The 144,179-nt window shown below is 33.2% G+C and overlaps 3 protein-coding genes and 1 long non-coding RNA gene across 5 annotated transcripts; 1 reads left to right on the top strand and 3 right to left on the bottom strand.

The window, feature by feature from the left end:
* Positions 1–10,357: 10,357 nt before the first annotated feature.
* LOC140432706 (uncharacterized) lies at positions 10,358–11,896 on the bottom strand. The gene has a single exon (XM_072520775.1). The coding sequence runs from the start codon at positions 11,894–11,896 to the stop codon at positions 10,358–10,360; it is 1,539 nt and encodes a 512-aa protein (XP_072376876.1).
* A 41,390-nt stretch (positions 11,897–53,286) lies between these two features.
* On the top strand, positions 53,287–112,447 carry ChT (choline transporter). Its single transcript, XM_072544511.1, has 8 exons — positions 53,287–53,523; positions 83,761–83,935; positions 99,174–99,403; positions 99,533–99,995; positions 100,056–100,377; positions 100,823–100,998; positions 101,186–101,413; positions 101,491–112,447. The coding sequence occupies exons 2-8, from the start codon at positions 83,770–83,772 to the stop codon at positions 101,688–101,690; spliced, it is 1,785 nt and encodes a 594-aa protein (XP_072400612.1). The 5' UTR covers positions 53,287–53,523; positions 83,761–83,769; the 3' UTR covers positions 101,691–112,447.
* LOC140439475 (uncharacterized) lies at positions 96,157–96,793 on the bottom strand. The gene is made up of 3 exons (XR_011950630.1): positions 96,710–96,793; positions 96,502–96,637; positions 96,157–96,180 (listed from the first exon to the last, which is right to left on the bottom strand). It is a non-coding gene; the product is annotated as an uncharacterized lncRNA (long non-coding RNA).
* Positions 112,448–113,386: 939 nt separating the features above from the next.
* On the bottom strand, positions 113,387–138,707 carry Muc91C (Mucin 91C). 2 transcript variants are annotated; one of them, XM_072544519.1, is made up of 6 exons: positions 138,604–138,707; positions 122,762–122,831; positions 117,965–118,102; positions 114,808–115,638; positions 114,398–114,574; positions 113,387–113,874 (listed from the first exon to the last, which is right to left on the bottom strand). In XM_072544519.1, the coding sequence occupies exons 1-6, from the start codon at positions 138,622–138,624 to the stop codon at positions 113,495–113,497; spliced, it is 1,617 nt and encodes a 538-aa protein (XP_072400620.1). In that variant the 5' UTR covers positions 138,625–138,707; the 3' UTR covers positions 113,387–113,494. The 2 variants fall into 2 exon arrangements, with proteins under 2 accessions (XP_072400620.1, XP_072400626.1); XM_072544525.1 differs by lacking the exon at positions 114,398–114,574.
* Between the last annotated feature and the right edge of the window lie 5,472 nt (positions 138,708–144,179).

Here is a 144,179-nt window from a genome sequence, read left to right as displayed (position 1 = left end):
TTTTGTATTTAGCCATTTGTGGTATGCTTTTTTCTTCCGAAGTACTAGTTCTTCAATTTCTTGATTCCACCAAAGTTTTTTACTAGCGGAATTAGTTTTTAGTCCAATGGCCTCCTCTGCTGCTTCTTTGATGCTACTCGTTATGTTTTCGTAAATTTGTTCTACTGACTGGTCTTCTATATTATGTAGCAACTTTTCGTCTAATCTGTGCTGGTATAGGTTTCTTGTGCTTTCGTTGATAAGGCTGTTTAAGTTATATCGTTTGTTCGTTATCACTTCTGTTTGTTGAGGTTCCTCATTAACGTTATTGTCCTTGTTAGATTTAAAAGGAAATACCATTTTTGTCCTAACTATATAGTGGTTGGAACCACACGTCGGTCCTCTAAGTACTCTTACATCATTCACTTTTAAGGTAGTGCTTTGTTTGACTATTACATAGTCAATGATCGATTTTAGATTCCTTGTATGTTGTACCCATGTGTATTTGTGAATATCCTTGTGTTTATAGAAGCCGTTCATTATTCTTAGAGTATGACTCTGACACACTTGGATCAGCCTTTCTCCATTGTCATTCAGGTTTATTTCACCGTAGGGACCGATCACCGATCGCCTAAAAAGAAAACTGTCCCAAAACAAAAACCTGCAAATGAGAATCCCGCAGCAACGAACGAAGCTGCAGCACTAATCACGAGCTTCAACATGGATTTCAACGCAAAGATGACCCAATTCTCCAACATGTTGGAGAAAATGACACAAGTGATAGTAGCAATAAGTAGCATAGAACAAATATGATAGTACACCAATCGAAAGAATCTTCGTATTGAATCTTGGAACTGAGGTGGGCTATACCAAAAAAATTAATGTTCTGGATGAATTTTCCAACAGACTGGGACTAGATATCATAGCACTACAAGAAACCAAACTAGCGAAAAGGAAAAAAAAAAACAAAATTTCCATGCTATGATATCTATAGAACAGACCATAGAGCAAACTCAGGGGGAACAGCCATCATGATCGGAAAAGAAATCAAACACCAAGCCATCCCAACTCCGAATGGCTTGATCACAATGGAAGCAACGATAGTCCGGCTTATCTCAGGAAACGAGACACTTAAAATCGTCTCAGCTTATGTAAGACCTAATGACTCCATCTTCGACGAAGACCTGAGCCACCACCACACCAATTGAAAGAATTTTCGTATTGAATCTTGGAACTGAGGTGGGCTATACCAAAAAAATTAATCTTCTGGATGAATTTTCCAACAGACTGGGACTAGATATCATAGCACTACAAGAAACCAAACTAGCGAAAAGGAAAAAAAAAAACAAAATTTCCATGCTATGATATCTATAGAACAGACCATAGAGCAAACTCAGGGGGAACAGCCATCATGATCGGAAAAGGAATCAAACACCAAGCCATCTCAACTCCGGATGGCTTGATTACAATGGAAGCAACGATAGTCCGGCTTATCTCAGGAAACGAGACACTTAAAATCGTCTCAGCTTATGTAAGACCTAATGACTTCATCTTCGACGAAGACCTGAACCTCACCTTTGATTCAGAAGAACCCACAAATATTATAGACGACCTAAATGCGATATCACCGAATTGGTACGACTGTGATACCAACAGAAATGGAAGACTGATTCTGCGGCTATCTCGAAACAAGAAACAACACATATGTAGTCGGCACAACGGACCCAACGTGTTACAATGGGTTGTCTTCACCCACTCACGTCGATATTGCAATCCTTCACAATGTGGGTCAACAATACGAAATAAATTCGTTAAAAGTAGGCGATTCAACACGTAATTTAATCGTCCTGACCCTGGGCGCAATAGATATAAACTATTTGCAGCCTCATAAAAAGAAAAAAACCAGCTGGCCAAACTTCAAAAAAATCGTGAGCGAAAACATCGATGCAATACCCACAATAAATAATATCGCAGAACTAGAAGACAGTGTGGTAAAACTAGAAGAAAAAAAGAAGAGAATATAATAACAAAAAAAGGAAAATTCAGGGACATAAGTACGGCATTAAAAGACCTGATTAGAGAAAATAATATGAGAAGAAGAAGAGCCTACCGAACAAGGACTCAAAAAGATAAAAGGATTGCAAACGAGCTAAATAGAGAAGTTAAAAAACAACTACAAAATCACAACAACGAAAGCTGGGATACCTATATCCAGGAATTAAATCCAAATAAATCCGCGTTCTGGAAGCTATCAAAAATACTAAGAAAAGACAAAAACCCTATCCCACCACTACACGGGGAAAACAGTATTGTATACACCGAAGAAGACAAAGCATAGGTATTAAAAGATGAAATAAAAAGAGCATGTAGAAACAACTACCACCCCTACGAAGACTTGGTGGAAGAAGTCGAAAACGCAACCAGATGAATAAAAAGGAACAAGGGAAGAATAGGATTAACATACACCTCACCTAAAGAAATCAAAGGTTAAATAAAGATGTCAAATGCAAAAAAGCACCCGGACCTGATAATATCACAAACAGAGCCCTAAAAAATCTGCCGGCGAAAGCAATAGTATATATAACGAATGTCATAAATAGTATGCTTAAATTAAGATACTTCCCGGACAGTTGGAAGGAAGCTCGCGTGATAATGATAGCGAAACCCGGGAAAAAGACACTTTTCCACAAAACTACAGACCTATTAGCCTACCATCATTAGTAAGCAAAATAGCGGAAAGAGTCATCCTAACCAGACCCAACGAAAAATCACAAGCTTTGGGATCTATTCCAGAAGCTCAGTCCGGATTCAGGACCGAACACTCCTGCAAACTACAGGTTTTAAGGCCGACAGAATACATCACTAAAGGCTTTAATGAAAAGTTGTACACAGTCATGGCGTTCCTCGACGTGAGTAAAGGTTTTGATAGAGTATGACATCAAGGTCTGCTCTATAAAATGAGCAAACTGGGCTATAATGAGGCGATGACATGTCTTCTTGCGTCATACCTAGTGAACAGAAGGTTCAGAGTTCGTATCTGAACAACCCTATCTGAACTTGGAGCACTGGAAGCTGGTGTGCCCAGGGAGCAATGGTATCGCTGTATCTATATACTATATACACAGCTGATACTCCAACAGACCCCAGAAAATTGGTTAGTCTGTACGCGGATAACACAGCCATAGCAACTAGCAGTAGAGATCCTAACCTAGCTACCAGCCACCTACAAAGTGCTCTCAATAGATTCCAAAGATGGTGCATTAAGTGAAAAATCGCCCTGAACCCCGAAAAGACACAGGCCGTCATGTACAGACACCGGAGAAGTAGACCAGATAGGAAGATCTCCATAGCCAACACCCCTGTAGAATGGACAAACGAGGCAAAATACTTCGGAGTGATACTCGATAGAAAGCTTACTTTCACAGAGCATGTAAAGCAAGTAGTCTACAAGCAGTCAACTCTCCTCGCTAATAGGCAAATAGAGCAAACTTCGTTTTAAAACAAAAATGAGCGTAGCTAACAGCATAATACTACCCTCACTAACTTATGCATCTGCCGCATAAGACATTAAGATATTAAGAGAGTTAACAGCCTACGACATTAACACAAGAACGGTGCACAGACGGCCGAAACAACAATTACCTGGATATAGGGAAGAAGAATAATAATGAAGAAATGAGATAGTCACAGAGGAGTCCTATCAACCTATTTTAGACAGTGACCACCAAAAAAAAATGGAACAGAACTACTGCAACCAATCAATAGATGGTTGGTTGGATAAGTTTGGATGGCTGCAGCAGTTCGGTCACAGTCTTTCGAGACTAAAATGATAGTATATAAGAGTAATATACACCGGGGTGTGTGAGGGCAATATACACCTAAGAATACACACCCCAACACACGCACACATGAGCACCGAGGTCATGTGCGGCATACATGGGCTCGGTGACCGGACCCTACTCGGATGCTCAGCCGGCGAGGAGAACAAAATTACACTTTTTTCGGACAGAGAGTCATCAGCCCAGGCTGATGGCTCTCTGTTCGGAACAAACACTTTTTCTTTTTTTAGGGACACCAGTCCTGATGTCAAGTTAGAGTAAATTCTATAGTCAGTAAAGTAAATAGGGAGAGAAGCCGATATGTGTGCTACCCCTACAGTTACGTGGCTTAACCAAGTCAATAAAAACAGAGTGTGTTCCATTACCCAGGGCACCCAAAGTAACTTTCAGATCATAAGCCTCCTCACGTAAGTCACACGCTGAGGAGGGGTGGAGGAAAAGCCAAGGGGGTCAGATAGGTACCACTTCAATAGCGAAGTGTGACCGGTTTGATCTTCAGACATATGGATCTCACTTTACAATGGTATACACATGTTGCTTAGGGACAGGGTTAATGACATGTGTGTGTGTGTTTGTGTGTCAATTTTTCAACATCAAATTCAGCTTTCAGTAATTGCCGCTAGAGGTGTAAGTGTTGCAAAGGGTGCTGCAAATAAATAGTGACTTATAGACTTATTTATTATTTAATTTATTTATTTATGTTTTAGCTTTATTAGACATTAATTTATTGGTTGATTAGTGCCGAATATGTTTTATGCCATCAATTGTTTCAAGATTATAAACATATCGACGTGTGGTCAAAAGTGTATTATTTCGATACCAAAGATGGAGATGTGAAACCAAATTTAAATTTTCCATTACCTACTCAAATTTGGGACAGCTTATTTTGAAGGGGAAATATTTAATCACATTATTAACTAATTGTCCCATTTATATAACAGTGGAATTTCAACTGCAAATTAATTGATATCACAATTGTGAGTTAAAAATATTAAATAATCCCTAATAGCACACGTACGTCAAGTGAACGTCCATAGTACGTCCCTCACGGACTTTAAGGAAGTCCCTCGAACGTCCGCTTTGGTCGTCGTCGACGTCCTTTTAACCTCCTATATTGGTCCGAATGTCGCTGTGCCAAACGTCATATAAACGTCCATTTAACGTCTTGAGCGGACGTTCGTTGGATGTAAATTAGGCGTCAACGCCAATATATAAAGTACTAAAAGTGGCAGCATCCTGTGCATGTGCAGAATGTATTTTGGTAAATAAAACGTAAATGTTTAAAGGAACTTACATTTATTTATTATTAACAAACGGAACAAATCCACTGTCAAAATTATACCAAAAATGCAACATTATAGAAATATAAAATAATTTTGAATAATAAAACATAAATGTTTAAAGGAATTTACATTTATTATTACATATACTTATATCTATTTTTTAATAACAAATGGAATAAATTCACTGTCAAAATTATACAAAAATGCATCTGAAAACAAAATTAATAAAAAAAACAAAACTAATTTCAGATGTAGTTCATTAATACGTTGCCTATTGTGAATAAAAAAATCATCATTCAAAAGCGTAAAATTAAACATATGAATTTCAAATGCTGTAGTTTTAATGAATCTCGCCTGAACTAGAAAACTACCTACCCAACTATTGGTATTTATTTCTAATGACCAAATGAGCAGTAGTTACACTTTGACACTTAAAAAACAAAAATAACAGTGTATAAATAAATATACGGCCAACAACAAACCTTCATCTCATATCTCTAAATAATATAAATTACATATAAGACACAGTTAACGATTGCTTCATCGGCAGTATGTGGCCACTTAAGCGATAGTGTAAATTCTTAAATGTACCTTAAATTGATTTATGTTTATAAGTTACAAACCTTAAAATCATAGCTATATGTGTGTCTTCAAAAGCTTTATATTGCTTTTTCCCCAGCCAACTATATTTTCCTTGAATTTTATTGCGGATCGGCTTCTTAAGACTTTTCCTAACAAATTTGTCAATGGTCTCCTCACCAATTTTGGAAAGCTCATTATCCTTTAATATTAATCAACATGTAACAATAATCTTACTACCCCACAATCTTGATCATCCATGCTTAATTATTTTAGCTTAAACTATCTAATAAAAAAACAGCCTCTGTTACGAAATCAATCAAACCTTCATTTGCCAATTTTGGTTTTTCATAACCATGGTAAATGCCTACTAAACCTACAATTTTTGGATATAAAAACAAATTACACAAACAAGGATAAAACTGAGTACTAGACCCCTTTTTTAGTAGGATTTCATCAAAATTTACACAAATTTCTATAACATTGTTTTTTTGCGAAGATAAAAACATCTTAGAAATTTGAATCATATTGATCAGAGTATTTATTTAAGACCAAAGTAGAAATATTTTCAAGAGAAAACATCCTTAAATTTAAGTTAACTGGGTGAAGCAAAAAGGGTTCTAGCATCTGATGGCAAATGAGAAAGATCAGGAAGTTCTTTATGAATTTTTAATAAATCACCTAGTATTTTAAAGGACAAAGTTCAGTTGCATAATTTATTAGAAGAATTAATAACATTTCGATAAGATTCTCCAGAATTCTCGTTATAACCATGTTGAGACCCTTCTTAAGTTTCATTGAATGAAGAGCTTTGTAAAGGATCTTAACTAGAATGGTCGTCTTCGTGGTTCATTTGGATTATTTTAGGTACTTAACATAATGTTGATAAAAAGTTTAAATCGGAAGTATCGTAATCTGAACTATTTGAACTGAAACTCTCATCAAAATGATCAGTTAGGGATTGCGAAAGAAAGAAAGGTTTGAAGTAGATGGAATATCGGGTTATTAATATTTTAAAACAGGTTATTAAAAGAGGTTTAATTCTTTGTAAAATTCTTTACAAAGAATTAAACCTCTTTTTGTGATACATGGTATACAGGTAGCTGCAGGAATTTAATTTTCTTGTGGATTTTCAACAATATTTTCTACGTTTTTTTGTAACCATCCTCTGTTGATGACGCTTAGAAACCAATCGTTTCCTTTTACACATAACTAATTTTAGGAAGGATTACACATACCTTCTTGTAATGAAATAAAAAACAAACTCGGAAGTAACCTAGCAAATGGTACCAAATCATTAACAATATACTATAACCAAAGCAAGCATCAAACATGTTGCTAATTCAACCATTTGCACTGTATATTGCTCAAATAGAATTCTTTTATTTCCTTTAAGCATTTATAATATTACTGTAATTAAACTGTGCCATTTGTTTAAATACGTATGAATGACAATTACAATTGATACCATCATTGTGCCTCACTTGTTCGTCTTCGAAAAGATGCCTTCAAGATTCATCTTGTTGATAAAAATTATATTTTTACTTTTAGCAAACTTATATCATCGTGGTAACTAGAATAATAAAACAATTGTAATGAATTAGCTAGAAATAAAAGATTTTTACACTTTATATAAAAACAAAATCATGTTTTGGATATATTAAACTATAAATTTTTTAATTAATCATGATTTAACCTTGTCGCTTTTACTTATTTTATTAACGTAAATAATTTTTTATTCTATTGAAATATTTGCTATTTGATCCCATAATTAATTGGTAAATATCGGACGTCCAGAAAACGTCCGAGTATGGACGTCCAGGGAACGTCCGAGTACGGACGTCCCGAGAACGTCCATACTTAGTCCACACGAAGTACGTCCCACTTCGTACGTCCAAGTACGTCCGTTTAACGTCCAGGGACGTCAGAACCAAAACTGGACGTATATTGGACGTAGGGACTATTAGTGAACCAAATTAATATTTTTTCAGGAGCACCTTTGTCTGATTCGGGGGATAGCTGGTTTACAGTCAAATCTAATAATCGGTAATTTTAAAAATCACATATATCCACATTTTATCAAAAATACCTTTTCAACCTTATCATGTAGTTTGTACCAGCCTCTATCATTTCGTGAACAAATCACACTAATCCCATCCTTAGTTAGTGATATAAGCATTCCAAAAATATTCAGTCCATTTGAAAACCACATATATCCGGGATATATGTTGTTTTTTAAATGACCCGTTAGGAAGCGCGCTCATCGTAATGTTGACATTACTATTTAAAAGCAACAATAATTCTGTGAAAATGGATACTGACGTACGAGAATAAAAAAAAAGACGTAAAAAGGGTGTAAAAAATGTTACCTTCAAGTGTGAAATAGTTAAAAAAGCTCGGGTGCAAGGTATAGAGTATATAAATTAAAAAGGAAATAGGGTTCCCAAAATTGAACAAGGCAAAAGTTGCAAGTAAGTATTTCTTATTTCATAACCTCAAACAGTTGATTATAAAATGTTACTTTTAGATGCAGGAAGAAGTGTATTGCTCAACTCTCAGATGAAATAAAGTTAGAAGTGTATGCAAAATTTAAAGGATTTACCACAAAAGATGAACAAGACACGATTTACAAAATCTTATTACACCTAAAACTGTTGTTCAGAGGCGTCCAGTACAGGGAGAAAATGTAAAAAGAAAACCTCACTGCCCCTCATATACATATTCAATATTGTTTTCTTCTGGCAGAAAATATGTGTGTAAAGAAGCTTTTGTGAAATTACACGGGATAACAGATAACAGACCAACAGAGTACGTCGTATTTGTAACTTATTAGTTATTGGTAAATCGTCAAAAGATTTACGTGGCAAAAGAACGCCAGCTATTGCCAAACCCGTTTCTACTCTTATAAAAATTCGAGAAAACATTGAGTCATTTCGCAGAAAAAAAGAGCATTATACCAGTGGAGAATATGAATATTTAAATGAAAAATTAAATGTGAAAATCATGCATGAAATGTTTGTGGCGCTTCATCCTGACTTGACATTTAAATATAAATTTTACTTAAAAGTGTTCAAGCAGAATTATAATTTTTCATTAGGGAGGCCACAAGTGAATACATGCTGTAAATGTGAAGAGTTAGACTTAAAACTAAAATCAAAAACCCTCAATGATACTGCAAAACGTGTAGCTATAGTAGAAAAAATGGTCCATTTGCAAAAAAAATTATAATAAAATGAAAGAAATCACAGAGCTATGTCAAAATGATCGTTCTGTTGGAGGTATTTGTATAGATTATATGCAAAATCTAATGCCCCCGTGCATTCCAGTACAGGAAACTTTTTACCTGCAACACTTAACTATCAACGTATTTAATATACATGATATGAAAATTGGAAAATCTTTCTTGTACCTATATCATGAAGGGGTAGGAAAATGTCCTAATGAGGTTTGTTCTTTTATTGTTGATTTCATCATGAAACAGAAAATTCTATCTGCAGAGGTAAAACATCTTCATATTTTCATGGATGGATGTCCGGGTCAAAACAAAAACCACACTACGGTAAGAATGTGTTCTGTTTTTGTTCAACTTGGTATATTCCACACCGTGGACCAATACTTTCCTGTTCGTGGACATTCATATATGCCATGTGGCCGCGATGTTGCGAAAATTAAAGAAATTTGACCGAATTTATACACTATTTCAGTATGTGAAATATCATCGAGTCAGAAAAATAATTTTACCGTATTTTTGATTGAAAATAACAGACTCATAAAGGATTTTAAACGATGGTGGTCTAAATATTATAAAAAAACGTGCGTATCCGTGGAAATTTCTAGCAGAGATGTACCAAAAGATCAAAAGCAAGCATTCACCATTGCATCGTTCAATCACTTTTCTTACTCTAATACAACAAAAGGATATGTGATCGCACGTGACTTCATAGATGGTTTTACACAACATTCGTTTAAACTTTCAATAACAGATACTGTTTCTGGTTTTCCTGTAGAGAAAGCTTACCCTGACCAAAAAATTTGTATTAAAGACAAGAAAATGATAAATTTACGCAAGTTTAAGCCTTACGTAGAAAATAAAGAAGTAGAAGACTGTAAAGAACTTTATTCCGAAATTTTTGACTGGCCAACAATAGCAGTAGAGTACAAAGATGATTAGTAAAATTATTATTTTTTGTATACATTACTGTTTACGACAATTTCTTTCTATTGTTCTATTCAAAGTTTAATATGTAAAATATATTATTAAGTTGACATTGCGAAAACGTAGTTTTATTTTAGAAAATTTTCGAAAAATAGCAGTCATTTTAAAAACCACCTATATCCATCGAATGGTGTTTTATGAAAAAAGTATTATGTCAAAATCTGCAAAATTTGATAGAAAGCATTGCATATATTATGTACATTAGTACCAAGCCACAATAATTGGTCTCTCAAACAATATATTGCGTTAAAACAGTTTTTCTCGTTTTTCTCAAAAGCACTACTACTGGATATATGTGGTTTTTTTTTTTTTTTTTTTTTTATTTTAATTAACGTGTCTCGACTACGAGGTCATTGACACGATGACAGTATAATACAATATAAAGTATATACAATTTTACATTTGACAATATACAGTACTTATTTTTTACAAATTTAACCGTTGCACTTAATTATTAAACTTTAGAGTTTACTAAGCACTTCATTGTCTTTTAAATATTTAAACAGGTTTACAAATTGCTGAGTTTCACTTAACATTTCTTTAATATTATCTCCCAACTGGTGTTGTTTTCTTTTAGCAGAAAGATGCGGACATTCTATAAGAAAATTGATGATTGTTAAGAGACTGCTGCAATGGCTGCATGAAGGTGGATCGGTAGATGCCATTAGAAAGCCATGTGTAAGATGAGTATGTCCAAGTCTTAATCTTCTTAGAATAACCTTGTGTCTTCTGGGCATAGGTGGTAGCTCTAAGGAAGGTATAACTGGTTGTATATCGTGTAAGTGACTCTGAGTTTTATTCCAATTAGCTTGCCATTTGTCATATATACGTTTCTTAAACATTTTCTTAATATCATTATGCAACTGGATATTTGATATAGGTATATCCAAAGTAGAAGCTTCTTTTGCGGCTACATCTGCAGCCTCATTTCCTACAACTCCTACATGTGAAGGTACCCAGACAATAGTGACAATTGCTCCATGATCCGTAAGTTTATTATATATGTCATGTATTAAATTTACCAGAGGATGATCTGAGAACATGTTTTTGATTACTTGTATTGATGATAAGGAGTCTGTGCAAATCGTTACATTGCGGTCAGTTGGTTCCAACATACGAAAAGCCTCGACGATACCATATAGTTCTGCAGTATATACACTACAAACGGCAGGAAGTTTGATTAGTTTTGTAGTGCTGAAAGAGGAAACAACAGCACTACTCACCCCTACATCATTTTTAGAGGCATCTGTATAAAGAACTTTACGAAACTGATTTCGATTAAGTATGTCTAGGAACAATTGTTTAATTATAGCTTTAGGAGTATCATGTTTATTGAAAGAGCAAAGGGAAGTATTGACATTCGGAAGTTGCTTATGCCACGGAGAAAGTATAGAGATATGAAAGGGTGAAGTTGCAGAAAGATCAAAACCATCGAGAATAGAATTTAGTATGCAAGAGAGGGGTTGTGCAGCTCTAGTGGTCTGAGAATGATGAATGAGATTATTTGGTTGTATAATTAGTTGATAGACTGGATTTTGTGGATTGGCTGATAAGCTAGCTGCATATGACAAAAGAAGATGTTGTCTTCTTAACCAGAGTGGTGGTTCGTTAGCTTCACAGTACATACTTTGAGCTGGGCTAGATCTGAAAGCACCTAAGCAGATCCTAAGACCCGTATTATCTACGGAGTCAAGAGCTTTCAGATGTGACTTGGAGGCAGACATATAGACAAAACTACCATAGTCTATTTTTGAGCGAATAATGGATCTGTAAACTGTAAGCAATACCTCTTCGTCGGCTCCCCAATGAAAATGTGCTAAACTTTTTAGGATATTAATATTTTTTAAGCAGTTGCCTTTAGTTTCCTGTATGTGTATATTCCAAGTAAGTCTGGAGTCGAAGGTCAGTCCTAAGACTTTATAATGATCAATAACATCTAGTACTACTCCGTTGTATGTCAAAATTGGATTATCTTTTGTCGTTTTTCTGCTAAATCTCATGATTTTAGTTTTTTGAGAAGAGAAGGAAAGCCCAATATGCCTCGACCACCTTTCTATATTATCAATGGCTGTTTGCATTAGTCGACAGGTTGTTTCGGTATTCTTTCCTCTGCAAAAGAGTACAAGGTCATCAGCGTATAATGCGTGTTTAACTGGAAGATGAATACTTTTGCCTACATCATTAAATGCCAAACTAAACAGAGTTGTGCTTATAACAGAACCTTGTGGTACTCCATTATGTTGAATACGAGTAGATGACCGCTTTCCGTTTAAAATAACTTTAAAAGTTCTATCATCTAAAAAATTCTGCACAAAGTAATATATGTTTCCACCAAGTCCACATTGTTGAAGATTTTGGAGTATTATAGATTTTTGAACAGTGTCAAAGGCTCATGGTGCACATGGTGCACGTCAGTGATATTGGCCTATATGAATTAGATAAGCTTTGTGTTTGGTTATGAACTTTTTTAATTGGTATAATATATGATTCTCGCCACAGCTTAGGAAAATTATAACTGTTCCAAATACCGTTGTAAAATTTTAATAAAACAATGATGCAAGGAGTCGATAATTTCTTTAAGAATATGAAAGGAATGTCATCTGGACCAGAGTCTGTGTTTTTACACAAATCGAGTGCCGTCATTAGTTCCTCTAAGGTAAATGGTGTGTTAATAGAATCGATTTCTTGTACAGTTTTTATTGTGGAGGCCTTTTCGGTTAATGTGTCTGATGATATGTTAGGTGAGTATTGTCTTTTGGATTTTTGTTCAAACGTATCAGCTAGTAAATTGGCAATGCGTTGTGTGTCATTGATAACGATGTTTTCATAGCTTATACTTTGAATACCAAAACTTGTCTTACGGCCCTGCATTTATCGTATTTTCGTCCATACTTCGGCAGAAGGAGTGTTGGTTTTTAGTGATGAAGTATATTCTCTCCATGAAATTTTCTTGTTTTCTTTTAGCACGTATTTTGCTCTGGCCTTTAGTTTTTTAAATTACACAAAATCTTCGTTATTTCGAGTTCTTCGATATCTGTTTAATGCTTTTTTGCATTGACGAACTGCATATTAACAGTCCTTATTCCACCATGGTACTTTCTTCCGTCTATAAGTTGTAGAAGTTTTGCCAATATGTAAATCAGCTGCAGAGATAATGCAGTGGATAAAAAGGTTCAGAGATTCGTCTACGTCATCAGAAAGAGACAGAAGTGGAAGTTTTTTTTCGAGATACGAGCAGAAGCCAATCCAATCTGCATTGGCCATTCGCCATTTGGGTACATTATAATTGCTAGATTTATTCTCGCTATTTGAAATCAGAATTGGAAAGTGGTTGCTATCAAAGAGACTGTCGAGGACATGCCAGTTTAATAGAGATGATGACTTTGGGTCAGAAAAGCTCAAATCAATTGCTGAAAATGTGCCAGAAGATATATTGCAGTATGTGCTTGATCCGGTATTTAATAGATAAGTGCTAGAACAATTTAATACATTTTCAATGACTTTTCCCCTTCCAAATGTTTTATCAGAGCCCCACATAATATTATGTGCATTTAAATCACCCACAAGGAGATAAGGAGTGGGGAGTTGATGAATTAAATCATACAGTTCCTCTTCTGAAAGTTTGTAATTAGGTGGTATGTAAATGCTGCATACTGTAATTTTGCTGGGGCACCAGATGGAGACTGCGACTGCTTCAATGCCAGTAGTGAGTATGTGATGTGTAGAAAACAGATCTCTGGAAACAAAAATTGAGGTGCCGCCACTGGCTCTCAGGAAGTCCTTTCGTAGACAATGGTAACCTTCGTAATTTTTAAGTTGTTCAATTTTGGTATCTTTAAAGTTTGTCTCTTGTAAACATATAAAATCTGCTTCTGTTTCTGCGATCAATTGTTGGATTCTTTCTGTTAAAGAAGGATATATCTTATACATATCGTCCAACAGGACCTGTATATCTGTAGTAATTTGCAGAGCTTCGATTACTGGGTTGCCGTTGTCAAATGAGTTCTCGAGGAATGCAATAATCTGATCAGCTGTTAACGAATAGTCATTCGGATTTGTGTTACAGAGATTTTGTATAATTGTCTTTGTGTTGTCTGATAAAATAGCTTCGTTTGTGGACTGCATCCTAGGTTTCTTCTTAACTAATTTTGGTTTATCAGTGCTGAAGGAGTGCTCAGGAGGGGGCATTACATCAACGTCGGATGTCTGATCTTCAAGAGAATTTGTGTCATTAGTTGATGAATGCAGTCGTTTGACACCTGGTGCTGGTAATAATGTAGTTGCTTGAATATTATCAGAATTTGTATCAATTATTGTAGTTGTTGACAATGTTGATGGTAAATTATTTGATTGCGGCAATGAGGTTGTTTGTGTATTTGTGTTAGGATATTTGTTTGCTGTATGTCCAGGCTGTTTACAAAGGAAACATTCCATACGATCTGTAGAGAAGAATATTCTATATGCAGTATTCTCATGCTGTATTAAAAGTGACGTTTGAAGCTCGTAGTTCTCAGTAGCTGGAATAACGTAGACTTGACGTCTGAAACTCATAATATGCGAGTACTCATCTCCTGGGATACCTGCCTTTAATAATGATATAGGCAACACCCTTTGAAGTTTGAAATCTTTGAGTGCCTGTTCTATGACCTCGTTAGGTAACAGACATTTGATATTAATATTCTCTTAGCTGGAGAAATTAGTCTTCTTATACTCAGCTCAAAGGAATTTACAGTTACAGTGGAATGCTCTAATATAAGCTGGTCTACAAGTTCGGTTCTTGATAAGTAGATACACACTCGGTTGTTTGATATTTTCGATGCAAAACAAACATTTTTGGGATTAACGATGTTTCCAACTGCTTTAACGTAGTCCTATAACACAAGATTGGGATGAGAATGTATGATAATTGTTTGTTCTTTTTTTGGAAAAATAGGTTTAGGTCTTGTTTTGGCTGCAGCAACGTATGAAGTTGTAGGTGTATTGTTTTCTCCGTCATTCGTGAACATTATTGATTTAGTTACGTTTGAAGTAGTTTGTTCAATTTGGTTGCCCTTGTAGTCAAAAGCAACAGGTTTAGGATTATCCATAGTGGTTGTAATTATATGCCAGTATCTAGATAACAACAACACACCATTTCGTATTACTGGTTGCCTATAAAATTGGCGTAAAGCGAAAGGCGATTTGAAATATATTAGTGTTTCACTAATGAGCACAAAAAAGTTCAAAGATAAACAAAATAAACAGTTCAATGCAACAATTATAGTCAGATATTAAATATTACATTTACGCTTACTCGTAGGCAAGAGTTAACAGCAGTTTCCAATACACTACACTTTTATGTTTATATGTCCAAAATTTAGTAAATTTACAATCCAAAATGCAGCTTTGAAGACGTAGTTGGACCCTATGGTCTTGGAACAAGGAACGAAAGGGGCGACCGACTTATACAATTTTGTCAAGAATAAAACATGAGAGTTACCAACACATGGTTCCAACTCCACCCCCGTCGCCTTTATACTTGGAAATCTCCAGCCGATAGAGCTCAGAACATAATAAGAAATCAAATAGACTTCATTCTTATCAACGGTAAATTCAGCACAACTGTCAAAAGAGCTTGCACATACCCTGGAGCAGATGTCCCTTCTGACCACGTACTATTAGTGGCCGTCATAAAGATCGCTCTTTCATGCAAGAACAAGCCTGAAACTCAACAACATATAGCACTGGACAAACTGAAAGACCCAATGATACAAGCAGAAATAAGCAATGAAATAAACGCACAAATTCAAATATTGACGACAAACATTGCCGAAGATCTAACACCAACATGGAATACGATTACAAGTGCTGTAACAGACATCATGAAAAACAACTTAGGGTACAAACAAAATAACAAGAGGCAAAAATGGATGACAGACGAAATACTATTACTAATGGAAGAACGACGAAGACACAAGAATAAACAAGATGGCAGCAATATGTATGAAAACATTAACAGGCAAATTAAAGCAAAAATAAGAATAGCAAAAAATGAATGGCTTAAGCAACAATGTATCGATCTAGAACATTTACAACGACAGCACGACGACCGTAATTTACATAAAAAGCTTAAGGAGACTGCTGGAATATACAGAAAACGAAGACCAACCACCATAGTTAATCAAGATAACCAGATAGTGCTGGGTGAAAAGGAAAAAATTGATATATGGGAAAATTATATCCAGGAGCTCTTCCATGACGAAAGACCCATGAGTGAAGTTTATACAGACGACCAGCTGACTGGCCCTTCAATCACCAAAGAGGAGATAGAAAAGACAATATTCAATTCAAAAAACAATAAGGCACCTGGACCAGATGAAATCCCGTCAGAAATACTCAAATTACTGGATGAAAGGGGAATTTCAGCACTACACAAAATATTTAACTTAATTTATGAAACTGGCTGCTATCCTCAACAGTGGTTACGCTCTACCTTTATTCCCCTGCCCAAGAAAGTCAATGCAAAAAGATGTGAGGATCACAGACTCATTAGCCTGATGAGTCACACTTTAAAGATATTCTTAAAAATACTACATCAAAGAGTATACAAAAAATGTGAATGGGACATCAGTGACTCCCAGTTCGGGTTTAGGCAAGGTTTAGGAACACGAGAAGCAATAGTAGCAACACAGGTGCTGGTCTAAAATTGTTACGATCAGAAGAAGGATGTGTTCCTATGCTTTTTAGATTACCAAAAAGCGTTTGATCGTGTCCAACACCACAAGTTAATGCAGATCCTCAAGAAAGTTGATATAGACCAAAAAGACAGAAGATGCATTGAAAACTTGTACTGGCATCAAACGGCACAGTTAAAAATAGACAATTCTATATCCAAACCCATACATATAAGAAGGGGCGTTCGACAGGGATGTGTGCTTTCCCCTCTTTTATTTAACATTTATTCGGAAGCCATATTTCAAGAGTCTCTGGAGGATGCAAAGATGGGAATCAAAGTGAATGGAGTACTGATCAACAACATACGATATGCTGATGATGGTGTCTTAATTTGTGACAACATAGTCGATCTTCAACAACTTGTCACTATAATCGGAGAACACAGTAAGCGAATGGGATTAGAGATTAATACCAAAAAAACCAAATTTATGATCATCTCCAGAAACTTGGATGCACTTGAAAACTCCACCATAACACTGAATACTAAGTCCATTGAAAGAGTGAGTAAATTTAAATACCTGGGATCGTGGCTTTTTGAAGACTGGGCATCGGACAGGGAAGTAAAATGTCGCATTGAGCAAGCTCGACAAGCTTTCGTAAAATTCAAGAAGGTACTGACTTGTTCAGAGTTCGATCTTCAACTGAGACTAAGGTTTACTAAGTGCTACGTGTGGTCAGTGCTGCTATATGGCGTAGAGGGCTGGACACTCAAAACGAGGGATATAAACAGATTAGAAGCTTTCGAAATGTGGCTCTATCGCCGTATCCTAAAAATACCATGGACAGCGAAAATCACAAATATAGATGTCCTTAAAAGAATAAACCAAGAACGCCAACTTTTCGAAACCATCAAGTAAAGGAAAACGGCGTATCTAGGTCACATCATGCGAAATGAAAAATACCAGTTCCTCCAACTTATAATCGAGGGTAAAATTGAAGGCAAGAGAGGAATGGGACGCAAGAAAATGTCCTGGCTCCGAAACATAAGGCAATGGACAGGGATTAACGACATACAATCTCTGATACATATTGCAAGAAATAGAGAATTAATGGAAAATGTGATCGCTAACATCCATTAGTGGATTTGCATCTAAAGAAGAAGAAGACAATCCAAATATTCACTTTAAAAACTTAAATAACGATTCTCGACATACAGAGCGACCTTCACACGTTCAGTCACCGGAATCCAATCCATATGTGGTTTTTAAAATGACCGATTCTGATATAATTTGGTTACCGATTGGCGAAGGATTATAAAGGCACTTTAACACTTTCCTGTAAACATCCAACTGCGACTGGAGCAAAATCACATAGGTACCTTCCAACATTAATAAGTAAGAATTTTTATATGCAAAATTTTTAATTTTATAAAGTGTAACCAAAGAATATATCGATATACAAGGGTGAATGCCGATATACAAGGTTAATTTATTTATTTATCGTATTTCAATTACAACACATTTAGAACAAAATTACAAACACTAGTAATATACGTATATGACAAACTTTAAATACTTACAAACAAACATCAAGTGTACTAATATAATCAATTGAATGTAAAGTTGCAAACAGGAAGTCTTCAGGGCTATAATTGTAGGATCTTAAGGGACACTCTTCAATAATATGGTCGATGGTTTGGTTCTCCCCACAGTCACACTGAGGAGACGGGTTCTTTCCCCATTTATGTAGCATGTATGCACATCTGCCATGTCTGGTTCGGATCCTATTTAGAGTGGACCATGTTTTGCGTGGAAGATCAAAACCTGGTGGCTTGTGGGTAATGCAGGGCATGTTATTTTGCCATGCGTTCCATTCTTGGGACCATGCATTCGTGATGTTAAACTCCTCATGTATCATTCTTGCCGTTTTCATTGGTGGTTTTCTAGAACGGAGACGGGTATTTCGTGCATCCTCGGTATCTTGGAGGATCGGCAGGATACAAGGTTAATTTACAATACATACAAAAACGCAACTATGTCGGTGAAACGACATGAAAACACAGATAATATCCCAATCAATCCCAAGCAGAGGAGTCCGACATAATAGCCTTATCGCCTAAACTGTTTACCGCAGTAGTAGAATATGCTTGTAAAAAACTTAACTGGGAAGGCCTGAGCATTGACGGTAGAAGAAAACAAATTTGAAATTCGCAGACGCCATAGTTTGGTTCTCGGACAACCTCATGGAGATATGTACAATGCTACATGAACTTCAGTTAGTGTGTGCCAGTATGGGTCAATAAACATCTCCAAAACAAAATTCATGACAAACCTAGTACCTAGCGGAAATATCAATATTGGAGACAGTGAAGTAGAGCTGCTGGAAAAATACATATACCTTGGACACGAAATAAAGATCACAAGAGAGAACCAAATATGCGATCTACGAAGAAGAATAAACCTGGAATGAGCAGCCTATGGAAAAATCAAAGACATCTTTAAAGGCGACATACCATGTTCGTTAGAACGTAAAACATTTGAGCACTGTGTGTTGCCTATGATGACCTATGGTACCGAAACTTTGACATTGACAGCTACAACTTCTAAAACGCTGCAAATAGTTCAGAGGAAAATGGAAAGGTCAATGCTGAGTATATCGCTTCGTGACTGAGTTAGAAATGAAGACTTAGGACGAAGAACATGAGTTACCGATGTAATTTTCCGAATTGCCATATTGAAATAGAACTAGGCCTGACACGTTGCCCGAATCAGTGATGAAAGGTAGACGAAGAGATTGCTTGAGTCGAGGCCGAAGTTAGACAAAAGAAGTAGAGGAAGACCCTTTATTCTTTGGACTGACGATCTCCAAAAAATGTCAAAAAATTGGATGAACAGTGCTCAAGATAGAGCACAATGGACAAAATTAAGGGAGGCCTATGTCCAGAAGTGGACGCAAAGGGCTGGGTGATGATGATGAACCAAAGAATATAGACGTATATATGCGTCTATATTCAAAATGGTATATCAAATGGTAGAAATGTTTCTGAAGAGCGACAAACTAAGCAAACATGTAAAATAGAGTCTCCAATGTCGATAATTTTCCTGTTTTATAGGTTATTCGCGTTCTCAAACTACAGTACTTCTAACTGCTGCCAAAATAGATAACTAATAAAATAGGCATAAATGTTAAAAATTGAAATAAATTTGAGTTTAAAACTGATATAACATTCATCAAATTTTAAAAATAATGAGCATAAGAAGAAAAGTAATAAATATTGTTCAGTGCCACAATGTTCTGTTCGATGTAGGAAAGATACACATCTCCACTACAAAGGATGAGACATTACGAAAAACTGGCAAGTAGCTTTTCGTATTCTAAAACTTGTGACAAAATTGATGAATGTATGCAGCCGACACTTTAAGAAATCGGATAACTTTTTTCCAGGTAATTCATATTTGATGGGAAATTTATTTAGGTGATATTGTCTCAGCCTGGTTCTTTCTTAATCATTAAAATAAAGTTTTATTTTTTAGATGTGAGGACTAGAAAACGATTTTTAAAAAAAGGTTCCATGCCATCTGAGAATCTACCTTTGTAAATAGGACAAAATGTTGTCTTCTTCATAAAGATCATCTTGAGAAAAAAGATCAAAACGAGCAAAACAAAGAAATCTATCTAGTACAGTATCTATTTTAAAAGATAAAATCATTGACTCAGTGACAACAACGTCAAAAATTATGGAAGATAAAATCGAAATAAACACAGTTACAGCGATAAGTGCAATTTTAGAAGCCATCCGAAATAGTTAAAAGTTACATCGGGATCACTTAATGAAAATCAGCACAGAAAAAGGCCATTCAAGTGACCCTTTCTGTGAAGTGAAGTAAAGTGAAGACAAAAAAGTTACTTTGTATGATTTGATACAAACAAATCGCGATTTAAATGCATTCACAAGAATACCCACTCTAAATTAGCTGGAAAAAATTTGTTAACCAGCTAGTTTGTTAGAAAACAAACAAACAACGGATTATTCTAGTGTTTGCCAAGTTAAAAACTGACCTCACTTTTCTTAGCCTTTCTGTTATATTTGGTATCTCCAGGAAAAGAACATATTCAAAATAGGTTACCTGATAGTTTTAAGAAATTTCCTAAAACAAGAATTTTTTTTAGAGAATTTGACAAGAATTACTTTTACAAAAAAGCAAGTATCTCATGTAATGAGTGTCATGTAATTACTTATTCTCACTACAAAGGGGACCATACATCAGAAGTTATGATTGGAATAGCACCATCTGGTTTAATTACATTTGTAAGTCCTATTTCTGGTGGACGTATCTCAGACAGGGAAATTTTTATTCAATCAAGATTATTGGAGTATAATAGTTGATAAGGGCTTTTTGATAGAAAATGAATGCATTGAAAAGAAAATCGAATTGATAAGAACACTATTTTTCGGAAAAAGAAAACAATTATCAATGCAAGATGCTCTTTGTACTGATGAAATTGCTTTAGCAAGAGTAAACGTTGAAAGAACTATACAACCGCTAAAAATCTTTCAAATTCTTAAAGCAAGATTTAATTGATTCCTAGTTTCTTATAAGTAATCTGTTATAAAATATTATTTCAGGTATCTGCATCAATACTTAGTAATGATAAATATTAATTTATATTTGTATGTATCTAAATTAACAGATGTGAATGTAGTCGAGTGTAAATATTATTTTCAAGTAAAAGTACCTATAATAAATAAAACAATCTGTTAAAACAAGTTTTTTATTTATATAATTGGAATAAAACTGGTAATACATTGTAAAAATATACGCCTACCAAAAGTTTTAACAAGGTTTGTATAAATTCTACATCAAATCTTCTTCTTCTCATGGCGCCGTCTCCTTTCGAAGATTCGCGATCTAAATGGCATTTGTAGTTTTGGAAACTGCTGCGCCAAAAATTTCTGCGGATGAGCGGTCGAACCATCTCCTCATGTCTTTCAGCCACGAGTTTTGGCGTCTTCCTACTGATCTTTTGCCCTGTACTTTTCCTTCCAGTATAACTTGAAGTAATTCGTATCTTTCGCCTCTCAAAACATGACCTAAGTATTGCATTTTCCTCTTTTTGATTGTTCTTAGTAATTCTTTTTGTTTACACATGCGACGAAGTACCTCAACATTAGTAACACTTTGTACCCATGGAATTCTCAGCATTCTATTCTTTTTTCTATTTCAGAGTCCATTGCCCAACTCTCATAGCCATACAGTAAGACAGAAAAAATGTAACATCTGAACATTCGGATTCTAAGCTGCAAACTAAGGTCTGATCTTGCAAAAAATGTTTTCATGCTCATGAATGCTTTCCTTGCTTGTTCGATTCTTGATAGAATTTCTTTTTTTGGATTTTACTGACTATTGATATTTGCTTCCAAATATTTTATAGAATTTACTTGTTCTATTATTTGACCCTTGGCATACACATGTACGTTTATTGGTGTCTTTGAAAATATTAAAGTTTTAGTTTTGGAAACTTTTAGATGTAAACCGAACATTTCGCTGTGGTGAACTACCGCATTTATTTTATTTTGTAGTTATTGTGCGTTGTTTGCTATTAAGACGGTATCATCAGCATATCGGATGTTGTCTATGCTGATTCCGTTAATCTTAATTTCGCCTTGGACCTCGTCTAATGCTTCTCTGAATATAGACTCCGAATATAAATTAAACAGTAGCGGTAATAAGACGCAACCCTGTCTCACTTCTCGTCGGATTTTTGTATCTTTGGATGTTGTGTGCTCTATTTCAATTGTTGCCGTTTGGTGCCAGTATAGTTCTGAGATAATTTGAAGTCTTGTTCGTCAACTCCAGTTGTTCTCAGAATTTCGATCATCTTTTGATAGTTAACGCAGTCACATGCTTTTCGATAGTCAATAAAACATGCATATACATCTACATTCATGTCTCTGTATCGTTGCGTTAACACATTTAAAGCAAAAAGAGCCTTTCGTGTTCCCAATCCGTTTTGAAATCCGAATTGAGTGTAACTCATCTGCAATTCGCACTTCTTTTAAATTTGTGTATGGACAATTCTGAGAAAAGTTTTAAGGACATGAAACATCAAGCTTAATATTCGATAATCATCGCATTGTGAGGAATTCGTTTTTTTTTGGTAATGATATGAATGTTGATCTTAGCCAGTCTGTTGGTATTTTACCTGTGTCATATATCTTATTAAATAGTGCTGTTATTAAGTCTTGGCTTTTACTTTCGTTATCTGCAATTAGTTTTAGTATTTCGACATTGATATTGTCTGGACCGGTAGCTTTTCCATCTTTCTGAGACTTTACTGTGTGGATCACTTCTTCTTTTTTTATTTCTGGGCCTTTTTCATTTATTCGATTATCTGTGGATGGTGAAGAACAAGGTCTATCGTCGTCAAAAAGATTTTTTCATCAAATGGTACTCTGATAGTTTGTAGTGTGGATTTATCAAATGGACAAAACACTACAAAATGACATATTTATAGTCCGGTAAGTATTTGCAATTGTACTTCTCCATAACACATATGATTTTTCATTTACGTAATATTATTTTCTTCAATTATGCATAAATATTCAAGGTCACGTAAAATTGATTGCACAGATTTTGTTTTGCCTGCCAGAGGGCACTTTATTTCTAAACAATATTTTCTTGAAACAATTCCATCAACATTTACTGCCAGTCCTGGTACATTATATGAGATAATAATTCCCAAATGTTTAACTTTACTTTGAATTATTTTTTCATATATTTTTAAAGCAACTGATTCATACTTTTTCCCATGTAATGTTGCAGTATTTCCTTTAAAATTGGAATTATACAATTGGTTGACTTTAAGTGGCCAATTTGAGTTTTTATTTTTACTATAATATATTTATGTAAATAAATAGTAACAAGTGGTTCCAGTTACTCTCAGTCGCATTTTAGGTTTTTCCACGCTTCTCGAGTTTGGTTTACAAATTTCAACGGAATTACTGTAGCTTACTTATTAACATTATTTGTATAAAATATAACTAAATCATATTTTAGTACACTGTCAGTAGCCCGTGTATCAGCAAAGACTGGTAGAACTTTATTGTTGCCAATAATTCCGTCACATGTAGATATCTGAAGCATTTCTTCCTCATAGAACTTTGTGTCTTGATGTATAGGAACCACACTTTTTAAAGTCAGACTTTAATTCTGAATCTTCTGCTCTGGAGAGTAATATCTTTAATATCTAATCTGCTGGTTTTGCTTAACGCGTATCTAATTTTCTTCTTGCAGTGTTTTTTTTTTCATGTGGCAAAACTGGGTAATTTTAACCATAATTTCATACATATTATGTTTTTTTAATTTTTTCCACTGTTGCTTGATGTCTGTGGTGCACAATTTTTCTATCGTATGCCTGTAAGTAATAAAAAGGAATTATAAACATAAAGTTATAGCAAATGGTTTTTTTACTTTTATCAAATCACTATGTAATCACTTACCGAAAAATATATAGTAATGCGGCAATTATATATTTGCTTTTGTCTGAATTTCCAGCCTTACGTACAATTACGAACATTTTTAATATCATCAATTACTTCAATTTTCACTTGTATTTGGTGGTGTACTCCTCTCAAACTGTACGTTTGAAGGCACAATGCCTGTATCACTGCGGTTTTCCTACTACATGATAATATTTCACACGTAATAATATGGTTGGAATCGAAAATCTCTTGACTTCAACTTTTAAAATTCTTTTAAAATTCCCTATCAAATTTACAATGTCAACAAACCTATAGTCATTTGAGAACGTGAATAAGTCTCCATAGTAAAAAAAATCGTTGATCCTTTCCTTTTATAAGTTTTTCTGTAGATCATCAATACATCATAGTTTCTTACAATTGATGGCGGTAGGTGGCAGCAGCAGTTATACGTTTTTATTTATTTTGTAGTGATTATTTAAAACAAAAGAAACTGGGAACACCAATCATTTACCAGATTTAAGAAGACTTTATCTGTTTTATAAAAACTGTAAAGAAAATAGAGTGAATATAGCACATTACTAAAATTAAATATTAACAATTTAAATTTTAAGTCAAAACTCACTATTAAGTAATTTTTTCAATATTATGTTTCCAACAAAAAGCACTTTTGCGTTTTACGCATTATTTTTTATTTTTAAAAATTTCGTAGACCCACTTATACTTTTTGTTTTTTACATAGGTATGAAATCAATTTTTAAATAGGAGATTCAAGGCATGTAAAAATAATAGCTCCTGAATTTGTGTCATTTAGGGAATTGGGAGTTTTTGTGTATTTACCTTCGTCCAAACCATTTTTTACCGCCCTCGTCTTCCACATAAATAATTGTTTTTCCCACGTGCTTACTTGATATATCTCCGTATTATTTGAAACCCTTTTTGGGATCAAAAATATGCCAGTGTAAATATTTTAATTAATCATTACGAGAAATAAGAGACGTAATACCTCTTTGTCTGACTTGATAAGTTTTTTGTTTAACAAAAATTGGATTCCGTTCCGAACCATACTTTATTATGTACTTATAATTTATCAGCAAGGGGATTCTTTTTACCTAATATGGAATATGCTATGTTAATGTGGTTATATCGTAATATGAATATAAGTAGTCCAATAACGTTAAAACAAAAACACAACAAATTAGAACAATATAATTTAGGTACTTTTTTTTTATTCTTTTTCATATATATATATATATATATATATATATATATATATATATATATATATATATATATATATATATATATATATATATATATATATATATATATACATCAATCATAATAATTATATTATTAGTGGCTATACAATTATACAGTTGTTTATAGGTGATACAGTTGGTTGGTTGGTTTGCACTATACAATATAAATATATACATACCATCCAGCAAAAAGACAGAATTGCTTGCAGACATGCTTGCTGAGAATATTAGTAACGTAGTTTAAAAATTGTAGTTTGTAGTAAACTGAATTTAAAGTTTTGAGTAGAATGCAATCTTTGATTGCTCTGTGGCTGATTGACTCATTGACGTATTTTCGATTTTATTCATCTAGATAAGCTAGCTGTTAGTTCACATAATTCAGTCGTTTAGCAGCTGACAGTGGTATTTTTACAATTTTTTTTACGTTGGGAAAAAAGAAAACATTAAAGTATGTAGAACTTTTAAAATTATGTGAGATTCTATTAGTGACGTGTTATTTTATTAACTTGGTTATATGCTAATGTTACGATAATAAATATCATGGCCTATAAAACTGTAAATATATTATGACCAATATCTTTTCTGTTCTAGTCATTTCGGCGAGACTTGTTTAACTGCCGACAGAAACCTCTAGACCTGAATTATGATGAGTCACCCGCGACTCAAAATCTTCAGACAGGCCGGATAAAAACCAGTCTGGGGTCTTCGATGATAAACCACCGTATTCTCGAATAACTGTGTTTTATATTTAAAGAGGAATTTTGTTGGAGAAAAAACAGTTAATTTTGAAGATCGCGCAGCGTAAATTAGAATGTAACGCCCGTATTACAATAAATTGTATAATTGTTCGTCTAAATAAATTAGTAATGTAATAAAGACTTTAATAAATTTATAAGTGTTATAAATAGAACCTTTAATAAATAAATGAAAACAATAAATTAGAAGAATTAATAAATATTTAACAGTGGTGTCAGAAGTAAAATTGTGAAAATGACTACGATTTATGAGCTCACGGTGACGAATTTAAGAAGACATCTGTTGATCTAAAGAAAGCATATGACTCAATACCTAGAGTCAAATTATGGGAAGCAATGAATGATCTCGGAATCCGACAAATACTAATAAAAGCAGTTAAAGCACTATACAAAGAAAACAAAGTAGCTATTAAATGTGGAAATAAAGCCTACAATCCATTTAAGACGACAAAAGGACTTCTACAAGGCTGCGCTACGTCCCCTACTCTGTTTAAAATATTCTTGGACAAGACACTCAAACCATGGAGGAGAAAGTGCGAAGGAGTGGGCATACCAGTAAGAGACGAATACCTATACACCTTAAGTTTTGTCGACGATCAAGTAGTCATCGCACAAGATGAAGAAGATCTCAGCTTTATGCTCAGAAAACTAGAAGAAGAATATAAAAACAACGGAATGGAAATAAACTTAGAGAAAACCGAATACCTAACAACAGAAAACAAGGATATGAGAAACCTAGAGATAGACGAGGGAAGACAAATAAATGGAACAGATAAATTCAAGTATTTAGGAACCATAATATCGAACCAGGGAACAACAGAAGAAGATATAAACAACAGACTGAGACAAACAAGAAACTGTATAAGACAACTAAACTCAGTGTTGTGAGATAAGAACATTACGATAAAGACAAAAAAGAGAATATATAACACCCTGACAAGAAGTATCCTGACATATGGGTCCGAAAACTGGACAATAAACAAGAGAAATAGAGGTAGAATAAGAGCAGTAGAATTGGAGTTCCTGAGGAGAAGCTGTAGACTTACAAAAAGAGACAGAATTGAAAACGCAGAGATTAAGCGGAGAATGGGAGTGCAATCAGACATAATCGACTATATAGAGGAGAAGAGACTATCCTGGTACGGCCACGTCAGAAGAGCGGACAGAGGACGCTGGATAAACAAAATCACAGAATGGAGCCCGATTGGAAGAAGAAAGAGAGGAAGACCCCGAAGGTCATTCAGAGATGAAATCGACGAGGCTATGGAGAAAAGAACCCTGCGAGATGGAGACTGGAATGACAGGGAAAATTGGAGAAAACGGTTGAGTGAAGGAAGACAGTGAAAACTGTGGAAATCCTTAGTAGTAGTAGTAGTAGTAGTAGTATCTCGAGGTCAGAGAATTAGCTTCTACCGGGAAAAAGGCTGAGTTAGTCCAACGACTAAAGGACGCTTTGCAGGAAGAAGGGTTGGACCCAGAGACTTATATATTTGAAAATGCTGTCCTCTCGTCGATTTCGAAAGTTTCTGGTGACATCGCATCATTAGAGAACAAAGTTTCTGGTGACATCGCATCATTACAGAACAAAGTTTCTGGTGACATCGCATCATTGAAGAACAAAGTTTTTGGCGATATTTCGAAAGTTTCCGGCGACATCGCTTCATTAGAAAACAAAGTTTCTAACGAGATTTCTTCTCTGGAAAGTAAAGTTTCTGCTAACATCTCTAAAGTAATTTCTGAGATGTCTGCCCTCGACGATAGAATATCTTCGTTAAAAAACCAAGTTGCTGCCGATATGTCGGCCTTCGAAGAAAAGATGAAAGAGATGGAAAGGAAGATGGAAAAAACAGGGACAGCAGAGAAAGGAAACAATCCGATTATAGTAGAGACAAAAGAAGACGAGACGAAATGTAAGTAGGAAATCCGGCCGAAATTTGAAGGAAGTGGAGGTTCTGTTCATGTTAAAGTCCCAACTTTCGACGGAAATCATCATGGAACAAGTACATGAAACAATTCGAATCAGCCGCAAGAGCGAATGGATGGTCTGAAAAAGAAAAGGCTGTAAACCTGACTATCGCTCTTCGAGGAGGTGCCTTAGATGTGCTTCAGACCATAGCCGTAGAGGAGACGGATGATTTAGAACAACTGAAGAAGAGTTTAAATATGCGATATGGCCACGAACATTTGGAGCATGTATATCAGTCGCAGCATAAAAATCGAAGACAGAAGAAAGATCAGGCTCTTCAAGAATATGAGGTAGATATTGCCAGATTAGTACGATATGCTTATCCAACAGCCCCCGAAGACATGATAGAAAAATTGGCCGTTTAAACGTTTATTTATGGTCTTCGTGATCATGAAATGCAGAGAACACTGCGATTAGCTCGTCACAAGACGCTGGTTGATGTCTTATCCGCCGCCTTCGAATACGAGTCAGCTACGCAGGCCTCTGGCGAGTACAGTAAAGTTAGGACTGTAAAAGAGGAAGGAGATGAAGATAAACTTGACCAGCTTGTTTATATTATATAAAGTATGACATACAAGAAAACGGAGACCATGAGATGCTGGAATTGTGGCGAAATAGGACACGTACGAAGTTGATGTAAGCACCCTAGGTACGACGCAAATCAAGAAACTCGCCACCAGGAAAACTAGAACGGGTCGACCTTAGGGGGCAGCTTCGACCCGGAACTTTTCCAAAGACCCTCTCATACTAATAGCTTCTTTGAAATGTCGTGAAGATAGTGTATATGTAGATGGAGAAATAAATTGTAAAAGACATACGTTATTGGTGGATACCGTAGATACCATTATACGCCCGACAGTTATAAACAGCCTTAAGAAACTGTTACCAACGAGGTTGCGACTTCGGACCGCTACAGGTGAAAATGCCAACATTCATGGAGAAAACCAGGTACAATTGGGAATTGGAGCAGAAAAGTTCGTCCATACTGTTATAGTTGCTGACATCGAAGAGGATGTTATATTAGGAATGGACGTAATGAATATGCATGGATTCCAATTGAATTTTAAGAATAAGGTAATCAAAGTTGGCAACGAGGAAGTATTTCTTCATCCACATAATGACAACACTGTGTAAGCAGTCATTAAGGAAGATACAGTCGTGCCTGGGAGAAGCGAAACAATCATAGTAGCGCGACTACAGTGAATTGTAGACGAAGGGACACCTGTTATGATGGAGCCTTGGAACCATGACGATGAGGTTGGACTGGAATCATAATTGGAAACCAATTTGTGACTTCGGCTAAAGAAATTCCTGTGAGACTTATCAATGTCAACGACTACCCAGTGACCATCAAGAAAAAGACAAAAGTAAGAACTTGTGTACCTGTGACATCCATAATCCGTCAGGCGACAACATCTGATAATTTCAACGACAAATTCGACCAAATGGTTGCAGTTGCGGAACAGTCTCTAAATCAGATGGAGAAAAAGAAATTAAGGGAATTTCTTTGGCAGTATAGTGATATTTTCGTACCGAAAGGAGGAAAGACGGTAAGAACAACTGTTGTTAAGCATAAAATTGATACTGGTAATGCTAAGCCAATTCGTCAAACAGCTCGACGATTACCACAGGCGAAAAGAGAGGAAGCTGAAACAATCGTTAAGGAAATGAAGAAAGACGGGGTGATACAACCTTCTACGAGCCCATGGGTCTCTCCGGTGGTCCTGGTTAAGAAGACAGACGGAACGACGAGGTTCTGTGTGGATTACCGTTTGCTGAACAACGTTACCAAGAAAGATAGTTATCCTCTGCCTCAGATCGACGATACATTGGACACATTGGCTGGAAGTAAATTGTTTTCTACTTTGGATTTGAAGTCTGGATACTGGCAGATAGAAATGGACCCAGTAGATAAAGAGAAGACAGCCTTTACCACAGGATCTGGATTGTGGCAATTCAACGTTATGCCATTTGGACTCTGTAATGCTCCTGCGACATTTGAGAGGCTTATGGAAAATGCGTTTAGAGGGTTATCTTGGAAAACATGCCTGGTTTATCTAGATGAAATAATCGTCTTGGGGGAGAAATTTGAAGATCATCTGAAGAATTTAGGAAACGTTTTTAATCGACTTAAAGCTGCCCGATGGATGTTAAACCCCAAAAAGTGCCAGCTATTTCAAGGTAAAGTCAATTATCTGAGTCATATAGTCAGTAAAGAAGGAGTGGCCGTGGATAAGGGAAAAATCGATTCCATTAAGAAATGGCCAGTACCAACGGACAAACATCAAGTGAGAAGTTTCCTTGGACTATGTACTTACTATCGGAGATTTATTAAGAAGTTTGCAGATATCGCTAAGCCATTAACGCGACTTACAGAGGAAGCAAGAGATTACCGCTGGGATACAGACTGCCAAAATGCCATTGAGACCTTAAAAAAGCATTTAATCACTGCACCAATTTTAGAGTATCCACTGCCAGAAGGAGAGTTCATCTTAGATACAGATGCAAGTAATGTGGGAATTGGAGGAGTGCTGTCTCAAATTCAAGGAGGACAGGAACTAGTCCTCGGATATTTTAGTAAAGTTTTTTCAAAACCTGAGCGGAATTATTGCGTCACGAGAAAAAAACTTCTAGCAGTAGTTAAATCAGTAGAGCACTTCTATCAATACCTCTATGGAAGGAAGACCATGCCGCCCTTAAGTGGTTGATGCAGTTTAAGAATCCAGAGGGTGAGATAGCCAGATGGATCGAACTACTCCAAGAATACGATTTCAAGATTGAGCACCGGGCCGGAGTTAGTCACAGAAACGCTGATTCTCTTTCCAGAAGGCCATGCCCAGCAGAGTGTTCCCACTGCAACAAAATGAAATCCAAGGAAGCAGCAGTGCCAAGAACAACGATGGTCGACGACGACTGGACGCCTACCAAGATAAAGGAAGAACAAAAGAGAGGTCCAGTTGTCCAGAAAATTCGAAAATGGAAAGAGGAAAACCGTCGATCACCTTTTCAAGAAATATCAAACCTATGCTCAGTAGTTAAGACGTATTGGGCCCAGTGGGACTCATTTATCCTAGAAGATGGCTTGCTCAAACGAGTACTAGAAAATGATGACGGTTCAGAGAAGAGAAGACAGTTGTTGATCCCAAAGAGCAGAATAGCCGAAGTACTTCGTCACTTACACGACAGTCCATCAGACGGGCATTTTGGTGTAAAGAAAACCCTTCAGAGAATTCGGGAACGGTTTTATTGGATGAACAGTTCCGACGACGTAAAAGACTGGTGTAAGAAATCTACTATTTGTGCTACGAGTAACGGGCCTTACCGAAAAAGGAGAGCTCCTATGAGACAATATAATGTTGGAAGCCCGTTTGAAAGAATAGCTTTGGATATCGCTGTGCCATTTCCAGAAAGTGAAAATGGAGGCAAGTACATGTTGGTAATAATGGATTACTTCACTAAGTGGGTCGAGATTTATATACTTCCAGACCAGAAGGCCACCACCGTTGCAGATAAGTTGATCTAAGAATATATCAGCCGATTTGGAGTGCCTTTGGAGATCTATAGCGACCAAGGCAGGAACTTTGAAAGCTATCTATTCCAAGGAATATGTGATAGACTACACATAAAGAAAACAAGAACTACAGCATATCATCCGCAATCGGATGGTATGGTAGAACGCATGAATAGGACAGTTGGCAAGTATTTAACAAAGATAGTGTCCGATCATCAGCGAGACTAGGACCAATATCTTCCATTCTTCACAGTGGCCTACAGATCTGCTGTTAACGAATCAATAGGCCAGACACCAGCCAGAATCCTATTCGGACGCGAAATGCGACTACCTTGTGATCTAGAGTTTGGGTGTCGACCTGGAGAAGATGTAGCAGGTGAAGATTATGTGATCGAATTACGAAGAAGAATGGACGATGTACATGAGTTGGTCCGTTCCCACCTTCAGATCGCTAGCGACCGAATGAAGAAACGGTACGATACCCAAGCCAAAAAAGGTTGCTTTAAGAAAAACGACAAAGTCTGGCTGGATAATCCCAAGAAGCGAAAAGGTTGTTCTCCCAAATTGCTGCAGTTTTGGGAAGGTCCATACCTCATCATTTAGAAGATCAATGATGTCATCTACCGAATAAGCAAGATTCCGAGGGGAAAGCCGATGATAGTACACCATAACCGGCTGGCGTCTTTCGAAGGTGACCACGACGTAGATGAAGAAGTGGAAGTAAACCAAGTCCAAGTTGTGTCTGACCTCACGTTTGAGGAATTCATGGGTGCCTATGGAGGTACCGGTAAAGCAAGACATGGTGTTACCACTAAAGAAAAGCAAGATCTACTCGCGCTCCCCGATGACTACTCGCTGGCCCTTACCATCCCGGCCAGTATCAAAGACGCACCAGGGTTAGCATCCGTCTTTCGAAGGAAGTTCGGTCGAGTTGCAGAGCTTCAATGCCAGATGCCAGCTCCTGGGAAAGCCTTGAGACTCCAAGAAGCATTACGTTACCTTTTCTACCTGGTACCGAGATGTATGGGAAGCCTTACTTCAATTGAGAGAGCACGTACTAGAATCCGACGTGCAAAAGTTAGCCATGCCAAAGTTAGAGTGCCGCTAATTAGATTGGTGGGTTATCCGAAGTATGGTGGAGGAGATTTTTAAAGACACCGAAGTCCAGGTGTTAGTCTGTTGCAATCCGCATAGTTACTGGTGCGAAGAGAAAACCGTCCCTTGTCATTTTTATACAACTGGAAGTTGTAAAAGATGGTCCAGTTGCCGATACTAGCATACTGTTTCAGTTCCAGTCCCGACGGAGTGAGGTGGGCAATGTTACGATAATAAATATCATGGCCTATAAAACTGTAAATATATTATGACTAATATCTTTTCTGTTCTAGTCATTTCGGCGAGACTTGTTTACCTGCCGACAGAAACCTCTAGACCTGAATTATGGTGAGTCACCCGTGACTCGAAATCTCCAGGCAGGCCGGATAAAAACCAGTCTGGGGTCTTCGATGATAAACCACCTCATTCTCGAATAACTGTTGTTAATAATATTTAAAGAGGAATTTTGTTGGAGAGAAAACAGTTAATTTTGAAGATCGCGCCGCGTAAATTAAAATGTAACGCCCGTATTACAATAAATTGTATAATTGTTCGTGTAAATAAATTAGTAATAAAGACTTTAATAAATTTATAAGTGTTATAAATAGAACGTTTAATAAATAAATGAAAACAATAAATTAGAAGAATTAATAAAAATATAACACTAATATAAATTTGGTTACATAAAAGTAATGCAAGTTATGTCAAACGTTATAAATAAAACCAATATATTTCATCTAAATTTTATTTAAAAACTGTTAGGTATAAACATTCAAAACTTAATATTATAAAAAATAATGCTGCGTAATATGTATCTAAATATGCTGCGGATAGATCATAATTTTATAGTTATTCCGCTCCTTGTTTTATTAATTCTAATTATAATTTCTTTAAATTCTGTGCTAGTATGAGAGGTTTTGTAAAAATAACAGTCTGGGTAGTTTTTGTCGACTTTGATCATATCTATATGATTAAAATTAAACTTTCCCCCATTAATATTTATATTAACTGGGTGATTAGTCCAACCAGATGTCATTTTTTTTAAGTCAACAAACTCATTATGAGCCATTTCATTGATTTTAAACGCACTTCTTGTTTTACTTGCAATATTTATTATTGCTGCATATTCAGCTAATAGGAAAATGGGGCCCGATTTTAAAGCTCTTTTAATATTTTTTTTTTGATTATCGAGTGACTACTGTCACCTTCGTTGTGACCATGTCCCACTTCAAAAAATTTATGGATAATACTTTTTATTTAGAAATTAGTAACTGCATACAAAAAAGTGGTTACAACAAATTTATTTTTGCCTTTTCCTCCACAGTTATCTGAAAAAAGGCTACTTCCAAGTTTTTAGAATCAGCCCGATTCGCCGTTTTTCTTAAATATTTAAGTAGCCAAGAACATATTTTAATGGATCCACGATTCCCGTCTCCTTAATGCCAAATATAGTACTCTACAGGAATAAGTCCTTTATATTGAAGGCTACAAACTGTAAAATTGTAGCAATTTAAACGAGACATAATACAAAGCTGAAACGTCTTTCGGTGTATGAAACGACTTTCTCCCTTCTTCACTAAATTTTGTGGTACACTTACGTATACATCTTGTACTACAGGAAGGAAGAAGCTTTCTTGCAGCAATTAATTTACCCTTGACAAAGTTGTATAATCCTTACCAGTGTTTCTTGGTCTCTTGCAGGTATTCCTCTTCCAACGTCCAGGATTTCTAGCTCGCTTTCTTGACTTTGTTTTAATACTCACTTCCGTAATATTTATTGCTTACTTGCAGACTGTCTAGCTGGACTATCATCGTTATCATTTGTCGAGTTCTTATTACAAGGTGCTTAATTACGATCATTGTCACTGTCATCAATTGGGGATGAACAGGTAGAACAAGCCGACAAACAGGCAGACGATGCTGATAAAACAGATGATGTATTTTTAGTGTTTATCTTGCTTGCAATATCTCCATGTGCACATGTGCATTACCTTAAAAAAAGTAGTTGAATTATTTAATTATAATAGAGACATTTTAGGTTTAATTTAATTAGAAAGTAAGTATGTATTAGACTTATCTGAAGTTTCAATATCTTCTACATTAATGGTTTGCAATGATTTAGGTCTCTAGCTGGAGCTAAGCATATTTTCAGGTTCTCCTTGTTCATTATCCTGTATGTGTCGCAGCCTAAAGAAATATATTTAATAAATTACCGCGAAAGTATAATGGATGAAGAAAAGTAGTGATTGATGGTAAAGTATCCCTGATGCTAAAAGCTTCTTGTCTGCGCTTGTACTCATTGTTGAGATAAATTAGCACAAAGTTCAAGTTTCTAAGCAATTGACACCAATGATTAAATATACTTTAAGTCAGCGGTATACTAGTACTAACTGATTAGTTTATCGCGCACTACTGACGTAAATCGGGAACTCGTCTTTCGTAGGTTAATAAACAATGCCTTAAGTTAGTGCATTACTGATGTAAGTCAAGATTCGTCACTAAGTATCTAAGCCTATAAGACCTGCTCTCATCACTGTTCAGCGTCGACTGTATGCGCTACGCCACTGATGAATGCAGAAGCGGGGCTAAAAGTCATAGAATATTACTGACGTATAGTGCCATCAAGTGGTTTATATTAGAATTATACCTCCGTAATTAAAGTATAATATCAAGTTTAATATTAGGAGAATAGGTTAAGGCAGAATTGGCAATTTTTGAGTTACCTACGTCACTAATGTTCTCAGCAAGCGATATATACAATACAATATACAATAATCTTTACACAATGGTTTGCTCCCATAAGACACGATACATTTTACACTTATTTGAATCTGTATATACATTTTTTGCCTTCAGATCATTATTGAGCCTATCACCACTTTCATTATCCAAAATGGAGCTAAGTGCATAAGAAACATTGCTATACTATCTCTCAACCTGAAACAGTAATCTACATCCATCTATAACAATATGTTGGACAATTACGGTGATGTCGCAGACAAAACAGATTCTTGGAGCTTCTTTTTTCAGTATGCTAGTGTTATTCTAGTGTGTTTTATCCTCATTCGATGTATTATTACCTGATACCTACGTTTTAGACAATTCGTTAGATTTATATGTAATTCTGGGGTAATTTGTTATAGTTTATTATTCTTTGTTTCTGCCATCTGTCAAATGTGGTGTGTGCATGAATATAAATATTTTATAATTACGCTAGTAGCTTTATTTTATACCTGTTAAACACATATAATGATTATATTTTTTTAGTAATATGTGAAGTTTGCCATTAGATAAAGAGGTACAGTTGGGAGGTAACATATCTAACATAACTGTTAAAAGGTTCATACATTTCATCCCTTCTTACCAAGATGCTTAATATTAAAAATAATATGATCCTAGTCTTAATTATACATTTAAACGATCTGAAAGTCTGTGTTTTTTTTTCAATCTGCCCTTAATATTGGCTACTGCCACCCACTATTATCGCACTAGTATCTTTACTGGGAAATTTTGTTTTAACTCTACCGGACACTTAAGCCGTAGCTCCTTAAGTCTCACTAGTATTTGTTAAGTGTAAAAAAAGCTTTCGCTTAACGGCTTTCGCGAATGTAAAGAATAATTTGGAACGAAACTTAGCGGATCAAAAGTATTTCTACCATTGTCATCTGAAACTTTTAGATATTTCTTTATGATTAAAATGACCACATTTTACAATTTGATCCAAATGTCTTTTCCATTTAAGACTTAATTATCTAAAGACTTACATAAAATGTTTGATGCACTAATTTTCTAACGATCCTACATTTTGCTCATTTAGGCTTTTGTGGATTGACCCTGTAATCCCTAGCATAAACATCTTCCTCTTCTAGAAATTTCACTACACTATTACTTTTATGCTATTTTATTCGTCGCTCTCTAGCTTTCATTGTTTTATTGTTTAGTGTTAAAAAAGTCAAATCTGGTTTTAATTTTATGCCCAAACACGAGTAATGCGGAAGTGTGACCCGTTGAAACCCGTTCTACAAGAAAATAAATATTTTGAAATCAACTCAGGCATATTCTGGGACTGGGAGCCTGTTAACATTTTGGTTACAGCACATTTTAAGGTTTTAACAGAGTTATCGGCAGCTCCGTTCATTGCTGGATAGTGAGCCGAAGTTTTATGAATAACTCCCCTATTTGTACAAAATCACTGAAACGCCTCTGAAATAAACTGTGTACCATTATTTAAAATAATTTGATTTTGTAAACCAAATCGGACAAAATAGTCTCGAAGTTTACTGATGGCATGAGCTGAGCCAGGCTTTGACAGATCATATACCTCGGGCCACTTCGAGTGTGCATCTGCAATAACAAGACAATTCCTTGTTGAATTTAATTAATGGTGCTTTCGGTGGTGTTATGGTATTGTTTAAACATGCTTCACAAGATTTCAGGACTGATTTAATATCTCCATTTAAGCCAATCTACCAAAATATTGCGTTGCTATATTGTCTTCATTCGAACTATTCCACTATGAGTACTATGCAATTCATGTAAGAGTTGATTATGAAACTTGAAAGGAGATACACTTAATTCCCAAATACGAAATAAAACTTCTTTTATTTTAACTAAACTAGGCATCACCGCAAGGTCATCTCAAAAAAAGCTACTTTACGACCACAGCTATGATGTCACAATTACGTGTGTAAATTCAATCAGCATTATCCTGAATTCTGAAAACATATATAGAATTGACATTTTATACATTTTTAAAGTTATACTTCTATACGCACGGTCGGCGTTGGAAATTTGCATGAGAGTGAATCTGTGAAACCATTACATCTTCTTCTTCTAATGGCGCTACAACCCTTTGTGAGTCTTGGCCTGCTTAACAATGTTCTTCCATTCTGCCCTGTCGGATACTTTCCTTCGCCACTGCCTGATGTTCATGGTTTTAAGATCCCTCTCTACGTCGTCTATCCATCTTTTACGGGGCCTTCCTCTTGTTCTGTTTCCTTGGGGCTTCCATCTCTGAACTACTTTTACAGCTCGATTATCTGGCATTCTTTCTAGGTGACCAAGCCAGTTTAGTCCTTGTGATTTTACAAATCTGACAATATCTGCGCTTTGCATTAGTTCATCCAGCTAGTGGTTCATTTTAATTCTCCACGAACTATCGCTGCATTGGGTTGGTCCAAATATCTTCCTTAGTATTTTGCGCTCAAATATTCTCAGTTGATTTTCATCAGTGGTTGAGAGGGTCCACGTTTCACATCCATATGTGACCACTGGTCTAATTACTGTTTTGTAGATTCTCAGCTTAGACTCACGATTCAGTAACTTACTTTTCATTAAGTCTTTGTATGCATAAAAGCACTTATTACCGCTAAGAATCCGTGCTTGTATTTCTTCACTGATGTTGTTGTTGTCATTTATTATTGAGCCTAGGTAGGGAAAAGTGGAGGCATATTTGTAGGTATGGTTGTCTACCTTCAGATTCTCATGTTCATTCGATTTTGTGCACTCCATATATTTTGTTTTACTTTCATTTATATATAGACCATTACATATGTAAGATAATGAGTAATAGAGAGACAGAAGATATATATTCTCTCTATTCCTCTCTCGAGAATAAAAATGTTCCTTTTGTATATATATTTAATATTATATATTATATTATATATATAATATTGTATATATATATATAATATTGTATATATATATATATATAATATATATATAATATGTATTATTATTTATGTGATATGTTTTGTAATATTTAAAATTAAACGTTTATAATTATTTTAGGCTTTTGTATTTCAAAATAATCACTGTTTTACCGAGAACTGTCAATTTTGAAATCCGTTAGTGTCATGTCTAATTGGCAAATCCTTTACGTGTTTGGTTCATAAGCTGGTGGTTGTGAGTTCGAATCCCAATTATGAATTTCCTTTTTTATTTTTGAAATATTTAAAAACCTCACGTTAATCTTATTAAATATATGTAATATACGCAAAAAATATAAAGTTTAAAATAAAATGAAAATTTAAAACATAATCCGAGTTGTTGGTTTTTTATTTTTATCTTGGTAAAGTAAGTTATGTATATTGGCAGTTTTAAATACTTATAAATATTACATTTTAATTTATATTGTATTATTATATTGAATTATGTTGCAGTGTATTTATTGTATTGTAATTTTTATATTAATAACAAAATAAACAATGAATTTTACTGCAGAGTATGTGTAAAATTTTTTTTGCATTCAACTCATTTTATACATATATAAAAATAAAAATATATATTTTCATTAAAATATTGATACAATCCTTCATTTACTATACTTCTATTACAGGTCAAATATTTATATACAGCAAACGATGCACCATATACCTATATAACTAATTCTTTTTCTTTTTCTGCTCTCTCTTACCTATAGCATTACATATGTAATGATTGTGCAGATTGACTCCTATATAAATTTTTAACGGCGAACGCGTGTATAGAAGTATAACTTCTACCGGCAGTCCCACTGGACTGCCACAACCGATTTTTTATTTAAGTAATAGATGTTAAACTTTTAATAATAGATGTATATGTTAACAAAAGCTACCATGAATATTGGTAAACAGACTTACTAACAGTCACCATGAATAATGGCCAAATCAAAGAGAGCTGCATTACAACTGGCTCACATAAGGTCAGATTCGATCTGTAACTACTGCGCCTGCGCTTCCTAACCTCGAGGAGTAACGTCATCATGTTTAGAAGGTGCACGTTACAGAAAAGAAACTTGCCGACTCACATAGTTGGCGAACTCTAGCGGATAATAGCCTTAACACGGTAAGAAATACTGAGTTAGAAGGTTTTTCGAGGTGAACAACTCCTGAGACAGATATCAAAAAATATCTCTCTAGGGATCAACAAAAAATAGTGAAGAAAGAGGCAATAATAACTGCTGGCGCATCTTCTTCTTTAAGTGCCGTCTCCCGATCGGAGGTTGGATATCATCATCACTATCTGTTCTCTTTCTATTGCTGCTCTGAAGAGTTCTATAGAACCGCATTTAAACCAGTCCCTTAAATTCTTTAACCACGACACTCTCCTTCTTCCTATACTTCTTCCTCCTCTTATCTTTCCCTATATTATCAGCCTTAGTAGTTCATATCGCTGTCCCCTCATTACGTGTCCCAGATATTGTAACTTTCTTATTTTTATTGTGTTTATTATTTCGCATTCTTTGCCCATTTCTCGCAGTACTTCCGTGTTAGTTTTCTTGTGTGCCCATGCTATTCTAAGCATCCTCCTGTAACACCACATTTCAAAGGACTGTAACTTATTTATGTGTTTTTGCTTTAATGTCCAGCTTTTAAGTCCATATTGTAGTATCAAAAACACGTAGCATCTCAGTGCTCTTATACATTAGTGCTCTTATACCTACTGGGGCATAGACCACAGAAAATACACGTAAAACCAAAACGGGAGTACCGGTAAAACCCGAGGATAAAAGGATACCTCGTGGTAATATAACGAGCAAAACTTACTCATATGGCAATATTACAAAAGTTTTCCGGATTATGGTGGCCTTCTTCTTCTCGTTTCATGACCGTTATTGATCATTAGATATCATGCTACGATATTCCCACGATATTTGCTATCGTGACTTTACTGACAGCAGCTCTAAATAATGATGTAGTCAATTTTACGTATAATTGCCATGATGTTCTTCTTCTACCAGGACCACGTTTACCTTAGATAATCCCTGTTCCCTAAATGATCAGATGTAAAAGTTAATACTTTTTAGGGTGTCTCATAATATGACCGAAGTATTCCAGCTTGCGACTCTTTATTATATTGACCAGTTGTGTTTTTTAGATCAGGTATCTGAGGACCTCCTCATTTATAACTATATTGACCCAGCTTACGGTGGTCACAGACACCAATTAGATTATTAGATCCCAACTATTATATGTCCAAGTGCCCCATCGTCCTCATTCGCCTCCCGAAGATAGAGGCTGATAAAGCAAATTCACTACCCGTCTAGCAAAACAAAATCCAGACCTTAAGAAGGAAGAGTGGTTGTTGAAAAATAAAAAGGTCGGTAAGGACGCACACCCCCTTGTCTACAAGATCAACGAGGTATAACGAGATTTAATTAAGCATCCAGAAATCAGATCTAAGTAACCTTATTAAGTTTAAAATCCTTTTAATAATACATATTAATCATTGCTTATTGCTCAATGCGATTGATTGTTTATGACATTGAAAATATCGGTGTAACTAGAACACGCTTACCGAGGAGCTGACCTAGTGAAATTTGCAATGTAATCAAAAGCTTATTTAATATTGTGTACAAATTATATTAGTAAATCATGAATGTATAAACAAACGCACGTGAGTTAAATACCTCGGAAAATAATGGGAGTAGATCATTAAAAATTAAGAATTAAGAATTAAGAGTTAACAGTCGAAGCTAGTGTTGTCATCCGTCAACTTGGTACTCTCTCTATTATTGTACTTAGAGTACCAATAAAGCTTTTATGAGTATTCAGTGAGTTTGCGTTAATCAACCCCATGCAGAGGGTAAACTACCCCTAGAGTTCCACTATATGAAACTCCTGATGGAAGTAATCTAATAAACATTATATGATTATCCAACATTAATATAGAGGTATCTCACAAAGCATGGAGGGATGTTCATTTTAATGTGTATTACATACTTAGAAAGGTATTTTTCAAAACCATCAGAAGCTCCAATGGCTTCAATCAGACCAATTTCAAGAGCATATAATACTCCAGTAACCGTGGAGGAAAAGAGGTCAATACCTCTAAATTTTTTATAACTAAATCGATTTTGCTCATAATTTGGAATTAGGCTTATCTTACCTCCCTCTTCAAAAGTTATATATGCGATAGGTGAGCTTTTTATTTTTACGGGGTGAAATCACCCCTTATTGAAAATAATGAAAAAAATGTATATTAAAGCATTTTATGGATTTAAATCGTGTTAAATTAGGTAATTCAAATATTGTCAATTATATTAATGGATATTGTGTACATTCTCAACCCTTAAATAATCTTAAAAACCACCCCTTTTAATAAAAATAATTGTAAAAAATCGTTTAACAGGTTCAAACGCTTTTGTAGTGCATTTATATCATCTACAATGTAATTCTCTGTTTATATAAAATAATTTTGGTTGATTGCAACACTTCAACCCTTAAAAAGTACCCCCTATGTCAAAATATATAAAAAAATCTTTTTAAACAACTTCAAAAGTTTTTGTACATTTTTGTAAATGTACATTTATATTCAAAAATTCCTTTCTTATCAATAAAATATTTTTTGATTGGTTGCTTATTTTCAACCCTTAAAAACCACCTCTATGCTCACGAAACAAATTTCCCTTTGGTAAATGTCTAAATAAAAAAATTAAGTATACTCATGATGTTTTTATTGTAAAAAATTATGCATGAAAATAATTTACATTAGAAAGTATACAAAATATATTTACAAAAATAAAAATTATTTACAATATATCAAATTATTCATTGTCTGAAGCGTCATTCTCGTCGTGTTCTAACTCCACCTCTTCGTCTATTGCAGGACAGTTTTGACAATTGTCGCCAGAGCATGTTCCACACGTAGCATTGCAAAATAGAACTAGTCTACGACAGCCACACGCTGAGCCGCAACCCTTTTTGCAATTGCAAAAAATCAGTTTCAATAGTTCTTCTGGTGCAGGTGAACTTTTCATTTTTATTGGTTGTAAAATATCTTCACTCTTAAACCATCCCCAATCCGTTATATCAATCTCTTTGTTTCCAAGCCATATATGAGTTTGTAAATAAATTCTTTTGATATGCTCATTCAGGCACTTACACTTGGTACAAGAGATGATAATTTAACTGCACTATTTTTAGTTGTGGCTTTAATAAACGATTCGTATCGCATTTGTTCAAGTAATGATGAATAATCTTCGACCTTATTCATTTTGTTCATGTGGGTGTCTTTGGCAAGGCCATACAGCAAAATTGTACAGTATCTCCCAGCTTCTAAAATGTCTTAGAGATCTGAAGTACTCCTGTCATTGGCACTCATTGGCGGCTTGCCCACGCAACTTCAAAGGACTGTCGCTTCTCTGTGTTCGTTAGTTCTCTGAAGCAAATGTTCAGTTTAGAGATGCCTATATTATATACTATATATATATATATATATATATATATATATATATATATATATATATATATATATATATATATATATATGTATGTTAGTTTTGATATTTCCGCGGGAGCTGTATGTTATATCAATGGTATTCCGGGTTTAACTCCGCGTTAAATGTTGTTGGTTTTGATAAAAACCATTTTGACGACGTTTCGGCAAGATCTCACTTGCCATTTTCAAGTCTCTCTGGATGGTCTGCTTCTTGTCGATGATCGAGTGGAAGTTCGCACTTTCAAAAAAAAAAAAAAACTCTGACAGTCGAGCTTTCAAATACTTCATTTTCATGATATGATCCTAAGAGTCAAGAACCCTAGCCGTGCCGTTGTTAATATAACAATTCAAAATTGACAATTATATTTTTTGATAGATTTAATCAATCAATGTTTTCAAAAGTGAAATTTAAAACAAATTAGTTAAATTGGGAATCTTCCGGCGTTTTCTCTTTCTGTGTTTTTGCTGATATATTTAGTATATTAATTTTTGATGTTTCTTTGCAATAATAACATTTTAATGCTACAGATCTTTTAAAGGTAAGATCATTTACTTAATTGTTTTTTCATATTAGATGTATCGCTAATAACATTCTTTTAGATGAACTGATGATGCTTATTGAACAATGGGCGAAACGTCTTCAATAAATAGATAAAGTAGCACAACTCTTGTCTTTTTTATCTCCAAATTGACCGAAAACATCCCATTCACTTACGAGTGCACATTTTTTTATATTAAATTAAACGGTCATATTCCTTAAAGATATATATATATATATATATATATATATATATATATATATATATATATATATATATATATATATATATATATATATTACATACATATTTGTGTGAGTGTTAGTGTGTCTGTTACCAGTTTTTCGAATATACTTGAATAAAGCATTTATATATACAGAAAATAAGTTGATGCTCCAAAATATAAATAACATGCTCCAAAATTTTTTTAGAATAACTCCGTTAATTTTTAAGCTACAGTGTCCATTAAAAAAATATTTTAAAGGTAATTTCAAAAGCTACCAGACTAAGTAAATTAAAATATGTTAAAATTCTTTCTTTTTAAATAGTAAAGGGCCAAAGTGCTGATTACAGGTGTGTCAGCCGCTGTATCTCAAACTTCAATTGGCTATATCTCTATTATTTTTCGAGCTACAGCAAAAATAAAAAAATCAAAATTTTTGTTAAGAAAAAAACTACATTTTGGTATAAAACCATGTTTCACGTATCTCTTATAGTTTTAGATTTATTTTGAAAAAATGTAAATTTTTAGATAATTAAAAAAAAAGATTTTTTAATTTAAACATGATTTTTTCAAAAAATACGCATTTTAAACAAGCTAAACTTTTAAAACTTATAAATAACACTAAAATAAAATGAATTGTAGAAGATATACGTTTAATTTCAATTCTGATCAAAATAGTGTTACTTATACTGCTCGTTTTCTTTTTAAACGTTAGAGTAATTCAAATTCTTTCCTTCGTATTTCGCTTTGTTTTAATCGAAATGGCTTTTAATATAGCTCATTTTAAAGGTTTTTTCTAGCTCTTTAAAAAGTGTTTTATGAGTTTTTATCAAAAAAGATGTCCATTTTCCAATATTTGATGTTAAATGCATCGAGTATAGTATCCCATAAATAAAAAGTCATCTTCAAACAATTATAAATCGCTTAGTATTGTACTTATAAAACTTAATAAAAAAACAATCTCTTTGTTTTTTTATAAGCTTTATTTTTGTTCATTATAGATTTTTCAATAAAACGCTTTGTTTTTGAGTTCTTCGTATAAAATCATTGGAAAACATGTTCTTTTTTGCGAAAAGTTTACTTTTTCAAGTGCGTATAACTAAAAGTATTAATTTAGCGAAAAAAATTTATATGACATTTTTTGTTTAAAATTTGATTCTATATCAATTCCCACGGTTATTTTGAGTGTAAAAAGTTCAACCTCCTAGATGGGGAGCCAACCACCCCAGGGGTAGAAGCACACATCGGCACAATTTAACTTATGTTTTTTGAGTAATTTACTACCCACTCTAAAAATTTTAGATAAATCGGTGCAGTTATAAAAAATTTAAAGGGAAAATGCTACAGTAACTGGACTATAAGCGTTTAAAGACAGTTGTTCAAAGATATTAAGAAATTTTGACAGAAGCTGGGAGCTGGGAAGGCAAAAAAGAGAATAGTGGTGAAGACATTGCGAGGAGATAAAAGAGACGGCAGAAATGTCAGGACTCCTTAATGTTATTTCAAAGTATCATCAGAAAAGTTTTGCCTAACTCTAAAATTAGTCCTGTAAAAACATTCAAAATGATAAATACACCATGAAAATACTTTTTAACGTGCATTTTCCGGAGTCTAAAACAAAACTAATATCACTAGACAGTGACAGTAGATTGGACTGGGTACAATAATTTATGGTTCTAGAAAAAACTGGCGTGTATCAAAATAGGTGTTAAGCCAGAACAAAAAATTAAATGGGCAAAAAACTTATTTGATACATATAAATCACCGGGTCCAGACAAGACTTATCCAGGACTTCTACAGAAGAGAAATAACGTTTTGTGAAAAAAACTATGTATGGGACTACAGGCTAGCTTATGACTGGGGTACATAACAAAAGCGTAAAGGCTCATAAGGGTGGCTTTTATTTACAAGCCTGACAAAAGCGAAGGAAAAAATCACCTGCTCCCGATAAGGCTGATGTCATTTATACTGATGACTCTAGAAAAACTGTCCGACACATTAGAGGTGGTGTATTGGCTCGTGTAGCGGCACTGCACTATCTTGTATAGAAGTTGGAGTACATTTTGAAAGACCAAAAGGTGATGTTGGGTGCATTTCTTGATAGAGAGAGCGTTGGACAATGCCACATACGAAGTAATCACAAGAGCTTTTCGTCTAAAAGGAATAGATAATATAAGCTGCAGACAAGGATCCATGTGATATACGTAATGCTACTGGGGTTTACCAGTGTCAGCAAAAGTTGTCAGAAGGTGTCCGCAGATTAGTCTCCTTCTTGAGGAATCTGATCATGGATGGGCTAATAGCTAGACTCAGCAGCGACAGGCATCATGTCCTAGGTTATACGGATGACCTGGTCATCTTAACGCACAGCAAGTTTAATAGAACAGTCAGATATTCAATGCAACAGGTTCTGGCTGTAGTTACAGAATTTACTTCACATGTAGAGCTTATCATAAGCCTACAAAAGTCCAAAATCATCTAATTTGCAAGAAGAAATTTAGAGGGATTGGGTTCTCCAAGCCCATTGGGTACCCAAGTGGTACACATCTAAATCTGGTGAGTAAAGTAAAGTATCTTGGGGTAATACTATACTTGAGGCTTACTTGGAAACAGCAGATAAAAGGAGTAACCAAGAGAGCTGGATAACTACGTTAATGCTAGTCAGACGTAATAGAAAAATATAGAGTTTAAAACCAGACATGTTATATTGGATTTGTAACATGGCTAAAATCAAGAATTACATATGCGTCAGTAATATGGTTGTTAAATATATAGCAAAAAGTAACTTCCTCAATCCAAGCAAAGTTTGAAGACTTGCTTACCTTGGAATCACAGAGACTATAAAGGGGTTACCAACGGCAACTATGGAGGCCTTTCCCTAGTGGAGCTTTATTTTTAAAGAGCTGATGAACCTGCCAGAAGAGCATAAGCTAGAAAATACTTCGATTCAGAGCCGGCAATGGGAGTGTAAAAAGCATAGTCCACGAGCAGAAAAAAATGTGGATCCGAAGGAAACATACCCAGTCAAATACATGGCAAAATGTATACTGGATGGGCATGTGATAATAGGGCTGTACGTTAACAGGCCTTTTTATTGAACATATGCCAGTCAAGACACACTTGACTGCATACAATGGAACTGTTTTATGTAAACTTAAGTTGTAGACTTTATAGCAGAAGACTTAAAATAGTTAACCGTAATTTGCACGACTGCGAGTTATTAGATGGAAAACGTCAAACACTTTTAGGATAGTGACTTTTCGAGTTACACCAAAAATATATTGTACCATCGTCCAGATTTAAATATGCAGGTACAAGGTTCCAGAATACAAAAAAGTGTTGAGAAAATGTATGATTAGCGTGCTACTTTTAAGAAAACTAGAATACTGAGAATGACAACAGTGAAAGACGAGTGGAGGTCTATGTCTAAAAATGGATACAGTAAGGAAAACATATGGTTATATTGTCACAGTGGAACTATTTTTTTATAGTCTGTGTGGCCTTACTCTTTTCTTCTTTGAACTGATCACAATTATACGTTTTCTTCAATAATCGTACCTATACAGTTCATTACAAATCCATTAATTAATGTTCGGTAGTAGCTTATTTTTTTCTGCTACCTTTTTAAACATCAGATCGAACAATTGTATTTTAATCCATTTTTCAGGTTTTCTTATGTTGTCAAGTGATAATCATCGAGTCATCGAGAGATTTACGTATTTCGTTTAAAATTCCTTTTATGTTTACACTGGTTTTTTAGGGCGTTCTCCTAGTATTTAGCTTTTAAAAACTAATTTTAATTTCTAGGGTATTTAGAAAGTATTGCAACAGTTTTTATTTATAGGCTACATTTAAGTTTATACTTGTAAAGTTTAGTATTCACTAGTGACGAGTGAAATAATAATGATGTTAGCTCAGCATTACTCATAAAATGTTCAACATTGTCGTTGAGTAAAACGCTCTAAGGGTTATTATTCATGCATTTTTAAATCTCATTTGAAACAAACTCACTTTAAACTGTAGGCAAGATACACAAAGCAAGATGCTTGTTTAATCATTTTAGAAGAATGTGGAGTAAATTTGGGATTGAGGTTAGTATTAAAAGTTTGTTTAGTAGTAGTATCAGTATAGTATCAAAAAATTAGTGATGTGTTGAAACCTCATGAAGCTTGTAAATTCGCATGCCCAAAAAAAATTATCCAAAACCAAAGTGCTTTAATTTCATACTGAATTGCGCGACAGGGTCGGATCTGCACGTAGTGTAAAGTACAGCTTACATAATGTCTAGTATTTGCCGTTTAAAGCTTAGCTTAGTTTCAGCTTAGCTTGAAACTTCTTTAATCAGCGCGACACATTTATTTATCTCTTACGCCGAAAGATGTTATGTATTAATATAATTTTACGATTTCCTGCCATTGTTTAGAACTTTTTAAGCGACTTGTATTTTTTCCTGAAAGTAATTTTTATTGAATTAAAATATATTTTATATTATTTCGAACCAGGGATCTCCGCAGAAAGTATGTGTGACTTCCAAAAACGTAACATATGAACTGAACAATTTTACGTTAAAATTCTGCATTAAAAAGGTAAGGGAAGTCAACCGCAAGTGACCATCATCTCACAATCGGTACCATTAAAATCAAGATTGAAAAAAACAAAATCACGCGAAACACTAACAGACCAACATACAATTTAGATAAATTAAAAACGGCTCCAGGATGACACATGTTTAGGGAGGAACTCCAACTCAAAACAAGGGAACGTGAAGTTAATACCTGGGAAGATTTGGCATATGTTTTGACGGAAATAGATGAAGATAAACTGGGCAAAAAAGAGCAAAATAGAAAAGAATAGATGTCAGATGAAATTTATCTTGATATGATAAAATTAAATTATTAGAAGAATTTTTCACCAAGTAACAAAAAAACAAACTGTGTTTAATTTATTAATGTTTGTATTTTGAGAACGATTTCCGAAGTGTAAATTGACACGTCAATAAACTTGCTTTAACTTCTAATTGTGGCTTATTCCCATTTAAATAGTAATTACAATAAATAAAGTAGGTAGTAAAGAAATATAAGAAGAGACAAAAGAAGGTGGGCTGAAGTACTGGTAAAACAAGCTGAAACAGCTACACAACACAACAGAACTAGAGAACTATACCAAATTACTAGACGACTAACAAAAAATGGGCCCAACTGTTCAAACATTGTAAGATCCAAGACAGGCAAATTACTAAGTACAACAATTGACCAAGTACAGAGATGGAAAGAGCATTTTCAGGTGATACTAGGCACGCCCAGGAAAACGTAGATGAAATTGTCGAAAACCCGCAGAATGTAGACTTGCGTATATCTTGCGAGGCCCCTTCCAAAACAGAGATAATAACAGCTATCGAATCTGAGAAATAACAAGTCTCCGAAAATCGATAACATTGCTGCCTAATACTTAAAACTGATCCACATTTAACTGCTGAACTTTTGCTCCCCATAATCCGAGAGGTGTGGGAAACAAACAGCATTCCAGCGGGCTTGAAAAGGGGTAACATTATTAAGCTTCCAAAAAAGGGCAACCTCACACTGTGCAAAAATTGAAGAGGAATAACCTTGCTTACCGAATAAGTAAAATCTTCACGACCATCATACTTGAAAGATTAAAAAACAAGATTGAATTTCGGGCTGGTCAAGCAGCCTTTAGACCAGAATCCTCCTGCATAGACCACATTAATACTGTGAGGGTAATAATGAAACAATCAGTTAAATGGAAAACACCCCTATACATGGTTTTTGTTGACTTCGAGCGTGCCTTTGACAGCTTATCTCATGCTACTTTATGGAAAATTTTAGAGCTAAGAAACATCCCGCATAAAATAATTTCCATTATAAAGTCACTATACACTGAGGCAAAATGCAGCGTGACAAACAATGGAATCAACAGTGACGAATTTGACATACCTACTTACTGGAGTCAGACAGGATGCGTGCTTTCTCCGTTTCTTTTTAACATAGCAGCAGACTATATTCTCTACAAATTAGACTCTGATACAAGAGAGATACAATGGACGTTAACCACACGCCCAATCGATCTAGAATACGCCGACGATATCTGCCTGTTAGGACAAAGGTTCCAAGGTGTGGCTGATCAATTGGAAACACTTTTCACTAAAGCCAATAAAGTAGGTTTAAAAATCAATATTAGTAAAAACAAATCCATGAGAGTAAATGCAAGAAACAACACGCTATTTACTATCAAAAACATGCAGATTGAAAATGTGGAAAACTTTATGTATCTTGGAAGTGTCATAACAGAAAGCGAAGGTACAGAGAACGATATTCGTATGAGGATACAAAAAGCTCAACAAGCACTCAGCATGCTTAACCCTGTTTGAAAATCTGGCGGGTATACTACAAGGACAAAGATTCGCATATTGCAGTCAAATGACATGTCTTCTACTCTACGAATGTGAAACCTGCAAGTGACAAAAACCCTTACAGGTAAACTGCAGGTCTTTATAAATAAATGTCTACGACGAATTGTTCTTATTTTCTGGCCTTATATTAGCCAATCCAAGAAAAAAGCCCTGAAAGAACTTTAGTCAAATCCAAATCTAGTCATTCTTCCCGCCTTGATCCTTCATCCTTTATCTGTCGTCAAAAAAATGCTTCATCGTTAGTCAAAAATTCTTTTCGTTTTATCGAACTTCTTAAACAATACCCTATCTCACCATCAGACATTCTAGTAAGTTTCGATATCGTTTCACTCTTTACAAAAATTTCTATAGACGAAACTCTTAACATTCTGAAAACTAAATGCAGTATCCAGCAAGACCACTTATCTCTCATTAAACATTGAATGTACAACACTTATTTTATCTTCCAAAATCAATTCTGCAGACAAATAAATGGTGCTCCAATGGGCTCCCCACTATCTCCAGTAATTGTCAATATCTTTATGAAAGACTTTGTGACCCGAGCACTATCCACATCAATGCTTAAACCCACATGTTGGCTACGGTATGTTGACGATATATTCGTCATTTCGCCCCATAACAGGGATGTTTTGGTGTCTTTTCAAACCCATCTGAATGGTATACATGCTAGTATCTAGTTCACGGTAGAGGCGAAAACTGATTCACTTCTACCGTTTCTCGACGTTATCATAAAGAAAAACAAATTTCAAGGTTTTCATCATTCTATTTATCGAACCCACCCATACCAACCGGCACTGTTACCCACCCATGCCAACTCTCATCATCCACCTTCACAAATTAATTTAGTCATTAATATGCTTGTCTCCAGATCAATACTCCTTTGCGATGATGCAAGTAGACCCGGTGAGCTCTCTAGTTTAAAACAAGCCCTCATCCAAAACGGTTACCGCGAAAATCACATCAATAGGTGCATCCACAGATATCAATCTTCCACTTAATCTCAACCCAAAGACTCAGATTCATATCATACGAAATCTTTTCTTCCTTACGTCAAAGGTGTCTGACAAAATCGACAAAATTCTAAACTCAAGAATAAAGACAATATTTACCCCATGACAAAAACTTTTATCCTTGTCTGATCAATTAAAGACAACATTCCATATGAACAACACCGAGTTTATAAAATTTCCCGTGCAGACTGTCCCCGATCCCATATAGGCTAAACAAATCATAGAATCCAAAACAGGATTTATGAACATTTCATTTTTTTTCATCCGACTCAACTTCAACTCTAGGTCAACACTATCTTCAAACAGGTCACAAAATTGATTTTAAAAACTCCAGAACCATAGTCCTCATCCGCTTCTATAATGGTGGCGTACGGTAAACATCGAAGCCACAATTTAAGTTTAAATTAAGTTTATTGACGTTCCAATTTATACTTCGGAAATCGAGAAATAAAGACAATATTTACCCCCAACAAAAACTTTCATCTCTTGTCCGATTAATCAAAGACGTCATTCCAAATGAACAATACGGAATTTATGAAATTCCTTGTGCAGACTGCTCCTGATCTTCTCTAGGCCAAACAAATCGTAGAATTCAAAATAGAATTTTATAACATTTCATTCCTGTTCGCAATTCCGATTCAATTTCAGCTCTAGGTAAACACCATCTTCATACAGGTCACACAATTGATTTTACTAACTCCAGAACTATAGCCCCCATCCGGTTCTATAGACCAAGAATTATCCGAGAAGGATTTTGTTTGACCAATATGCTTCAAATGGCTGTCTTTGCATTGAATATTTTTCTTCTTATTCTGGTGAACTTCGTTACTGGATGTTTGCTATCACTATATCAAAATGTTCTCTATTCTGCGCTACTCTTAGTAATTGTTAAAAGTTATGGAATAATATATACTTTATTCGATGTCACCCAAATCTCATTGAATTCTCATTTAAAATAGTCTTGGTAATATACTGGATTCACTTCTTTAAACAGACTGTGACTTCTTGTACGTTCTTAAGACTAATCCCTGTACAAGGTTATGTTTTAATCATTGAGATCCACGATTGTGCTGTGATTTAAACGAGTATACATGTTTTTAATTGGAATTTTATATTTTCTTATTTCATATTCCGAAAAACAATTTGATTTCAAGAAGAGACTTTTTGTGATAATAATTTCTTGTTGCCATTTTTATGGTAGTTTTTTTACATTAATGTGTCTTTACAAAAGTTATACCAGAGAGCTCTTTTAAAATATTCGTTGCTTTCCTTCTAATAATCAATATTTATGGCATATATACACAACCATATCAGTGAATGTTATATTAATGTGGAAAAATATATTTTTTGCCAGGGTTTTCTTTACAACAAATAAAAATAATTTTTAAACAAATTTTTTACATTACTAACTAGAACTTCATACAAATTCCGGATACTATTTCTCCTAACTTCCTGTTTTGATCTACTTTTTATTTAAAGGAAACCTTAATACACTGTACCTACCTTAGATATTGTGACTTTTTTAGTTTTTTTTTGTAGTAATTTTAATGTATTTTGTAACCTATAACCTTTTGATAACTAAAACCATTATAATTGACATTGCATTTAAGTGCAGTATATTACTATTTATTGTACCGTAAAATATTTTTAATATGCTTTTTACAGTTCATTTTGAAGTGTTTTATTTTACATTTTTACTGTCTTTTACCAAATTATAAAGTGGATTTTTAATTTGGCTCGTTATCTTTTAATTTTGTATGAATTTTAAACTAACTGTCGAAATATGACACAAGTTTTAAATTTTAAATGATTACAGTACAATATCCTAAGTAAGCTTTTTTCGTTTTATTTTGTAGGTTTTGTTTTTTCTTCATATACAAAATGTTTGAGTTCAAAGATGCATCCATTAAAATGTTGTTGTATTTCCTTCGTGCTTATACCGTAAAAGGGATGCGACATTTTCGACAAATAAAATTCTAGGACTTATGTTGAAGGTTAGGTAATACTAACATTAACAACAAAACCCTATATCGACATTGTGAAGACATACCACGGTAGACGGGACTATCGACCGACCTTTTCAGTCGACCTCCACGGCAAAAACCCACCGTGGGCGTTGTGGGGTCGGCGGGGGGCTCCTTCTCGCCCATCTCCAATCCTCCTCGACTCGGCGCCGCCTCCGTAGTGGCGCAGGAAGCCCTGCCCCGTTGACGTCACCAGGGATCAATACCTGGCCAGAACCTGGAGCAGTCCTCTCGCTGCGATCGTCAACATTGTATGTCCGCAGGAAGTCCACCGTGCGTGTTGATGACTAGCGCCATCGCCCATGTGTGGGCTAGCGTTTAGAACGAGAAACAGCCCCTCTCAAAAAACCTCTCTGCGTTGGGGTGACTGTTGTTTTCTTTCTGCTCGTTTTTTTTGTATAAACTATTTCATTTGTTAAATATTTTGTATGCTAAACATTTAGCGGCTTTCAGTGCTACTAGAAGGATATTTGTACAGGTAAATTCCCCTACTACTTTTTGTGTTAATACTATATAACGAACTGTTGAAACAAAGTTACACTTTACTTAAGATATCACAATTTACCATAGTAATATCGAGCGCCAAAATAATTTTACATTTATCTACATAATCTTCTACTATTTATCTTCTACATAGTCATAGTTTTATGTACAGAAAAATTACTCTCATAAATAACAAAAACATGAGTCAAGGTATGTTAATTTGAATCGATAGAGAATTATATACACATCAAAATGTGTATCTAGTAGTTATTCTATTTTGACTTGAAGAATTCGAAGAAAATCGACATGGTCAGCATGCGTAGCCTGACATGCGCCAATTTCATGAAAATTTGGAAGTAATGGGTTATGTAATCATTGGGTAGTTAAAACTCTTTAGTGCAGTGAAGGGCTATAATATGGAAAAAGTTATATATCCATATCTTTTTCTTAAGGTATCTTCTCCATTACTAAAAATTGGCGATAATTACAAAATATTGCTCTATATCTAGAGCTGTTATTAATAACTAATGTATGCCCATACCAGTCCACTCTCTCACATTATTCAGGCACGAAAATCTTCCTGAACCTCTTCTTTCTTTCACTTTCCCGTCCATTATGAGTCGTAGGAAGTTGTATTTTTCTCCTATTTAAATATGGCTTAGATGACTCGTTTTTCTGTTTTTACAACGAGTTCTCCTCAGTTCCCATCCTCCTAAGCACCTCATTGTTGCTCATAAGCTCTGTCCAAGAGATCTTAAACATCTTTTGAAAAACACACATCTTAAATGCTTCTATCTTCCTCGTAGTTGTAATTCTAAGAGTTTATGTTTCCACTTACCCTTCTTTACGTATAACAGTATGGAAAATAAGTATCGGATATCCAATGATAAGGTAGAGTTTATTGGGAATTTGTTGTTCTTTAAAAAACTGACCTAGCATACTCTATGCGAGCTCATTTATGACTGGTGGTCAAGATCGTTTGTTATGCTGTAACCCAGATACTAGAATTTTTGTATGAGTTCTATTTGTTTACTATATATACAAATAATAATGTTGTCATTTGGCATATACATAAACCAGCCATTACTTTTTTTTATTTATGTTTATTTTCAGCACTAAAGTATCTTCTTTCCTAAGACATTCAGAAATCGTTGCAAGCCCTCAGCAATATAATATATATATATATATATATATATATATATATATATATATATATATATATATATATATATATATATATATTTGTATATATATCTTCTTCTTTTAGTACCCTCTCCGATTATCGAACGTTGCCGATCATATTGGCAATAATAACTTTGTTTAAGGCAACTCGAAACATTTTAACGGATTTCTCTTGATACCACTCTCAGAAATTTCGGAGCCAGGATATTCTTCTTCGGCGTGAGCCGTTTCTTCCGACAATCTTACCATGTATTATGAGGTATAGAAGGTAATACTTCTCTGGATGTCTCATTACATGGCCGGAATACTGTAACTCAATTTTTTATTGTTTTGGTTATTTCTGTACTCTTTTTCATTCGGTGTAAAATTATTTCATTTGTTATTCGATCAACCCAACTCATCAGCAATATGTAGTTAATCCACATCTCCAAGGCCTCAAGTTTTTTCATTAGTGCTGAGGTAAGAGTCCACCTCCCCATGCCATAGAGTAATGTGGAGAATATATAGCAGCGTATTAATCTGATTTTAAGGTTTAATTTAATATCTCCATTATTCAGAATTTTCTTTAGTTTATAGAAGGCAGTTCTGGTTTTTTCAATACGAATCCTTGTTTCTTTGCTTACATCCCAGTTATCGTTAACATTGGCGCTCAAATAGGTGATATTGTGGATTCTTATTACCTGTATTCCATACGCTCTTATGTTCATTGGTTGTAACTCTGTTTTACTGACAACCATAAGTTTTGTCTTAGAAGTATTAGGCTTTAGCACATATTCAACACATGTTTCGGCCACCCTGTTTATAAGTATTTGCAACTCCTTTTCATTGGATGCAATCCGTACCATGTCGTCTGCGTATCTGAGATTGTTGACATTAATCCAGTTGATTTTAATGTCTGCATCTTCATCTAAGGCTTTTTTAAAAATTAATTCGGAGTATATATTAAAAAGTAGAGGCAATAAAATACACCACTTAGTCAGTCCATGTCATATTTCCACTGCTTCCGTCGTATTCTGACCAGTTCGTATGTTTGCATATTGATGTCAATACAAATTTTTGTTAATACGGAGGTCTTGTTTATTAATTTTCACCTATTTCAAGATACCTATCAGTTTGTCGTGGGTGACTCGGTCAAAGGTCTTTTTGAAATCGATAAAACACATATTGGTTTTTCTATATCCCTACATCTTTGAACCAAGACCTGCAAACTGAATTATGCTTCTCTGGTTCCAAGATTGTTTTTGAAACCAAACTGTGTTTCGCTTAGTTGTACTTTTATTTTGTTGTAAATTTTCGGGTGCAGTATTGTTAAGAAAATTTTCATTAGACTGGTAGTGCGCGGATCGCTACATTTTTTAGCATTTATTTTTTTCGTTATCCTTACAAATGTACCCACTACCACTACAAAAACAGTAGCCAGTCTCTGTTGGTATATGCCCTGTTTCGTATATTTTATTGAAGAGGTTTAAAAGAGAATGTTTGGCTTTATCGTCAAGTAGTTTGATTACTTCACTGGGAATTTCATCGTTCGATTTGTATTTCTGTTCTTTCGTCGACACACAGTTCCTTAATATATTTCCTTCACATCTCCAGTTTATTATATATATATATATATATATATATACACGTATATGTGAACATTATGAAAATTGCGAAGAATACTATTTGTTTTATTAATAACAGTACTTATATAAAAAATTCGGTAACACATAATTAAATACTCATCGTTTTCTGTTCAACAATGTTATTGTCTTATTACAACAATGAATAGTAAAAAAATAATAAAACATCTGTTTTATGTAATGCGTTACATCATATTAAACACTTAATACGTAGTTATTAAGTTTTAGATAATATGATAAAAAAAAACAGTAATTTTAACTTAAAAAATATTCAACATGGTTACTTAGGATATGTTCACAACATCCTAATCTGAAATAACATCCTATCTCATCGTAAGTCTTCTAACATTATTTAATAGCTGTGGTACACCGACCGTCCTGAAAGCGTTATTTTTATTCTTAAATCAGTTGAATTTATTGATTTAGTTTTTTATAATACATTTTTCACATATCACTAGAAGAAGCTGAATAGCGTAAGATCAGATGATTGTGTTGGCCATAATACTGTTCTGTGTATCACTATCCACCGATTTGAAAATATTCGGTCGAGGTATTGCAAAACATAACTTACCTTATCTGACGGTGCTTCATCTTACTAAAGCCATATTGGAATATGGCTTTAGTAGGAGGTAATGTAATTAAAAAGCTACCAGGGTTTTGAAGAGGTAAATTTAGTTTCAAACTCTTTTCTTTCATGCAGTTCACAGACCCAGTAATCATGAAGAACTCATCATCATTGTCTTTGCCTTTTATTCTATGCAGGATCGGCTTCCCTAATTAATTTCTAAATGAGTTTTTATCTTGGGTCATACAAATATCAATTCCCTTTACCGATATGTCATGTCTAAACGTTTCCCAGAGATCTTCTTTGGTTTTCGTCTTTTAGTCCTCCCAGGAATTCTCAGATCAGCAATTCTTTATATTGGGTGATTAACGTTTTAACATTGTACATGACTAAACCATTTTAACCTAATCCATCTAAGCATTCTTATTCCCGCCACATACATTCAGTGCTTATATTTATTTTTAACTAACATCAGTTTCTTACATCATAGTTGGTCTTATGACAGTTTTATAGAATTTTCCTTCAGCTTCATTGGATTTTTTCTCTCACAAAACACACCACTCATTTCTTTCCACTTTATCCATCTATCTTAGCCCAGTCTACTACATGCATCTCCAACTATTTTCCCATTATTCTGTAATACCAATCCTATATTTAAAAACTATTACTTTTCACAATCATTTCAGCATCCAAAGGTATAATTTTATTTGTAGTAACTCCATTTTTAAATGAACATTTCAAATTTTTTTTTGTCCTACTAAGCTTTAAACCGTTTTCCTCAAGAGGTTGTCCCCACTGTTCCACTTTTTGTTCTAAATTTCTTCCACTATTACCTACTAACAATATATCATCAGTATACATTAAATGTTACCCTGTAGTTTCACTGTCATCTGATCTAATACTAATGAGAATAAATAAGGACTAAGCACCGAGCCTTGGTAAGATCCTACTTTTACATAAAATTTATTAGTCTCCCCTACCTGTCCTACACTAGTTATTACTCCCTTATGCATGTCTCTTATAATCTTGACATATTCACTGGGGACTCCTTTCTTATTGAGTGCCCACTCTATTGAGTGAATTTTATCATTTGCTTTCTTAAGATCAATAAATACCATATCGTTTTTTGAAGCAAAGCTTTTATAGTAACGTTGCTTTACTTATTTTCTACGGTACAATGCTAAGGCTAACGTCACGGAAGTAGCGCCACGTAACGAAATAGCTGTTTGTGGTTCGCTTTCACAGTAAACAGTTGGAAGAGTCTATTTACAAGACGAGAAGAGTCCGTTATAAGTAAACTTTTTGAATTTTAATAAAATCTATAAAAGAAAATAATAAATGACAAAGAAAGCTAAATCTAAAAAGTTACTACTTAATTTACTTTAAACTCTGCATTAATTGACGTAGGTTTAAAAAGTAACTTAAACACAAACAGTGTATGACAAACTTAGCCACTAGAAGCAATACATCTATAGACGATGCAGAACTCGAATATGTACCATTTAAATATTTAGGTTATGACGTTAGAATAGGTCGAGGTCAAAAACAAAAGAAGAATAAAATTAGCATGAGGGGCTTTGGGAAAAATGAGAAGTACAATATTTAAAACCAATATACCAATATGTCTCAAATAAAAGATTTTTAACCAATGTGTGCTTCTAGTATTGATTTATGATGCAGAAACCATTACTAAATGGTCAATGTTGGGATTAATGCTAGAGAGATAGAGATAATCTCAATGCCACTATAAGAGCCAGAACAGGGATTAAATGTGGAAAAAATAACGTTGGTGATGTGACAAAGGACGATAGGTGAAATAAACATGTATTGGACCGGTATTATAAATTTCAGACAAGCAGAAATAGGGATTGAACACCATTAAGTCGGACGGTTGAAAAAAAAGAGGGTGTCAACAAACTGGATTTACACTGCAAGATCTGGAGCAATGCAGACAACATAAGGACGACTGTGTTCAGTAGTGGAAGATACAGGCTATGTCATGAGATTCTTCTCCTTCTTGTGCTCTGCTAGATTATCGTGCGTAGGCTCTCAAATTGGCTATACTAATTTTGTTGACAGCAGCTCGGAAAAGGGATGCAGAGGATCTGTTAAACTATTTCCTTAGCGTTTTAAGCCATGACGTTCATCTTCGACTTGGCCCTCTTCTTTCATCTATCTTGCCTTGTATTATTAAATGGAATATATTATATCTCTCTAGGTGACGCATAATATGGCAAAAATATTCCAGTGTGCAATTTTTGACTGTTCTGGACACTTCTGTAACTTTTACCATCCGCTGCAAGAGAACCTCGTTACAAACTCTATCTACCCAGTTTATTTGCAGAATTCTTCGATACACCCAGATTTCAAAGGCAGTAACGTTTTTAGAAGTGTATCTGTTAAAGTCTAACCTTTGACACCATATAAAAGAATAGAGGACACATATTTTACTAATCTTATTTTTAGTCTCACAGTAATATTATTTCCATGTAAGATTTTTTTCATCTTAAAAAATGCAGCTGTGTTCTTTTTCATACGAATAATATTTAATCTCAAAGTAATATTGTTTCCACGTAAGACTTTCTTCATCTTAAAAAATTCAGCTTTGATCTTCTGTATACGTATTCTTATTTCTTTGCTTACGTCCCAGTTCTTATTACAATTAGAACCAAGATAAGTGATACTGTTGGTTCTCTCCAGTTTTTCTCCATAAGCTGTTATCACTTCTGGTTGTATTGGTGTCTTACTGACAACCATTACCGTTGTTTTTGCGGAGTTTAGCTTAAGTCCGTATTTATTAAACGTTGTGGTAATCCTATTAATTAATGTTGAATATTTTCGTGACTATTTGCAATTAACGCCGTGTCATCCGCGTACCCCTAATTATCAATATTAATGTCATTAATTTTGATACCACATTGAACTCAATGATTTATTGAAAACGAATTCCGAATAGATGTTAAATATTAGTGGGGACAAAATGCAGCCTTGTTTTCTCTTCGTATTTGAAGCTCTTTAGAATTCTTGTTCTTTAAGTGCCGACTCCCGATCGGACGTTGGATATCATCATCACTATCTTTACTCTATCTACTGCCGCTCTGAAGAGTTCTATAGAACTGCATTTAAACCAGTCCCTTAAATTAATCAACCATGACACTCTCCTTCTTCCTATACTCCTTCCTCCTCTTATTTTTCCCTGTAGTATCAGCCTTAGCAGTTCATATCGCTGTCCCCTTATTACGTGTTCCAGATATTGTAACTTTCTTATTTTTATTGTGTTTATTATTTCGCATTGTTTGCCCATTTCTCGCAATACTTCCGTGTTAGTTTTCTTCTGTGTTTATGCTATTCTAATGGCCAGGGTAATTCTTCAGAATTACCTTGGCCAAGCCTAATGTTTGGACGCTGATACCAGTAAAGATTTCTAATGATACGTAGGTCTTTATCATCAAGACCTATCTTTAGTATATTTTACTCGGTCAACGGCCTCCTCAAAGTCAATAAAACACATATAAATCCGACATCTCTGTACCATAACCTGAATATTAAATAGTGCTTCTCTTATTCCAAGGTTATTGCGGAACCCAAACCGCGTGCCACTAAGTTGTTTTTCTATTTTTGGTACATCTTTGAGTGCAAAATTCTAAGAAATGTTTTTAAAACATGGCTCATCAAGATGATTCGGTAGTCACCACATCTTTTCGCATTTGCTATTTTAGGCATCGTCAAAGAAGTCGACTGCAGCCAATCCGTTGGTATATAGCCAGTTTCATAAATTTTATTAAAAAGGTGTAAGAGAGTTCTTTTACTTGAATTTTCGAAGAGCTTTAATATTTCACTCAGTATTTCATTTGGCTCCGTCACTTTTTTGGTCTTTGCTAATCTTATTGCTCGTGTAATTTGGTTCATAGTTGGGTCAGATCCTGTCACTACTTCTTTAATTTCAAGATCAGGTCTTTCATCATTAAATAGTTTCTCAATGTATTCTTTCCCTCTGTTCATTTTGTTCAAATCAGTGATAATCAGTTTGCCGTCTCTATCAACGATGTTATTTGTTTGTTTTGTGTACTGAGCCATTACTTCTTTTAATTTTCTATACATATTAAATGCATCATGTTTTCCCTGTAACTGTTCAATTTCCAACATTTATTTTCGAGGTATGTTCCTTTTGCAGCTCGTATCTTAGTACTTATTTCCTTATTAATCTGTTTATATATTTCGACATTTTGATTGTGACATTTGTGCCATTTGTCCATTAGATTCATAATCTCTTCGTTCATCCACTGTTGTTTTTTTTATGGTTATCTCTGGGGTTTTTTAGAATCGCAATAAATGTTGTATAATCATTTTGACTTGGTTCCAATGTCATGATATGATTATCTGTTCATTTGCGTCCTTTTTAATATTCAAATTCCTTTAAGTTGTCTCCCACTCCTAATTTACCGCATTATTTCTTGTCAATCTATAGAACTTACTTAAAACTAATAATTCGGATACTTAAATAAATTTTTCGAGGGGTGAAGGATTTTAGTAACACATTTTACATTCTCATAAGTATGATTTTTATATGGTCTCTGTATGTAAAAGTTGGGTATTTAGGATATATAAAGTATATTTTAAAATATCACTAATGGCCAAATGACGACAAATACAAAATATCTTCTATTATATTAAAAAAAAAATGGTTTTATTATGAGTTTACTACATTTTTATTTACATGAATAATAATCTACTATTAAAAGTGTATTTTAATTTAATAAAAATTATTCATTTAGACTCAATCGATCTCCAAAATGTTTGCCAAGGAAACAATCAACTAAAGAATTAATGGCACATGCCACTCAAAGTCTATACAAATATGGTTTGTTACTATTATTGAGAGCTATTAATAGACTCCACAATTTCAACCCCATAAACAAGGTTTTAATCGTATGAATCTGCCTTCCGTAGTAGCACGCAACGCTGGTTGACCTTCATGAAAAATAGATGCTTCTTCGACCAATACAACTAATTTTATTGTAAGGGACTGAAATGTCCTTGTAGGGAAAGAATTTTTGATAGATACAATGGATTATTAAAGTTTATTGAGATTTTTTTCAATTGAAGATAAACAATCTTAGCCTAGCTATATTTGACTATACTACTGAATGCAAATACAGATGTGAGCGTAAATTTCCGTAAGTAGAAAAATTAAGATAAAACAATATATAAATACATATACTAAAGCACCATAAGTGTTATAGCACTAAATTCAATCGAACAAGTTGAATAATAATATCATATGGCATTTTTACCAAGAAGATCGTGTCGGATTGTCTTCTTCTTCAATATTTTTCCGCACTTCAAGTATTAGGCTTGCAGTCCATTCCGTCTTGTTTATAGCTATCTTCTTCTGGTCCTACCCAAGTCACTTCTTCCTCGCCATGTGTAGTTAATTATTTGTTTGACTGTCTTCGTTCATTCTTTTAATGTGTTTTATTTATTTTAAAGAATTTTTTTTCATCGTTCATTGAGAATACGTTTAATTTGGCCTTTCTGTTCAATGTCGTCCTTTCTTATGCAATCTCCCAGGGTACAACCTTGTATTCTTCTTAAAAATTTCATTTTGGCGGATTATATACGTTAAAGGTATTGTTTTCGAAGTGCCCAAGTTCCACTTCTACATTTTTGTTTCTTTACTTTGCTTGTTTTGTTATAGTACCACATATCATCTGATAAAAATTTTATTTATTTGTTATATCTCTTATAATCTTCGTAACTTATATCGCATCTTATCATCAAAAGTTAAAATATGTCATCTTTTCGTGTCTGTACCTGTGGCACTTGGTTTATTATTATTTTGGAACGTACAAGTTCTTTTCCTTTAAATGCCGTAACTTTCGTCTTGTTTTTAGAATGATTTAGGTTATAATTTATTACAGATCCAATTCAAACGGTAGGACGGGAGTTGTAGGCCGTGTTCTGTTTTTTGTAAAAGTATTTGGTCATCTTCAAACAGTTATGTGTTTAAATAATTATTGGTAGGTGTCAACCTTACTACAAAGTTAATTTCTTTCTTCCATTATCTTGACATCGTCGATATATATATATATATATATATATATATATATATATATATATATATATATATATATATATATATATATATATATATATATATATATATATCATCATCATCATCATCATCATGTGCAGCTTTATCAACCGTTTCCAATTACGGTGCAGCCTCCCTTATTTCAATGTTATTCTATGTTCTTATTATTATTCGACGATGTCTTAGTTATACGTTGTTCTAATAATTTGCGCTCATTTGCGCTCATATTTTTCTATCTTGTGCTATTCGAGACCACGTTGTTCCTGTTAATTTTCTAATATCATAATCCCATCTGAGATTCGGGCGCCCCTTTGGTCTCTTAGCGTTCCTGGGGTACCACATAGTTGTTCTAGTGGTCCATCTGTTATCTGTTCTTCTTGCCATATGTCCTGCCCATTGCCATTTCAGGGATTTTATTCTTTGGATTACATCAGTCACCTGGGTTTGCCTCCGTATCCATTCAATTCTTTTACGATCCCTCTTTGTTATCCCTAGCATACATCTTTCCATTGCTCTTTGAGTTACTTGGAGTTTCGACGTTATTTCTCTCTTTAATATCCAAGTTTCACATCCATATGTCAAGACGGGTAATATGCATTGATCAAATACTCTCTTATATATATGTGTAAAATATATAAAATATATGTGTATATATAATATCTTGAACAAGGTCGATTCAACAAACAACAAACTGCACCATTGTCTCACTTCTATGTTGATTGTTATTGGTTCTGTTCTATCAGTCGTAGGCTTTTTCGTAGTTGCCCATAGCGCAATTTGAGTTTCTAGGTTATATTCACTATGTTTCTCTAATAATTTTTGTGTTATGGTGATATTGTCATGGCCGTTTCCTACTTTATGAAAGTCATTCTGTTCTTTTAGTAGTAGAACATTTAGCCAGTTGTTTGTAATTCGAGCATATAATTTGTATAATGTGTTTAATAAACCTGTACGTCTATAATTCCATAGGAGTGTTGATGTCTTTTCCTCTCCTATCTCCTTTCGGATTGTTGCAATGCCAATTGCATGCTTAATCCTTCTTTAGAATATTGGAATCAAATTCTACCAAACAAAAACTAAACTAAAGGTAATCGCAAGTATTTTACTGGACACTTCACTTTGACATAGAAATAATTATGTCTGTAAAATGAACAAAGTATACAGAGTAACACGCAGATTCTGCAAAAATATAGCAAAATCAGATGAATATATTATCATATAGGCATAGGCCAGTATAGGGTATACAATATATAAAAAGATCTTTCGCGTCGTAGTGTGAAACGGTCTATAAGGACAAACGACCGCCAAAATTTAAAATCAACAATATTGCATGTAGTAAATTATTAACAACGTCCTGCTCCTTCCAATAACCCAACAAACGAATGCACAAAGAATTAAGTATGCAGGTCACTAACATATAATGACAGAAATAAAGGAGAGAGGAGATCGTCGGGAAATAATCATTGTATACAGCTATAATGAGAGAAGAATCCAGTTTAGCGGGGATATTAGAAAACAACGTCCGGAACCCTTCATAAAAATCTTAAAAAACAAATTCCAACATATCCAAAACTTAGAAGACTACAAAGAGATTATAAGGATTCTATGTTTGACCAGCAAGCGAGAAAGACGTATTTTAGGCACTCATTTATCATCTTAGTTAAATAGTAATTATTAAAGTATTAAAGTATATAAAGTTATTTTAGCATCATGGATCGAATACAGACGAGAGCGGTGACTTTTTTGAACCCACAGAAAAGATATTTTGGATCTCTTAAAGAAGAGTATATATATTTCCTGGCCCATGGTCATCAGGAAAGCTCGGAGGATAGTGATTGTCCAATATCAAATCTTCATAATTCATATCCGAAATTGGACAGTATAATTTTATCACCCAGTAGACCGAATGAATCTATTTGTTATTAAATACACACACGTAGTTAATTAGGTTACATACACATTTGGTCAATTATAAATAATAATTTGGACATCAGTCAAAAGTACTGACAAAGTTAAACAATTTACATAAATTAAATACACATATCACGCTAGGTACGCGAAAAATATTGACCCAAATAGAATTTATATAAAACTAATATCTCTTGACTAGAGAAGCATTCAATCAATATTCACTCAACGAACATATAGTCTTCAACGATCAACTTCATCAGTCTCTACTCAAAGTAATCCCGGGTCTACACCCATAGTGTACGTCTCAACAATAAACTCTGCTACTATTGTTTGGTGTTTCCATTACAACAGAACGAACATCTTCACTGAGCCAACGAAGGGAATTTGTTCATGGTCCTAACGAGAAACAGAATACTTCAAGGAAGTTTGAGAGAGCCTATACAGTCCACGCCAGCAACACCCTCAGTAGCAGAGAGAGACCACTAGACCCGGGAGAACGAGAGCAGTACCAAAGCCAAGAGCCATACTAGAGCCGAGAGCAGTACCAGAGCCGAGAGCAGTACCAAAGCCGAGAGCCATACTAGAGCCGAGAGCGGTACTAGAGCCGAGAGCGGTACCAAAGCCGAGAGCCATACTAGAGCCGAGAGCGGTACCAAAGCCGAGAGCCATATTAGAGCCGAGAGCAGTACCAAAGCCGAGAGCCATACTAGAGCCGAGAGCAGTACCAAAGCCGAGAGCCATACTAGAGCCGAGAGCAGTACCAAAGCCGAGAGCCATACTAGAGCCGCAGAGCAGCCAAAGGACAGGACCGATTGCAGAACCCACCAGAAGCGAGGGATCCTCAACGTCTAAGAACACAAAAAACCGTAAGTTTTTGAATAATTACAAAATCTTCCAACTTTACAATCTTACAATTTAACAAGTTTTTTTATTACAACTTAAAAATTTAGAACAACAATCTCCACTCTATCAATCGTATAATAATGTACTTTAGAATGCATACCATTTAAATAATACAGAGAATTGATAAAACAAAAATAAACGTCATTCACAACTATAATTAACTAAACAGTAATTTTGTATGACAATTTGAAAAAAGAAACGTTCATACATATAGCTTGCTTTTAATTACAATTAAATATTTTATTTCGAAAAATTAAAATAATTACGTAGCAAATAATTTCATTTATTTTGATAACAATATATATATATATATATATATATATATATATATATATATATATATATATATATATATATATATGTATATATATCATTATAAGAGTGTGTGGATTACATCTTGACCTACCTCAATGCAAAGAATAGCACAGCAGGCAAGGTCAAACTCATATTTCGCTAAATTGCACATTCCGATAGAAAAGAAAGTGTTATAATACAGGTATACTTATTTAATACATAACGTACATTTAGTATTGTCTAATATATTTACCGCTGAATGTAAAAATTTTAAAATAATCATGGAGAGTCTATACGTTAAGCAAGCGGAAATAGGAACAGAAATAGTGAAGCTCGTTTCAAATACAAAAAAGGATTCCCAATCTCGGAAAAATCAACAATACATCCGGGATAGACAGGAAAAATTAGAAGAATATTGGGCAAAATTTTTAAATAACCACGAAAAGCTGCTAGAAGGGGGTATAACGAAAGAAAAATATTTTGAAACAAAATACTATGATCAGGTATTTAAGACATACATTGAGGGGAAAACCCTGTTGGAAGAATATGGAAGGGTGCTGAAAAGAGGAAAAGCACCGAAAGTAAAGGAGATACAGATAAGAAAACAAAGAATCGAGGAATTATTACGGCCAGAAAATGAACAAGACTTGCAGGAGGATGAAGAATTGCAGTCAGAGTTAAGAGAATACATGGAAAAGGTGAATACACTAATGATCGAAGCAGCAGTAAATGAGGAACTGGACGCTACAGATATTGGAGAAGTAGAGAGAATAAATCATCTAAAGAGGAAAGTCAGGGAAGTTTTAAAGAAAATAAGGCCAGGAATGCAACGGCCAGAAAGCACACAGAGGAGGGACGGTGTGACATTGCCGCAGGTAAAAATCCCTGTGTATGAAGGCAGATATGAAACGTGGAGAACTTTCCACGATCTGTTTACTAAAGTAATACATGAAAACGACCAGTTATCAAACGCAGAAAAAATGCAGTACCTAAAAACTCAAGTAAGAGGGGAAGCCAACAGAATGATACAACACTTTAACATATCCGAGGCCAACTACGAAGTGGCCTGGAACATGCTAAAAGATAGGTATGAGAACCCAAGGATGATATTGTTTAAATTAATAGACAGGATGCTACTAGCGCAGGAAGTAAAGGAATCTTCTGCTAGAGCATTGAAATCACTACATGACACCTTCCACGAAAGTCTGGAAGCCATAGGAGGGTTAGGAACAGACACGGAAGCGTGGAGCCCATTGATAGCCCGAATTATCATAACGAAATGGGACAATGAAACTAGGAGGCTGTACGAAAACCACATTGGAGACAGTAGAGAGATACCGACGTACAAATCGACACAAACATTCCTACAGCGAAGATTTCAGACACTGGAACTGCTGGAGTCAGAAAAAAGACAAGAGAAGCAAGGAGGATCTCTTAGGAAACCAAGAACACATTGCGTGATATGCAACGGAGATCACGGAGTACCGAACTGCAGAGAATTTCAGGAACTCAATGTAAGAGACCGGAACAGGATGATAAAAGAAAAAGGATTGTGTACAAACTGCCTAGCACATAAAAAAGAAAAACAATGTTATTCACAATATAGGTGCAGACACTGTGGCGGAGACCACCACCATATGTTGCATTATGAAAAAGGAAACACAAGCAACAAAAGAAACTCCAATAAAACGAAACGAGAACAAACACAAGAAAGAAATGGAAGAGATTCAAACAATAGAAGAAACGGGTACCAAGCTGATAGGTACAGAGGAGGAAATAATAATCCATACAACGCCAGAGAACAAAATAACGGAAGGCGAGAAAATACACAAGATACCAATGGGCCTAGGAATAGCAACGACCAGCAAAGAGGGCAGAATTCAGTAAACTGTGCAAGCCATAAGGAAGGTGAAGCATTACTAGCGACAGCTGTGGTACGCATAAGAGATGCGAAAGGAGATTCACACATAATGAGAGCACTAATCGACCAAGGGTCACAATGCGCATTTATAACGGAACAAGCTGCGACGACGCTAGGAACAACAAGGAAGCCCATACAGGCGACCATATCCGGGATAGGCTCGTCAGGAGAAAAAACAGCCAACTGGAGTATGAAACTTTTAATCGAAACTCATTACGAAAGTGACTTCGAGATGGAAATAGAAGCACTAGTACTACCGAAGATAACAAGGAATTTACCGGAAAAGGATATAATTCTACCGGACTATAACGAGAAAAATGCAATACTGGCAGATCCAAGATATTACAAGGTAGGGAAGATCGACTTACTACTAGGAGTAAAAGAATACAGTTACATATTGACAGAAGGGATGCACAGAATAAGTAATGGACTCCTGAGTCAAAACACCAAACTAGGATGGATAGTTTCGGGAATAGCACGAGAAAGGGAGAATATAAAAGCAGAAGTATGCTGTATGATATCAAGACAAGAAATGGACGTACAAATAAAGAACTTCTGGGAATTAGAAGAAGTAAATCAGGATACAAGTTTCTCAGTGGAAGAACAAGAATGTGAAGAACTGTATCGACAGACTGTAAAAAGGAATGAAGAAGGGAGATACGAAGTAAAAATTCCGTTTAGGGAAGACGTCGCAAAGTTAGGAGAATCTAAACAGTAAGCATTCGCCAGATTGATGCAACTAGAAAGGAAGTTTGCAAAAGACAAACAGTTAGAAGCGAATTACAGACAATTCATGGAAGATTATGAAAACCAAGGTCATATGGTAATAGCAGAAAACCAGGGAGATGGGTACTACTTACCTCATCATCCAGTGAGAAAAGAGGACAGTACTACAACGAAAATAAGAGCCGTGTTTGACGCATCAAGCAAAAGCTCATCGGCAGTAAGCCTGAATGATATTATGCACACAGGGCGGAAATTACAACAAGACTTGACAAATATACTATTACGATGGAGATCCAATAAGGTAGCATACTCAGCGGATCTGGAAAAAATGTTTAGACAAATCAGAATGGCAGAAGAAGACCAAAAATATCAAAAAATTTTGTGGAGAAAGGACACAAAGGACCACATACAAGAGTATAACTTAACGACGGTGACATACGGCACGGCCGCAGCACCCTTTTTAGCGTTAAGAACAATACAACAATTACAAGAAGACGAAGGAGCGAGGTTCCCGTTGGCATCGAAAATTGTAAAAGAAAACATGTATGTAGACGATATACTAGGAGGAGCTGAGACAGTGCAGGAAGCAGAAACAGCCCAAAAGGAATTAATACAACTGTTCAGAAAAGGAGGTTTCACTCTTAGAAAATGGTTGAGCAACGAAGAAAAAATAATGGAGAACGTACCGGAGGATATGAGGAACGTAGACTCGAAGGCATTCAAACAAGAAGAAGTACGGAAAACGTTAGGAATACACTGGTCACCTAAAGAGGATATAATCACATTTAAAATAGGGATAACGACGGCAAAGAAAATAACGAAAAGACACGTACTGTCAGAAGTAGCAAAACTATACGACCCACTGGGATGGATAGCACCTGTAGTAATTCAGGCGAAAATGTTCATACAGGAATTATGGGAGCAAAAGACCAGTTGGGATAAAGAATTAACTAGCAACCAACAAAGCAGGTGGAATACATACCAGGCGCAATTAGTAAATCTGGAGAAAATAACATTGCCCAGGTGGAACAACTTAAGCAAGATAAACAGAGTAGAACTGCATGGATTTGCAGATGCGTCTATGAAAGGATATGGAGCGGTAATCTACTCAAGGGTATTAGGCCCAGAAATTAAAACGAATCTAATGATAGCAAAATCGAAAGTCGCACCATTGAAAGGGAAAACGACGTTACCGAGGCTCGAGCTGTGTGCCGCGGTACTACTAGCAAATTTAATGAAGAAAACCCTACAAGCATTGAACAGGGAAAACATTGAGGTATATGCATGGTCGGACTCAACGATAACCCTGGCTTGGATAAGGGGATCATCAAAAAGGTGGAAAATGTTCGTCGCCAACAGAGTAGAGGAAATAAGACGCGTTATAGGACCGAAAAATTGGCATAAGGTAGATACAAAGGAAAATCCAGCGGACATCCTCTCACGTGGAAGTACCGCATCAGAATTATTAGAAGCAGAGCTATGGTGGAAGGGACCAACTTGGCTGACTTGTAACAAAACTTTAACTCAGGAATCAGAAGAAATACCAGAGACAAATGAGGAGGAAGTCAAAACGAAAATAACGGTGCACACGACAACGATAAAGGAGGACATATGCGAGAGATTCTCAAATTTAGAAAGAATGAGAAGAGTACTTTCATATTGTAGGAGATTTGCAGACAAATGCAGAAAAAAGAAGGACAATGGACAAAGTCAGCTTACAGTCCAAGAATTAGAGGAAACTCTATTAAAGGTGATAAAGCACACACAGCACGCCTACTTCAAACCAGAAATAAATAAGCTGGAGAAGAAACAGTAATTAGACAAGAAAAATAAATCAGCGTCATTGGTACCATCCCTGGATAGACAAGGAATTCTAAGAGTCACCGGAAGACTGAGACACACGAATCTAAAGTACGGAGAAAAACATCCGATAATTTTGCCAAAGGATAGTGCATTAACAAAGTTACTTATAACAGATAGTCACGCAAGAAATCTACATAGCGGATTACAACAAACACTACAGTACATAAAAAGGAAATACTGGATAATCAACGGCAGAAGAACCGTGAAAGATCATCTAGCAAAATGTTTAAGGTGCAGGAGGTATAAAAGCCAAGCAGCACAACAATTAATGGGAGATCTACCGAAAGACAGAGTGAACCCGAGTCATCCCTTTACTAACACAGGGATAGATTATGCCGGGCCAATAAAAATAAGTACCACGAGAGGCAGAGGACAGAGGAGCTATAAGGGCTACATCTCAGTATTTGTGTGTCTGTCAACGAAGGCAGTACACCTTGAGGTAGTAAGCGATATGTCTACGGATGCTTTCATCGCAGCGTTCAAGAGATTTACGGCACGCAGAGGACAGTGCAACAACGTATACAGCGATAACGGAACCACATTCGTAGGAACAGCAAATTTGTTGAAAAAAGAAAATCAAAAAATAGATGACGAGATAAAACAAGGATTACTGGCACTAGGTACCCAGTGGCATGTCATACCTGCATATGCACCACATTTCGGAGGATTATGGGAGAGCGCAGTGCGAATAATGAAATATCACTTGAAAAGAATCATCGGGGAAACAGTTCTAACATATGAAGAATTGAGTACGGTGCTGGCACAAATAGAAGCATGTATGAACTCGAGACCATTATGTGGGTCATCAGAAGACCCTGAAGGGAAAATAGCCCTGACACCAGCTCACTTCCTTATAGGGAGAGAAATTATATCACCAAATCGGGAAGAAGAGCTTACGACTTATTTGAAGATGCCGACGAGGTGGAGATTAGTGGAGAAAATAAAAAGAGACTTCTGGAAAATTTGGAAACAGGAATACCTGCACCAATTACAACAGAGAAATAGATGGCATAAGGCGCACCCTAACATAAAAGAAGAAGAAATAGTTATAATTAAAGAAGAGGATACACCTCCAGGCAGATGGCCATTAGCGAGGGTAACAGAAACACACCCTGGAGCGGAGGGATTAACCAGAGTAGTAACAGTGAGAAAGGCAAACGGGAAACTGACTAAAAGACCCATACATAAGCTAATACGACTGGAAGAAGAGAAACAGGGAAAGCCGAAAAAGGCAGCAGCACTAAGATGGAAGAAAATACTAGTAGCTATAATGTTTTTAACGATGTTAAAACCCATAAAGGCAGAACCGTATAAAATATATAATCCGGTACCAGGATTTTTCACAGAAGACCTTGGAGAGGTCGTCATAGACCGGGGAACATTTCGAATAAAGGTGTTACTCGAAAAAGGAAGAATTCGAACAGAGCACCAACTAATAGGAAATATGATACAAGGCGTACGAGAACTGTGTCATGAGATAAAAATCGTGAATTGTAAGGATATAATAGAGAAATTGGAGGAAGGACAAAGAAAGGCGGAGTCAGTAAGCGAGGGGCTGACAGTAGAAATAAAAGGAAGGGAAAGAAGAGGAATATTAGGAACAATATTAACCTCAGTATTTGGAGTCAATGACGAAGCCTACAGTAACATTGAAGCATTAGATAATAACCAAAAGGAGCTAATAAAGGGATCACAGCACCAGGCGAAGATAATGTTAGAAACAATAACATCAATCAATCACACAGAGAACAGGATAAACGAGCAAATGAACAAGCTTAACAAAGCACTAATCACAGGTCTACAAGAAATATCTAAAGGACTTAACGAAGTAGAAGACAAAGCACAAAAACTAGAAACCGAATATAGCACGTTACGAATACAAACGATAGCATTACAAGTTATGGACTTCATAAACGAATATACTCAATTTTACGAGGGCATATTAAACCTTCACTATAACCACGGACACTTCATTGATATAGTGAAACCGGGTGAAATAACCAAATTAATAGGGAAAGCAGGGCAGATACTGCCTCAAGGGATCGAAATACGACGACAACCCATTATAGAAACAGAAGTCAGTCATGACGACAGATATATAACAGTCATCGGCTACTTCATAGTGACAGGGAAAAATAAGTACAGCATGCTCAAAGTCACGGCCATACCACTTAACGTTGAGGGGTCGGTGTTGCGCACATTTGTCGCCCCAAGGAATCTACTGGTCGTAGATTATAACACACTGCACTACCTCGAATTGACCACGGAAGATAGAGAAAGGTGCTTACTGTTGACAAAGGCGCAGATAGCGTGCTCACCAACGGCTATAAGAAACATGGATACCCAACCAAACTGCATACTAGAAGAAATTTATGAGCGATCTAAGAATAGCACATGTCCAGTGGTAGCCAGGACAATACAGACAGCTCAATGGAGTAAGATGGGTACTCCCAACCTCTGGCTAGTTATCACGCCAGTCACGATACACATATCTATTATTTGCGATGGAAATCGGAGCGAAAGAGTACTGGAACGAGTCACATTCCTGAAGCTTTCACCCAAATGTATCGCCCAAACGAAAAATATTACATTACTCCCCACTAGCAGTGGGGTGGACAGAGCAGTGACGAGTTACCTGAAGTCGCCAATCACTCCCGTGGCCCAACTGGTGGCGAGGACACCCCGCAAGTTTAACACGCCTCTAAACACCTACCTTGACATACCAGGAGGAGAGCTACGTCATGTGTTACTTGAGGAGGAGAGTCTGGAACAAGAAATGACGCATACGCAGTGGCGATCGATTCACAAATCTAATTGGCATTATTTTGTGGCCACCGGGATCATTACTATAATGGTAATAATTGGGATACTCACGTTATGGAAGTACCGTCCTGTTGCACGACTATGTCGTTCAGGGAATCCACAAACTCAGACTAACGAACAGGAAGTACCTGTATTAGTTAGTAATCGGCACAACAATGTACGGTCGACTTCCCAAGTTGACATCCCACTTTCCACATTTTCATCCAATTGCCCTAATTTTAATCTAGAGATAGAGTCGGACATTGATAGCTAGGGTACGGTTGGAAGATTATTGATTATTCTTAAACTATTTATAATTTATCATGTGTGAATTTTACTATGTTATGTAATACTTATATGTAAACTTTGAGTATTGACACTGATTCCGCAGTATGTCCAATATCAAATCTTCATAATTCATATCCGAAATTGGACAGTATAATTTTATCACCCAGTAGACCGAATGAATCTATTTGTTATTAAATACACACACGTAGTTAATTAGGTTACATACACATTTGGTCAATTATAAATAATAATTTGGACATCAGTCAAAAGTACTGACAAAGTTAAACAATTTACATAAATTAAATACACATATCACGCTAGGTACGCGAAAAATATTGACCCAAATAGAATTTATATAAAACTAATATCTCTTGACTAGAGAAGCATTCAATCAATATTCACTCAACGAACATATAGTCTTCAACGATCAACTTCATCAGTCTCTACTCAAAGTAATCCCGGGTCTACACCCATAGTGTACGTCTCAACAATAAACTCTGCTACTATTGTTTGGTGTTTCCATTACAACAGAACGAACATCTTCACTAAGCCAACGAAGGGAATTTGTTCAGTGATCCAGATTATTAGTGTTCCTTGCCCCCTCCTCGAAAGCAACCCAGGATATCCCACCCTTCAGACTTGCTCCGTAAAAAGCACACTTTGCATCTACCAGAAATCTCAACCCTAACAAAAAAAAATAGATGCCGAATGCATCTAAGAAAACCGAAACTGCTTCAAGCTATACCATGAACTATGACCAGTACGTCAACTCAGCCAGAATCGATGTTCTACATGTCAGGTGTTCCTCTGCCTCCAAGAAAACCGAAACAGCATCAATGTTGTGTATGAACTGACACCATTCATTATCTACCTGTTAATTTTTATCATACTTTATTACTTAATAATGTTATGTATTTATTTTTGATGTATTTATAAAAAATCATGGCTATGTTACTCATAAACACAAATTGCTTTTAAGAATTTTTGATTATCTTGAAACTCAATGTCGCTTATAGGATACATTGGATTTTAAAGATGGCTGCCATAAAAATTTTGTTTTTTTATTTTTTTTTTCTATTTTGATGCTTAATGTAACATAAAACACACCGAAATATAGAAATTAAAAGACAAAAAATTTTCTGGGACTGAGAAGGCTATGTCTGAGAAATCCCGGACATCACCTGAGTCATATCGACCAATATTTTTAACCAATATTATATGTAAAGTGTTAGAGAAAATAGTAAATAAAAGGCTGAGATGGTATTTATAACAACAAAAACTACTTATTCCACAACAAAGCGGATTTAGGCAAAATCGATCCACTATAGATAACCTAATAAAGACTTAGAGTCAGGAATACATAAAGCATTTGCAAATAAGCAAGATTGTATCGCATTTTTTGATATTAATAAAGCTTATTATACTGTCTGGCGATTTAATTACATATCAAAATTGCATAATTGAAATATAAGAGGCAATATGTTAAAATTTGTTTCAATTTTTTTTTAATCTCGCAGCTTCATAGTTCGATCAGACAATATTAACTCAGATAAAAAAGTTCAAGAGAACGGAGTACCTCAAGGATCAGTTATAAGCTCAACCTTTTTTCTAATAGCCATAAACGACATACTTTAACAATGCTCACCGATTGTTAAAGGAAGATTATACGCTGATGACTTAGTTTTACTTGTAAAAAGGAAAAAACTTTACATCTATTGATAAACATTTACAACAAACAATCAATCAGTTAGAATCATGGTCTAGGACTATCAGATTACAATCCTACGCCCTAACACCCTAACTCCACATCTAAAGCTATATAATCAAACCCTCAGTTTCACAAATAATATCAGATTTTTAGGTATGGTTTTCGACCATAAGCTCTCCCTGAAAAAATATACAGAAGAACTAAAAAAATCATGCCAAGCAGCATTACATTTTATAAAAACTATTTCCAGCAAAAATTTGGGAGCAAATCAAAATACACTCTTACATGTATATAAATCTTTAGTTAGATCCAAGCTCGACTATGGTGCAATAGCTTTTTCATCAAGCAAAGTATCAGTACTGAAAACCTTAGAAACTGTTCAAAACACAGCTCACGAATAGCTATAGGTGCGTTTTCAGAAAGACACCAGTTGAAAGTTTACAATGCTTAACAGGAGAATCAGCATAAGTTTACGATGCAAATACCTTTCTTTCTCACATGCTTCTAAAATAAATAGTAATAAAGAACACCCTACTACACCCTGCACTAAGAGTACGTTCACAGATCGATTTCAAGACACTTTCTCTACAACAAGACTAGAAACACCATTTTACGGAAGAGTTAGAAGAAACCTTCATGACCTACATCTTGAATTTCCTGAAATTCTCCCAACAAATTTCCTAACTTCTCGACCTTGATTAATGCCAATTCCCAAGATAAATACTAACCTTAGTATATATAAAAAAATGAGACTATAACAGACCTAATCAAATAATCATTCTTAATAGAAATGGAATCTTATAAAAATCACTATAAGATATACACTGACGCATCCAAATCTTCAGACGGTGTTGGTGCAGCCATACTCACACCCAATACATCCTTAAAATATAAATTCAATCCCATTATTTCGTCATACACTGCAGAGTTGTTTGCAATATTACAAGCACTTATCCACAAAAAAGAGTCGAAACAATCCCCGTCTCTTATAATAACCGATTTAGTATAATAACCAATAATCCAATTGCCTCACATATTCAATCAGAAATAGAGATTCTAAGTAAGTACCTTTATATTTCACTATATCGAAAATTGTTATAAAGAAAAGTTGATTAAAACTAAAATCTACGTTTATAATATATATATATATATATATATATATATATATATATATATATATATATATATATATATATATATATATATATATATATATATATATACAAACAACACAGTTTATTAGGGTTGCAGTCAGAAAATTGGTTAATGAAACACTCTTGAGTGTTTCATTAACATAATTGTACATGTGTACATACATACATTTACATTGAAAAAATAAGTTTTGTTATTTTTTACTAATTTTTTTATTTTGAATCAATATTTTTATCTCTTGTGCTCAAGAAACACATGATAACGTTATCGTTCCTAAATGTTTTTTAACAATTTTGCAATTTAAACATGTAATTAATAGATGTGCATTTATTTTGCAAATAGGAACATACATAACTGATAAAGATAACTAATATAACGTTATACCTTAAAAAAATAGATATTTATTTTTCCCTCATTTTACATTTTTGTCTAAAATATCAATGCAACTTTAACTAAGTATAGGATGCACTGATAAACATATTATGATTTGTTTATAGCAAGATATGTTTGATATTTACTTTCAAAAAATCAGTTATATTTATTTACGTGAAATGTAGAAAGCACTGATAAACTTATTTATAGCAAGATGTGTTTGACATTTACTTTCAAAACATCCGTTTTATTTAGTTATGTGAAATCTAGGATACAGTGATAAACTGTTTATAGCAAGATACGTTTTACATTTTCTTTTAAAACATCAGCTATATTTGGACAAATTTGTTGGAAAGTATTTATAAAATTTAGTAGAAATGCCTGCAACATTAAGAACAGAAGATAAAATTGAAATTGTTTTGATTGTGACCCAATAAAAATATAAACCATTTCACCGTTACAAAAATAGTAAATACATGTAGGAGTACTGGAAGTATAAAAAGTAATTTTAGTGGAAATGGAAAAACCTGGTTGCCGATGAAAATACACACTTTGAAGTAATGTTGTCTATGATAGAAAATCCAAAACTCTTATTGCGCAAGATGGAAGTCGTTGATGCAATAAACTGTAAGTAAAGATACAATAGCAAGAATTTTGAAACTAAATAAATACAAGCCATTTATACCAAAAATCATTCACACATTGAAAGAAAGGGATTTTGATAGGCGCTTTGATTTTTGCTGTCTCGTCCAATGGTAGTTAGAGGAGAACCTATGTTCCTATTGGCAAAATAAATAAAATATAAAATTGTTAGAAAACATTTAGAAACGATACGGTTATCGTGTGTTTCTTAATCACAAGAGATAAAAATGTTCATTCAAAATAAAAAAATTAGTAAAAAATAGCAAAATTTATTTTTTTAATGTAAATGTATATAATTGTATACAGGGTGTCCCATAATTAACATTAGTTAATGGGTAATAGCTGACATCAAAATAAAGCGTTGAGCTCAAATTGCTTAGGCAAAATGTTGCTAGTTTTCGTTCTACAGGGTGATTCATTAATATTTTTTTATAGTATTTTTAGGAATATAATAAAAACTATTCAACCGATTTAAGTAAAATTTGGTATCTTGATATTATTTAGTATGCTTAATATAAAAATTATATTAGTTTTAGCATTGACACTAAGTGGCGTCACCTACTTTAACATTGGTTCATTAACCCATTAACGCCGAGAAAAAAAAAATTTTGAATTTACGATTTTTGTTTTGAACTTTCATAAAGAAAGGTGTAAAATTAACCTACGTTTGGAAAAAAATAAATTTTTATTTCAAAATATACAAAAAACATGCTGTCACCATATGGGCCCTGTAGGCGTTCCAGGGTATACACAAAATATCTGAATTAAGTATTTGTGTGAAATTTCATAAAACATTCTAAACATAAACCAACATCGCACTGGATACACATTGTACGCCCTTTGCTTATACAATTGAACCCGGCACATCTTATTTTTCCTTCTGGCACTACTACTACGTAATGGTTTAGCCCATTAAATCTAACATCGTCTCCAACACGGCTGTTACTTCCAGCAGCTTTAGGCATTCGACCTGGACCTTTAGCTGTCGTTTTGTAATTTGCCAAATATGATGCTATGATATGATGCCAACTGGCTGATATTTCTGCCACTTTTGCGGTAGAGAATCCAAGCATTTTGTATAGATACATCAATAAGATATGTAAATATCGACCAGTACCACTTTTTTGATCTTACACCAATACGATAACTGAAACAATGTATGTTATTATATTATTATAATCAATATACTTTACATACTAAGATACATTTGCATCCATCAGATCGATGCCTCCCATGTTTTTATTGTATTTGGAAATTACATCCGGACGTGTTATAGGTACGTTTCTTTTATCTTTTCTTCTCTCTAGAAAAATCTCTCTACAGATTTCACTGGAGTAACCCCAAAAACACGTACTGGCCACTGTTACCACATTATTGTCCGTCCACCTCACATAAAGAATACCATCGTTCGTTTCAATAGTTGAAGTGTAGGTGCCTCGAGCTTCTTTGGCCATAATCTTTTTAGGCGGTATAGGAACTTCTTCTTGAATTCGGTGATCCCTAATTGTTCCAGTTGCTCCATACCCATTTGCTTTCAAAGTAGAGTTAGAGCTAACAGATGACGACTACTCAAATTTTCAACAGTCTCACCCTTATCTTCATACCCTGAATCCTCATCGGTCAGATCCTGACAGTCAGGTGGCTGTATGTATATATCAGTGACTTCGTTATTAGATTCGTAGGCGATATCTAACGCTTCTTGAAGAGTTATTCCTCTGAAACTAAAATTATCGTATAAAACTATAGGCTAATACATATTGTCCGTAGTACGCCTACTGGTCCCATATGGTGACAGTGACGTTTACGACGAAATTATAAAAAACTAGAACCATATATTTAGAAAATCAACAACCAGTATTGCGAAAATACGTTTTTTAAATAAAATCGATCGCCTATATATACAATAAAATAAATAAGATCGACATAATTTAACTTACCGTAACAGGATGTCCATATTTTCGTCGTCGAAAATAATCTGTCCAATAAAAAATAGCATAACCTCTGACTCGCGAGTACAACAAGCAACTGATCTTGTCAGGCGCATCCGATGAGCATTTCGAACGATTAGTTCTCAGTCAGTGGCGTTCAAATTAAATTTGTCAGTTAGTACACGCACATAAATAGAGGGCGGTTTTGTGTCCCCATATGGTACCCGTAGGCGTTAATGGGTTAATGTGGCCATCATTTTTTTTGTCCGCCCTGTATAAACATTCTAGGAAAAATTTTTCAAATAAAAAAGTAAAACGTTTTTGAAATAAACGTATTTTTTAGGGACGTGCATAAAATGAAAAAAATTTACAAAAATCAAACATTATTCAAAAGAGCTTAAATACCAGTGAATATTAAATGAATAAGTAGTAAATAATTTTTGCAAACGAAATGCATATGATTGAAACAATTTTTTTTATTAATCCTTTTACACAGTAACAAATTTAAAAAAAAAACAATATTAAATTAAACAATGTAGTGAATATAAAACAATTGACAAAATGAATAATTTAAAACGAAACGAAAAAAAATTACAATAAGTGTTCAAAATATTACCATTAGATAAACTACATAATCTAAATCTTTCGTCTAAGTTTTGTCTTATTTTAAATAATGAGTTTCTTTGGGCCCAAATTACGTTAATTCCCTCTACAATATTTTGCCATAACTCAGTAGTTTATATTCTTTATATTGAAGTTGTTGAATGGTTTTTCGTTTGTCGGCAGTTTGTTTATATTCGTTTTATCGAAGTAGTGGAATTGTTTTTCGTAAAACTTCAAAAAAACGGTATTCAGAAAATACGGCGCTAGGGTGAGTGATGTGCTACCGTGTATGTACGGCATTAGTATGGTGTATTTGCGGATCGTAACGTACATGGACGATACTAGTAAGCAAGATGGACAATGTAGAACGTACTATTACGATTATAGCTCTCCAAAGATGTAAATACTTAAAAATGTACAGAACAGAAAATGTGACAAAACTTAATGGAGATTAATTTGCGTAATAGTACGGCGCTCGCTCATCAAAGCTGCAACTGAAAATCGTACTTTTACAGCAACAGTATCGAAAGGGTTAAACACTATGGTTTATATCATCCGTACTGACCGCATGTTCTACATACATTAAAGGAAAAAATAGAAAAAGTGTCATTTCTATTATTCTTTCTATTCTAAATATTATTATAATAATATTTAGAATAGAAATATATAATTATAATAATTCTAAATATATTTTTTTAAATATTTAAAATAAATTAATAAATAAATTGTACACAATATATCTTAGACAGGAAAAGGTGGCACTTGTAGAAACTGAAGTTATTATCAAATTGGCCTAATAATATAATTTTGATGTCTAATTGTTAAGAAAATTTGTAAAAAGGAAAATATATTTGGAAGGAAGAATATTAAATTTGTCTTTATAAAATTACAATAAAAATATATTTACTTATTTAAAAAATATGATATAAATTATAGTATATGTATATAAGTGAAGAGATGGAAAATGTCTGCCCCGCATGAAACCCTATTTTGTTCGTATTTTATCCGCTACTTCTCTAGCAAAAATACGAGTTTTCAAATACATTGCAAAACGAGAAAATTGTGTACAAATAAAATCACAACACTTGTATATACATATCTTTTAAAATATCAATAAAATGATAAACATATATGATTTCAACAAAGAACTCCTGCAGAAGCCAAATTATTACAAATAAATGAAATGCGATAAATATTTATAACTGTTGAAATATCACAAATTAAAAATGTTCTCGATAACTTATAATTGGCGGTAATTCCTACTGTGGTTATGTTGAAGTCTACTGATGTTTTTTATAAGATTTCATAACGTCTCCTAGAATTGCTATCCGACGATCATGATTGAGAATCACAGTAGAAGAATTATTTCGCGCAGCAGCAGCTGAACGGTTTCAGGAAAATGTAAACATGATGATGACCAACGTTAGAATACGGACACGGCACCTAAAGAATACGGGCAGCAAGAAGATAATGCTTGCTGCCCCTATATTTGATTAGAATTGTATATAAAAACTATACTTTTGGCGTTTAGCCTTGTACCTTTCCTACCAAACTTGTATAAAGAAATTGACTTATATAACGCCTGTGAACCCTCTATACTCCTAGATTTCAGACACAGTTAAATTTTCTTTATTATTTTTTTAGTATTTCACGAGATCTTGTCTCTAATTATTTAGACAACGGTTGTCTTCAAGGAGCTGCAGTAAAATTACCTTTTGATTTCTCAACTTCAACTTCTTTGCTTGTTCCCTTTCTCCTATCCCGTTTCTCCAATTTTTATTGGTCAAAATTCGACTCATACATAAAATATTGGTTACTTAATTACATCTGCAAAAATTCACATATCTGTTCTTTCTATACAATAAAAAACAAACATTTAATATCTACAGGTACTTATTCCTTACACGACAACAAAAAACTTGTTTTTATTTATTACTCTGTTTCAGGTTTCTTGAAATTCCCCAAATGATTGTTTAACAGATTATTTTCTTATTTAACGAATTTGTTCCTCTCCAATATTTTTACAATTATAGTTTTATTCTAATAAAATACATTTAATATAAATAATATAATACAATATATTATTACAAAACTTTTATCAAATGGGGTGACTTCTTGCCCAATCATGCTCCTTGCCTACTAAATTAGCTTACAATTCTCCTTCATTCAGCCCTGTTTATTGCTCTTTCTTCCTAAGAATAAATTCCCTCTTTTTTGAGATCTTCCTGTACGCTATCAAACTATATTTTTCTGGATCGCACTTTTCCTCTTTTTGTGATTGGGCGCCGTTTTAGAATTATCTTTGACATTCTCTTCCTTTCCATTCCCATCACGTGCCTCATCCATCTCACTGTCTGTGCTTTTATGAAGCGACTGATACTTGGTACGTTATACTGTTTCTCTAGCCCCCTGTTTTTTCGTCGCACCCAATCTTACACCGTGTTTTTGCCTCCATATATAGCTCTGACCATTTTCTTTCTTATCTTTCCAATTTCTCTGTATTTGCTTTTTTCATTGGCCATACTTCACTACCATACGTTACTGTGGGCCTTATTACTGTTTTATATCTCCCTAACTTTGTTTTTCTCGATACCTATTTGAATTTCATTAGTGGTCTTAGACTTCTTTTATCTTTTTACTTCCCTTTGCCAATCTGACATTCAGTTCCCAATATTCCTTAACCTTTCTGTTCTATAATAACCACCTCATAAACACATAAGTAAAGTGGACCACTCTCTCGAAATTATTCTACCTTGATTTATTAGATATGAAAGTAAACTGCGCCTCTTCATTTTGCTGTATATTTTCTAGTATCACGTACTTTGACTTTTCCTGATTTATTTCGTCAAAATAGTGTGCCTTCTTTTCTAACCTTTTTATAAAATTTTGTAATTTTTTTCTTGGTTTCGTTAGAATAGTTAGATCATCAACGAAGGTCAGACATTGATATTCACTGTTGAAAATGGATCCGGTTGTTTTAACTCGGCTAGTTCTGATTATTGTTACCAATATCAAATTAATAAGAATCATAGATAACGGATCTCCTTGTCTAAGACCTCTATTAACTTCAAACTCATTTGATGAAAATCCTGTCCATACTAACTAGCCATCAGCCTTACTAACCTAACGCGTTTTTAGGGTATGCCCAAGGAGCTCAATACTTCATACATTTGATTTCTTTTTATACTCTCATACGCTTTTTTAAAATCTATAAACAATGCATAAAGGGTTACCTTATATTCAGAGCAGGTAGTCTGGATATCTTTTAGCGTAAAAATCTGATCTCTTACTGATCTATTAACTCTACCTGAGACTCACCTAGTTTATCATCAGCAAATCTGTTGAGTGTCTCTCTTAGCATTCTGGATAATATGTTGTAACAAGTATCCAGCAAAGTACTTTTTCAAATCTAACTATAATTTAATACTTGTGCTTATTTCTGTTTTATAATTAACTTACATCATTTTGTCCTATAATACGACAAAAGAAAAGGTCCATACTTCACTGTTCAATTTATAGGGACATAGGATCAGACATATAGTAAATATTTCTTAAGTACTTTTAACAAAAAGTGATTTTAAAACATAGTGTTTAAGATTTTGTTTAAATATATGCTTAACTTTGTCTAACTATCTTTTCTTTTTTTTTTATTACAGATTTAGAAAATGATTAACGTAGCAGGAGTAATATCTATAGTTATTTTTTATATCCTTATTTTGGGTGTCGGAATATGGGCGGGGCGAAAAAAAGAAGAAGGCAACGATTCAGAAGAAGAAGTTATGTTAGCAGGTAGAAACATCGGCCTGTTCGTAGGAATCTTCACAATGACAGGTAAGTTAGACCAAACACAATAATTGAAAGTTCTTTAACAATTTATAAAGCGCCAAAACTTTTTTGTTCAACAGTTCTTATTTTTAAGAAACTAAATATTTTATTTATTTATTAACTGAAAGAGATTATTTTAAATGTATTTGGGATATTTGATGAAAGACAGATCTATTTACATAGGCATATTTAGAATCTAGTATTAGAATCATACCAAAGTTTTCTAACGAAAAATTAAATGACTCGCTAAATAAATGTTATTTGAAAGTTTGATAAGCATATAGCATATAGCTTTCAGTAGTTATAAAAGTAATCAATGCATAATTAATTGGAATAAAAGTAAACAATTCCTTGAGAAAACAATGTCTATATTTAGTTCTTTATTTGAAAGTTAATTTTAATTTAGTGTACAGTTTTGGTAATTAAATAGTTTGGTTTAGTGTTTGCTTAGGTCATTTTATTTTCATTAATAGTTTAAGTCTACGAACGAGTCAAACATAAAAATGGTTTTTTCTATTTAGGATAGAGTAGATATAGTTGTTGAGTATTATTTGAAAAATAAAATCAATGCATTAACATTGACCAGAACGGTTTCAATGATCAACACCTAAAAAAACAATGTAATCGTCAGAAACTTTTCAAAATAATTTCGACAAACAGGATGTATGGAAAATAAAAATTGCGTAAAGGAAGAAGTAACGGTAGCCGCTTTGTGGATCTACCTTTTAGAATACAAAATATTGTGAAAATATCTGAAATTGGGCGAAGACCGTAAGTCTAATTTTAAGTTTTGAGAAACTCCTTCCCTATAAATTTAAACTGGTTCAGAAATTTAACAAAGACGATAATCAACCACCATTTCAATTTTGTGAAACCATTACTGAACGCGCTGTAGAAGCTCTTTTGAAAGAATGCAGTTTTTATGATAATAATTGTTGGTATTCGAAGAGAACTCAAGAAGTATATACTAAACATCCATAATACTTACCATTTGGGTTAGAATATTTGGCCATCGTGTTTTTGTTCCATCTTTGGACGTGTACTAACTCATCACCTTATAGCCCCCATAAAATCATTAGACCTTCCGAGATAGAGCAAACTGATCACCAGCATCCTTTGTAGAGCCGTAAATTGATCACCTCAGTGTCCCCGTCTATAAACTGGATTTCGCACTAAAAAATGTTACAGGAAGCTTTCAGAAAAACTACCCAACCAACAGAAACATGGTGGATGTAAACATAAGCAGTGACACATCGAAGCTTTTGGATCCTTTTTGAGCAATTTGGATAGCGATTATAATCCAGGTTCTTCAAAAATGTTGAGACAGTTATAATATTATTGATATTTCAATATAAAACAAGCAAGATATTTCTAAATATACCTGCAAATCGCACCAAAATTCCAGAAACAGGGTAAGAAATCTTGATAATCATGCGAGGTATGAAAGAAACATGGTCAGGAAGAAAGGGGAAGAATATGCCACAGAAGGAGGAAAACATAAAAATGCTAAAAAACTCATTGCTGGACTATGTTCGTGCAAAATGAAGTCTTACATGAAAATTTCTAATAAACGAAAGCAAAGAATCTTTAAAAAATACTATTCGCTTAACTGGTCAATGATAAATGCTTTTATTCAAGGGCAAATAAAACTAGAAGACAAAAAGAGAACTTATACCAACAATCAAAATTCATGTAGGTCTAAAACTCGTGTATATACTTTACCGGATGAAAATTGATGTGACCAAGTAATATGTAAGAACTTTTTTAAAGTCACAGTTTGCATTACAGATGGATAAATTGTATTAGCTTTAGCACAAAAACAATCCCGTGGGACATCTGTTCAAGATGCAAGGAAGAACAATGCACAGAAGACTTAAGAAAACCCCTCTTGCTGTTTATGTTTTGCAAAATTTTTAACACCAAGTTTAATTTGCATTTTCATGTACCACATAAAAGTATAGTCCGTCCAGAAAATATTCGGAAAAAAGATAGCGGAATTATAATTTTACGGTATTTATTTCTGTCACTTGAAATATAAAATTTCAACAAATAATTCATCTCATTTACTAAAACATCCTCCATTTAAATCCAAACACTTAACTAAACGTCCAGGTATACCAGATACTAGGTCAAGGCCATAATTTTCGGTAATGGTGTTCCAGGCCTGTAAAACTAACCGAATCAATTTTTCTTAATTTCGTGGCTCTGCTCGTTCCACTTTAATCTTCATCAGTCCCCATATGTTTTCAATGAGGCTAAGATCTGGAGATGCTGCTGGCCACGGAAATGTTACCAATTCGTGTTTTTGCATCCAAGTTTGAGTATAAGCAGAAGTATGGTATCTTGCATTATCTTGCTGAAAACGCCACCCCTCTGGATATAAAACATGAGCCGTTTCAGAAAGAAAACCATTTAGAAAGTCACAATATTTCGCACTATCAACAGTACCATTAACTATACAGAGAAGTGTAGCACCACGCTGAGATATTGCTCCCCAAATCATTATTTTAGTGGGAAATTTGGAAATTTGAACGGTAACATTTTCTCTTGATAGGACTTTTAAATGATTTGCACCAAGCTGAAAACAACTTTCATAAGATATAAAGACATTATTAAAATTATTATCTTCTCGAAAACGTTGACAAAAATATATTCTTCGTTGCCTTTGCAGAGCTGTCATTGTAGGGATTTTTTTTGGATTCCTTGATATGTAGCCCTGCTTTTTCAGTGACATGCGGACAGTTTCTGGTCACACTTTTATTCTTCGTTGATTTCCAAATCTGTTCTTTAATTTTCTAAACCCTAGAAGCGGCTTTTGTCGACCTAAAGCCACTAAAGCATTTAAATTGTTTCCGCGAATTTTACGCGGTCTACCCAAAACTGGTCTATGTCTCATATCTATGCCATTTTTTATCCTCTTTATTGTCTCATACACTGCACTTTTTCTTTAAGGCACTAATTTTTTAACGTTTCCGACACCCGTTTTATACAAATATTCCACCACTTTTCTTTTTTCTACTTGCGACATTATTTCAGAAATCTTAAGTCTGTTTACAAACAACAATATTTGACAGATGGTGTTGTTATGCGATTTTGTCCATAACCTACTATTGGCACAACCTACTTGATGCATTACTTTTGTCTTAAAATGTTACAAAAAGGAAATCTATTAAAATTAGGAAAAACATAAAATTCCGGATACTTTCTAGACGGACTATACTTGGCAAAAGTGTGACAGTCTTAATATTAAAATAAAATCACGTGTTACTTCAGAAAAGCGTAAACAGGATGCAAAAGTGGAATTGAAATTACACCAAAGAAAAACAGAAGCAGTTAAAGAAAACAAAAAGCAAAATATAAATAAAGCAAAAGAATCACAGCAAAAAAAATCAGATTTAGTCTTTGATCTTCAGAAAACTCTTCCTACTCCTGAGTTAAGTACAGGTGTATTTTATTATAAGAGACAACTGCAGACGTATAACTACGGCATCCATGATGCTGTCACAGAAACAGGATACATGTACATCTAGCCTGAAAATGTGGCATCCCGAGGAGCTTAAGAGATAACCTTATGTTCAATAAACCATCTTGAGACGCACTTACCTGACCCAAGCAAATATCTGATTTTGTATAGTGATGCTTGCGGGGATCAGAATTGGAATATAAAGGTGGCTTTACTGTCAAGCAATTACCTTTAAAATTGTAAATTGTTACTTAAAGTTATAGGACAAAGATTTTTTATATCTGGACATAGTTTTAATACATGCGATCAATATTTTGGGTTAATTGAAAAGGACAGGAAACACCATAATCGAATTTTAAATATCGATGGTTGGGTTCCCATAGTTCAATCGGCCAAAAAAAGAAATCCAAATTTCCAGGTCAAAAGAATAAAGTCACTAGAGTTTTTTAATAGCACGTCATTGGGGATTAGGTATTAAATAGGAAAGTTACTATAACTGGCAAAAAAGGGAACTGGCTAAAATCCAACAGACAAAGTATCTTAAAAGTGAACCAGAAAGAACTTGGAAGAAGCAATTATACATGAAAATTAAAAATTTGTACTAAAATATGTTTTTAGCTAATAATTTGGAGATTTGTTTTCGGTTTAACCTAATTTTTAGAAATATATTTTTTTGTAACAACAAATGTGTCTATACTTTTTGAACACAGAAATTAGACTAATAAAACTTAGTAACAGTTTGTAACTTAGCGACCTTTGCCTACGAGTCACTCAAATTCAGAAATTATTTTAAGTAAATTACTTTAAAATTTAACTGATATATTTATATCGGGTGTCTCACGTGGTAGACGTATCTTCCAATCTAAACGCGTTTGAGATATGATAATTCAGCTGCATAGGTTTTCGATGGTGTACTTTTTATTGAAAATAATTTTGAGCAATTGCTATTTATTAGTCCCAAACTTCGTTATTTTATTTGAAATAGGTAAAGTCCAAATATCTGAAAAACTGGTAAAGCTAAAAAAGTGGTATAGTAGGCTGTACTGTACTGTGGTGTAGCACTGTGGTATAGTAGACTAGCGCGAAGCTTTATATTATGTTTTCTATATTTTTTTAACTTAAATAATACTTTTAGTAGTAGTTTTATTATTTATTTATTAATTTTATAAATTTTAATAAAATGAATAGGGTTGTATAACGGACCCTCTCGTGGCGTAAATGGACTCCCCTAACTATTTACTGTGATGAGTATTTCGTAGAAAGACGTCGTATTAAATTAGCACATATTTATTATGTGTTGATTTAGAAATCGCTTTTAAAGTATAGAGATGAAAATTCAACTTAAAATGATATAAAAAATTAATAACTATTTTTATCGCAATTTAATACAATTGTCGAACTGATAATAGTAAAAATCCGACCTTGTATCTATACGAAATTATTTTAAAACAGAAGTATCTGGACTAAAAATTTCAACAGATGATTCAATATTTTTATTAATTAAATGACATTTATGATGCCTTTAAAATTTTGACCGTTCGAGAATCGTTACAAATCGAATTTAGTAGCTTTTATTTTTCTGTTTGTTTAACTGTATCTTTTATTGTTAGATATTCTTTTAATTTTTTACTTTTTATTTAATATCTGTATTTTGTTATTTTTCATGCAGCTTTTAATTTAAACCTGCTTAGAACAAATATATAATTACTAGAAACGAATTAATAAAGAGTAGTGAATCGATGTGAAGTCCACTATTTCGTGACGCTACCGGTGACGCCGTCTCGTAGCGCTTCTCCCGTGTCGCTCGCCTCAGCATTTTACTACCTAGATAAACTAATACAACGTCAGTATAAAAGCTTCGCTTCACAAACTTGAGTGTGCCACCATTGTATAGAAGACGAAAGAAACTTAATTTTCTATACGCGCAAAGCTCTACATTTCAAGGTATCATTGGTAGAAATTCTTAAATTTGACGTGATTAGCAATTTATTTATTATGACAGATTTCATTAAAATCCTTAAGTACAATTTCCTGGCTTTTAAAACGGTTTCTGTGGAAACAACAAAAAAAATTAAAGTATCCCAAATTATATAAAATACCTCGATAAAAAATTATTTGACAATATAAAAATGAACAAATCTACGAAAATTTGATGAATGAATGAGTGAGATTGGCGTATATGTAATACTGGATATGTGCAACATAATATGGATCACAGGTGAATGGCCTGATGAGTGGTGCGAATTAACCTTAGTCCCTATTCATAAAAAAGGATTACTAACTGTATGCAGCAATTACAGAACTGTTAACCGTATGCCCTTATTGCTCATACAAGCAAAGGTCTGCTAAATATAATCAATTTACGGTTAAATACCTTTCTACTCCCAGAGATAGCCGAAGAACAATGCGGATTCGTACTAGGAAAAGGAACACGGGAACAGATACTGAACACCAGACAGATAATAGAAAAAGCGACAAAACACAACATACCAATGCTGTTTTGTTTCATATATTATGCAAAGGCTTTTGCTTCAGTAAAATGGGATCCCCTCGGGAATATAATGGAAAATAAAGGGGTACCTTATCTAGTTACTATAATAAGAAATCTGTATGATAAAAACTCAGCCAAAGTTAAAATACACGGAATACGTTCAGATGCGTTCAAAACAAAAAAAAAAAAGGAATTAGACAGGGCTGCATACTTTGACCATTGTTGTACAACATATATTTTGAATATATAATGAGAAAAGTACTATACGCATGGGATGGAGGAATGACTATAGCAGGCAAAAAAATCAGCAATCTGCGATTAGCAGATGATACACTTATACTAGCACTGAATGAAGTCGAAATGATTACCATCACTTCACGGCTCAGCCAGATAAGCGAAGAATTCGGACTTTATACCAATACCAGAAAAACAAAAATAATGATCGTAGACAGAGCAAATAATAATCTACCGTACATACACCAAGTGGCAAATTTCGAAGTGGTAGACAGATTTATATACTTGGGCTCCCTGATAACCAATAATAGCAATTAGTTCTCAGAAATAAAGCGTAGAGTAGCAAGGGCCCAAACCGCAACATCTAAAATAATTAAAATATGGAAAGACCGAACAATAACGAGAAATACTAAGCTCAGGTTGGTCAATGTCTTTATTTTTCTCATTACACACATAACCAATTAAATCATGGACTCTCAGAATATAGGAATATATAGGAATAAGATCGAAGTCTTCTAAATGTGGATCTATAGAAGAATTCTATGCATGTCCTGGACAGAACATAGAACCAGCCTGTCAATTCTGGAAGAGCTTCAAATAAAAGATAGGCTATTAAAAAAAACTAAACCGTGTATATTTAATTTACTTCAGCCTAATAGCTAGAAGAGCGGGGATCATAGAACTATTGGTAGTAGAAGAAATGTAGAAGGCCGAAGATCAAGAAGAAGCTCTCCAACACGATAAGTAGACCAAATGAAGACTCTGGTGGGAAAATCCCTACATGAAGCCGTCCATATGGCACAGGATCGCAGCTAATGGAGACAACAAGCCAAATAATATTCAGAGTGTCACCACGCCCCGACAATGGCTTAAGGAGAAGGAGGCAAAAGAAAATAAATAATCTACAATTTTAATGTATGTATATACACACTGAAAAAACATTTAATAAGGCTATTTAGTTTCTTTATACTTACTATTTTGTAAGATGAAAAATTAAATAAAAAAGTGTTTTGAATTTCATAATAAAAATAAGCACCAGATTTAGTTTTACAAGCTTTTATGATAGTTGTATAACAAAATTTATCAAAATCATAAGACGTCTTCCGCTTAATTGACATTCTTGGAGAGTCTAGGGATAGGTACATGTAGAGCTTAAAGTTTTACGTACACGATTGTTTGGTGCTGTAGAAGCATATACACAAAAGTGAGGATATTTGGTCAAGAATGGCAAAAACAATTGGAAAATGGGAATCAAAGGATTCGCATGATTTTGTGGTGAAATGTATATGGCTAAACTGGGATACTTAAAACGTTGAAGGAGAAAGAGACTGATAAATTATGTAGTTCTCTACCATATAATCAATAATTTTCATAAATGAAGGCAGGTTAGGGATGTCCGCCATGAAATTGTTGTCAAAATATTCGCCGACTTCTTCGGGGTCCAAAAATAGCAAACCAAGTAATAAGTGCAGCCACTTGCCGTTGAAATCTCCCCTGTTGTAAGTGGTTAACAAGCAAAGATTTTGGCTTTTGGTAAATAAACTTTGAGTTAAATGAAATAAATACCCAATTTGATTTGGTAATAGCCAAACGGCAGTTACAGCCTTGTGGATGGCAAGCAAGTCGTGATGGACTCAAAACAGCACCAACTTCTTTAGAGCAACGAATTAATTGAGTAAAGGACTTAACATAAATTTTCACTCGTTGCCGAAAAGAATGCAGAATATAAGAGGCACGTAATATCTATTTAATAAGTCACGGATGGTAAATAATTCGAAGAAAAATTTGCCGTATATTGTAATGTAGCATCCATGTAAGCTCTACTTTCTTCAAGCAACGTAAATTCTGAAGACAGCCAAAAATAATAATAATTTGTTGGCGATTGTTATGCAACACAAAATATTCATGGCGGTACGTCTTCGGATTCACCTATCGGAGCGCTTGGTGGTCTTCCCCAATATCTTTCGGTACAGGTGGCAAAAAAGGAAAACTATTCGTACTCATATTCCTGTGAATTCAAGGAATGTCCGTTTTTGTCAGGTGTTATTCAAAAGAAAAAATTGCAATCTTTTTTGATGACCTCTCCGATAAGGCCTCCTAAGCTTTCCTATTGTAGAGGTCGCCGATGACTGGACGGCTTAGTTTTTGGAGCTCGTTTGCATGATTGTGTTCCAAGTCATAGTTCACAATATTTTTTCCATCTAAAGTATAATTATAGAAATATAAATACATAGTAGCCATTTTCAGACAACTGGACTTTATTTTGTAAAATAAATTCTGCTTTAGTTTTAGAATTTAAGAATTGTTTTTACATATTTTTACGTTTCGTGTGAGAAATTGCTTTACTTAACTATAAACAAATTCCTAACTTATAATTAAGTCAAAAAAAATTTTAAACAAACTGTTATTTTAATCTCAAGTGTTGTATCACCAAAAATTATTTTTAGCTATTCAAAGTTGCATGTAGCGTAATTTAGATTGTTTTTAAAATAACTTCATCTGCATTATTACAAAGAGAGCCGAAGGAGTCAAAAATACTCTAGCAAAACCAAACTTATCATTAGAGCAGAAGACAATACAGTCAGGTAACTACAGAACGAACTACTGCAAATAACACTAAAAAAAAATCAGAATTATAGAACATCAAACATTAACATAACACTTAACCTTATTTTAAAAAGCCTGGAAAAGCTAGATACACGTATCACAAACTTGGAAAAGGGCGCACAAGGAGCGATTCTTATAATCAAAAATGACTAGACACCTAAGAATTTTAGAATGAAATGCCAATAGCCTTCTGAAACACCAAAAAGAATTGTAAACTGTTCTTGATATAGAGAAGATTAATATATATCGTATCGCTAAAACACACTTCACTAAATACTTATATATCAAGTATAAAGGATATCAGGTATACCACACTATCTACCAAAAAAAAACAGCCAAAGGAGGAAGCCCAATAATTATAAAATAGGGCACACAAAAACATCAGAAGATGGGATAGCAAACAGAGTAAATATAAGTCACGGCTGTGAAAATCCAAATGTAAACCTATAATCTAGTAGTCTCAGCGGTATATTGTCCGACAAAACATAAAATACAGTCAGATTTTTACACAACATTTTTGAATTCCCAAGGAAGTAGAGTCGTCATCAGAGGTGATTATAATGCGAAATGGATCAAGATTAACCACCAGTAAAGGAAGAGAGCTCGCAAAAGCATGCAGACAATTGAACTGTGAAGTAATATTGAGATGCCATTGTGGATTTCAGTTTTCCTTAAGTCTAAATTTAAATATTGACAGCCGTTTATTTTCGAATATTGATGAAACTGCCGAAGAAGAGACTGATTTATTAACCTGTGATAAAAAGCTTGTACCTTACTCAGATAGTGATGATACTGATGATAGTAGTAATAATGCCGCAATAGTTTTTAGTATATTAGTTGATGATAAGATAGGTTGTAATGATTTTATACAACAAAATGATTCTTTAAACTCCGAATCAGATTCATCATCCTTGACAGTATTTTTTAAAAATGAGACTGAAATTGACAGCATTAGTTCTAGCTCACTACGTTCTAGCTCATCAACTGGTTAAATTTTCTGTTATATCGGTTCTTCGTTTCTATTAGTTTGTTTTGTTATTGATAAATGTTATTTTCTGTTATCAAATTTTGATTTGCATTTTATTTCTATTAGTTTTATAATACAACTTACTTAGTTATCAATGTAGAAAAAATGGTAGGTTTTAATAGTTTTTGTTGTTTTTTACTTAATATAACGTGATAAATATATTAACTTTTATTTTTGTATTTTTTTACATCAATATAACTCTAAGAAACTCATAAATATATTATTGTGTATTGTTTAATTTGTATTATTTTTACTTAATTGTTATGCTTTAAAATGAAAAGATTTATTCTCCATTTTTGTTATAATTCCGTAAAATTAAAAGGCGTACAAGTTCCTAAGCGACATTTTTTGATCAAAATACTTATTTCGAAATATGGTAACCGCCTTTCAAAAAGGCTTAAACACCAGAGAACCTAACATTAAAGGCGTAAGCACCAAAATGTTAAATATCTCATGTTTATAATAATTGTTTTATAAATAACATATATGGTAAGTCAGAATGCCTCAGTTCGATAATAATAAAATGCCAAAAAAATGTAAAAAAAGAAATATTAAGCGATATTAAACGTTTTTTGTGTCTCCTGAAAAAAACTGTCCATGACGCTTATGCCTTTCTGTCGTGACACCGTCGATATAAAGGATATACATACAAAACATATACCTAAAGTAACCTCCGTCGTCCAACGACGGAATAACGCAAAAGCACATCGACTATATACTTATTGATACACTTGAGCAACATCATCAATGCACAATAAGTAGCACTATAAGAGCTACAGAAAATGACTCACTAAAACCAAGTCACTACAAATAGGGTACCGAAGTCTACTAAAAACAGATGTCAGACGCGTAGATGCGCAGATGAAGTAGTAATACTAGTATTTAAAAAAGAAGAAATCCAAAGGAGTGAAACAATTATTATAAGCTTCAAATAAATTAGGCATGAATATGAACAAGGAGAAATCAAACGTGGCGGTCATAACTGCAGTGTAAATTAAATAGGTAAATACGTTTGAATACTTTTAATAGTGATGACATGTATAGGTGTGACAGTTGAAAAATTGGCAGACAAGAAGTAGAGATCAACAAAAGGATATATAAAGCGAATAAATTATACCAGGCAACAAAAAGAAAGAAATAACCAATCATACTAAAACAAATGTTTTAAGGCTATACAGCTGGGCACAATAGGGCTGTACAGTTGACTAAACTGGCTCCATAAGTTACGTTAGGTAAGCAACAAAAAATAAGATACAGGCGGCAGAGATGAGATATTTACGAAAGTAACAGTAAGTAACTAAAAGAGATTGGGTAAGATGTAATGCTATATAATAGGTTAATTAACAATAGAATCGATGGCAAAGCATGTTAAGCAAAAGCAGTTAAGTTTTAACGATTTAATAGCATAACAACTTGGCAAAAAAGGAGTTACATGGAGAAAAGCAAATATTATGGCACACTATAGGAAGAGATTCATGCACACTTAAAATGACAGTAAAATAAATATATTATATATATATATATATATATAATATATATATATATATATATATATATATATATATATATATATATATATATATATATATATCAGACAATTAATCACTACAAAAAAAACAAAACCAAGAACACGAAATCATTAGATGAGAATTTCTCTTTGTTGAAGTTGAAAACAGACCTTCATTGAATGTATTCTACCAGTCACCACATAAGGCTCTGAAACCTAGGTGTTGGATGGTAAACTATAAGTATACCAGAGACTTACAGAAAGAAATCTTTTGGGAATAACTTACAACGGATAAAAAAACTAACATATGGATTACGCAAAGGACAAAATTTGAAAGAGTATGTTCCTCAAAATAAAACTGGTCCAGACTTAACTATATTTCAACTGCAGAAGCATTTCTAAATATATATGTAGAGCTTTTGGTTAAAACAGGGTGCCAGTCGTGAACTGAGCTCTACATGTATAAGCACCCCGTTCGATTTTTATCGGTAAAAACGAAATTTCAAAGCAAAAAACCAATACAGGTATTTCGCGAAGGCTAAAGCAAATGAATATTTTGGGAGTAAGCATCAAATGATGCATACTGTAATTATACAGATGCCAGACCTTTTTGTCGGATACTATTGGGTAAGTTCCAATCGGAGCATACCTTAATGTATGTAATGTATTTCGCGAAGGCTACAGCAAATGAATATTTTGGTAGTAAGCATCAAATGATGCATACTGTAATTATACAGATGCCAGACCTTTTTGTCGGATACTATTGGGTAAGTTCCAATTGGAGCATACCTTAATGTAATCTACATAGTACATAAATTAAATATTTTTAGTATATAAATTTAACGGTACATAAAACAGTGTAATAGAAATATAAAACCCTTGACTCATTCCCTTACTCACCGGCGACATTGTACAATTTGTGCTGCAAAAAGAAACAAAATAAAATTAATTTTACGTTGTGGGCATTTAAAATGTTTTATTACAAAACAATAACGTGAAGATACAGCAAACATACATAATATAAAAAATCAACAATGCTTTTATCAGAAATGTTATCAGAAATCCCGCAAGTAAAATACCTTTAACTAATTGTAATTCTTTGGCTTTTGTCTAATTTTTTTTGTAAAATTACTTAAAGGCTTAACATAAAAAGACGAATGTTATAAAACTTGATAGATGTTTTAATATATAAAATATGCCTGCGATAAATTTATTCTATATCTTTAAATTGACAAATATTTACCAATTCGCCTGAAGAATTATTGTCGAAACTGGAACACAGCTTCAATCCATAGAACTCCATACTCAGGAAAATCATTATCTTCGTTTTAATTTATCGCAAATCCCCAATATTTATATTCTTAAAAAATTCATAAACACTAAAATCAATAATTTATAATTATTATATAATAAAAAAGTACTAAATCACTACAAAGAAAAAGTATACTCACATTCAAAATATAAAAACAACAAAAAGTTTCCAGTACAACCGTTGTTTACTACCGACATGACCAAACACCGACGATGATCAAAATTACACTGAAGAATCTAAAGCTAAAGAATCCGGTGATACTAGCTGGTGATTTCATTTGATAAAAAGTCTTTTACTCATAGCTTATATTGTAAGTGATGTATCATTAGTTTTAATATTAGACTGGACGACATGCCGTAAATACACTGCGCTCCAAAATTAACGCATAATTTTAAAATTCTTATTTTGAGTTGTAATGAAAAGATTTTTGTTTGTTCTTTTCTGCTTTATGGTTAACTAAGAACGTCTTAAATAAAAAACTTTTCTTTTTTTACAAAAAATGGATTGAAATTAACAATATAACATTATAAATCTAAACATCTGAACAAACAACTGATCTAAACAAACTAACATTATAAATTAATGACAAAATTGAAATTTTTAAAGTAGAAGAAAATACTAGTACCGTGTACTAGTATCGAGTATTGCATCCTCTGGTATTTATTACTGCTTGACAACAATCTCTCATACTCAGAATAATCGTTCTGATTTCTTCTTGATCAATTTGATCCCAAATTTCAACCAACCGCAAAAACAGTTCATCTAATGTGTTTGGTGCATTAGGTAGTTGTCGTAGTCATCTGTCTATGATGTCTCAAACATGTTCTATTTGGTTGAGGTCAGGACTTGTCGCAGGCCAATTCATGGCAGGAATTCCAACCTCCTGACGATACTGCCACACAATTCTTGCCGTGTTTGGCCTGACATTATCTTGCATAAGCCTTAAATTACCTCCAATAAATGGTGCAAATGGCACGACATGCTCTTCTAAAATGTCTGTTATATACCTCTGCGATGTAAGCCGACCGCGATATATTCTAACTAATTCCATACGAGCCTCTAAATTAATCCCACCCCACACCATTACCGAGCTGCCGCCATACTGTACAATCCCTACGATGTTACACTGTGCGTAGCGTTCCCCAGGCCTTCTATACACCGTTTTCTCCTGTCACCAGAAAAAAGATAATACCTGGATTCATCGGTGAACAATATTCTTCCCCAATCGTCATTATTCCAATCAACATCTTCACGAGCAAAATGCAATCTTTGTCTTCTATGGTCTCTGGTCAATAATGGGCCAATTGGTGCCCTTCCAGGGTGTAGGTCGTTTTCGGCAAGACTTTTTCTAATCATATTTTGGCTAATTCTAAAGTTATAACGATTCGAAAATTTATTTTGTAGAGAAGTACTGGTAACAAACCCTTGTCTCAGTGTACGAAGTGTCAAAAACCGGTCTTTATTAGGAGTTGTAACCCTTCTACGGCCTTGACCGGGTCTTCTCGAGTTACTTCCAGTAACAGAAAAACGTGTTAACACTCTTGAAATGGTTGACTGGATGACGTTAAAACGTTCAGCGAGTTGTACTTGAGTGTATCCTTCTTCGCGAAGAGTAACGATTCTAAAACAGTCACTTTCTGACAAATTTCGATTTTCTTGCTGCTGGTGGTTCATTTCAAAGAAAAAACACTTAATAAACTTAAAAAACCCCTTTAAATGTTCAGCACAACGTAATCCAACCCAACTAAAAATGAAGCACAATTAGCATGTTTTTAATTTTTTTGCAAAAAATGGTAAAAACATCAGCGATTTTTACCGTTCTTTCGAAAAATTTTACAAAATATATATATATATATATATATATATATATATATATATATATATATATATATATATATATATATATATATATATATTAGCACAAAAATCTAAACATTAAAATTATTTGATTTACCAGAGTTTTTAAAAGTATGCGTTAGTTTTGGAGCGCAGTGTATTTTAATGCAATTTACTAATTTTTTTGGAAATAAACCACAATTTTACTTTTAAATAAGTTTATTTGACATTTAGACATCCATTCTAAAAATCGTTCTTAAAATACAAAACATTAATAAATGAAAGAAATTGTGTTTTTGTTACTTGGTAAAAAATTCTTCGAGTACTTTAATTTTTGTCTTATATTGACAATTCACATATATATTATAAATTTGAAGACTTTAAAATGATATTGTCAATAATATGAGTTGCGTTCCTGGAAAGAATTTATTGGAAGATAAGTCATTTGATTATATGAAATCCACTTTAACTTGTCCCTTTTGATGCCTTTGATTGACGTCGTTTTGTGTTTTAATCCTTTCATAAAACTTTTATCATTAAGAATAAAATGAAAATCCCTGGTTTTAAAACGGGGTAAGGTAACCATTTTCACAATTAGGAATAATTTTGAAGTGACATTTTATGTCGATTGCTGGGATCTTTTCTTTTTTTTTCGTGTAAAATTTTATGCATTGATGATATATATTTTGCATTCTGTTCTTTTTTTCTCTTCACACTTTAACGTTGAATTAAGAATAAAACAATTTAATATTGTCTATTTTTTTCAGCAACATGGGTGGGTGGTGGATATATCAACGGTACCGCGGAGGCCATTTACACATCAGGCTTAGTATGGTGTCAGGCTCCATTCGGCTACTCCCTCAGCTTAGTGTTCGGTGGTATTTTCTTTGCCAACAAGATGAGACAACAGGGCTACATTACGATGTTAGATCCTTTACAGGACTCGTTTGGAGAGCGAATGGGTGGACTGTTGTTTTTGCCAGCCCTTTGCGGGGAGGTAAGTAAATATATATTATTTCCTAAGTAGACAATGTTATATAAATATTAAATACATACTAAAAGCTGTCTTATTTGTTATTACAGGTGGTCTATCGTTGTATTTTAACTGTTTTTGTTTATATTGCAGGTGTTTTGGGCAGCAGGCATCTTAGCAGCACTAGGGGCAACCCTTAGTGTCATTATTGATATGGACCACCGCACCAGCGTCATGTTTAGCGCATGTGTTGCCGTCTTCTACACACTTTTTGGTGGTTTATACGCTGTAGCATACACCGACGTGATTCAGCTATTCTGCATCTTCATCGGCCTCTGGATGTGTATTCCTTTCGCGTGGAATAATGAACATGTAGCGCCACTGTCATCCATGGAAGTAGACTGGATAGGATACATCAAGACAGAGGAGATTTTCTACTACATCGATTATGGGTTGTTGCTGGTATTTGGAGGTATACCTTGGCAGGTCTATTTCCAGAGAGTATTGAGTAGCAAGTCAGCAGGTAGAGCCCAAGTGTTGTCATATGTAGCTGCCGTTGGATGTGTCTTGATGGCCATACCGCCTGTTTTGATCGGAGCAATAGCAAAAGCTACTGGTAAGTCATAAAAAAATTAGTTGAGTATAAAAATAATACTTCTTATTTGTCTTTTTATAGCTTGGAATGAAACAGGTTACCAAGGTCCCTATCCACTCACTGTTGATGAGACTAGCATGATCCTTCCGATGGTATTGCAGTATTTAACTCCAAGCTTTGTGTCTTTCTTTGGCCTAGGTGCTGTTTCAGCAGCCGTAATGTCATCTGCTGATTCCAGTATTTTATCCGCCAGCTCAATGTTTGCTAGAAATGTCTACAAATTAATCTTTAGACAGAAGGCTTCGGAGATGGAGATCATTTGGGTCATGCGGGTCTCCATATTAATCGTTGGGGTGCTAGCGACCGTAATGGCTTTGACGATCCCATCGATATATGGACTCTGGTAAGTAATAGAGTCCATAAACAAGAACATGCAGAATATTATATTTATATTATGTTTTATAGCAATAAACCACAGTTTTAATTAAAAATACTTTAAATATTGTTTTATATGGGATTAAATCAAAATTGATTGTAATGATAATTACATCTTACATATTTGTTTTGATGTTTCGATTTTGTATACGGAGATGGTTTACAAAATAATTGTATAAATTAAGAAATCATTAGATGTAACCTGTAAAATGCGTTGAAAGCGATGGTTCAATCCCATATAAAACAATATTTAACTTAAACATGCCCAAAAAAATACACAGTAGATATTTTAATTAAAATTGTGGTTTATTTTCATAAATTATAGAAGTTAACAATATATGCTACAATAAAATAGTTCCGAAACCAAACTTATCTTTATGAATACTACAGTAAATTTATTTTTTTTTCTCTAGGTCTATGTGTTCTGATTTAGTCTACGTTATCCTCTTTCCCCAACTTCTTATGGTTGTTCATTTTAAGGAGTACTGTAATACTTATGGCAGTCTAGCAGCCTATATCGTAGCGTTTTTGGTTAGAGTATCTGGGGGCGAGCAGCTTATGTATCTAGATCCTTTGATCTATTATCCAGGTGAGTTTCAACAAGAACTTGATAGTTTTTGTTGAAAAAAATAAAAATTAGAAATTATTAGTTTTAACCATACTAGTTATTATAGAAGATTAGTTTAACAAATATTTTTGGTAGTTTAAATCAAAAAATATCTTTTTCATTTCTTTATTTTCCATCTATTATGTCATAAAAACTACTTTTGTTGTAGGTTGGGATGAAGAAAACCAGCGACAATTGTTTCCTTTCAGGACCTTAGCTATGCTAATGTCATTAATAACATTGATTGGAGTGTCCTGGTGGACAAAATGGGTCTTTGAAACGGGAAGATTGGCTCCTGGATATGACTTCTTCCACTGTGTGGTGAATATTCCCGAAGATATCCAAAGAGTAGGAGAACCAAGCGAAGAAGGGGAACAAATGTCGATGATGGCCTCTGGTAAATATATAAACTAATTTATCTTGTTAAAATTTTTGGACAAAAAATGTTTTCAATTTTTCTTCTCCTTGTTGAAGGTGCCATGGGCAAGCTATACGGTGCGGCCACTATGGTCGGCAAAGACGAACGGAACGGCAGGATCAACCCAGCTTTGGAGACGGACGATGACGACATACCACCCTCGGAGATCAGCAAGATCAGGAGTTCGGTTAGTAGCGGAGGAGGGGCTAGACCCAATGCCACTAACCCTATAGATAATTTCCAAACAACGCTGTGAGATAGCACTTGTACTCCGTAAGAAATTTTCGTTGTATCTAGTCAGTAAAATAGAGATAGATGTATCTATATTGTACAAAAAAAAATCATACTGTGACGTGTCAATTTTTATCGGGAAAGTTTTGGGATCGATAGAGGTGGGTGCTTGGAAAAGTAACTATTCTTAAATAACATTCGTTTAAGTTTATAAAAATTTTGCAAGGGACTACAGTATGTTAAAGGCTATAAACGTACAAAAAAATAACATCTGTAAGATTTTCTTAATAGGTAGGAAATCTGAATCTGTTTGTTTGTAACAAAATTTTTACAAATTGTTATTTTGCACTGTTAAGGTGTTCTCTAATTATCTTTAATTCTATTTAAAACTAAATTCATAAGAGTAATATCATTGTTATTTATCAGGGCAAGTAAAAATATATATATAATATAAATTTACCAAAAAAGCAACGAGTACATTACTTGTAGCAACAAGTACATTGTTTGGAAGTTTTTAATAGTTTTATGTGATTTTGCAGGAGTGTCCACAGTTTTACAAAATAACTAAAAAAATTAGGTTATTTTGATTATGCAAGTGTAATTTGGATTTACAATAACTAGAAATTTCTTTTTGTGTGATTTGTTTACGTCATGTCAATTTTTTTGTAATCGTTATCGATATTGTCATATTGTCATAACTTTTAGTCACACTTTGTCTGGTTAAAAATAATCTTGTTTTTTCCTTACCAGGTCCAGTCTAAATGTCCTATTTAATACTTTTAAACGAATTAAAAAGATTATGGTTAAAAAAAACTTTTAATTTTTATAATATTAGCGATACAAATACACTGCGCACCAACATTAACGCATAATTTTGAAACAAAAATTTTAATTTTTTATTTTCGTTTTATTTTTTAAAGTTGGTTTAAAAAAACTAAAATAAAATATGTTTTATTTTTTTTAACGGGAAATGTATTGAAGTAAGACTAGCAGATAGCTTAAAAAACGACAAAATGGAAAATTTTATAAATAAAAAAAAATTAATTTAAAGCTAGTATTGCCTCATTTGGCGTTTACTGACTTCTTGCAGGCCAAATCGTGACAGGAATTTTAACCTCTTGACGATATCGTTGCACGATTCTTGCAATGTGTGCCTGACATTATTATTCATAAGTATGAAGTTCTCCCCAATAAATGGTGCAAATGGCTGGCCAACTTTAGAGTATCCTTCTTCGCAAAGAGTAACGATTTTAATGCAGCCAGATTCTGACAAATTTTGATATCCTTGCTTCTGGTGGATTGAAAAACTACTTGATTTAGCAGAACGTGTTTAAACCAAAATAAATAGTTCTACCGATAAATCGTTACGATAAACCGGTATATATCGGTATATAGCAAAAGTTTATTGTCTAAAATTTTAATTTTAAAACTATACGTTAATTTTGGGTGGAGTATTTTTAACTGCAACAAAATAAAAATAATCATAGAGATACATAAGAAAATAAAAATATAAATATAGATTCGATTCAATTCTAGTTTCTCACCATTCTCCTATACGTGTTTCAACGTTTACTTTTCTTCAGCGAAGACTCTGTGAGTGGACTGAATTAATCCGACGCCTACCATCCAGATGAAAATTATTAGTAAAATAATGCACCAAGAAATCCTAATAGAGACAAAAATCATACTTAAACATAATATAAAATTAAAATGAAAAAGTGTATATATAAATCAAGATCCAAAATTATTTTTGTACCTATTTAATTGACTCAATGACTCTATTCAATAGAGTCATATCAAATGAAAAATCCAAGTTTTAAAAAATGTAGAATTTGTTCACTTAAAAACAATAAATCTTAAGTCAAAACGTGGAACATACATTATGAAAACATCGACCTTATAAAGTAATAATCCAGGTTACACCGAAGGCTTTCTCTAAAACGGTATTTCCAATTCCAGACTTATATCGTTTTATTATTGTCTTCCTGTGTAATATTCTGGACAATGTAAATATTGTATATATTAATCGGGCAATAAGTTTTATTCAAAGAAGTGCGGTGTTCTCAAATAATATGTCATAATTATATATAAAAAAACAATATGAGTATACGAGAAAAATAAATAGTATATGACACGTAACATACCAAATTTAATAGAACAACAAAAAAAAAACAACAAAAAATAATGTAACGTACACATCATTTTTAACAAAAAGGAAGAACGATAAAAAATACAGAGAATTTAACAGAAATGTTGTAAAAAAAATCTATACAAAAGATTATATGGAAGAAGAACGTCACAATTTGCGGAGCATTGAATTAATATTAGAGAATTGTATTAAACTTAAACCGAAAAAATTTTACCACATGGTTCTATATTGACGTATCATGCAAATGTAAATATCATCTGAGATGATGATGAAAAACTTCTCTTTTATTTTAAACTGTCTTTTTAAAGTACCTAAATGAGAAGAAAAATGAACATTCCTTTAAAAATATTAACAAATAAACTACAAAAAGTACGAGTCACTAATTAATAATATTAATAGAATCATAGATTTTTCTACTTAACCATATCAATTAGTACAAAAGTAGGTTGTTGTAAAATCATAGATGTAACAGCAAAAATGAAAACAAGCAATTGAACTTCGAAGTCCTAGGTTTTCACCCAACGGGACTGGAAGTAGAACCAGAAGCCAGTAGTTTTTGGCAAACTTCGGGTTAGGAATTGTTAACCGGACGTGATATAAAAACCGGAAGTAAATATTTGTTCTCGTCTTGCTAAGACGCGTCGAATAATACATCGCTTGTACTATTTCGGTGACATTAAAACAGAATTTTTGTGTTATAATCTTTCATTCAACATGCCATTTGTCGTTAAATCTGTTATAATACCGGAAGACTTATATTCAAGGTAAAATACAAACAGACAGACATACATAGATAATGCAAGGTTTCCAGCATTTTTTTAATGTTGTAAAATGGGTGAAAACAAAAATGAAACAGAGTTAGACCCGGCACATATAGACGCGCAGAGTCATAAAATGGAGACTAAGTAAACTGAAATTATATAGAGGTAGGCCACAGAAAAGATGGTTAAATCATAGCAGAGATCAGTAGAGAAACTTGGATGAATATGGGTTCAAACAGAAGGAAAATAACAAATAATTGTTTTATTTTCTCCCTTATTTGTCTTATTTTAGCATACACTGTTTACACTGTAGTGTGAACATTATATAATCTCATTTTCTTAATTCTCATTATAATTTTATTAATGTTTATACTTTATATTAAACACTTTATGTAACTATAGAAAAGAAAGGGACATAGTAAGAAAGAAAAAAAGTGGGCGAATTTTGTATATAGGTATTCTTCTTTAATTTAGGTTTATTATATTATATTCATTAAAATATAATAATAACATTATATCACAGACCCTGTAGAGTGAAACTAAACCTAAATAAAAAAAATCAAATAAACAAAAAAAAATGTGAATAAACGAATGTTATTAAGCCATTTTCCTTAAAAAACGCAAAAAAGTATTTGAGAAAGGTTTATTCAACCTTCAAAATATCAATGGTACAACACCTTTTTACATACATCCGTAAAAAATCATTTTGCTTGTATATATACAGCAAAGTAAAATTTGTAATGTTTAATTAAGGGCCTCTTCTTTAAATAGCGTCTAAATACTTCGAATGAAAGAAAAATTAAAATCTATCTCTATTTTGTGCATCTCGTATTAGGTCCCGCCAATTCTCCAAACGTAGAGTAAGGTTAGGTGCTAAAATATAGTTGGATATAAAAACTGCTGGACAGTCAGGCTTGTTTTCTGGGTTGAGATATTTATATATTTGTTAATATAATTATAGATAGCAATGTGTAGACTGAACTGGTCGTATTTTTTTGGTTTGTGCTCTAGATTTTTGACACACATTGAAAACTGTATCTTGGGTTGACGATTTTATTGAAGATCAAGGCAATTTGCAGTGAAACAACTTTGGTTTAGTGTTAAAAAATTTAAGAAATCCTTACCGATGACAAACAATAATGTTTATTAAGGTTTGAAAAACAGAACAAAGCGGAAATCCATGATCTTGATTCATCCAGCGAAATACCGCATCTTCTTCTTCTTCTTTTCTTCTTTTTTTTCTTTACCTTAGCTCAAACAAGTTACCACTTGGCACTTGGTTGTAAAACCTTTGTAACAAATACTGTGCTTTTAATAATCTCCACTAGCATGTAATGCACGTCAAGACAATAGTCACTATTTTCTTACAGAAAGGGTAAATTTACAAAAGATACAGGTTCCGATACTGTTATCTGTCCCCAACTAGCCTAAATTTCTTTTTATCAAATAGACTGCATTGCATCACAGTGTACAGTCTTTTAAGTTGTTGAGTTCCAGATAACCACCGTCGAGATATCTCAAGAATCTGGGTGTGTTGTCTATAAGAGTACGCAACCCATCCTCTAATATTAGTTTCTGTTCCAATGTTGGGGGACTGATAACTTTTCCTTGGTCTACTGTACATGTTTTCTGTAGGTAGTTTTGTTACTTTTTGGATCCTTTGTTTTTCTTAGAGTAGCCCGTTTTTGTTCATGTTGAAATGGTTTATTCTAGAGTCATGAGTATAGATGAAATTGGGGTCTGTACCTACATAAAGCTGTCAATGTAACCATTAGGCCTAGTATAAAAGCAGGTGCGATTTGGTATCTCGTCTAAATTATTTATGAGAGCTTTTCCCCAGTTCCATCTCCACGTCAAGGTAAATAACATGAAGAGATGAATACTAAATACCACAAAAAACATTTATTAGAAAACTTTAAAAAAAAATTTATTTAAAGACTTTTCATAACAACGTTGAGATTCATTAAAATATATTACAAATTATAGCCAAAAATCTAGTCCAAATCACCGACATACGAAACCAGCTCAAATTGTAGATATTTTAGAAAAAGTATATTTGTTAAATAATACAGAAAACATATCACTCCTCTCAGATTAATAAGATTTTTACAATTAAAAACATGGTCAAAGCGTCTGTGATTATTTTCAAGGTACCGCATTACAGGACGATAGAATAAAGTTCTTTAGATTAAGAAACAAATGCAATGTATGTTGTGTTATGATTTACGTTAAATACCCTAACTTGCCATACAAGCACAGTAAGTTATTCGTTTTGTAATATATTACAGGGTAAGTCAGCACTAATGAGCTTTCGTAAACGGTACTAACTCGCATTTTACATAATGTGCAAAAATAATGTAATATAGTCTTGAGTTACAATAGAAGTAGATTTTCGCGTATTTTGGACCAAAATTAGATCATGACTTGCCTTGTACCTTACTCCTTATAAACTGTATCACCTACTGTTGTGTGAAACGCACAAAACATTACATTCCTAAAGCGGTCGTAAAAGTAATAAAGTGTAAAAATCGAAATTTCACAATTGTGGGTTAAACAGTTACGTAGTTAATTGTCTTTATCTGTTATAGACTTGATATATAATCTTATTAGTCTGAACCAAAACTAAACATATCAAATAACATATCATTTATACTTAGTCGGATATTCGAGCCACATCATTAATTGGTCGTTTTATTTTTACAATATATTTGTTAATTTTGTTTTCCAACGAACAATATCGAGCTCGTCCCAGAATGTTGGCACAATTTGTAAAAGTTTTTGGCAATTCAACCAGACCATTTTCATGTTTTTTATAATAAATATTTTTAAATAAATGTTGGTTTTCAAAGATAATGTTTATAGTTCTTTTATTTATATCCCAAAGATGATCTTAACTATCTGTTTGTTTTTTTTTCAAAATAGAACAGTATTGGGAGTATTGTGTAATGGTTCATTATCTGGTGTCAAAAACTCGAAATATTACTTCGTCAAAAGGGATAAAGTAGATAGTAGCACCATCTAAGTAACAATAAAACACATGATAAGAAGTTACATAGCAATATTTTTGTTGACAATTTCTTTATATAAAAAAATTAAGTATTATTAATTTTACTAATATTTTTATTTCTTGTTCAGCTTACTGCAAAAAGACGAATCTTTCTTAAAAATGAGTTGCCAAAAACTATGTTTGAATCGTTTCTTGTTACATTGTTCACTTTCCTGTTTGTAAGCTCTAGGAACTATTCTTGGGTAACAGTATAGCAACAAGCAGTTTTTTACTTTGTATTCAATTGATTATGTTATATACTAAAACTTAATGAAATGCAACAGTTCTGGAAAAACAGCCTACTTATTTTAGGAAAGACAGCAGTCAGTATCCCTACTAATGTCAATGGATGAGAAGAAATGTAGAAACCAACTTCGTGGTCGTAGTAAATCGTAATTTTAATTACCTTTTGTACAAAAAATTCAGTTTCTTCAGAAGTTAAGCTAGATATTTGAAAAATGTAGACAAATAGTTCTTCCTTAGATTCATATAGAAAGCCGTCCATTATTATACATATTTTCAATTAAATATTTTTTTTTTGTAACAAGGTTAGAAGAAGATTTCAAACTCGAGTATCATCGACATTGAGGAACAACAATTCTTTCTAACCAAAGAATATACTGTATTTTCTCCACACACTCAAAGTACGAATAAAACAAAATTAAATCTGAATAATTTATTAAAACACTTACATTAATATAAGTTTAATTAACAGTTTATATTTATTGTGTTTTATCCATTTTTAACATAAAAACTGGTGTATTTGATTGATTTATGGAGATAGAAATCATTAACAGCGGTTTAGAGGGAAGGATCTTTTGAGTAAGGTCAAAGGAACTTTTCTTGACCAAGTTTTTTTTGTATTAAAGAAAACTACCAACTTACGTGCTTTATTAATGGTATAATATTGAACCTGTATTTATCGATTTAGTAGCTGAAGTACGGCGAAAACATAGATAATATAAAATACTTGTCATTTATATTAATTTATTTTTTGTAACTTAAATAAAACTAGAAGCTGTGATGTTGGTTTTTAAGCCTATTATTTCTTTACATTATAAAAATCTTCCATGATTGTAAAGTTTTTATGTTTTTAGTCCTTGTATTATGAAGTACAATAAGTTTTGCCTGTATCAAATTTTTACAGTCGGTAATAGTAACACTGTTAAGACTTGAACACACCTATCATGAAGCCTTTCGATTGTACTCCTCTCCGATATTGCTCCAAAAATCTGGTCAAAGAAGATCTAATTAAAAAAATCGTTGATATAGAACAGTGAAGGTAAACATTGGGTACATGAAAAAAAGACAAGTAGAAGGAGACTTGGTTACACTAATACCTTATCTGGTAGAGAACGGGACTAAATTTTTTCAATCCTTTAGAATGCCGATGTGGACGTTTAATAAGTTTAACCTAAATTAAAAAAAAAATGTCCAGGCAAGACACATACTTGACTCTTATACAGCGGTTGAAGTATTTTTAAAGTAAGATATGATTATTAATCTTTTATAGTACTGCATCAGATAAGATACTTGTTAGTTTAGACTTTATATTTTTAATATTCTGCTTTGATCTCAGCTTAAGAACAAAACAGAGGTTTTTTTGTAGTCATTTTACTGCCTCTAGATAAAATAAGTAAAATTGTATCTTAGAAATTTAAAAAATTTCTTTAACTTAGAACAAACTTATAAAAAACATGTTTATTTTATAAGCTGCTTTCATATAAAATCTTGTTCTATTACATTCGAATAAACTAATTTTATTAAACGTGTAATAAATCGACGGAAAAATTTTAGAACGAAAAAAGGAATTTATCATCATGCTACCGTAATCTCAGTTTTAAGAAAACAACACCAAGCAAAACCTAAACACCAAGCCGCAGCAAAGATACGAATAGTCGACAATGTCGGTGTATGATCTCAGAGACAACGGACACTGGTGGGAATAGGATTCATTATACGACGGTATGCGGCATTCACAAGACACAGTTATTTCCCCTGTCATACAGTCGTATGATCGTAGTCGGATTGGATGGCTGTATGACAGGTTTGTCTAAGCGTTTATGCTTATTTTTGCGAGAAGCCTGCAAAATTACAACAACTACCTATAAAAGCTATATTTTATTAAAATTGCTATTTAAACTCTGTTTTTTTTTTACTTTTGTGGGTAAATATATTTTGTCCGAGGCGTTTTCTAAGAATGGCTTAATATTTTCTTTTGTACAACCTTTGATTTCTTAGCTACTAATTTAATTACTTATTACAAAAGCACTTTATCTGAATGTTAGAAATTTTAAAAATCGATATTTAAAGTAACACGGGTATCAATATAGTTTTACACATAAGATTACTGATATTATCTTGAGGGTTATCTAATCCGCAATATTTATTAACAAAAAGAAGTAAATTAAAATATAAATACCATTAATTCGCCATAAACTAAGTAGAAATTTAAAGGATAAAAAGGGCATGATAGGAGAATAACTAAAAATGTTAACTACAAAGAACCATTAGTGTAAATAAAAAATACAAGCAAATACCTAGAAAATGGAACAACAGTAACATATTAGTGGGAAATTAGCAATTATATAGAAGGAAAAATGTTTAACAATATTCGATGCTCTTGTTAAACTGTAAGTTGCATACCAAAACGCTTAGTCGTATGTTTTTGTTGATGGTCTTATAATAATATTGACTTTGTATCAACGTTTAAACTACATATATGTTTTTAAAGCAAATTTAAATTGATGTTTCCCAAGAATAGTCCATCCTATTGTTCAGTGTTCTTGTTGTAAAAGAAAAAATATCTTGATGTTATATGTGGTGAAACAATAATTAGTATACCTTCCACCCCATCATCGTCTACACTTTCTCACTCCTCAACAAAATTCATAGAGGTAAAAGACTAAATGAACATAGACACATATCTAAAGATACATATCATTTTTCCCCTCACTCAAGACATTCTAACATTTTAACAATTCTCGAGGAATGCATTTTTAGTCAAGTAATTAGCATACTTTTAAGAATGCCATATAAAGATGTTGATAATGTTAATTAATATCTAAATAAATTTTAAAAAAGGCAGATTGGATGACAGGAATATGATTCTGGAACTATAAACCTTAAAGTTTCTTTTGAAAATGTATAATTTTTACAAATATTTTACTAAATATAAAAAAACCAGTCTGTTTATCTCAAATAGTTATTATTTAATAAATAATCGCAAATTTTAATTTAATTTTGATATGAAAATTTGTTGACACCTTGGGCATTGGAAATACCTAAAAATTCGACAAAAGATGGTTTCCTCCAATCTGTTTATCATCAAATTTTTTAAAAATCTTTTAAAAATATTTTGTATAATTTATTTTTTGTTAAAAACGATAAGAAAAATAGTCAAAATCAAAAAATTGTATGTGAGAAAATAATTATGTTCCTATAAATGTAACTATAACAATATAGAATATAATATTAAAATTTTAAAAATTTACAAGAATACGACCAAAGTTAAAACTATAATTGTGTAGTTATTAAAAGTTTCTAATTCTCAACAAAATTGTTTAAGCTTGCGATGAATGATTTCAGTCCTCTGACTTCATAAAAGGGTTTACACAACCCATAAAAGACTGTAAAAAATCAAAAATCTAGCGAAAGTATGAACTTTTTATGACAGCCAATATAGCACATAGTTCTTATAGCTACAGTTGAAGTACTGTCATAAAAAGTGAGACTAGAGCAATGGCGTCCCTATTGATAGCCATTCTTTTATAGTTCTCGTCTTGTATACAGTGCGTTCTAAAAACTGCGGCCCTTATTATGGTTTTTATATCGTTTGGTATACAGGATGCGGGATCCGGTAAAAAAACAAGCGATACGTGTGATATATCTATAGGTATATTGTAAATACTGTTAAAATTCTGTTTTATTTTGTATTCTTACCTGCCTACATACATTTTAGCTATCTCCTACCAGCCTTCGTAGAGAAAATGGTTGTAGGTTGTTAAAGGTAAATTTGGCTGTTAAGGACTGTATTTATTCTACTAAAAGAATTTTGCAATACATTTTTGTGGTTCTAGAATAGCTTGACTGCTACAGAGTTCTAGATTTAATTTGATCTGAGCTTGGAAATTTTTAGAGTGTCAATAAAATGTTTATTATTGATATAGCAACTTTTTACGCACATTATATTTCTCGCATATGAAAATTTGATTTTGGTTTTTTCTATTTATTAGAAATAATATATATATATATATATATATATATATATATATATATATATATGTACATATGTTTTAGACAGCATATAATATAATCTATGATACTAAAATATATTTTATTTTTCACATTCCAATATAAATGATTTATAAATATTTATTTTAATATTTATTTTTATGTATAAAATTGTTATCAATTCGATGAAAAATCACTTACTATGTATATTAAAAAATCGTGTTGACCACTGTTGCTATAATAGTTGACTTAGTACTTGTTATAGATATAGTTTTGATTTATAAATATGCCTATTATATGTATAATCTTTTCATTCAAAACTATCAGTAAATGTCAATTTTTCATGTCAATTGAGTTGTCAATGGCACGCAAAAAAGCTCTTAAATGGTTGTAAAAAAATCATTTTCTAAACTACGAATATTTGCACAATGAAAAGATAATATACATACCTGTTATTTCCTGACCGTGATTGTTAAATAGAAGTTTTCTTTATTTATATTATATTATTATATATATACATATAGATAGATATATATATATATATATATATATATATATATATATATATATATATATATATATATATATATATATATATATATTTGTTATTTCCTGAGCGTGACTGTTAAATAGAAGTTTTTTTTTAATTTTCTTGTTTTTTCGATCTGGTTTTAATAAAACAGTTTATTGTTGTTGAAACGTTTCAGCGAATTGCCTCATCATTGTATAACATGTAAATAGTCGAAGTTCTAATTTTTAATAAAGTGTTCATTGACAATGGCAATTTGCTGAAACGTTTGAACAAAGCACATGTTTTATTACAACTAGACCGAAAAACCAAGGAAATTAAAACAAAAACTTACTATGTTTATCATCTGTTTTATAGTTTTTTGTACTTTCTAAATTGTCGCACTTGTTGTGGTTGTGATCTATATTTTTATCGAAATGATAAGCGTGAAAAGAGGTCTTGTTTTATATTAGAGTATTAAGTCAGCTACTTGTGTAGATTAGTAGAGATTTAAAAAAACCTATATTTCGTATGCTCGGTATACAAAAGAAAAAATATAGACTGTTAAACTTTAGATTAAATTGCTATATAGATCTATTATTCTATGTAAAAAGTGTTAGAATATCTTAAAAATCGTTGTATTATTAAAGGACATGTGTAAAGAATATAATTTGCTGTTTGTTTTTTTTTTTAAGAATCCTATCCTGTGAAGAAAATAGAGTTAAAAAACAATTTTAAAATTATCAAATACTTTCAATATTTTCAAACGATGAAAGTTGTATTATATATAGTATAGAAACGTAGATTCGATCTATCTTCATAATTTTTATTCTCACAAATTTTTAAACGCCAAAATGTAAAGAATTACTTTGCAAATACCCACAATCTTGCGGCTAAACATTTCATAAAATTAAATATTTTTAATATTTTATTCACAACCATGTTATTAAGGCTATGTTATAATAGATATGGTAGATATTTTATTAAAATATCTGCCAACCAATCTACAAATACAAACAGAAAATAGTTAGAAACTTTTATTTCAGGTAAAAAATGTACATCTTTAATACTGCAGATTATGAATAAATAAATAAAACTAAGTATATACAAGTTACAGTTCTCCAACACATCTCTAGTACACATAACCACCGTTGCTATCGTAACCCTGTCCCCCGTCCATCGATGGTGCAGGTGCTGCTGGGGGAGCTCCATATGAAGAGCTAGGTATTTCAGGAAGGGGAGCGTTGTACGAAGAACTTGGTGGTCCAGCGGGCGGTGGACCATAAGATGAGCTTGGTGGACCTGCAGCTGGTGGTCCATATGAGTTACTTGGTGGTGGAGCTGCTGGAGGAGCACCGTATGACGAACTAGGAGGGGCGGAGGGTGGAGCACCGTATGACGAACTAGGAGGGGCGGAGGGTGGAGCACCGTATGATGAACTTGGCGCTGGACGAGATGGGCCTACAGGTGTGCCGTAGCTGGTCGATGGTGGTAGGTACCCAGACGATACACCTAATATTTATTTATCTTTTAAAAAATATTCGCAAAATAAAATAATGTTAAATTAAAAAAAAAGTGGTATAGTAGGCGGTAATGTAGACTAACGCGAAGCTTCATACTATGTTTTCTATATTTCTAAAATTTAAATATTTTTAAAATCGAATAAAGTAAATTTATTATTTATTTATTTTTTTTTAAGATTTTTTTATAGATTTTAATAAAATTAAAAAAGTTTACATGTTGTATAACGCACTCCGCTCGTCGCGTTAATGAAACCTTCTCACGTTTTACTGTGACTGCGCACCACGAAGCGCTATTTAATGGCGCTACTATTGTGACGCTGTGTGGTGAAGCTATTTCCGTGACGTTCACCTCAGCATTTTACTATAAAGAAAAAGTAATACAACGCTAGTATAGAAGCTTCGCTTTAAAAATTATAGAAATTCCATAATATAAAAATATCCTCTATTTTTTCTTTTAATATCTTTATTTCCTCCAGATATGAATGCCATCCTAGATCAATAACGTCTCTTACCGTTCCCATTCCCCTTTCCATTGCCATTTCCATTTGTTGGAGCCCCATAAGATGAGGAAGGAATAGGTGCAGGCGCAGGTTGTGGTACATCATAAGATGGAGAAGGTGCAGCTGGTGGAGCTCCATAACTTGAAGATATTCCTCCTCCATTTCCGTTACCGTTTCCATTGCTCTTACCTAATACAATATTCAGATCTTGAATACTGTTCGATTGACTTCAGCCATTTGGATATTTCATATAAGGTGACGGTAATACAATACAAAAATGTACCAATAACTATCTATATACAGATCCCCCAATATATAAGCTTATAAAGCTTTAAAAATAAAAATAAATACTGAATAAATAAAAAATAAAATAGAATAGAATAAAAAATAATGTGTTTATTAAAAACCAGAAAGATATTTACCGAATCCTCCGCCAAATCCGCCTCCAAATCCGCCGCCAAATCCTCCTCCAAATCCACCTCCGAAACCTCCTCCACCATTACCTCTACCTCTGCTTGGAGCACCGTAAGAACTAGAGGGTGGTGCTCCATATGAGGAGGATAAAGGGGCTCCATATGAAGAAGAGGGTGGGGCTCCATATGAAGAAGAGGGTGGTGCTCCATAAGAAGAGGATGGTGGTGCTCCATACGAAGAAGACGGCGGTGCTCCGTATGAAGAAGAGGGTGGTGCTCCATATGAAGAAGAGGGTGGTGCTCCATATGTACGCGAAGGAGATGATCCAAAGGAAGAGGAAGGTGGTGCCCCATATGAAGTAGCAGGTGGTGCTCCATATGAAGAAGACGGTGGTGCTCCATATGAGGAGGACGGTGGTGCTCCATATGAGGAGGACGGTGGTGCTCCATATGAAGAAGAGGGAGGCGCACCGTAGCTAGAAGATGGTCTACGAGGTGGTGCACCATATGAAGACGAAGGCCGTGATGGACGTTTTGGTGCTCCGTAGGAAGAAGAAGGCCTTGACGGTGCGCCGTACGAATTGGAAGGTGGTGCCCTATAGGAATTGGAAGGCGGTGCTCCATATGATTTCGACGGTGGTGCCCCGTAGGTATTTGAAGGTGGTGCTCCATAGGAACTTGAAGGTGGTGCACCATAAGAGTTTGAGGGTGGTGCACCGTAGGAACTTGAGGGTGGTGCTCCATAAGAACTTGAAGGTGGTGCGCCATAAGAGCTTGAAGGTGGTGCACCATAAGAACTCGAGGGTGGTGCTCCATAACTGGAAGATATGCCGCCAAAGCCTGTGAGGTGTACAAGAAAAATTTTGCAGGTGATTTTGCGTGTGTAATAAAGCTTGTGAAATTGTGTAAAAGCATATATTGTGTAATCTGTATCCTAACAGAAATATTATCTTATTTTTCTAAAAGCCTTTTGGTTTAGCGAATTGAATAACAGCGAATGATATTTCAGCTCTTATTAATATAACAAAGTATCCCATATACAGTATGTACCTCTTAGTGGCGGGATACGGGCAACAATGCATTTGGTTACAGGGCAGTCCTTAAGTAGAGCCTGCTCAGAAAAACATAAGCGGCGAAGGGGTAATACTTCACTTTGGTTGCATTGGTGGTATGTTGGCCATATTGTGGAGGATAGTATGCTGATTGAAAAGAAATTCAGGAGACACATGTCTCTAAATATTCTCAGGGCGTAAGAATCAAAAGACCTTCTCCAATGTAACAAACAATTATACTGAAATTATGACATCTTTTGAAGTAAACTGTTTCGGAACCAAATGGACCCTCAAATCTGACTTGTAGGTATAGAGTATTTTAGGGAAAACACTATCACAGGTTAGAAAACTCAGGATAGGGTCTTGGAATCTTAAAAGTCTAATGAGTAATTAAAGTCGATAGATACGCTTAAAAAAAGGACAGTACAAATTGCTTGCATTTAACAGACGAGATGGAAGGGACTAAGCGGGAGAGATAGGTGAAGAATACAAATTGCGGTATGTAGGAAAAGGTTATATTAGGACTGGAGGTGATATAATTGCTAATACAGAAAGAAAGATACTGTAGTATAATTTATATGAACAAGTGACAAAATAATGTCAATGAACTTTGTACTTGATAAAGAAGTATTGTTGTGTATGCTCCTCAAGTTAATCTTTCTACGATCAATTAGAAGACATACTTCAGACACAAAAAAACATAAATTGACATATTTCATTAGAAAAAAAAAATTGCAAGAGGTGTTTTTATTGTATATGTGAACCAATTTAAGGGAGGACATGAAGCAATAAATAAAGAACTAGGTTTTGAAACTAAAAATATTGCTAGAGATAATATGCTGGAATTTGGTAAGGTATTAGCTGAAATGTTAGCCGTTGAATACTGAAATACCTTCGAAATGTGGGTCTATAGAAGAATTTTGCGCGTATCCTGGACAGAACATAAAACCAAGCTGTCAATTCTGAAAGAGCTTCATATAATAGACAGGCCATTAAAAAAAGTAAACCGAGCATACCTAATTTACTTCGGTCACATAGCTAGAAAAACATGGACCATGGACCTATTGATAGTAGAAGGAAAGGTAGAACGTCGAAGACCAAAAGGAAGATCTCCAACACGATAGGCATACCAAAAGGATTTGTCTCTGGTAAGAAAATCCCTACACGAAGCCGTCGATACAGCACAGGATTGCAGCTTATGGAGACAGCAAGCTAATAATATTTAGAGTGTCACCACGTCTTGATAATGTCTCAAGGAATGAGAAGGAGAGGAGGAATGCTAGCATTAATATGGCGATTACACAAGAAAAAAGATATACGTGAATGTAAGAATGCAAGGTAATAGTTAGTGACGCTCTGAGCCAACAACATAAGTTTTTTGTGTTGGACATCAAAGTAAAAAATAAAACGAAACCAAAAGATCGGAGAAAATACAAAAAAATCAAATAATAAATATTAAAAGGTAAGTCCTAATAGAATTTTAAGAAATGTGGCTATTACTATTAGATATACTGCTATTGAAATACTTAGAAGACCCTCACAAAAGAAGTTTGTGATAAAGTAAAGATTTTTGTTATCTTGTTTTGAAGATAAAGTTTGTGGAAGATAAAGTAAAGATAATGATGATGATATCCAACCTTTGATTGAGAGACGACAGAAAGATTCCAAACAAAACTAAAAGGAAAATTTTATAAAAATGCCATACGATCAGCTATCATGTATGGAACTGAATTTTGGGTATTTAAAAAGACAAAAAAAAAACAAAGACGGAACAACATATGATGGAAATAAGAATGCTTAGAAGGAAAAGTGGAGTGACAGAAAAGGATACAATTAAGAATGAGTTGATACGAAAATGAGAGAACATAGGTTAAGATGGTTCAGGCATGTTCAACGTTAAGATGCTAATCACTCAATGCAAAATTATGTTGAATTGCAAGTTTCTTGAAAGGAGTAAGAGATGAATACAAAAGAAAACCTAGGAAGCGAACCTTAGGTAGGCCATGTCGGTAAAGGGGATTGCTAGTGGCATGACCCAAGATAAAAATTTGTAATAACCTTTTTTTACTGTTAATTAATTTTTACTGTTAAATAAAATTAAATATGGTACATACCGTTTCCATTTCCATTACCGCCTCCTCCAAATCCACCGCCGCCTCCGAAGCCACCTCCGCCTCCTCCTATGGGAGCACCATAGCTAGAAGACGGAGGGGACGGGCCGCCGCTAGGATAGCCGCCTCCATTTAAAGGAGCTGGTGAAGAAACAAGAGAGTTTAATGAAGCCAAGACAGGTTTTTTAGCTTTAAGCAGTCACGTGGTACCATTTGTCGCCAACTTAAATTTAAATAAGTGTATCTTCTTAACTAAAATATTTGAATCACCAATTATCCAATTATTTTTCTAGTAATCTTTAAGAAATAATTTGCAAGTTTCAAAATTTTGTTTTTTTTTATCTTTATCAATTTAACGAGGTAATACTAATATTATGCTGCGGAAGGCGACGTACGGTGCCAGGCGACTAGTCGCGTAGATCCGATTTTGAAATAGCAATATATGAAATATTTTACTATTTTCACCCTCATGTTTTGTTACATTTTCAACAAAGGTTTAACTTCAATTTATGCTGGATATGGATATTGTATGCAGTTTGAACTTAAGCTTCGTTTGCATTAGGTCAATTTGGGATTTGTGTATTGAAATGGATTCTATGAGCGAAAAATATATAATTGAAAAGTGTATGCAAAAACTAGGGCCCAGTAGACATAATAAAAGCCCACATACTCAACAGAAAGTGACTCTGAGTGTGAGATTGATCGTAGTTCAGAAAGTAATGATGTGATATTTCATGGAGTATAGTAAACATAATACGGACTCAGTTCAAAAAAATTATGATAGGGATAAGGATTTATTGCCATTGTCACCACCAGGAGCCACTGAATATTACCTAGGCAAAGATAAAAGTTTTCGAATGCTCTAAGGTACCACCGTCTAAAAGTAAAACTCAAAAGCTCAATATAAAAACACATTTATCCAGTTGCAAGGTCCCTTGCAAAAAACGTTAAAACGCCACTAGAATCATTCTGATTATTTTTTTATCACTATGTAGTACAACTCCTTATTACACAGGCAAACAATTACACAACTTCTTTTTTACATGTGAAAGGGATGCCCGTTTGGTAACTGAGGCATTTGAAATTCCAAGATTTGTTTTTAACCGATGATATAGGTAATGATTTTTTTTACCCTACCATATGTAAGTACAGGTTTCTCTTTATACTTAGATAATCAGATTCGATGACAAAGGAACAAAATCAATAGGGATTCAAAGTGACAAGTTAGCACCCATTTTGACTATGCAGTGAATAAGTGTGACAAACTTAATGCACCAAGTAGATACCTCACAGTTGATGAACAATTAGTACCGTTTCGTGGGAATTGCAGTTTACTCCAATATATTTGTTTTAAACCTAAAAAGTATGGAATCAAAATCTTTGCGATGGTTGATGACAGAAATTTCTACAATTTAAAAATGTAAGTTTACTCTAAAAATGTAAAGAACACAACCAGTAGTCCAATTCAAAGTAAGCAATTCATCGGAAGATATTGTCATTAGATTAATTTCACCAATAAGTAAAACTAGGCGCAATGTTACTGTAGATAACTGGTATACCAGCATTGGGCTTGTGAATAATCTATTACGCAATTATGAATTGATACTTGTCGGAACGTTGAGAAAAATGAAAAAAAAAGATTATAGTTTACATAGGGACTACTAATGCTGAATCTAAAGAGTGTCAGAAGCTAGAACTATTAACATTTTATAATATGACAGCTCTATCAGACATCTTTAAGTTCAACATGACAAACCATTTGAAAAAAAAGGCGTTCGACTAATGTGTGCTTCCAGTTACTACGGCTCTGAAGAGCTCTAGAGTGACTCTAAGAAACAAAGTTAGAAATGAAAAAATAAGGACAGGCGTCATAGATGTCATAGAGCGTATAGCATGGATGCAGAGAGAATGGGCAAGCCATGTGGCCAGAATTAGTGACGGGCTGTGGAACCAAACCATAACAGTGTGATGATCACGTGCTGACAGAAAAAGCAGAAGTAGGACGTAGAAGGCTGGATGTTGATGATCATGAATATGGCAAAGGGTGGAGTGGACACTAAACGGGTGGATCAGAAAATGACTTTAAAGTCATTTTGAAGAGGAACCTCAAAAAGATCCAGTTACTCGGGTGGTTGGTCAAACAACGAAGGAAAGATGCCACATTTGCCCCAGAACAAAAAATAAATCTAGTAGGGTAATTTGCATCATTTGCCAGAAAAATATTTACCAAGAGCACCAAAGGATCCTGTTTAAATTGTTATGAAGATAAATAAAATACTAGAATTATTATTTTTAATGTGTTAATATTCGTTTTCATTTATTTTTTATAATCATTTATTTGTAGTTTGGTTTAACCAAAAACAATATTTTATTTGTAATTTATTCTAACAACGATAATGTAAATAATGTATTTTTAATTAGTAGCTTTAGTTATTTATTGCCGTTTTTTTCAGTTTTTATTAAGTGTTTTCATATTATTTAACCATTTACATTACTGTATGTAATGTATTAAGCAATATTATAATCTAAAAGAAATAAATAATTAGGTACTAAAAATAGATCAATAATAACTCTTTGTTACACTGGCGACAAATAGGTGACAAATACTGACGTCACAAAAGCCACGCAACTACTTAAAGGTTAAAAGCTTAAATATTATTTTGTATAACAATAAAAAAATATTGCCTGTGGGGGGGAGGGGTAAATAAACTCACAAATATAGTTTGAAGATAAAACAGTCGTTCTAGTAACGAAAAATGTTTCAATTGACAATGGACATTACTATGTTATTTTTAGTGATGACACCAAAATATTGAAAAAAATAGGTTTATGAAATATTTTAAAAAGTACTTCCAAAAAGTATTAGGAATATATCCATGAACACTATGCAACAAGTGCAGATACATCGATACAATTATTTATTGGATAATGAACATCGTTAATTTATATTTAAATGGGAATAAGCCACAATTAAAGGTTAAAATACGTTTATTGACGTTTCAATTTCCACTTCGGAAATCGTTCTCAAAATACAAACATTTTTTGTATTTTGAGAATTTATACAAACTAATGTTTGTATTTTGAGAACGATTTCCGAAGTGGAAATTGAAACGTCAATAAACGTATTTTAACCTTTAATTGTGGCTTATTCCCATTTAAATATAAATTAATTTAAAATGCCACAAGAAAATAGCTTCAGAACAATAATGAACATCGTGTTAAGAATAAACAAGAACTAAGCAAAGATTGAAAACATAACTAGGAGACTTAAAACGAGTCGATAAAGCATATTATTAAAAAACAAAATAAACAATAACTTAAAACAAACAAAATAGATTCTACCAAAATATTATTTACAAGCATAAAAAACTTATAATTGAGCTGAATAATAGATATTTTTCTAACTGATAAAACTACTATACAGGACACCCTGACAGGAGACAAGAGAACTAGAGCTTTTTGAAGATGGCTGCTTGTAACTAGTTTTTTTTTAAATACTTCCAGAACGCTTCTATTTAGAAAAACGAAAACTGGTACAATTATGTATCCTCCAGATATGAATCGATTACATTAATTGCCAATTTCTAGTACCGGTCATAGGCGTCTGTTTTGGGTAGGTCAACGGTTATTTTAACGCATAACTTTTTTGTTTTTAACATTTAAACATTCTAGATTAGAACTAGATTCGGTGTTCACTAAGCAAAATGGAAAATTTATGCATAGAGATAAATTGTCATCACATTGTGCATCTTTTTTGTTACTATCTATCTCTGATACTTGCTCTTATGTCTTACTCATAGTTTCGTTCCATCGGAATAAATACTTTGTTTAAAAAAACCTTTAAATAAAATTTTATTTCAAATTGATTTTTTGCTTCTTTTCCCAAACTTTCTTTACAAACTATGTGTTGCATTTATTGAAACAAAAGGTAATTTTTATAATTATTTAAGGTACCTATTAATTTAAGTTTTATGACGAAAAAACGAAAAATTTTCAAATTGATTTTTTTAGAAAACAGACTTAAAGGTAGAATACGTTTTAGTGGTAGAATACCTTAGAATTTAATAATCTAGTATCACAAATTCTAAAAAGTTAAAGACAAAATAGTTATGCCTTAAACTATCCGTTGAGCTACCCAAACCGGACGCCTATGAACGGTACTATAAATTCGCAATTAATGGAATCGATTTAACTTTGAAGGATAAATAATCGTATTAGTTTTTATTATTCTAAATAAAAGCGTTCAGGAGGTATTTAAAAAAACTAGTTACAAGGCTCTATCTTCAAAGAGCTCTAGCTCCCGTAGGAAGTATTTTCGGACTAAGTAAATTGGGTTAAATCGTCTTAAAATTATCTTAGGAATCACCGGTTTTTGTTTGTCAGGAGGTTTTCTGAACACCTTGTATAAAAAGCGTCAAGTCGAATGTTTTAACTTATTTCTTTATCTAGCAACAAAACATGAAGTAATTAAAGAAAAAATGTTGTTAAATTATCTTTTTTGATAGAATCTATTTTTATGAAATCCAAAAATAACACCAGCTACACATACATTAGACATGTATGTACATAGATATGTGCAGTTTTCAGTCCGTATCGTGTACTTATTGTTCTCAGTCATGTCGTTCATCCCACTGAGTCGAGTTATCACTCAATCTTTCCTTCCAATTAAACAAACGCATGATGTAAATATTTTCACTACAAACGTAATAACGATGTTTGGGCTGAAAAATACATAAGAAAAACATGTAATTTTACCGTATACATCAATTATTAATTCTTATAGTAATAAAGGAAAGTTACCTTCACGTTTTGTGAGTTGTCGTGCCATCGACTGGGGACTCAGGAGGAGGCATAGTGCAAGTGAGTGGCTCTGAAAGCAAAAAAGATAATATAATATGAGAAACAAATATTACCTGTTTATTTAAAACATATGTTTTAGTATATTTATCAAATATTATATACGTATGTAACTACATAATAAATTGCTATAAAACAATACATTATAATTGAAAAACAGATAATTATCTTTTAATCTCTTAGTCAATTCGATTTTCATTCTCATTTAAAATCAATTTTAATTTGAAACTTTCAATAAAATAAGTAATAAATTCGCGCGGTTGGTCTACATTTAAAACCAAATTCATATTATTTAATAGCGATGGTAGCACTTTCTGGTCAATGTAAACCAAACTGCAAATCAACAAAAAATCGTCGGCCGCTTACGTATTTGATTGAAAAAGTTGTCTACAGAATCTACACTGCTTCATGTTCGATTAAGCTGTGTTATCTGGTGCGCTAGGCATACGACGCTAGATCCGTTTTTAAAAGCATTATAATTTTTCTTTTATTATTTGAGAGAAAAGAAAAATGCATATTTACCCAAAATATTATTTTGATTGATATGTCATTCTAATCTAAACTGGCGCCTCGAATTACCTACATTTTCTGAGTGTATATTAAAGATCTGATATATCAGCCGTCATTCTGTCTTAACCTTCTTTGTATTTTAAATTAATTTGACAAGTTACTCTAAACTTTTACTGTGGATAGTATCTTGGCTAATGCCATTTTTATCATCCATCACTTTGATGGTGGACTCACTACCAATGACAATTTTAAAGCAGTCAGAGAATTCATATACGCGAAATATAGGCCAAATCTAACACTAAAGTATCAGAAAAAATAAACACACACATCATTACAGCAAAAAGATAATATTAAATTTTTCTTCAAGGCCTATCTTCTATCGAAGATTTTGTTGTATCGAAGTTGTGCGTTGCTGCATCCGAACCATTGCCACATTTCCCAAGTATCTGTACCAAAATATTATTTTATGTGGGAATAAATCACAATTGATTATAATGAAAATTACATTTTATATTTGTTATGACGTTTTGACATATAAAATGATGTGTAAGTTAAACATGACAACTAAAACAATGTATCAAACATTTGTAGGTATTTATTCTTTTAATTACAATATTTCAACAACCATTTGGAAGTTTAAAATTTTTTATTTAGTGATGATTATCCTCTTAGCTTTATTTAAGTAATTTTAAAGCTATGTTTATGACAGCATGTAAATCATTTTTGTTATTCATCATTAATACTTTATCATCTGCAAATTGCATAATATTTAAAATTTGCCTACAGATCTCCATTGAATCTGAGAACGCATCATTAAATAATTTCACTGTGGACATTAAAAGCAACGGCAAGTATTATTCTGTTTTCATTGTTCTGATTGCCAATTCTTACCTTGGCAGTTTGATTCTAATTTAGACCAGAAGTAATTTTTACTGTTAACACTTCATCTATTTCTTGAGTTGAATCAATCTGAGTCAACTATATTAGATTAAATATCAATATCATATTAGATTAAATAGTTCAACCGTGATATAAGCGATTGGTACCTCTAATAAGAGACAAACTGCACTGCCACATGATGAACATGGTAAAGTAATACTCGAAGTAGATGACAAACTTAAAGTAAGGGACTATTACATTACGAACATATTCGAAGACGATAGGATAAGTTCACCTTCGGATATTATTAACTGCGACGGACCACAAATAAGAGGCTCTGAGATAACACAAACCATACAATCATCAAAAAATGGCAAAGCGACAGGTCCTGATGCAATTGCAAATGTAATATACAAGCTTATAGATGATAGCAATGTTTTGGCAATAACTTATAACCATTTTTAAATACCATTGATACCAGTGGACACCTACCTGATGGTTGGTCAAATTCATTGTTCATAGCTCTACCCTAGAAGACAACAGCAAAAACCTGTGCTGATTATAAAACCATCAGTTTGTTAAGCCATTTATTGAAAATTTTTCTAAAGGTAATAATATAATTTGGTTTCTTGGTTTCCGTAACGGGTTTGAAACGAGAGATGCATTGTTTGGGATAAACGTACTTGCTCAAAAATGTCATCTGTAGACATGTACTGTTATTTTATTGACTTTAAAAAGGCATTTGATCGTGTTAAGCACTTTCTATTGATTGAAGTTCTAAGAGACATTGGCTTGGATGGCAGAGACGTTTGCATAATTGCAAATTTGTATTGAAATCAAACAACATCAGTTTTAGTAGACGGTTTGAAATCACAGGCTCTTAATAATAAAATAGGAGTGTGGCAGGAATGCCTCTTGTCGCTCCTGCTTCTCAACATTTGCTCCGAAATAATTTTCAAAAATTCACGTTTTAAAAAACAGGAAGGAATAATTGTGAACAGTGAAGTCATCAACAATTTGCAATATGCGGACGACACAGTACTCTAAGCATCTACTCAAGAAGTTCTGCAAACATTACTTGATAGTGTCGCTAAGAGCTGTAACGAAGCAGGTCTGGATCTGAACATACTGAAAACCAAAATACTCGTAGTAAGTAAACAACAGAATATAAGACCGTCTTATGTAAATAGTACCTAATTTGAGCAAGTTGATCAAATTATTTACCTTGGATATCAGTTAAACTGTAACGCAGAGAGTCATGGTGAAATTAGATCCAGACTTGAGCAGGCTGGAGCCGTTTTTAGAAGAAGGATGTCCAAGATAATATTTAACAAAGGCCCAAATGGTTTTTGGTCTTATTTTATGGTGTCTAGTCTTGGACTGTGAATAAAAATGATCTAAATAGCCTTTAGGCTTTCGAAATGTGGTGCCATAGAAGAATTTTAAAAGTTTCTTGGATGGAGAAGATTCGAAACTCCAAACTTCGATACTAGCACGTCTCAGCAAAACCACTAAGATTATGAAAAGCATCAAGAAGAGAAAGCTGGAGTACTTCGAACATGTAATGAGAGTTCCCTAATATGGATTGCTATAAAATATTATGCAAGGGAAAATAGCAGGCAAACGCAGTGCAGGACGAAGAAAAATTTCATGGTTGAAGAACTTGCGAAATTGGTATGATATTGATACGAACATGCTATTTAGAAGAAGAAGAACTTTGACATTATTCATGTCTTCATTATTAACGTTTACTTATTCGATGGGTTCTATTAGATTTGCTGTGTTTTTCATATCACTATGATTATCGTAGTGTTGGTGGTCAGCTATCTTCTGTTATTTCTTATTACAGTTCTCCACGTTTTACACTGAATATTGGTTTGGTCTAATATATCAATTGCAGCAATCCCTCTTTCACATCAATAATTATACTGACTTTGTTGTTTTTATGGATATAAGTTGTTATGTTATTTCTGGTCCCTGTCACCTCTTTAATTTTTTTGTATATTAAAACTAGTTATACTAACTTTTATCCAGGTAATATATATTTTTATGTTAATGTGGACTTACAATTCTTAACTAACAAAACTACCCCATTTTTTCATTTCCTACGTTCTACTTGTATATTTTATTATGATTTATGCAGCCTATTTAAAATCGAATCAAACTAGTAAATCATGAAAACCATCTTAATATCAAGTTATTGGACAATAGACAGGAATAATTTCTAAAAGGGCTAAATGAATTACCGTTTAGAAACTATTACTTGTGTGGACTGTATTGAATTTTATCATATAATATATAACTTTCTATACATAAATCCAATACCCTTTTTATTGTTGAGTTTTATTAAAAGGTAACAAACTATATATATATGTATATATATATATATATATATATATATATATATGTATATATATATATATTTTATATATATATATATATATATATATATATATATATATATATATACAAAATATTTAAAATTATACACCTCTGGAACAAAGCGTTTTTCAAAACACACCTTGTAATATCCCCCAGAACTCGTTCTAGATCTCCAACGGATTCCGTTTCGTGTGTTTTCTTCCAAATTTCCTACCTTATTTGCAATGCAAATGTAGACCTGATTTATTCTCGGCCATCGCTATGTTCTTAAGTTGTTTTATATCCAAGGAAAGTATATTATCATAACATTTAGTCAATGCTGCTATTTATTTAATGACTATTCACGCTGACTCTGCTCACCGTAGGTGTATATTGTACCAAACTAACTTAATTTCTTGTAATCATATTATATGGCGTTAAAAAAACTGGTTTTAGAAATAATCTTTAAAAATATGGACCATACTTTTTTAAAAGCTTATGCTTAAAATGTTTAACTATATAACAAACAAGAGAATATCTATTTGAGTGAAATATTTGTATACCTATTTTGTCCCTTGTCATAATTATAAATTCATAAATCATAAAGTCATAATTAACCACAATTTCAGTTGAAAATATACGTTTATTTTGACGTTTCAATTTCCACTGTGAAAATTCGACTTTTTCCAAAGTGGAAATTGAAACGTATTTTTAACTAAAATTATGTTAATTTTCAATAAAGATGATAAACTACAAATAAAACATTTTACTGACAATACCGACGTTTTATTCGTTATTCAAAAACTTAGAAAACACTTACAATGAAATGAAAGTTTTACCATAATTGATGGGGAAATCATCATAAGTGACTGATTCTAGCAATTATAAACTCTCGTTTTCATTGTCTCGACAACAATAAAAGTTTTAAATAATTAAATGAATTATCAGACGAACACAAACATTGTTCGTCTTAAAGAAATGTCTGTTTCGCTAGAAAAGGGGGTTATATAATTTTGTTTTGTGTGTTATGTAGCTCACGTTTACAATTATTGGAAGATAAATTGCGAGGTTACACATGAAACATTTACAAACTGGAGATAAACGCGTCAGTACGTCTTTATTACAAACAAATACCTCAGATAGAAAAGCGAAATATCCCGAAATCCATCTAAACAAAAAGTTTACCTGGAAATAACATATACTTGCAAACAATGTAAAACGAACAACTCCATATAAATTATTATTATACAAAAAGGTATTTCCTATATTGACATATGGGGTAGAATTAAGAGTAAAAGTGGCGAATTCCATGATTCAGTTTGAGCGAAGGTTCTGATAATAAAGATGGATGGAATAACCCTAAGGTATTTATGTACTTTTTCATGGCGATTAACAAAATATAATTTCCAAGAACTAGTTAGAACGTAAGATAAACTTGATGATTGACTATATACCAAAAACCCTTAAAAATGTTAAATATTAACAAAATTCGACCTAGTATAGTTTAATATCCATAATCTCATACTGAATTGTTAGTCAGTCCAAAATTTAAATCTAAAGTTTAAAATGTGACTAAGAAATAATAAAATAACAATTGCAAAGTGTTGCAAAAACACATAATACAAACACAATATTGTCCAGGAAAAAATACGGAAATAAAATTAAATATTAAAAGTATAAAGTGGGACATGATACAAAGAAGTCAGAATCATGGCAAAAACCTAGAAACACTTCAGCCAAGCCATAAATTTTATCACAAAGGTCATATAGCAGTAAAGGAGATTTTACTTAAAGGAATCGGAATCCGTCCGGTGGAAGAATTGTTCATTCATAACAACCACTTCAAGAGTACTTGGAAAATATAAATTATATATATAATTAAAAAAAGCTGTTTATACTCATTTAGTAGGTAGACTATGGCTAGTTATGACAGAGGCATGTTGTGATCAATAGTTTTACAGACCAACCATAGGTAGCAGCACCGCCCGATTTCCGAGAATTTCTTTTCCGAATGACCTCAGTCTGTTGTGTAGCTTGGTTGTGATACTATGTATTTCTGCCACTTTATAACATTTTATGTCATTTCGTTGTAACAAAGTAACATTATGCTATTGCCTTTGAATTGTTATTCCACTTTCAAACCACAAGGGAACAAACTTATTTTAGTTACATATAATAGATAGTTTGTCTATTTCTTTCTAGTAAGACACAGTTTGGTTTCTATTGGACGTATCGAGGTCTGTGTGAGTGGCATTATGTAAAATGGCGCACAGTGGGACAAGTTGTGATGACATGCTTGGGACACATTGTGACAGTGTCACAACATGTCTCTACGAATTTTAATGCGTGTTTGTGGGTTTGTTACAGATAATGGTGAAAACGTCTAAAAGGAAAACATAACGTGGTCTAAATAATATAAAGAGTTACGATTCAGCATTGTTAGACGTTTAGTGTGGATCATGTAGTTTAAGGCAAGCAGCCGCTGAAAAATATAGTGTGAACCGGATGTCATTACTTAGTTATATAAAAAACAATAAATCGTCCCAGATGGAGGAGTAAAAGCGGGTTACAAAAGGCCTCGAATAATATTTTTATACATCAAAACAACAATAAAAAGATCTCTGTGAATATGCTGTTCAGGGAGCAAAACTATTTTATGGTATTTGATGGTATTTCCGGTATGGTATTTAATGATATTTTTATGGTATTAAAACAAGCCAGTATTGATTGGTTTACAAAGTTCATGCAGCGTAACAATAATGTGTCTATTCGAGTTCCTGAGGCTACTAGCTTAAGACGGAGTACAAGTTTCAACAAGCACAACATCGGGCTCTTTTTTTAAAACCTAGAATAAGTGTTAAGTCAAAACCATTTTACAGCTAATGATACTTGGAATAAAGACGAGACAGAGACTAGAACTGGCCAAAAACCGGTAAAAATTATAGCGAAAAAAGGGGAGAAATGAGTTGGTAATGTTACTTCACCTGAGAGGGGAAAAATGTTACTATAATTCTTAATAAAGTAAAAAAAGTAAAGTGCTCAAAGGAGTCACCGGTTTTAGTTTTGTTGGACAACTACAGTGCTTATCTTTGTATCGACATACTTGACTATTGTACAGAGCACGGCATTACTCCTTTCTCGTTCTCTCCCCACACAACGAATAGACTTCAATCACAAAAGTTTCCAGTTTGAGTCTATTTTTAGAAGTTTTGAAATCTCATCCTGGCAACATATCCTAATTTATGACATCTCAAGTATAGTGAAAACAGCGTTAACTAAAGCAGTAACGCCAACAAATGTACAGGCAGGATTTTGTTCTACAGAAATATGGAAATTCTCTAGAAACATTTTTAATGAAGCATCAAACGACCTTTGAATAGGCCTATTGACATCGGAGATGGCAATAAGGAAGCCAGTGCTGGGCAACTTATAGAGTCTCAGACTTTCTCATACCTATCAACCAGAACCATATTAACCAGGAATATCGCAGAATAAGTTCTGCCTATTAGCTCTATCGATTCAAGACCTCTGCTTAAAGCTTATTTGACAAAAAAATATTTCCTAAGAACAAGCTGCTAAAAAGAAATAGGCGGTAACAAGAAAATAAGAATACAGCTCAGAAGAAAAAGAAAAAGGTTAAGATTACCTCTGCTTTGTCTGTATGGGACCGTATATAGAGTCTAGGTTAGGAGAAGACTGGGTGCAATGTAGGAATAATAGAGGTGGGCACATATAAAGTGCTAAAAAGATGATCTTTATTATGTTTGTTGTCTTTTTTTAAATTTAAATTCCCCAGATGTTTTTTCTACACATTTGTTTCTTACGTATTTTATTCATCAAACATTTATGTAACTATACCTACTTAATTAATAAATGAAATTATTACGGAAACTTTGTTATTAATCTCCAACTAAAGTTTATTATATTTAAAAATGTTTACTGTTAGGCCTGCTCCAAGCTCGTCACAACTTACCCCATATTGGGACAAATTGGGGCAATATGTACATATTTGTAAAACTATTCACATACTATAAGGTATTGCTTAAAACTTGCTAATGTCCTTAAATTATGATTCCCAATTAAAAATAGTACCTCACTAAAGTAATTTAATAGCCCTAAAAATTACGAAAAGAATGTTAAAAATTATTTTGTCCAAATTGGCACAACTAGCCTCGGTCTACCCTACTCTTTTTATTAACCAACAACCATTCTGCGGTATACTACAAGGCCACAGTATGGAAGAAACAAGTAAATGGGAAAACAACTTATGTTCTACTGGAAAAATATTCCAAGTTTAAGACAATCAAAATGGGTTCTACAATCTTCTGCTAGATACGCAAGAATAATCTTACAGCTTTATAAAACCAACCAGAGTAATTACAGGTTTTCGTACTAGGCAGTGTTTTATTAAGATATCATACCTTAAAACCTAAAGTGTACAGAGCAATATACAGATTCTAAAAATACTGTCGCAGAAAAATATCGAACATACAGGTTGCCAATAATGGGATAATAAAATTTTTAGGACCCAAAAAAAACTTTCGAGACTAAAACATAGATGTAAAGATACATACACAATTTTTCTGGTCACACTCTAGAAATGTCACGAAAGGACTTCTTTAAAATCTATAGTCTACAATTTTTACTAGTTTTTCCAAGTACAAGTAATTGCAAACTTTTTTCAACCACTGACTGAACATTTTGAATATTTTGCATCTCGCTGTCTAACTCCATCCCTTAATTTAACTATTTCCGTTCCTGTTTATACGTAACTTAGCTGTATTAACTGTACTGCTAAAGTATGTACAAACTTGTGCGTCACTTTATTTTTTACCTGTGTTATCCACTTTTATTGGTCATTAAAAGATCTAAAATATAAAATATCAGATATTTTAATGGTTTAAACCAATTTGCAAAACTTTCCTAAAACCCATAAAATTAAAATTTTTGTGTTTCTATTACAATTTCACTAACAATCTACAAAAACTTTCGTTTATACCACGTGCGTGTGATTATTATACTCAATTTAAGTTCATTGTCACACATTCGGTTGTGTAATATCGTAGTAGCTAAACGCATGCAAATATTTATGGCTCGACGTACACCAACTGTCGAGATTCATGATTGTTATGTAAGGTTAGTGAAGATGTCGTTATCTTTCATTATTTTTAATTTATTTGCCACGTTAATTGCTTTCATGAGAAGAATGTTAATAACATTTAGATGGGTTACAAAGTAAGGAGAAAAACAAATATTTTAACTAACTTTTTAAGTTAGATAATATCTGGTAAAAAGGATTACTACTAAAATGTGGCCAGTTGTTTTTCGTTGTAAATATTTACTTTTATGATGATATAATATTTGCAATCAATAATGAAGACGTAATAAAATTTATGTATAAAGACATTCATCACAACCATCACTATTTTGGTAGTGATAAAAAAATATTTAGTAATATGTTATATTTATAAAGTGAAATACAACACTGTTTTTCAATTTATAGAATATAACCAATTTCACATGTTTTTCAGAAATTATTACAGTTCTGGATTTCGAGTTCTATCAGCTCCATCTATATTATTTCTCATGTGTTTATTCAAAGAATGATTGAGATAATTTAAATATCATTAAAAAATATATTGGTTTTCCGAGACGTGTTAGGCATCCATTTTGGAGCCATTATCAAGAGGGATATTGTTCCGTTAGACGGTCTCAATTTGCCTACTCCCTTCACTCGTAACGTACCAGTATCTTGTTCTCCAGAAATACGAGTATTTCTGGTGCTCCTAAGTGTTGAGATTCTCGATTTTAAGGAGCGAATAGAAGCGATGACTCTTGCTTTTTCGAAATATATTTTGTGACCTGTCTGAATATGATGTTGGGCTAGGGCTGAAGTAGTATCGCAATGGTTTACAGGTATATAATGTTTATAAATACGGTCGTGGATACGTTGGTTTGTCTAGCCAATGGTCGGTATGTTCGTGGGCAACTGGAACAAGGTATCTCATAGACACCATTGTTCTCCTTGGGGATTTGGTCTTTTATCGATCTGACAAGATTGGACAACTTGGAGTTATTAGTGAAGATGGTTGTGATGTTTAGGGGGTTAAGAGTTCTACTGATCTTGTCAGTGACACCTTTGATAAAAGGTAGAAAGATTTTGGGTTGATTAGGTGGCAGGGATTCTTTTTGGGATGTAATGGGATTTAGACGTATTTGAATGCTTCTATTGTTGGGGGTTTTGCATGCTCCTATTTTCATCATAAGAGTATTGATAATTAAATTAAGTTGGGCGGGGCGATGATGTGACTGGGCATTGGTTTGTATGGGTGGGTTTTTGGTACCCGGATGGAAAAAAACTGCGAGGTGGGTGTTTCGGAATAAGTAAATCAGAGAATGGCAAAGATGCTTTAGACTCAACTTCCATCGTGAACTGAATACTGGAATATATTCCATTTAGTTGAAAGTGAAAGAGATCTAATGTGTCTTTAGCATGCGGCCAAATGACGAAGGTGTCATCAACGTACTATAATCAACAGGTGGGTTTGAAATTTAATAAGGACAGGGATATTATTGTTTCGAAATGTTCCATGTAGATATCAGCTATTACGGGAGAGAGATGGGGATCCCATTGGGTTACCTTTGATTTGACTAGTGAAATGATTTTGTAATAAAAAGTATGTATTAGACATGCACTGTTTTATAAGAGAAAATATGTCTGGGGAGATTTGATGTTTATAGTAAAAGATGAAAATGATTTCATGAATAGAAATATTGAGGAATAAAGAAACAATGTCAAAACTGACTATTGTATTTGAGGGTGAAACAGAAATGTTTTGAGAATCTCAATGAAATGGAAAGAATTTTTAACAAAAGACGAGGCGTTTTCGGCTAATGGTTGTAAGGATAAGGCAAGATGTTTTGCCAATTTCTGAGTGGGGCAGCTGTATGCACTGACGATGGGGTCGATGGGTCTTAGTGGGATATTGGGATTATAGATTTTTGATAGGCCGTACATTCTTAAAATTTGTGACGATATTTTACTGGGTATAAGAGATTTTTTGATGTCTGAAGGTAGAGTGGACTTATTTGTGATGGATTTCTGTGTAATTGAGAAGTTCAAATATTTTGTCGAAATAATTAGAAGAGTTAAAAATGACGGTGGCATTACCTTTGTCGACCGGAAGGATGACAATGTCAGGATTGTTAAAGTTCTTTCAGGGCACGTCTTTTTGAGAGACTGATATTTGACGGTGGGAGTTTGGAAGTACGGAGAGTTCTGGCGACATCTTGTCTGGCAATTTGACTTGGTCGGAAGAAAGATGAGAAATAGCTTAACAAATAATTTTCTTAGTTGGGAGGGAAAGATGAGTAACAGAAAAATTGTAGCTTTTTGACAGAGCTTTGGTAGCTGAATCAGCTATGTAAATATTTGAAAAATTAATTTTAAATATTTCCACTCCGGTTCATCTAGAATCTTCCTCGTTTCTTAGTATATTTCTTAATATTATTCCAAGCATTAATCTCTTATTTACGCTGTGTCCGCTCTGTTTCTACTAATGTTTTTGTGAGAGTTGAGGTTTCTGCTCCGTATGTGAGCACTGGTAGAACACACTTGAGGTTGAAAACTTTCATAGAGTTTCATATATATATATATATTTATATATATATATATATATATATATATATATATATATATATATATATATATATATATATATATATGTATATAAAAAAAACACTCGTAAGTGAATGGGATGTTTACGGTCAATTTGGAAATAAAAAAGACAATAGTTGTGCTACTTTATCTATTTAATGAAGACGTTTCGCCCACTGTTTAATGAGCATCATCAGTTCATCTAAGAGAGTGTTATTAGCGATACATCTAATATGAAAAACAATTAAGTAAATGATCTTACCTTTAAAAGATCTGTAGCGTTAAAATGGTATTAATGTGAAGAAATATCAAAAAGGCAAACATCCAAAATTAATCTAATAAATACATCAGCAAAAGAAAAAAACACAGAAACACAGAACGCCGGAAGATTCCCAATTTACGTAATTTTATATTAATTTTTTTTAATTTAACTTTTATTTAACATTAATATTAAAAATAATAATAAAATTAATACCATTTTAACGCTACAGATCTGTTAAAGGTAAGATCATTTACTTAATTGTTTCTCACATTAGATGTATCGCTAATAACACTCTTTTAGATGAACTGGTAATGCTCATTAAACAGTGGGCGAAACGTCTTCATTAAATAGATAAAGTAGCACAACTCTTGTCTTTTATATCTCCAAATTGACCGAAAACATCACATTTACTTACGAGTGCATATTTTTTATATTAAATTAAACGGTCATATTGTTTAAGAATGTGTTTATATATATATATATATATATATATATATATATATATATATATATATATATATATATACAGTTTTTGGTCATCAAAAAAATATATTAAAGACACGTTGGAACATACAGAACTAACGAATATGCATTAAATGGACAGATTGTGTCGCAAATATGGAAGTGTTAACAGAATGGTAAAAGACGAAAAACTTTTTCGTAAAAATTAAAATCTTTGTTAAAACGTTTCTCTTAATTCTGCAACTAAAATATCAAAGGTTTTTACAAAATAAAATGTTATAAAATTTTAAGAAAATGCTTCTAATGAGATATATTTAACCATTTCTTCTTCTTGTGGTGCCACTGTTGCACCATTTACGCAAATTACTTAGACAGCAAATTTTTTTCTGGCCGACATTTCTTTTTCGCATTATTTTGTTTGCATATTTCTCAATGTACCAGTTTTTAATGTTAGTAATAATGGTTCCAAAACTACAAAAATATAATACTAATTCAACATAATATAATTTTTTCACTAAATAGCTTCTTTTTTAGAAGCTATTTATAGCGGAAGATTACGAACGTGAGCGTTGGTGTGCATGGGAAAATACGAGTTTATCCAATTATCAAACCTTGTTATAGATTATTCTAATCACAGTTTTCCTTATTTCTTTAAAGCTGATCAGTATTCCATTATTTCTCACCTATTTAAAGTGTCTGTAAATGGTTTATGAATTTTTTTATTAGATAAAAATAATCAATACAATATTACCGATTTGAGATGTCCTAAATTGTTTAATATTTTATTATTTTTTATAATTTAATAATTTATGTGATGGACAATTGATTTTTCTTTGTTATATAGTAAATCTTTGTTTTAAATTATAAATTTCGCGTTGTTAGTCTATTCTCAAAATAATTCCACTAGCGAATATATTATCATTTATAAGTTCTAAACCATTCACTTCCGCAAATGGCAAAAGTTATTTTCTGAGATATTAATAAACAATGTTCAATCTACTGCGAGTTATTTATTCTTTAATACGAAATTACCGCGTTACATAAAGTTTCTTTTTCATCCAGAGTGATGGTTATTATAGAGAAATTTGTTATTCATTTAATTTATAATATTAAGTAAAGATTTCTTGAAAGAAGATACTAGGTATAAAAAAATTGCAGATGTTTATTTTTGTGTGGTATCCTATTAAAAAATAAACATTTTGTCTATATAAATAGATTTTATTGATACTCTGCAAAACGAAACAGTATAAATTACTTAAAGGTACGCAGACTGGAAGAGAGTACCTTTAAAAAGATTAGAAAGACGCCTGAAAGATAATTTGTACATAAAAAGACGTCGGTATATGAATTTTAAATTGTTAAAAAAGCGTTTTTTATTGAAATAATTTCAAACACGAATTCTAAGCTAAATTTTTTGGAGGTAATAAAAATTTAGTAAATAATAAGTACTGATAGGTGTCGTGAAATACTTAACACGATAAGAATGGTTTGACACCTACACAGCGGAAAATAGGAACTTATAGATATAATAAAAAACTTTAGAATAAGCGCGAAGAAGTAACCATATAATACTAATAAGATAACAAAATCCTGTAACACAGTGATTTGTATAGTGAAAGAAAAGAAGAATAAAACAAAAATTAAAATGATAACTTACAAATAGCTAGCAACCAGTTAAAAACAAATTGACCAAACGATGATGTCGAACCAATAATAAAAATACAAGGAACAATCGTTGACATATCACTGAATATATCTACTTAGCCAAAATGAATAATAACAACCAGACCACAGAAAAAATAGAAGAGTAAGAATGGAATGGCTGCTTGTGAAAAGCTGTTTTATATGGTTAAAAACATTAAAATATCTCAAAAGCTTCGATAAAAATATTCAAGTCCTATATACTTCCTATCCTAATGTATGAAGCTCAGGTTTAGAGATTCGACAAAAGAAGTTTGTAAGACAGGACCCAAAGAGTCGTGGAACGATGGATGCGGAGCATCTCACTTCGTGAAAATAAAACTAGCTCGATTAAAGTGGAAGTGGGCTGGGCACAATGAATATCTTGAGGATTGCAGATAGAATAAAGAAATTTGAAACCGGCGGCCTTAAAAAGCAAAAAGACCCCGAGGATAACCTTAAATACTATGGAGCGTTAACCTTGAACGTAATGCCTAACCAACAAACCAACCTGGAAACTACTTGCACGACACCAAGACGGATGTAAAGAATTGCGAGAGGCATGCAAATAGAAAAAAGAACCAAAAAACCTTCTAATTCTAAATATATGATAATATACTACAAAAAAATTATAGAGTAAATATAAAAGTCCAATAGAAACGCAAAATACAAAAGTAAACACCATAAATGAGAAGACCAACGAGAAAAATTTGGACAACTGAGGAAAGTACCACAAACAATTTCAAATATTCGCGATTATATGTTGTTTTACTGCAATATAAACTATTTTGTTTTCAACAATGAAAATGGTGGCCAAAGTAAATCAAAAGAATCAATTGGTAATTACTTAATAATATAAAGAAAATACGACAAAAGAATCAGAAACCCATCAGCAAACATATAAAAATGGAAAAATTAACACAAAATTATAAAGAAAAATAGGAACCTGACATAATAATACCAATATTTACGCAACAAAAACTAATCTAAGACAAATGTTATTTTAGTGTATTATAATTATTAATCTCTTTGGTACCAGTTAAAAAAAAACAAGAAAAAGAATAAATTAAGGAAAAGTAAATTAATGACAAAAAAATTAATACAAAAAATATCAAATCGATAAACAAAATAATGAAAACATTTTTAAATACTTTATTAAGGCTATGTATTTTAACAAAATAAAGAAAATTGTATTTTGAAGAAAATATCTAGAAAAATGAAAAAAGTACGCAATGTTCCTGATGTAATAGTGGAAATAAAACGAAAAAGATAAAATCGACAAACAAAATGAACAGGGAGAATTAAAAGTAATTAAATAAAAATTATAAAATAATGTAAACATTTTATTTTAAAATCTATTAATATGATTGACAGTGTACCAAACGCACAAACGCAAAAAAACAACAATCATTTAGAAAATTCGAAATTCAGAAAAACGAACAAAATAGAAAATCAAAGATAAAGCTAAATAGGTAAAGGTTAAAAACGATAATTTGAAAAAAAAATAATACAAGCTGCCAGATAATTTTATACTTTATTTTAGTGCACTGAAATACTCTATTTGGCAAAACACAATTTTTTAAATATTACCTAAAACTTTTTGTTTTTTTTTTTCTGTTACATACGTAGTTAAAGCAATCTTTAGGTATAGTTATTGCACTATGATGATATAATAAATAATTCTTCCAATTTAGTTTATGTGAATAAAATATTTGATTATCAAAAACTCAGTACAACGCGAGAAGAAAACGAAAAATGCATTAAGCAAATTGTGACAGCTATTCCTCTAGTATAAATCTAACAAGAAATGTCTATTTTATCAAAGAGCCAATTTAACATTTAGGGAAACAGTAGTTTTCAAAATTAAAAAAATTAAGTTTATGACTTGAATGTACTAATTTTGTTCAAAATCACTTTGCAACACTAAAGACTAGCACAAAAATCCACCTCACTGCCAAAAATACGCACACTTACCACAAGTAAGACTCTGCGCATGTTTGTTTCACTTGCACTTATCCAAATAAAGAAAAAACAAAAGACTTCAGCTGGTTGGAAGTCAATGCCTGGTTATCTTCCCGGCGTATATTTATATATCTTGAGTGAAAGTAAGCACCTCGTCGATGTTTTGATGTGGGAGATGTTCGAGATGATGCTACCGGGGATGATATATGACCTTGAAATTCTTGGGTTATCGCTAGGATCTGGTGCGTTGATGTGTGTATTTTGCGCGTGGTTTATAGGTTTAGAGTTTCGGTAACTGGAATTGTAGTACATTGGTATTTTGCATTGAGTACAACGATGTTTAGATTAATACGAATTAGGATATTTATGTACAATTTTAACTAAAAAATACTTTAAATTGTATTTTATCCAATCAGGAATGTTATTACCATTGTTAAAAGACAATTATGTTAACACAATAAATAATGGTTCTGCTATATTTAAATAATAAGTGATTTATGAACTTTTCCAAAAACTGGAAATGAAGCACCATTAGACATAGACATTTTTTTGACCCAATTAATAAAACTGTAAAAAATGTACAGTAAGTAATCTTTTGATACAAATTAAGGTGTTGGTGTACATGTTTTTAACTACAACACAATCTAAGCTGTATTGACAGGCTTACGACCTAAGATTAAAATAAAAATCAATATTAGCACAAAGTTTAGATGCTTTTTTGGACAGGGGACCATTGCGCCGATGGTGCCTACTATAATCTGGTCTCGATGAATGGTCTTTTGAGCTATGGGCACGATTGAGCCAGCAACATATTTAATTCTCACGGCGCGATAATTGGAATTTCTGTTCTTCTAGAGAAATTTGCAAATTGCCTAAAGGAGGTGAATAAAGGGTGAGGAGGGCTGTTTATTAGTTACTTGACAGAAAGTATTTGTCAGAGATAGAGTGCTTATTAGTTATAAAAACAGAATCTGTCAAAGACATGGCAGCAAAATTATAAAGGAACGAGACAAAACTTTTGTGATTTTTTAAAATTTTAAATTTTGAAATTGCCGATTCATAAATAAAAATATTAAGTGGAGGTGCACTAATTGAAACTACCAATCAACGCTATACATAGATGAAGCTATAACTGTTTTTCGGTAAGTAATAATTTGTATAAATATTGTATACCATTTGTTTCAATATCCAACGACAACAGAAATTATAAATAATTTAGAAAAAAAGGTATAAAAAGCAATGATAAATATTGTGTTATAGAGAGGGTCGTAAAAATCAAAGGAACAAAAATCAAAATTATTCAATAAAGAACTGTGTAAAAATTTATTTATTTAAAAAATAATACAACAGTTATTTAGTTAGAAGTGATGCAGCATATGAAATAGCATAACGAGAGCATTTGAGGTTCAAATGATGAAGGAGCGAGAACTTTGTAAAGTAAGTTGTGTTATTGCTGTTGCGTAAGTGTAACATATAAGATTTTTTTGTATATTTGTATGTATATGTATAAATAGGTATATACTATGTATATATATAAAATATATATATTTATATATATATATATATATATATATATATATATAATATATATATATATATATATATATATATATATATATATATATATATATATATATATATTGTGACGATTGGGGTTTTTAGAAAATAATTTATAAGTTATATACTACATAATATTAGATATTTGGTTATTTTAAATAAGTTATATACTAGAGAATGTAATAAAAATATATTTATGTGAGGGCATTTTTAATAAATTAGCATATAATAATTGTAAAAAGTTGTATTTTAGTAATTTTAATGTTGTAAATAGATTTAAGTGAGCCATGTGCATAGGCAACCAAAAATACTCTCGAAGTGATTGACAGATAGAAATTAATCATAATTGGGAATATAAAGTGGGGTTATAATAATATATTGTTTGAATTGTGTATTTTATTAAATTAGAGTGTTAGTTACTAATTTGAATATTTATTCTGATCTGAAAAGCCTAAATGTCAACAAAATTATCAATGGAACATTAACGAATTCTCCAGAGTGAAGAGTATGACCATTGTTTACGGTCGAACATTCTGGAATAATGATTATGTCGGTGGATAGAACAGATATTTTTTTTCGAGAACATCGATATCGAAGAAATAGAACAAATTGGAACATGATCTCTTACCAGATGGTTCTGGAATATCCAAAAGGATATAAATACCCGTGATTTGGATTCAAGATGGAAGTTTTAGGAAGTTTTTAGTCAGAAGTCAGGCCAGTTTATTATGAAAGTTAGTACCTAGACACATTTAGTTAGTGAATAGTGAAGTAAATTGTTCAGAATTTTAGAAGTCAGTCAAGCAGTTTAATAAGAAATATGAAAGTTAGTTGGAGATAGTCCAATTGTTTAATATAATTATAAAAGTATATTAGAAGAATATTGGATGGACATTGGAAGGAATTAAAATTATATTATGATTGGAGATTAGTATAAATCAACTTATAATAATTGGATATTGGTATATTGAAAAGAAGAATAAATATAAATGGTGTTTGCTGGTGGTGTATAAATGCTGGTGAAGAAAACTATATCTTAAATTGGTAGAAGCTGATAATTGGAAAAAGTAATTTCACAAAAAACAAGGATAACTGAAGTACGAAGACATTCAGTGGTGATTAGAATCTATATAGTAGAAAACAGTTCATTTAGGCATTCAGTGAAAGAAAGGTACAAAATTTTGTTAATATAATTTAGTTAGTGTCATAACAATTTCAATTTTGAAGATAGTTTTGTTTAAATTTTAGATTGTCTATAGAATTTAATTAGTTTTATAAGAATATCAATTTAAAGATAGTTTATTTTAAATTTACATTGGCTAGGTTAGATATATATGTGTGTTTCATAATAGTTATAATAAAGATAATTTAAAAAAGTACTTACAAACTAATTCTTTGAGAACCGCGATAAAAACCCTATATATTATTAAAAATACTCATTGCTCATCATTCAAACAAAAAACACATCATAACAATATATATATATTTATGTAAACAATATATAATAATTATTCAATCACTGGCTCATGATGTTTGGCTTTTTTATATTCAGTTATATAGCATCAAACTTTTTGAAAATAAAAAACCAAAAATACAAATAAATCAATTTATTCAACTTTACCTTAGTGACATGAGCGAACCTACGACCTTAACTATTGATTTTAGCAAAAAATGAAAGAAATCAAAAGTGTACCAGATATAATTTTTTCATTTTTGCTTATGTACATTTATGTCGTAAAGTTAATAGACAACTTAATATTATATTATGATTTGTCACTATTTCCCGTGTAAATTGTCAATATTTCATAAATTGTAGTAAATCGTAAATGCAGCAATGTTAGTTCTACCATTTTGACAAAAAGTTGAAAATGACCGAGATCTTGAACAAAAACAGTTCTCCTTTAAAATCAAGAAGGCGGCTAACACAATGGCGGAATTCAGTCGCGGTTTTAAATTTACACTACTAATCTTCCCTAAAGGTTAGAATAATAAAATTTAAGGCATGCAAGGTCAAGTGCTATCCCAACTGAACTACTACTAGAACAACTAATTTAATAAAAAGAAGACTGTAAGCCGTCTTTTTGGATGCTGCTTAAGCTTTTAGTAGAGTATGTCATAAAGGCCTTATTCACAAACTAAAAGTGTACTACCAAAAAAATACTGTTAATTATTATAATGTTAAATTTTTAACAGATTCTTCTGAGTCAAGCAGGAGGCTTATTGTGGACTGAAAGACATCAAAGCGAGAGTACTGCAAGGTAGAGTACTGGCATCGGTACTCTAACTAATATACACTAATGATATTCCATAAATTAAAGAAGATATGTTAGACACTTTCGCTGACGATCAACCTATTCTATCAGTTGAAGAATACCATGAAAAAAAGTAGGAAAACTGCAGGTCTCAGTGAATAAAATCAATCGTTGGACAAAAAAATGGAGAATTAAAATGAATGGTACAAAATCAGTAGTTATCAATTTCATTTATAAAAGAGTTATCAATTTCATTTCGATATCAACCTATACTATAACATACAGGTTCCTGTTGCAGATTATGCAACATACCTGGTGTTATATTTGAATAAGTAACTGAGTTTTTTCCCTGGAAGCCGTTTCTTTAACCAGCGCTGGTTACAAACAAGGAAATAGAACATAAGTTGTAGACTATTTCATACAAATTCAGGCTATGCGAAATAGCCTAAAAAGACTGTCGACGACATCAGTAAAAACACAGCAAAATTAATTAATTAAAAAATCGATTTGTCTTCTTATGTTGTAAATAAGATTAACTCGAAAGACTTATACAACATGCGCATGTGTATCTAAACCGCAGGTCCCTTTTCCTAAGTTACCAGGCAACATTTCTGAGACATAAAATACTTTGAATACACTTACGACTAAAATATATAAAAATGAAAATTCTTTGATAGCAAACTACAAAGAAAGTAATAAGTATTTTTATATTTTCTTGTACAACAAATTTGAAATTTTTAAGTTCTTGCTCAACATCGTACGTTGATGATTCATTTGAATATTCACAAAAATAGTTTTTACAAATGTTTACATTGCACATTGAAATACTCTTAGATAGCTACTTTTTTGGTAAAAAAACATAAAATCAAAGGAATGTAGTAATTAAATAAATTTAAAAAATTTAATTTTTAAAGAATTTAGATTGCGTGGATATGATTGTTAGATAGAGCGCAAAAACTCTATATGAAGGGGGGAGTTAGTCATTGTTCCCTTCAGTGTATTAAAGAGGTTTTTGGACTCTTAAACCATTAATAAAATGTATTCTTTAATAGTTGGCACACATAGATTTAGATTTTAATGGCATCTACATGTCCCCTGTTAGTGTCCAATCTTTGTTTCTTAGACTTGACAAGTCTTTGGATAGGCGTATAACTAGCTGAAAGAGGCCAAATAATATCGATAAAGAACTGTACAGTTTTCTTTGAAACCGCCGAAAAACTACAGAGGTATAAACTTGATAAATACTACCCTAAAATTTACAACTAAAATTTTACAAGAACTAATGAATCAGAGGATAAATTTAACAGATAAACGACAGGGTTTTCGTAGTGAAAGATCGTGTTCAGGTGCAATATTAGTCATAAAGCAAATTACTAAGAAATCACAAGAGTATAATAGACCAGCATTTCTGTGTCTGATTGACCTAAAGAAAGCGTTTGACAGAGTAAGACTTAAGATGTAACCCATCTTCTGTATACTAGAGAAGTGCCCCTAAATAATATGAAAACTATTATAAACATCTACCAAAACAACAAGATGGCAGTCAGAATACATGGGCAATTTACAGAACCTATAGAAATAGGCAGCGGAATAAGACTCATTGAGCCCTATGCTTTTTAATTCAATCTTGGATAAAATCATTAAAAGCATTAACAAAGGAAAAGAATACAAGAAAAGAGGGAACAAAATGGTAAAAATATTCTGTTACGCAGACGATGCGATATTGATAGCCCGAGATGAAGCTAGTCTGCAAAGACTCGTCCACAGATGTAACAAAGC

The sequence above is a fragment of the Diabrotica undecimpunctata genome, chromosome 1, assembly GCF_040954645.1.
Source record: "Diabrotica undecimpunctata isolate CICGRU chromosome 1, icDiaUnde3, whole genome shotgun sequence".
Taxonomy (NCBI): domain Eukaryota; kingdom Metazoa; phylum Arthropoda; class Insecta; order Coleoptera; family Chrysomelidae; genus Diabrotica; species Diabrotica undecimpunctata.
This window is presented reverse-complemented; position numbering and strand designations above follow the sequence as displayed.

Coding starts and splice junctions, on each gene's coding strand:
- Muc91C (XM_072544519.1), bottom strand. CDS start 138,624: ATGCGCAGAGTCTTACTTGTG. Junction 122,832..138,603: donor TGCGCAGAGTCTTACTTGTG/GTAAGTGTGCGT, acceptor TTTTGCTTTCAG/AGCCACTCACTTGCACTATG. Junction 118,103..122,761: donor ACAACTCACAAAACGTGAAG/GTAACTTTCCTT, acceptor TTTCTTCACCAG/CTCCTTTAAATGGAGGCGGC.
- LOC140432706 (XM_072520775.1), bottom strand. CDS start 11,896: ATGAGATTTAGCAGAAAAACGACAAAAGATAATCCAATTTTGACATAC.
- ChT (XM_072544511.1), top strand. CDS start 83,770: ATGATTAACGTAGCAGGAGTAATATCTATAGTTATTTTTTATATCCTT. Junction 100,378..100,822: donor CCATCGATATATGGACTCTG/GTAAGTAATAGA, acceptor TTTTTTCTCTAG/GTCTATGTGTTCTGATTTAG. Junction 100,999..101,185: donor TCCTTTGATCTATTATCCAG/GTGAGTTTCAAC, acceptor CTTTTGTTGTAG/GTTGGGATGAAGAAAACCAG.